Source organism: Eleginops maclovinus, chromosome 6 (assembly GCF_036324505.1).
Source record: "Eleginops maclovinus isolate JMC-PN-2008 ecotype Puerto Natales chromosome 6, JC_Emac_rtc_rv5, whole genome shotgun sequence".
Classification (NCBI taxonomy): Eukaryota; Metazoa; Chordata; class Actinopteri; order Perciformes; family Eleginopidae; genus Eleginops; species Eleginops maclovinus.
In genome coordinates this window covers 21,892,580-22,036,183 of record NC_086354.1, presented here as the reverse complement: position 1 = coordinate 22,036,183, position 143,604 = coordinate 21,892,580, and the positions used below count along the sequence as shown (strand labels likewise).

The window sequence follows — 143,604 nt, the reverse complement described above, 5'->3', positions numbered from 1 at the left end:
GGATGGAGGACAGATGGGATAGTGGGAAGTCAGTTTGGGAAAGGCTGGGTAGGGATTCGAAGTGGAAGTTGCCCCACAAGTTAAAGGGGCACCTCCCTTTGGCAGTGGAACAGCACTCTTAGTAGTCAACGCAGCGCCGAGGGTGAGGGTGTACACAATGCTCTTGTCGGACAAGAAGGCCATTTCAGTGTCAAGATGAGATGAAGGCATTCTAGTAGGCAGCCAGGTCACAGTGTTGGAGCTAAAAACCTCAGATCAAGATGATGGACGCAGTCTTTCTACTCTTTCTCCACTCGGCTGGGATCATGGGGTTCTGGGACATAAAGAAGAACAATATTCAATGACAAAAACTTTATTTTTATGTAGCTTATATTGTAACTATCAGGTTAGGAAGGTGCTAAATGAACTATCTTTGGGCACCATCTTCTGGAGAGGTCTTTACCAGTAAAGCTGCGTAATGCTGTTTTAATTTCAAGACGGAAAGAGGGACATTTTATTATGTATCTTTATCTGTACGTAATAGTCAAATGTTTGTGTTTGTCAAATGTTTTTCTTGACCTTTGTCCAGCAGCTTTGTCTTGGCTGTTTGTAAGTTGCTTTGTTTTTTACATTTAGAACAAAATAAAAGCACATTCACAGACTTATCCGGCCATTAAAGCTGATGCTGGTTCTAAAAACATTCAGATTTTCAACTCAATCGATTTGTTTTACCAACACACTTGTCAACATTTAAGTGGATTTATTACATCTGCACTCCTCCTCAAGCATGCGTAATAAATCTGTGCATAGGGACAAATATTTTAAATAATTGGTGTTTTCTTTTTCTCTTTTTGATTTGTCTGCTGAGTTTGCATGAATAAAGAACCACAAGGGAAATATGTTTTGTTGTTTTAATTTAATCATTTTCTGCTTTCCAGACCACTTAACTCGACTGATTAATTCTCAGTAGTTCCCCAAAGTGAAATTTCCTCAAATGTATTCATCTTACCTGAGAGAGATGACTCCTGCTCATCTTGCAACACTGTCTCCTCAGAGACCTGCTGTGAATGGGTGACCTCTTGATCTTGATCGTTCTCCTCGTCTCTCTGAAGACCAGGCTGGGGCTCCTCCTCCGGTTCGTCCTTGCCCTCCCCCTCTGCCTCCCCCTCCCCAGAGTCAGTACTCCTGATGCTGAGTCGCCTCATACGATACATAACGTCCACTTCCCTCATCCAACCCAGGCGCTCGGCTGCCACGCGACCTGGAGAAACAGCCAGCTTGGTCTGCAACGCCTCCATTCGCTGGGCGGGGCCCTTGCTCCTCCTCTCCCCTTCCAGGCTAAGAGACAGCCTGCGGTCTAGGTTTGGTGGAACTGAAAGTGGCAGTCTATCTGGCGGAAACTCCGGTAACCCGGGGTGGTCTCTCCCCAAATGAGTCCTTAAACCAAGTCTATGCTCTGGAACAGCGAATGGCTTCTTTTCTTGCTCCTGCTTGTTATCAGCCATTGCACTCACTTGTCCATCACTTTCACTTTTCACTTCTGTCATCTGTTTGTCTGCGCTACCCTCAGGTGTTTTCTCCTGTAATGGCTTCCTTCTCTGCTAATTCTACTTCCTTAGTACTGTTGCACTAACACTCTGTTCCGTTGTGACTTGGGGGTCTTGTGGCACATCAGTAGCAAATTCTGTGGATGTGCTCTCCTCTTTAGCTCCGTTTGCTGGGTTTTTCTCAACAGGATTAACTGCACACAAATCGTCCTGGTTTTCTGCCTGAACATTGTCCGTTTTTTCACCCCCTCCCACATTTTCCTCTGTCATTGAATTCTGATCCCTTGTTCCAGCAGATGGGTCAGGCCCTGACGGTTTTAAATTCAAATCATTTGGCTCCTCTGTTTTAACACCTTCTTCCGGACTTTCTAATGCAGCGCGTTGTGGTGGACTGCCATTTTGATTGGTCGAGCTGTCCGAGCTGTTCTCCTCGTGAAGGGGAGGCAAGGGGCCCTGTCTCATTTGATTCTCAAGTTCTCTTTTACAAATAGGGCACTCCTCCTCTGATTCACCACTAAGATCTTGAAGAGTCTCTGCATCATTAGATTTAAAATTCCCTCCGGACGCTTTATTGACATCCGTCGGGGCCCCAGGGGCACGCAAAGTCTGGCATATGTCCTCATAATCCGGAGGACTAGTGAGCGTAGAGGCATCCTGCATGGGCTGTCTATCTGCCCACGGCATCTCAGCTGCTGCTGTGTTTGTCGTTGGACTGAAGTCACAAAGTGGTGTCTCAATAGGCTCATCTGGCAGGTCTAGTTTTACTGTCCTGCCGTCGTTGCTCCGTCTGCGCGAAAACTGTGTAACAACCCTGTATTCTCTGAAGCCTGTCTCCCGAGGAGGGACGGGGAGCTCCTCCCTAAGCTGCTTGCTGAAGGTTACTGACTTTGTAGCAGGCCTGGAGAAGGCGCTCTTGACTTCCCTGTATTCTGGGTCAACAGACCAGCTTACTGCACTGCGCCTAAGGCTGCTGGGCTTGTTGAGAGGTTCTGATGTCAACCGGATTTTGATTCGCTCAGGAATTTGAACAGAACCATCTGGGACTTTATTGCTGGCAGTGCCTAGCTCCAAGATGTCTTTGTAGGCCTCGTTGAGGTCCTCTATGCACTTATCAACACTTGGCTGTTTGCTGATCTGCTGCTGCTGTTGATCCTGGACTTCTTTTTTGATGGTCTCCAGCTCTTTGACAGCATCCCATGGACGCTGGACAATGGGTTTCAACAGGAATGGTTCAAATGCCTCCTGCCCACTGTTTTCTGCTGGTTTGGACTCCTCCACATTTCCTGAGGGTGGTACTGCTGGCTGCGGAGCTGTGCTCTTGTTCAGCTGGTTGGAGAAGGTGGCGGTCAGGGAGAAGGCGCTGTTGCTAGACAGTTTCAGGCTCTTCACTCCCTTAATAGGAAAAGTGAACGCAGTGCCCACTGCACTGCTGCTATCAGTAGGGACTTCAGTGTCGGGAGGGGCAGGCTCTTTTTGTGCTTCGTTGTTTTCAGAGGCAGGTTTTTCGGCCTCTGGGCTAGTTTGTGTCTCCTGGTCTCGATACTGGTTTGCAGGCCAGGTTCCCGACAGTTTCATCTCCTTGTAATGGTTAATCTTAGGGGGTCTACAGGGTACTCTTTTAAACATTTTGCTGCTCGCTCTACTACTTGTTTTGCTGCTCGCTATGCTACCAGTAAGTGCTTGCAGCTCAGCTTCAGCTGAAGATGTGCTTTGGAGACTTTGGTTAGTTAAATGGCCAGTTTTGTTGTCACTTGGACTGTCCGCTGGGTCTGGTGACTTCTCATTGTTGTTATTCTGATCACGGATTGTCCCAGTAAGCTGCGGAGTAGCGGGTACAGACACTAAACAAAAAATTGTCTCACTTAGTCTCTTTTTGAGATTCTTGGTTTTGTCTTTTTCTGGTGGTTCAGGCTGTTCCACCTTCTTTACTTCTGTCACAGTTTCAGAGACAACCTGTTCAGCTGGCTTGCAAGGGGGAGGTGGTGGTTTACCCAAAATAGACGAAGGAAAAAACTGACTACGGTTTTGTTCAGGTCCTACACTGTCACTTTTTTTGTTTAATCCCCTGTTGCACCATCGATTACTGCTGTCGTTGTCATTGGGAGCTGTTTTGCGACTTTCTGTACTGGGAGCTGACCCCTGTTGGGGAGGAAAGGCACTATCATGTGTAGATTGTCCTAAAATCTTAGCGGAAGGAACCTCTTTGTTGATGTTACGGATCTTGTCTGAGTCGGTGAGAGAACTTCCGCTAGGCCCTCCTGAGATTTGCTTCAGTCTTGGGTCTTCAGTGGGTAATTGACTGGCATGACTTGGTTGTTCTTCAGGTCCAGAATATAACTGTTTTCGAAAGGTCGCAGCACGATCTCTGTAATGTTCCAGCCATGAACCTGCCTGTCTGTAAAACCACCTTCCAGGATCTGAGCTGGGCATCTGCAGAGCTTCTGCCCTCCATCTAAGGTTTGCCATTTCATTGCGGTTCATTGAAACTGACCTTGGGGGTGGGCCTCGTCTATAAGATGGGGGTGGGATGTAGCCAGGGGGCTCCATTCCAGTGATGGCAGAGTGTTGTGCGTAATAGTCTTGTCTCAGATCCCCACTCCTTGGATAGTAGATAGGCCTCTCTTTTTGTTTGGCACCCTGTTCTATAGCAAGCATTTCTGCGCTACCCCTAGTCTGCTGGTGAATCTCATATGACGGAGGCTTTAAAGGCCTGCTGAACCTGGGCTTTGGTAAAAGTGCAACATGGCTGCTTGGCCCAACATTCCTACCCCACCGGTCCCTGACAACAGCACCACTATAGATATACCTACTATAGGGCCCAGAGAAGACAGTGCTGCTTATCCTCTGCCTATCAGGTAGGCTAGGCCTGGATGGGATAAGCTCTCTGCTGGCAATTCTATCAGGCGACAAAACTCTGGGGAGAGACTGAGACTTTGCTTTTGTTCTGGGGTGAAAAAAGCCCTCAGGTGTCCTCAGTCGGTACTGGTCATGAGCCCACCTGTCACCGTCCCCATCTGACAGCTGCCTTCCCAGGCCCACAGCAGGCCTCCACTCCTCTGTACCGAGGCTCTGGCACTTCCTCTCCCCGGTCACTCTTAGCTGACCAGGGGCTGCGTCCAGGTCCCTCAGCCAGGAAATCTCCTCCCATAGCTGCTGCGCCTGCCTCTCGGCTCTGTGTTCTTCTGCTGCAATCAGGGCCTGTGGCCTCCAAGCACCAGCAGAGGCCCTCAGCTCCCTGCCATCAGCATAGTCCAGGAGGATGCTGAAGTCCTGGCCTCGCCTCCGCCAGTAGGAAACATCCCTCTCTTCATGGCTCAGCGGCTCTGAGTAAGTCAAACTGGGAACATCGTAAAACCTATAAAGACAGAAAAGCCCAGTGTGAATAAGACATACAAAATATCACAGAATGAGAGAGAGCTGGACTCTGAGTCTAGGATAACTCTAGGAAAGGAAAAGTATCTTAAACAAAATACTGGTTATATGTTTAACAGTTTGGTAGTTTAAAATAAACAACAAAATTACACTAACTGCAATGAACAATATCTCCCAAAGCAACATGAATCAAAATGACTTTTATCGCCGCTTTTACGGTAAAACTATAAAACAACACCACCGTTTTCAGATTTGACAATGGTGTCAAGTCACAATGATGTGTTTTGGTTTTGGCAGTATTGGCTTTTCAACGCAACTTAATCAACGAGAGCCAGCACATATGAGACAGAAGTGCTTAAGTCAGCTGCTCCCAAGTCCCTTGAAGAAACCCTGAAATTGTGATGCTTCTGCAATATGGTCTGCATATTAAATTGTGCTGACCTTTTTCTCTGGAGCTGGTCATCTGGACAGCAGCTTTGGCTTTTAAAAAGAATCTAACAAAACATCCCATTACCTAAACTGACACCATAGCAACCTAGATTCCTCCTATTACCAATACACATTACTCAAACTGTACCCTTTAAGGAAATACAGTATGACCGACCAATAATCAATAAACCTTCAAGCCGTACGCTTCATTCTGTCACATTAAGACATAGAGGACAGAAATCACAAAACGAGGGCCTTTTTTGTTGAGTGTATATTATCCTGACATAGTTGTTAAAATGCCGTCTGAATTTAACATAAAATGGCATGTGTGTGACGGTTCAAACCAGCGGTTCCACTGTAGTGTGATAAAGCAATGCTGCCTGGAGATCATTTTAGTCGTGGTTCCAAATTTACCTCTGAGGTACAGGATGTTGCTGTAATGCACGTTGAACTGCCAAAACCATCACCTTAGAAATAGCATACTAAATCATAACAGATTGAGTCTAAAAAAAACACTGCTTTACTTCTTTGTGTTAAAAAGAAAAGGGTCATTTTGTGAAATGATGCTGTAGTTCTCATTTTGGAATTTTCTCGAATCGTTGTGGTTATTGTCTTGGTGTGATGGAAGAGTACTGCAGAGTGCAGGGTGAATATATATATATATATATCCACTCCTGTAGGTCATATCAAAGCATGTTTTAAGTCACCCGGATGACACTCGGTTATAACGGAACAAAGGTTTGAAATCCCTGTTGAAATTCCAATGTAACCATCATTTAATAAATTGTGTTTTTTCCGTCTATTTGATTCATATTTATGATACAACCAGTAAGCATTTGCAACAGAAAATCTAACCATTAAATATATGTTTTTTAAAATATACAGTGCTGAAGAATATAATAGTTCTGAAAATGAATTACAATCACCCTCTTAAAGAGCCTCATCTTGTATCTGCATTGCACTGTGTTAGTCACTGTACTCATTCATGTAAGCAGCAGAGTCAATGGATCATCCTCAGCAGCATATGCTACTGTATGGCTGAGGGGAGCCGCGCTGTGCACACTTGCCCAGCAACATGCTTACATCACAGAGCACGTGCTGGGCGTGATTCAGTGTGCCAGTGTTTACAGTGGAGTGATTACGCGCCTGTCTTGAGGCATGTTCAGTCCTCCTCAGTTTGCTCACTGTCTGGTGCTGCTGTTTACATCTGCCTGCCTGGAAGACGCTGTGGAGACGATACCAGCGCATGGGTGGGCTCCACAGAGACGCAAGCCATCTCTCTGCGCCAGCATGTAAACAACTTAAACGAGCGCAAAGGCACCTTTCATAATTCCCTCATATCCTGGCATAAGATATGTCAGTGGTTCTGCTGCAGCCACTGTGTTCTGCAGCTCTGGAAGGAGGGGAAAGGGAAGAGGAGGGGAAAAAAAACCCTGCGCAGTGCAGACTCAGTTTTGCATGCAATACCAAAGGGCCCCAGTGAAAAGGAGGGGAGAGGGAAAAAAGGTAAGGTAAAGGGTGTGGGGGGGGATCGCAAAAGTGAGGGAAGCAAAAAAAAAGCACTCACCCACTATCTGTGGCAAGAGAATCACCCAAGGGCTGAGCGTCACCTAGGATACCGATGCCGAGTTCCTTTCTCCTCAGGATCCTTTCACCGCTCTCGATGTCCGTGGCGGGGTAACCCTTCACCAGTGCCTGCCTGCTGCCATAGAGACCCGTGATAGATGGCCCCCGGTCCGCCTCGTACCCGTTCAGTGTCCCCCGGCCAGCCCTGTTGTCCACAAGTTCACGCTGGCAATCAGCAGGGCGCTTGTCGTAAGGCGTGGCAGACGGGGGGCCGCTCTTGGGCAATTTATATCCATGCGAAATGAGGAGGTCCTCCACACTGTACATGTTGGTGTCTCTCTCTCACTTCTGGGCAGGAGGGCAAAGGTGGGTGTGTTGCCTTATGCGCAGTGCTGCTGGTGGAAGCTGGAGCACGGTTGCTCGGCAGAGGCCATCACTAAGGGGAAAGACAGGGGAGGGAAGAGGTAACATGTGAACAGATTATTTCAGCATGCACCTAAATGCAGGATGTGTCGTTTTCAACACGCTAGCAGATGTCAGACATACAGATGTGTGCGATACCTTTCCAGATGTGCATTCGTGTCAGCATGTGTTAAGTTGAAAGCTCATGGGCTAAACAAAACAGAGACTTCTGTAAACTCTGCAAGGTACAAGTAAAGTTTTATTTTCACAATATAGTGCTTCCCTAAAACTGTTCTTTTTTTGATCCGGCTACACCCTTCCTTCCTCCCATAGACAGTTTATCATCGTTCCAAATCATCTAAAGCCATTGTGTAATGTAAGAATAGCTAAATTGAGACTTCCCGTCCATTAAACCTCTCTCTACATAATGATTTCTCTACCCTTTTGTCTGGGATAAATGTCGAAGCAGGTTCTAGGTGGAACATTCTTCGTCAGTCAATACAATCACAGGTATTGTTCTCCAGACACGCAGAGCAGCAATTGGACAGCTGCGCTAATCTTTGCATGTAGACAAATCTTCCACAAATAAATGTGCATGGTAACAGGAACTACAAAGTAAATCTTCCACATTAAGTAAAGAGAAGAGATTAAAGACCTCTCCGTACGAACAGTGTGTGTGTCGGAGACATTTAAGGTGATCTCCTCCGGTATTTTGCATCATATATTTGCAATAACTTAATACAGCTGCAAACATTCTGTTAAACCCAGAGGGGGGAATTGAATATCCAATATAAATTACTGCACATAATGTATATTGCCCCCTTGTCTCTGTGCAGCGTGTCACAGGGTGTGAGCTCCTTAGTATTCCTTTGTCCTAATGCCATCAAGAGGATATATGGAACATTTAGTACATGTAATTAAAGGGATTCAGCTGACTCGTAACATCCAGCTCAAAGCTCAACTTGCAGTGTTGACAAAAAAACACAAGTGATCACAATGTAAAAAAGAGTTCAAATAAAGCTGTGATGAAGTGTTTGTTAGACTAACTCATGCGAGACAAATCTTATTAAGACGGTTAATATTTCATGATATATTGTGACACAATCCTTACTTCTAGAAATGTACATTCACCATTTAATTCAAGTTAATTAAAATGGTAAGTACCTTCTGAAGGGGTGCACCATATTCTATTTATTTACTAATACTATGATTGACTTAGTTAACCAAAACCAACCAAACAAAAGGCCACCCCACCTTTCGAAGACAAACTAAAAATGATCAACAACTAAGATACACATTTATTTTTTAGGATTTTAGCACTTTTTATTGCAAATTACATTTCAAAATAATAGCCTTATCTTTGTTTTTTTTAAACATAACTATCACTGCAAGTATCATTTAATTAAATTAGTGATGAATCTGCGTATTATTCTTAATTTACTGATGAATTTTTGGGTTTGTAAAGGTTCAGAAAGTATTAATATCTCCAAAATACAGTTTTGTTTCAAGAGAAACACTCGAAACCCAAATATATTCAGTTTAGCCGGACACAATATACAGAAAAGCATCACATTTCTAATTCATAAATAGGAAATACAACATTTAGCTTAGGAAATTACTTTACTATTAACTCTTTTTACTAACTGACTACATATTTCAGCTCTTAATATAATGCAACAAGTAGGTTTAACAAAATAAGGATGGTGTTTTATGACTGCATACGTTCTTTTGTTATTTAGACGTGTTTTTTTTCTCCTAGGTTCCTCTGCTGTGTGTGTGCATGTGTTTGTGTGTGAGCATGTGAATGCAGAAGCAGCTCCCCCTGTCTGATATTAATTAGTGGCTTTAACAGAGTGTCCTGCCTGGAGATGACAGTGGACGGCTTATAAAACAGAAACACAGTGATCAAAGGCTTTGCACACATTAGCATTCTGTCTAATCATGTTTGGACTTGAAAAGTGACTCACTGTTCATTTTCCATTATGAAGGTGTCACTGTTGACTCAAAGACCTGACCGTTAAAGTAGACCTACAAACCCGTGCTCACTAAGATGCCAAAGCTGTTCACAGCTTTATTTATTTTCCTGCCTGAAACTACATCTCTGTTATCTTCAAATGACAGATTACAGTATAAATCAGGGCTGGAGGTCATGTGGAAGAAGTAATTAATATCTAATACCAAAGATATCACACTGAAAACATTTCATAGTACATTGCTCTAAAGGATTCCCAGAGGAAAGCACCTGTTGTGTGTGGGGAAAATACACTGGTTTTTGGAACGTTAGCTTAGTAAGTAAGCTTATAAAATACGTGCTTTTGTCCCTTTTCATGTTTTTATTTAACCCTAAAAGCTGTTAAAAAGGATTATCTGTTCTTTTCTAAGTAATTGAAAATACACCATCCTTTGAGAATGCTATGTATTGAAATCATACAAATATTTAGATATAATCAAAAGTAAGTTTTGTTAATTCAACAAATACAAAAATGTCTTCTAAATCTTTACAAATATTCTATATTAATAATATTAAACAGTATCGAGTCTAGTGTTGCATCATTGTATTATCGATTTATTGGCCAATTGTCTTCACAAGTAATGATTCATCATTTAGTTTAACACATTTTTTTTAAGTTGTGAAAATGACCATTATAACTTCCCAGAGCCCAACATGATATCCTTACACTGCTTGTGTTGTTGCTTAATTAACTATGACAGGTTTTTCTATACGAGAAGCAAGAACCAACAAATATTTGACATTTTTGCTTTAAAATATGTTTAAAACTGAAAGTCAAATTGTTTATTGTCACAGAAAAATGTTTAAAAAACAAGTTATTTTGTATGTATTTAAATTATGCAAAGTGTGGAGAGTATAAAAAGGACAAAGTATGTGGCGATGTCCCCACCTTTTCTCTTGACCTTAAGTTGACCTTAACATGTCTCACTCCCATAACTTTATTCACTTTGCAGTAAAGAGTTGCCCCGGGCCTGTGAGCTGATCTCATACTGTATGATTCACTGTAACACTTCAGATGAAGCTTCAGGATAATTAATATACTATCCAGATGTAAAAGACTCTGCAGAAAATCTCCACCCTGACACCACACTGTGTGTACCCACATTTTCAAGGACAGCACATGTGAAGAAGGATGCCGTTCATGGACTATAAGCCCAAGCAAAGATCCCCATTAAAAATCAGCATGTTGGAAGCAGGGTGTCTGATGTTTAAGTCATCCAACTCCGTGGAGTGAAATTTCAGAGTGGTAAATGCAGCAAAAATCAACTCAAGGGCTTCTTAAATTAGCCAAATCCAAAAAGCAGTCCTAACCCTTAAAGAAGGAGTCGAATTGGAAAAGTAACTTCCTTTATCAGCGTTATCAGAGGGCTCCAGAGCGAACCAGACACGCAGTGGCCCTTTCTGACAAGGTCACAGCTTCAAATGATTGCAGTGGAAATATAGCACATGAGCCTTTTTTTGCATAGCAACAACAAAAGTAGCATAATTGCGACACAGCCAGTTTTTCACATGCACATTAGAGGGATTTGTGTGTGTGTGTGTGTGTGTGTGTGTGTGTGTGTGTGTGTGTGTGTGTGTGTGTGTGTGTGTGTGTGTGTGTGTGTGTGTGTGTGTGTGTGTGTGTGTGTGTGTGTGTGTGTGTGTGTGTGTGTGTGTGTGTGTGTGTAGTGTGTAAAAAAGTTGCTGTGAGGTAATTCATTAGCGGATATTTGCTGCTGTTGGAGGCTGCTGTGGATCCATTTTTATGTGAGGAGCTAACTTTCCTGTGATGGCTTTAAAACTTTCACTTGGAGCTTAGATTTAAACTTTGAACTTTACATTTTAATCTGAGGAGGGGAGGCTCCCCAGTGTATAGCCAGGCCTGACAGACTGCATGCACAGGTAGTGGCCACTGTAACACATCAGCACTAGCAGGCAGCAGCACCACCCTAACTGCCAAGGGAGTGTACCTACATCTTACCTAGTGACAGGGATAACACACACACACACACCAGGCTTATCATTAAAAAAAACGGATTATTCAAAAACATGTGAAGCTCCAGTTCAGCAAATTAAAAACCTGATTCTCCTCAAAAACATCCTCCTCAAAACCATTCTGGATGATAAGTTGCTGAATGTATGAATAATGATTTGAAATAGATCCTTTAGTATCATAACACATAGCTATCAATAATACATGTGGAAATATCTGTCCATGCATAGAGACAGTATGACCTACTATAGCCATCCTATAGCCTGCTGCAGTGTAATATGGCACAGCCTACATAAAATTGACTGCTATGAAATGATTTTTTTTTTATTTATTGCAAATCAGCTCCCAATACCTGATTCGCCCAGTACAGCAGCGCCTACCAGAAAATAACCCTCCACCTGCACGCACTGTAAGTTAAAAATATAGTCAGCGGTCATGTTTTGACAAAAAGCCGCTTTGACCAAATCATAACCTCGTTGCAAAATGTTCCCCAACAAATGCACGCTGCGCAGCGGCGGCGCGGATCTGTCGAAGGGCGAACATTTTGAGGTGTGTGCAAGTTGACGCGCGGTTAACGAGGAGGTTTTTGCAGATGCGTCTTCACTGAGTGTTTACCTACACCCTGCGCTACAGAGGAGGCTACGTGAGCCACCAAAAAAAAAAAAAAAAAAAAGCATACAGCAACCCCTCCCTAGAATTAAGACAGTGCAGGCAGAGCGGGGGAAACAGCATGCAGAAATATGGCAGAACATTGCAAAAAGGAAAAGGGCGTAGCGGCGGAGAGACGCATACCTGGTGAGATGCTTGGCGCGGCCGTCGCAGTTCCCCTGCGCCCAGCTTTAGCTGCTGAGACTGAGCACTGCACACAGCCTGAGCCGAGCATGCCGATTGGTAGGCAGAGACGCGCTGGTTGCTGGCTGCCTGATGGGCTCCCCTCACTACAGCTGAGGTGGGGTGGGCTCCTCACATGCATGCAGCTACAGAGAGGGATGTCAGAATGGTCTCTTCCAAACTGTTTCCCCTAACTTTGCTTTTTTTCATAGCAACAGTCATTTTTTCTCCTTTCAATCTTGCTTATTGGCTTGAATGATAACTACGGGCATATGGAGCAGTTATTTCTATGTATTATATCTTAACATCTGGAACACATGTTGGGTACAGTTAAACCTGAGGAACACGCCTTGTGTGTTTCTACAAGAAAAGGCACTCACTGCTTGTGCTCATTTTTGCTTTTCCCAAAAAAAACTCCATGTCCCAGTGACAGATTTCTGTATTAACGCCCATGCGTCTCTTCCCCATCCTGTTAAGTTTGAGATGTGCAGTATGGCAGTGAGCAGTACCGCGCCCTTGGTGATGTTGATGACTCGTCACTGTGTGTGTGTCCCCCTCCCATCCAATGCCAAGACAGCCTGGCTAATTAAATGTGCCGGGCTCGGGCCTTCCTGTGCCAACTGTGACATGCTGCACTCTGAGGGATCCCTCAATTTGGAGGAGTAACAGGGCAACGCCCACGTCCCAAAGATCTACTCACTGATGACGAGGTGCTAAAGCCTGACCTCAGGGGTCCCTGCAGACGCCGTGTCAGCCGTTCACTTTTACTGTTATTAGGGACGAGCTTTAAATGACATGCAAACACATGTGGGAGCTGCCCTTTGCAACCAGCGCTGGATGTCCAGTTATCTTGTTACTAAGCAGTTCATCAAGTTGGTCCCCATCATGGAGTAATGAATGATTGAGGACACTTTCATGCTCTGCCAATAGGAGATGATGATTGGCTTCTTTCGTTGCCTGTTGTCCTGTTTGACTGTGCACATTAAATGTGTTGAGAGCCGGGACAGTGCAGCTTAAGTGTTCCCAAGTAGCCAAAATGCATTGACCTCTCAAGAGTGCTGCGGTGATGATGTATTTTTGTAGGACAACTTAGAGGTTACAGTTGCAAGGGTTACCTCTGAAAAAGCATTGGGATTTCTTCATTGGATTTCGGATTATTGTGGCAATTAGATCTTTGGCAAACACACGTTAATGATACTTACATGTTTTGTAAATGGAGGGCCAGAAGTTAAAGCTAAAGGCGGCTAATGTTTGGTGTGAGGATGTTTAGCAGTCCCATTTAGACACTTTTTAGCAGCACATATAGGACAAACAGAAGCTTTAGACTTTCACCAATGGGGTATTTACTGACATATTTTATGTCACAGAACATCTCTTAAGCTTTTGTTAACCACTGACCTTATTTCAGGCTTCTAATCAAACCACGCTCAAAAACGATTGACTTTGAGACGATGGAACCGGATGTGATTTAACGCCAATTCATGTCTGGGTTTAGGACTCATTCCTGCACCACTGTATACGGCCTGATTGTAGGACACTTGATTGATGGTAAATGACGCCTGGCTAACAGTGGCCCAAAGCTAACCCGAGTGCTGCAAACTGCTTTTAATTTCCATTTCTGATTTCTCCAAGTCCACGTCTTCCACACACAGCTGTATGTGGGAACCATACATGTGCCGCGAGCCGCCTCACATTTGTGCCAAGTCGGCTGACACTCTACTGCAATCAGCCCGACTGAGCTGGCTGTACTTGGAAGGCATTTCACACCATTATCACACATCAGACTTAACAGCGTACATCCAATCAATGACGCCATCTTTCTTGTGGTTCAAACGTGATTACAGTAACTTGTGTTTGCACGAGAGGCAGGCAGGACTGTGGGGAATTTCAGCTTTGAAAGATGCACTTCCTATTATTTATCTGCCTCTTATTCCCCAAACCATGTGTGACAACAAAATATATAACCGAAAAAACATTCATTTATTAAAAAAGTGTTTCTACTTACACCTGTGCAATATTTACATGGTGTTTCAAACATAACGCTGCTTCTGTAGTTCAAATATGGTAGACAGTGTTTTATTGCAGGATTCTGTGTCTTTTCCAACGGAGCATGTGCTAAGTTATCTTTCACAGCTGTTAAGTAATACACAATAAACATTTTATCCAAATTATTAAACGATCAAATCAATCGAAATGGAAGATTTGAAATAAATCATCTCTAATCTAATTCTCTGCATTCAAACCATCCTAGTATAAGTCCACAGGAGGAAAACTCGTCCCTCTCAAAGCAGTTCCCAAGCAAAGCGTCTAGACCAGGGGTGTCCTAACTACGGCCCAGGGGCCAACTGCGGCCCGCTGTCCATTTTGAATCGGCCCTCAGCTAATTCTAAAAGTATAATGCAAAATGGCCCACACACAAACTTGTGCTTGTCTTATATTGTACTTCTTAAACATATATGTACAAATATATCACACAGTATTCATGTGTTAATAAGCGTGGTCTTAATTGATAAAATCAATCTTAGTTGATAAAAAAGCCCAATCACTTATTTACATAGTAAGTTTGAAATAGACCCTTCATGTGTCCCCTTACTATAAGCTTCTGTTTGAAGGAAAGAGCTGCAAACACTTTATATAACAAAATAAATGAAACCCTACGGAGAGCTGTGATGAAGGCTGTTCTTCTTAAAGCATATTCAAGTATCAAGCATAATTCACCTACATTTGATTGATTTGACTAACTTATAATTTAACTTATGAGGCAATAAACTTCACCACTAGTGAGTGGCCCAGCCCTTCGTATATTTGTCTGTATATGGCCCTCAGTGAAAAAGAATTGGACACCCCGGGTCTAGTCTTCTTCTGCCCCAAAAATACATGTGTTTGAGAGGGTATTCCAACACAGTTGAGCTGTATATGCTTTAGCCATATCAACCAATGTTACACTTCAACTACACTCTGTCTTCACTAGTAATGAATACCTGCTGAACACAGACCCCGGTATCAGCTCTTCTCCTGCATTCCTCTCAGACTCAAGCAACTGCCAGCCATCTCTATGGCAACATATGCTATTTGGTGGTAGCTTGTGTACCTTATAGTACTTAAAGGGACAGCTCACCCCAAAATTCCTTCTTAGTTGTGGAGATAATTGACATTCTAGATGCCTTCTCTGCCCGACATGACTGAATTTGGGCTTGAGATGTATTTTTAAAAAGTCTGTGGTTTGTATCTGCCTGATGAGGCGACGTAGAGTCATGGCGTTTGGCAGACGAAAGATTACTTTGCCTTTTTCATGGTCCGTGGTGTAGCCTGCAGCATGCGTCAGTGGGTGGTCTAACACCTATATCAGCTCTGCTCTACTTCACATGGCAGTCTGACTTTTACTGAATGCAGACTTCTAATATATTACTCTGAAAGTATTCGACTAAAGGACTCAAGAAAAAGCCACAAGACATCTGTGGGAGTTAATAGGCCTACTGTAGTATCAGAGTCTGGACTTAAAAATATGGTCTAAGATTTTGCCAACCAAGGACTTTTTTTGACAGATTTGTGTTTTTAATTGTGCTTATTCTTAGAGCATCTGCTACCCCGAGGTGAATATCTCACTTTAGATTGAACTCATTGCACATACACGAGGTGTTGCTGCATGTTTTTCCCATCAGTGCTTCAGAAGGAAGGGAAGATCTGTCTGGGTTGTGTGAAACTTGAGGAAGGCTGATGCTGATGTCATGTTATAGAGTTATAATGAAGCCCTGTGGTTTACGGAGTAGGGAAACAGTCGTGAATATGGACAAGTAGAAGCAGCAGGAAAAGTAATCAATCAAGTACTGTGGATTTAAATCGATCGTTGCTAGCACGTGAGGTTATTTCTAACTAAATGGAAAAACAATTCTCAAGATCCATTTTTTGATGGCAGTTCTAGGGTTTGTGTCATGCATCAGGAGGTCCTTATTGTTTGCTATATTGATTGTCTAAGAAAATTCAAGCGTCCATATTTATTTATTCGTATATTGTGTCGTAAAGCACTTGCTCTTTTCAACGTCCTACAGAATCAAAGCACCGTTAGCCTTTATTTGTATTGGTTTTCTGGCCTGTCATAGCTCCTGACGGAAATATCAGGCTCTTCGGCTGCTAACTGCTCCTTTATAGTTTCAATAGTAAGCAAGTCACTAACTTTGTCCATTGTTTTGAGCTGGACCGACCTGTTTGTACTCCCAATTTGTCAAATATGGAACGTGCTCGGTGGTACACGTCGAGCTATGACACTCCATGTAACCATGTAGCGTTAGTTTTAGCCGTACGGTGCTGCCTCTAGTGGTCATTGTTATTATAACAGGAGTAAAAAGGAAGTCAGGTGACGTAGTATGAAGAGCGCCAAAAGTCTGTGTCGGGAGGAGGTTGGGATTAGCCTAGAAATCTAGACGCCCCTAGCGACCGCAAATTGAATTTGCTGCTGGGGCGGTCTAGTCAACCCTCGTCAGTTAGCAAGGCTGCTCGGGCCACGGTGGTTCGGACCAATCAAATCGTGAGGAGCGAGATCGGGGGCCGGGCTACCTAGTGACGACAGAGGTGCGACGTTTCAGTGTGTAGTTTTAGAGAGAGGTAAACTAGCTGATCCCAATGGCTAATCCTAGCGAATTCCTAGCGTCTTTCGATTTGGCTTTGGCAGCGACTCTTGAACATTTGAATATTCAATTTACTTTGCGAGACGAGCAGATAACGGCACTGAAGTGTTTTCTGGAGAAAAGGGACGTTTTCGGAGTTTTGCCCACTGGATACGGTAAAACCGCTGGTGGGGCGACGCATGGACCTCGACAACCCGCTGGTGGTTGTCGTGTCACCCCTTTTGGCACTTATGGATGACCAGCTACAAGAGGCCGAAAAACTCGGACTAAAAGCAGCACAACTTGGCAAAAGCGGATATTCTCAAGTTTTTTTTTTGCAAAAACGGCAACAATCACTCAGTTCTATGTTTCACAAAGTTCGGTTTACTAGTGACTACACTCCACCATGTACTTCCCGTCGCGCGGACTACGTAATCCTTCTTCATAGCTCTGATTGGTTGTTCGCCATCCTATTGCGTGGCGTTGAGTGCAGAGGCAACTTGACAGACAACCGTTGATCCCGCCCACACTGCCTTCGAGCTAGACTAGACCCCGGTACAGCTTTTTGCTGTAGGGGTTTAGCTTGCTAGGCTAGGTTGGGATGAATAAGTCAATCAAACAAAGACCCAATGCTCTAAATGTATCCACGTCCTATTGAACTTAACTTAAGCCACATGCATTGTTTTTAAAGCTACTTCAATGTAACCAGTGTACTTATTTTTACCATGGTCTCTTCTGAAACTTTAGCAAGTAATAGCACGCAACACAACTTTAATTACCGCATCTCTAAAGCGCTTTTAAAAAATACGTCCAGAGGTCTTGACCAAGCATCTGTTTGTGACATTTCGATTTACTGCAAGATTTTAGTGAAATTATCTTAGCTTTTTGGCTGAAAACTGACTGATATAGATGATAATTCTCTGTGTTTTCATCATTATGAGGGATCCATTTCACATTACCCATAGTAATTGGTTACATAGTGTGCACAAAGTAGTGATTGGAGCAGCTTTAACCAACAGTGGCGAACCAGTATTGATCATCTATTATATAAATTGTCAATGCAATTGTCATAAGATTCCAAAACTCGTAATATTTACCAAAATTGGGTTTTTTGCTGGAGTTATGTGCTCTCCAGAAACTCGTTTTAAATCCCAAATTTTGCTTTTCTTTTTATATCAGAATAACTTTGGGTCCGTGTTGAGGTGATATTTAATTTCCTCTATTTTTAAAATCTCCCCTCTTTTCGCTGTCTGTCATGACTTCCTCCATGAAGAGAAACATTGATTTCGACTCAGCGGGGATCATGCAAAACAGCCTCTCATTAAAATCATAATTAGAACTTGGAAATGGCACATGGGGTTCAACTGTGGGGCGAGCTGAAAATCACTGGAAACTATTAAACTTGCACTTTCAGTCCTAAAACAAAACTCGTCTGATTCTGATTCATCCCAAACAACATGAGGGGAAAGCGAAAAGCAGCGTCTTATTTCCTGAAGATATTTAGGTTTGTGTCTTTAATACACTTTAATACTTGAGCTGGATATATTTTTAAGGACCAAAAACGACCTATTTTATATCTGTTATGATGTGTAAAAAACAGGAAACATGTCATTATCCTTCAAGGCTTATTTTTCAATGTCAAGGGCGTTTTCCAGCTGAAGGTCACAGCTGTGCATCATCATCGTCCATTCTTAAAAAAAAAAATCCTAACGTCACATCAACTCTCAAAAACTCCCCTATCAGTTGTGAGGGTCCACTTCAAACACACATTAACACACACACACACACACACATTCACATTAACACACACACAGACACACACACTCTGCCCTCTCCCTGTCCCCAGCCCCGGTTGCCTAGGAGACAGCTGAGATGGGGACCCCATCTCATTTCACACCAATAGGGCTGTGTGGCTGGCTGGAGGGAGGAAGCATGGGATCTTTATCGCCACCTAGCAGCCAAGACAGAGAAAAGCAACATTTCTGCCTAGTAACCCAATATGCTGACTGCCCCTTGTGCGGACATTCAGACGAGACACACATCGAACTGCAGGGCTTCAATATGTTCAATATGGGCCTTTAGTGGTAGTCTGGGTAATCACTGAGAACTCACTGCTTCATAGTTTGTTTAGGTTCTCCTTTTCTATGTTATCATGAACAATTTCCACACAGATATTGCAGCCTACTCACACTTCCTCACAGGATATATTTCACTTTAACTAAAAGCTACTGTGCACAACTTTTTAATGTATATAGAACACTGTTTATATGTTTCTATCCCTTTAGTAGAATGGTATATTAGAACATATTCTAATGTATTCTTTATATTTGATCGTGTGTATTCTTAGATACTATATTTTTAAGACATGTGTAATTGCACAATGACTCCAAAATGCTGCTGCGACAATTACATTTCCCAACAAGTAATATAGTGGTAAATATACTGTACCTACCTTATCTTATTGATTGCCACAGTATGGCAACTTAAGCTTGTATGTAGAATCGGAGGATGAAACCCTCTTTATTGTCACATACATGCACACACAGCAGAGCACACACAGTGAAATTGGTCCTCTGCATTTAACCCATCCTAGTGCTAGGAGCAGTGGGCAACTATCGTGCAGGGGAGCAATGGGGAGGGGGATTAGGGGTGTCCTGGTGCCTTGCTCAAGGGCACCACAGCAGGGCCTAGGAGGTGAACTGGGACCTCTCCAAGTAGCAGTCCACTTTCCATATTCCAAGTCTGTTCGGGGACCTGAACCAGCGACCCTACGATTCCCAGTCCAAGCCCCTACTGACTGAGCCACTGCTGGACTTGTGTGAGCAAATTATCACAGATTTGTATCTACTGATATATCAAGGGATAAATTATAAAAAATGTATTTGTTTTCAGGATATTTACAAACATTTACATTTGAAAAAAAGTCAGAATTTTGACAAATTTTTCGCAATTTGTTAAATCCGAAATTTAGAAAAAAATCTGAAGTTTGAAAAGAAAAAAGGGGAAAGAAAAAAAATTGGGAGACAAAATGTGAATGTTTAAAAGAAGATGATTAGGGCCACATGAAGAAGGAAAATAGAGGGACATTTTTAAAAGTCACTTCTGAGGGAGTCTGCGTGATCTACAGGGAATGTATTCCTGAAGAGCCACAGTTGATAAGAATCAAAGGTTCCCATAATTCTATAGAAAATGTGTGTGGATCATTTTTGACCCACTCATGGAAGCTTGGGGTAGTAATACAAAAACTACAATTTCTTAAAATGTATAAAATGTCACTTAAAACTTTGAATGGCATGATATCAAAAACATGATTTTTGAGGAATAGCTGGAATATGAAATGATGAAAGAAATTAGTTAAAAGAGATACTTCAAGAAACCACTCCAGCGGGTCATTTTTCACCCACTTATGCCTCTAGGGGTTAATTGTGTGCAGGTGTTTTTCAAGTAATAGCATGTAAAAATACTCCATTACCATCAGTACAACTTTATTTTAATGGAGGGGAAGCTAATTTTGACTGCTACATATACTATGAAGTAGAAGTTTAACAAAATATAACCCAACACATTTAATAAGATGCTCATATCATGTGTGCAACATCTTAAGTAGTTTTAAGGTACTGGTAAATATGGCTTTCAGTGAAATGAAGTGGAGTAAAATGTGCATTTCCCTCTGAAATCTGATGAGGTAGAACTATAGCAGCATAAATTGGAAATAGCCAAGTGAAGTGTTATTAGAGGACATGATTAAATGTACCTGGCTCCATGCCAACACTGATTTTATGTTGTTACACTGCAGTATCACTACTCCATTCACTTGTGTGATATCATTTACGTTCAGGACTGTTTTCAGGAACACTGTTCTGAACATGTAATCTCAGACAATGACACAGTTGTTCTGGAATATACTGCAGTTTATTCATTCTAATTCATATGTTATATTACATATTAAAAACACCAAGTAAAAATGGCCACATATATACACAGCAGCAGAAGCAGGAGTTTGGGCCGGACTGAGCAGGACACTGTTGTGCTTTTTAATTTCTACTTGGCTGGGAACAGAACACAGATACTCCTTGTGCTACACACGCCGTATGTGAAACAAAGCCACAGACACACTGAGTGTTCACCTGTCTCTACGGTAAAGGTTTTAGGTAGATACGCCTAGTCACCATGATGGGAGAGTGCAGAGAGGAAAGGCAGCAAATGTATAATAGTGTTATTAAAGAGGAACGGTTTTTCCCAGGAGTTTAATTTCTCACCTGTACTGCTGTGAAGTACAGGTGAGCTCCAAGACTCAGTGACATCATGGCTGGGCATGGTCAGTGGTGTTACATGAACGCTTCACCCCCCAAAGAGATCATTTGTGTATTAATTAAAAACCAACATGAAGAATCCAAAAACGGAGAGAAAAATCCCAGTGAATTGAGTCTGCATTAAACAACCATTTTCAGAACATTTGTTAAGAAACTCTCACTAAACCTGTGGAGTTTATTCCATTGGTCCAGCCGTGCGCTTCACTATTTCCCAAACATTCCCTGCAGTTTTCACTTAAATGTTTATATTTGCAACACTGCGCTAAATATGTTTAAGGTTTTTGTGAAATGCATGTGATTGGGAAGAATTGAGCAAAGGACTGACTGAATTAGTTGAATATTTTCCTGGATTTTCTTGGATTATTATACTTGTTAAAGACTTCGTAATCAGGAGTGTCAATACAGTTCATGTGTTGTTTGACCCAGCCCCTATTTACTTCAATTTATCATTGATTTTCTCAGATTTTGGATCCTTCCTTCACCAGTTAGGCATGTGTTGAAACACTTTCCTTTTGGGTCAGTAATTGATGTACAAATGTTCCTTTTCCAGGGTGAAGTATCCCTTTACGTTACTCTTTAATAAAGAAAAAACAACATAATACTCTGGGCATATATGAACCAATAATTAGTCTACACCCAGGGCAGGAAACCAGCTTTGTTGTCCACTGGCCACTTAGATATTTCAAAGATCTAGCACCACAAGATGGTTTGCTGCCAAATGGAGTTCCTAACAAATACACCAGCAGTCGTGGGCTGTTTCTTTCCTAACTTGCAAACACCTGATTGATATACAATACATTTCCGAACAATCGTTGCATTTCTAAAGAGATTTCAGGTTACTATAATTTCAGTCTATACCTCTATATCATCTAGTGATATTCATGCGCAGGTGAAATTAAAGCGTCTATGCACCGTACCTATTTTAAATGTGAACAATCCACTGACGTGACTCTGCACACACAACCCCATTCTTATCTTGTTCCACATTCTGCCATCGGTCCACAAGTTATACCGTTGTTGACCCTAACTAAAGCATAGTATTGTCATTTAAAATGTAGATATAGGCAAGGGTGATCTAACACAACAAATCGGAAGAAAGAAAAGAAAAAGGGAGCACACATACAGTACACTCGTAACAGAGATCAACGTAGAAATAAAAGACAAAAGAATATCAAGAAATAAACTCTTTCGTATGGTAACATAAGATATGGCATATACCATAGAACTAGGCCTAATGAAACTACTCATTTGCCTGGAAAGAAAAGATTTGCAAACACTAAAAGTGGTAAGGTGGTGATACACTTCAGGTCTTTGTAAACACTGTCTGTTCTAGGCCTCTGATTCTGATTGGTCGGTGGCGACGCTGCCGTTCAGCTCCCCTTGTCCTGTTTGCTCCTGGATGTCCGTCATCTCCCCGACGATGAAGGTGGGCTCCCCTCCTTTGCTGTTGGCCGAGCTGCTGTCCGGCTGCTTGGACGCCTGATTGGTCAGCGTTGGCTCCTCGTCCAGCCTGCTGGAGATGGACCAGTACAGGTGAGCGTCCAGTCTGGCTGCAGCCAATGAGAGCTCTCGTGCCGAGCAGGAGGGCGTGACCACCTTAGGGGAGGGGATGAAGATATAAGCTTTGCAAATATGGCGAGAGGAAGCTCCATCCACAGTTACATTACATTTGTTTATTTAGCTGACATTTTTACCCAAAGTGACTTAAAATAAGTGCATGGAATCATGGAAAATCAAATAGCAATAAATCCTGCAGGTGAATTAGCTATCAACAAGCCAACAACAATGCTAAGCACTACTGCATTGGCTAACCGTTCTAAGTGGTAAATACAAAAGGTTTGTTTGGGAAAGGTCCAGTAAAAAGAGATGGTTTTTCAGTCCCCAACGGAAGATGTGCAGCTAAAGAAGGAGTTCTACATTTAGGGAAATCTTCTTGATTTTTATACTTCCTTGCTGAGAGTTGGATGAGCTGATAGACACGACTCTCCAGCCTACTATCGATTAGCGTAGCTTAAGTTAGCCTGGCTCTGTCCTTCCAGCCCCTTCAAAGCTCACCATTTACTGTTATATCTCCTTTGATTAACCCAAAGTGAGGTCAACTTAACTTTGTCATGTTTAATGTTTCTTGTGAACATTTTTTAAACTATTATACATAACATTGAATTTATTGGGAGGTAAAAATGTTGTTTAAATATTGGACTTCTTTTTATAATAATAATAATAATACATTTCATTTGTATAGCACTTTTCTAAAAACTCAAAGACAATTTACAGAGATACAATTCATAAAAACAGAATTAAAACAACACACTTTTAAAACACAACATTCATTTAGAGTTTAAAAGCAGTTTTGAAAAGGTGAGTTTTGATCTGGGATTTAAACAGGGTGAGGTCGGGGCAGTCACGGATGTTTTCGGGGAGTGAGTTCCAGAGGGAGGGGGCAGCAACCGGAAAGTAATGAACTAATACAGGAATTCACGAAGTCTGCACGTTGCAAAGGAGGTAAGAAAAGCACGGAGAGGCAAAGAAAGACACAGCAAAGGCATTTTAAATGAAGGGAACCTAACAGTATAGTGACATACAATAGGCGTGTGCTTTTGGTACATGGACCACCATTAAGTTCCACTTTTTGCTTCTTGTTATTATTTAATCAGTAGCACGTTTTCTTCTTCAAAATAGACCATGAATATGACTGTTTTAAACTCAGTTGCATAAATCAGGAGCTTATTATATTTTCTGTGTATTCTTAGGTTATAAAAGCTCTGGTGTGTGGCATTGCTCCATGCTGTACTTGTCCCTATACCAAAATAAACAGGAAATAAATGCTTCAGTTTGACTTCCTGCATTTCCCAGCATGCATTTCAACAACCTCAAGAGAACAACCGTGAGAATTCAGCTGTCGGTTGAACACTACATGTAGGTGGAGACAGGAATAGGGATAACAGCTCGAGTTGTTCCAGGTTTTCTGACTGAAAAACTCATAGTTGTAGAAGAACAGTTATGATTTAGTCTTCTGGAAAATGGTCTAACATCCATATTACTCCATTTTGACTATATTATTGCATTGTTTTACAGCCAATAACTCATCGTAGCTTTTGTGCATATAACGTTGGATGTTGAAAAAACTCCTTGGCTATTTTACCAGATCAAAATGTCCCCCAGCTTTGGAAGACGTTACCTCAAACGTGTGATGAAAGGCTCCGTAGTCGATGTCGAAGAAGCCCTCTGCCAGCAGCATCATGGGGCTGAACCTGTGACCCCACATCACCTCCTCCGCTAGGTAGGAGCTCCTCGCTTGGCACGTCATCCCTGCACAAAGACAAGCATACTGATGGGTACATACATTGACTAATCCTCAGTCAAGGCCCTTGTGTTTCGTACGAGGGAAGAACTGGGCGACACCCAGAAAGTCAAACACACCAGGGAAGCACAGAGAAAATTAATTTAGTCTCAATATGAATATTCTGTTGTATAGTGTCGGCTACTTCTTGTTACTCTCCACTGCACTCTGACTCAGGAAATCAATATTTGGAGTAGGCAGAGACTCTACCTTTACCTCCTGGAAGACGCATTATGAATAACTCTGATGCTTTGAGTTGCAGCCAAAAAGTCAGGAACAGTCTCAGAATGAATCGGACATAAGACCGTATGAGAAGGGCAAACACAAAAGAGATAAACACAGGCCATCTAAATCCTTCCACGGCACAGCTTACTTCGTTTCTGACAGACTCTGTTTATAGATGTTGTTTTTAGACGGTAGGACATGTCACTATCCAACAACATTAAATATAATCAACAGAGGCGATGATGAGTCCACAACATGGTTAGATGATAGAGAAAAGTTCAATCTTTTTATTATCGATTAATTTAAAAAAGAAAGAACGTTTTCGTGAAAAAATGCTTAAATATTGACTTTTCTTGCTTTTCCTGTCTTAGGTTTTTGAGGATAACAAAGCAAGACATTCATTGACATTACCTTGGATTTTGAGTAAACAGGATGGTCATTGTTTACTGTTTTTAGTCATTTTAAAACAACTAATGGGTCGGTGTAGAAGATAATCGCCATGATTAATTGATAATGAATTTAATTGTTAGTTGCAGCCCTGTTTATCTCTTCTGAATGTGTAATCGTTGAGGATATCTATGAGCAAAGATAGCCCAGCTGCAGTAAATGATTTTCCCAATTAATATCCTTTGAATCCAGACCTCCTAAAGTTCTGATAAATTGTGTCTTTTTAAAAAACTCTTTAGCCTGTGGGGTGATTGGAGCTTTAGTAATGAAAACTGAGATGTGTTTGAAGCCAAAACAAAGTGTGACTAACAGTGAGATGGTTCAAAAGGGGTCAGTGTCTTGCTTAGGGGCAGATGAGTATTTTGTGACACACACACACACACACACACACACACACACACACACACACACACACACACACACACACACACACAGACTTGGTGGTGTTTGGATGTGGACCGTTCCTCTGGCTGTAACACTTTTTAATCTCCTCCTTACACAGACATTTTAAAAGGGGTGAGTGATGGGAACACATGAATACACCTCTGGAGATCGCTTGCTCTAGTGATTACTCTCCAGTTTGATTTCCTTTAATAAAACACAATCCCATATACCATTATCTAAATAAATATACCTATATTCCTGATCAACATAAGGCTCTAAAAGCTTCCCTGAAATCCTGAAGAGACATATAGAGCTTTTAAAAAATGATTTCTTTAGATATAAACTCAGACATCAAGGAAGGGGGCTTTTCATTGTTCTAATGGACAGCTTTGGGCGGGGGTTTGCTTTAAAGCAGTGATGGTATTAATGTAATATCAGACAGTTGTATGCAAGACTAATTCTCTAATGCTCCATACTTGTTGTTGCAGACAAACATCCATTTAGAATATAGAGGCTGTTTCAATTCCTATTAAATTACAGAAATATTATTTCCCCTACTTAACAATGCTGTTGTAATTTTAGAATATAATATAATATTTTAAGTCTCCAAAACTCATAGTAAACCCATAAAAAAGGGTTAATGGTAATAGTGATATGGATCGTCCCTATGTATACTACGTCATTATCAGTTCAATGTATTATTTGTTCTACTATTTCCAGTCTTCAAGTGATCTTTAACATTTCATTTTTCTGTTTCCTTCATTTTAATTTCATAGAAAGCATATCATTATATCCTACTTTGTAATTTATATGTTGATTATTTTATCTGTCTGAAAAAATGTCACACTTTCAAGATCACTTGTAAGTTGACCAACCTGCCTCTATAGGTTAGAGAAGCCTTATCATGCTTTTTTTTATAGGTTTCTGTGCATGTAAATGGTCTGCAAAGGCTAAAATCCCCTCCAATAAATCCCTCCCCCGCCTAAAACGCCTCCATTGGTCTCCTTTGTTGTACTTCCGAAACATAGTGACATCACTATGTATCAATCACACTTCTATTGGCTAGCGCTCCAACACATTGTGCGTGATAGGCGAAGGGGCGGGACATCTCTTAGAGGTTGACCAATCACAACAGGGCCAGCCAGCTAACTAATCAGAGCAGACTGGGCTCTGGTTTCAGACAGAGGGTGAAAAGAGGAGCTGCAGCACAGGCAGTATGAGAAACATAAAGAGCTTTTTGAACATTACAGCATGGAGACATGTCCCAGGAGAGACACTAAATACTGATATGAGCCTGAAATTGAGCAGAATATGATCTCTTTAAGAGGAACTGGTTAACCCAGGGACAGATGGATTCTTTTTTAGGTTCTGATGTTTGTGTTCCTATTACTTTATAACATTTTGTATCCCATTCCTCACCGGTTGCCTCCACCATTCCCTCCAGGATGACCACGATCTCGAAGTCCTCCTTCTCCAGCTGGGATTGAGACATGTCCCAGAACGGGGAATGTGAGTCAATCTCATGGGAGATGACCAGCGGAGAGACCAGGAAGAGACGATCATCGCCCGTCTCAAAGCCCACGCTGATGTCCGTCTGGTCCAGAGGGATGAACTCACCTGGAGGAGACGAAACATCCGGAGGTGAGGAAAAGGAAAGGAAGGGATTATCAGTAACTTCAGATCAGCGCAACCACAGGCTGCTCTCTAAATCTGATTACCAAAAAGGGGTTTAATATAAAAGCTGCTTAGGTGAAAGGGAATAATTATAATGACACATATGTATTTAAGAGTTGTATAATTAGTAGTTTCACACGTCTGTTTTAAAAACATGTCATGGTAATCATTTTACACTCAAACCTTTTATTTCGGTTTTTCAATAAAGCTTTGATTGTTTTTCATCTACTTTTATGACGTTATCATCCTAAAACAAATGTACTTTTTTGAATATAAATGTTATTTATGTCGCTGTTGTATTGCTGCAAGACTAATCTGTGTTTAAACGTTTTTTGATCACAGTGAAAATGTTGTTTTTGGAAAGGTAACAAATATGGATTAAATCAGATCAGTTGATTATATAAAAATGAATAGCGTAATGTCACATGTTTTAAGTGTGGAATTGATTACACTATGGAGTTAGTAACGATCCTCATAGCCAACACTGGAAAGTCATTATAGGAATACTGTAGAACTGATAAAATAGGAGTAAGCTAAACTGTATCTGCAACTACCAAGTGAACACAATATAGGCTAGGAGAATTTCAACATTATGAATATAGCTTTAAACTGTTAGGTACAGCCCCTTATTAGTAGCAAATATTATAGTTCATTTTCTTTCAGCCTCACCTTCCTGAGTCTGTTTGGACTTGATGAGTTTGGCCCTCATGTTGGCCCCGACGATGTGGGAGCTCCGCAGGTCGCCCACCCTGAACATCAGGCAGAGCTTGTCGTCTCTCAGAGAGATGACGGCGTGTTTGGAGAACACCAGAGTCTCCGCTCGCTTGTTGGGCTGCGAGATCTTCACAAACATACAGCCCACCTGCACAGAGAGGGGGAGGGGGTGAGGCGAAACACTCAAATAACTGGAGAACAAACAGAGGATAATTGTAAAACAAACACAAAGACATCCGTCGTTGTTCCAAAAATAACATAAACAGTGAGTGCTGATTATAAAAGCTTGTCCATATTTAAAAAAGAGCTGACTATTTCCACTTCTCAGCGTTAAAACAGAGTCGTGACACTTGAATTAACCTCTGAATCAATATTTTTTAATATGAATAGTAAAACAGCTCAGTGCTAAGATGGCATCTTTCCAGATTGCAAGCCTGCATAAACATGATTCTGTATGTGGATTCGTCCTCATCAAAAGAGTGCTTACAACTTGGAAAACATCGAGCTCTGTCAGCACTTTCCAAGTAAATATTCTTTATCAGGACGCCGACCATCTGCACCCAATTGGTGTCATTTTGTCTGCATGCACTAACAGGAGGCCTCCCTCTAATCAAACACACTCTGATCAAACACATTTATCTTTTGTTTTCACTTATTAACAGGCATTTCAGAACGGTGGGTTTTTCCCAAATGCATTTTTATCATTTGAATATTAAACTGAGAATCTAAAATGTGATTTGAATGCTTTTTAGTTTTCTTTGATCTGTGTCAAAGCAGGCTATGTGTCAGACATACATCTGCACCCATTAGTATTAGATACTTCCTCACTAGGGTCAGCAAAGAATGCAGTGTCAGTATGGCAAACACATGATTTTAAATATCATGCCAAGTCATTTTAGGTTTCATAACACAATATTAAACATTTGATTAAGAAGTTCCTCTCTCAGTGAAACTCTCCAGGATTTAAGTCGAGTCTAATAGCCTCAAAATCACATAACTGGGTCAATGCATAATGGAAATGCATTTTACATTCCTTAAATGAACCCAATCAACCTGTTTATCTTTAATGTTAATCCCAATGCATAAAACCTTCAAAATAATCCCACTCTGATACTTATTGATGATCATTTCAGTATAGGATTTCCCATCTCTCGGCTCACCATGAAGGCGTTGACCATTGATCCCAGTATAGCCTGCAGCAGCAGCAGCATAGTGCCCACCGGACACTGGTCGGTGATGACGCGGTGGCCGTAGCCGATGGTGGTCTCCGTCTCGATGGAGAAGAGGAAGGCGGAGATGAAGCCGTTGACATTGTTGACGCACGGCGTCCACGTCTGATCCTCCAGATGGTCCAGATCACCCCTTTTGGGAGGAAAGAAAGGAGGAAAGTGTGTGAGAAAAGGGAAGCGGGGAGGGTGACAAAGTGGGTGTCGAGAGGTAAAAAATAGACGGAGAGCGAGAAGATTTATATTGTTAGAACAGAAGTATGACGACTTGTCTCTCACTTTATATTTACAATCACCTTTCAGCTATTCATCCTCATATCAACTATAGCGTCACTTTTTGTCGATGTTGCTAAAACCTTCTTTTTCCCTCATATATCATATCATATATCATATCATATATCATATCATATATCATATCATATATCATGACACGCAGCATCTTCCCTCTGCTGGTTTATCACTCCTGAGCCACCGAGAGTCTGCAGATTTCCTCTCAAACTACCCGCTAATGTCCCTGATTAACATAGCTCCAGCCAGAGAGGGAGGGCTCATTAATGAAAGTGGTGTTAGGGAATTTATATAAAATACGACTTTTATTGACCTGTGTTGGTGACCGAGGAACAGCAGTAACAGCGACAGCTCTCTGGCACGGCTTAAGGTGGCCTGTAATTGATATGAAGAGGTCGCGGTTTTTACGAGACGGATACGTTAGCTAATTAGAGCGAGGATCCAGCAGACACATCGAGGGAGGAGGTAACACATCATGATGAAATACACTGTAATATTAATACTGCTTTGTCATCCGCTTTTTGGCTGAAAAATGGGGATTTTTTTTTTGCCCAACTTGCAGAAATGTCTTGCAATACTGATCACTCTCTCAGGATCACCCTCCACCTTTGAGCAATTAAAAGGGGAGTCTTGCCTCGTGATGATGGCATTAAAGGACAATGTCTGGAATATCGTTAAATATTTGCTTTCTTGCCGAGAGTTTGATGAAAAGATTAGTATCACTCTTATATCCATTCATTAGGTACGAGCAGGGCCGGTTCTAGCCCATTGGCTGCCCTAGGCGAAATATGGGTTGGGGCATGTTCATTTAATTCAATGAGGGTTTTATATCCCATGCTTTAAAAAAAAAAAAAATGTGTTAATCAATGTTGTTAAAACAAAGATGTGCCAATTTGGCGCCCTAGGCGGTCTCCTTGATGGCCTGTAGGAAGAACCGGCCCTGGGTACGAGGTTACAGCTCATACAGCTAGGACACATTAGCTTAGCTTAGCATGAAGAGTAGAAACAGCTGGACTGTTGAAATGTAAAACAACAATGGTTCCTACAAGCACAACTAAAGTTAAAAAAGGAAAACCTGATATAAATGATGTTTCACTTTGTTTTTTGTATTAAACTGAGCTTGGCTTATCATCAACGATCTGTAGTTTTATATTTATTGTGCAGAAATGAGAATGGTATTTACCTCTTTGGAAGAAAGCGAAAAAGCAGCACATCCCCAAAATATCAAACTATTACTTTAGGTAACAAGAAGGAGGAAAGAAGAGAAAGTACAAAGATAGGGAAAGCCCTGTTTTGAGTATTCCAAGTTTTACCACTGACTGATATTTAAAGTTAAAATTTCGAGCTATATGACTTTTGATCAAGCAGAAAGTAAATATACACACTCCTCTATGGCTCAGGATCAAAAACTGTTTCTCCAATATCTTACCTTAAATAGGCTATGAGGTACCAGATGGCCCCGAAGAAGAGCCACGTGACGGCGTAGGCCATGACGAAGACGAAGAGCGAGCAGCGCCAGTTGAGATCCACCAGCGTGGTGAAGATGTCGGTCAGGTAGCGGTAAGTCTCCCGCATGTTACCGTGCTGCACGTTACAGCGACCGTTCTTCTCCACGTAGCGCTGTCTCTTACGCCGAGCCCGGGCTGGTGGAGAGACAAGGTGGTCGCAGCAGTCAGCAATATGTAAGTTTTGGTGCTCAGAACCCTATGTTCCAAGAAACCTGTTCAAAACCCTTTGCAATACTTTACACAGGCTTCCCTTTCTACATGACTGTTTGAAGATACAGCTCTGACTGCAGTGAAAGGATAAGAGATGAATGGAGGATAAACAGAGGAAGGTGCCAGGGGACATAATTACTCAGAGGAAAGCCAGCCTGCAGAATAACAGAAATGAAAACAGACAGGTGAGGAAAAATAAAGGCGAGGACAACACCATCAAACACTACGAGAAGAAAAAGCTACATCTCTGGACTTTAGTGACAGTACAAAGGGAACTGTTCTTTATTTGGAGAAGGCCTTTTTTACTGCGGGTGCACCCAGTCAGGATGCAAACGATGCATAGATTTGCTGTTCGCTGAAAAACACTTCCTGTATGTTGATATTTTTGGTATACATTAAAATACCTCAGAATACTCCTTTGATAAGTTGCACCAAACCAAAAAATCTCCCCTTTGATGTTTTTGTAATTTTAAAAGGTCGGCTCTAGCTTTATTGTGAAATTTCACTGATTTTGGAGCTTCGGAAAGGTATCCTGCCACTAAAACAATGAGTGTCCAATGTCGTAATTACCAGTGTTTTTAGAATGTGGGGTCTTTCACAAAGATCTACTGCAAAGTAGAGAGAAACTGGAGTAAAGAAAGGGCAGAACTATTGGAGAAACTAATAAAAAAAAGTTGTGCAAGTCTGTCAAAAATCACTGAGGGGTGCACCACAGCAGCGCGGTCCAATTAGAGGACATTGATTGACGTTCAGAGTCAATCAACAGCTACCAATCTCAAAGAAGTAAAACAGAACCGAACGGGTCGATAATGACGTACTGGCAAACTTTCTTCAGCCTTCTAAAGACTCAAATGAGGATACAACTTTTTGAAACATTTACCTCGTCATCAATCGTATCGTACGTGCAGAGTCACTCACCCCACCCGAAGCGGTTCCTCTCCTTCTCCTGCACGGCCTTCTTCCTGGGCTCGTTGGCTTGGGCATTTCGCTCGGCCAACTTGGCCTGGAACGACCTGTTGACCTTTGCTAACGGCGGAGGTGTCGATGGCGTCTCAGTGGTGACGACGTGGCCCAGCTCCTCCGATAGGTTGAAGACTCCGGTGGCGTCGGCGGCCACCTCCACTTCCTCCCCTTCCCCCTTCTCTTCCACAGGGAGCGAAAGAGAGTCCGGGAGGGAGGGGAACACCGAGTTCTCCAGCGCCATGGCCTGTGTATGCGTTAGTGTGTTTGTGTGTGTGTGTGATTGTGTGTGTGTGTGTGTGTGTGTGTGTGTGTCAAGTGTATTAGCGTGTTATTGATATCCTCCCTATGGCAGACTCTGTCCAGAGGCTATTGATTGGATCATTTGTTTGCTTGACTGAAGCCTGGAACATAAGAGAAGAACACAACGATCAAATTAAATCCTGTAACTAAGTAGCTGTCGTGCTGTCACTCTGATTCACTTTCAATGATTTTTAAAAAGAAATATACTCTACTACAGCAGGAGCTTTTCAAATCCATTGCTCCTTTAACTCCTCTTAAGATATAAACAACAAGGCCTGGAGCTTCTGTGTTGCTCTCCATACCGAACTGACTTCCTGCCTCTTTCCACTGTTTTAAAATGTTAAATTAGCACGCAAAGCAATGAATTAGTAAATCACAATGTTGCATAGTTTTGCCGTTAACACATAAAAGTCTATATATCTATATATTTTAATGAAAGATAGCCTAATCCTGGAGCCACACTTTCACTGTTTAGCATGTTTCATAAAGGGCCTTGGGGTTAGCGCGTGTGTGTGTGTGTGTGTGTGTGTGTGTGTGTGTGTGTGTGTGTGTGTGTGTGTGTGTGTGTGTGTGTGTGTGTGTGTGTGTGTGTGTGTGTGTGTGTGTGTGTGTGTGTGTGTGTGTGTTGTGTAAGTGTACCTCCTGCTCTGTTAACTGTGGATGGTTAGGGCCTGCTGAGGTACCTTACGTAAGTCCCATATGAATCTCCTTAACTGAAATATGTATGTGCAAATGATGTGTCTCTGGCATTTAGCACAGTAAACCTGTTTAGCCTTACATGATGTGAGCCTATTTGGGCAATTTGGGGAAGCACGCAAGAGAAGACGGAGGGTGACAATTAAGATGACGCACTACGCCTGACAGATGGATCAGATAGCCTTGAAGGGTGTCTGTTAGCCAGCCAATAAGCTACAGAAACCAATAGTGTGGATTAATGCCAGCTAAGAATGAATAAAACCTTACCTGCTCAGTGTCGCAACTTGTAGGCAATATACAACCGGGATTGGGCAGGTGATTTATCATAAGAAAAACGAAAATCCGGTCCAAAAACGAACCGAGATTGGTTCAATGACACCCATTTCTGGTGTTTACCAGCGACGCAGCATCAGCCCTCTGCTGTTCGCTTTTTTCCAGGAAAACAAAGAGAGCACTTCGATCCGACCACTGAGACGCGTAAACGAAAACGAGCGAAAAATGTATCATAAAGATGAAAATCCACCGACTAAATGAACCCAGGTGAATCTATCACGGCATCTGTAGGACATGTGTCGGACAGTGGATGTGTGAAATGGTGGCAACAGGATAACCCGGCAGCGTAGAGAGCTCCATCCTCGGTGCATCTGATGGAGGCGGTCAGGTGTGGAGCTGCTGAGCGGCGGAGGATGCTGTCATCAGCCCAGCCCCTACCGAGCCTGCAGCCCGCCGCAGACGCTCCACTGACAGACCTTCTGCACGCAGCTCAGAGAGGAGAAATCCCAAAGGCCTTTTTATGTAATAATGTGTTGTTATTATTCCCTAAATAAGTGGTTCGGTGCATATTTGTGTGGTTCTTCTATGGAAAATATTATGCCAGGCCTTTAAAAACTAATACAAATAATTCATACAGCTATTTTAACGTATTCAATAATGTGTGATGATATCCAGTGGTGTAATTTAACTAAGTCTGTTAACTCAAGTATTGTACTTAAGTAAAGACATGAGGTACTTGTACTTCTACTACTTTATGCTCCTTTATAGTTTTTTATTTGAGATATTTAGTTACTAATTTCTTTGCAGATTTAGATTATCAGTACAAAATATAAATTAACTCATACATTATCATATGTAATTATAGGTGAAGTAATTCAAATAAACCCCACTTTTAACCAAGAACAACACTTAATGAAGACGTTAATGCACCAATATTTTTGATAAAATAATGTAAAATGTATGGTGATTAATTGGCCTCTTTGTTAACAGTACTATTGCTTATTTTATTTAAGATAATAATATGAGTGCTTTTTCTTCCACATTTACTGATATCAGATACATTTAATTGTCATTATAATTAGGGTCATTTTCAATACCAGCTCCCCGGCCTCCGTCCTCCAGGTGGCGGTATATGTGTTCCTAGTAGCCGGTGCTTCAGTCCTCCTTTTCCAACATGTCGGTGTACGGGCCAGTGGTGAAGATTCACCCCGTCGTTCTCGCCTCTATCTGCGACTCTTATGAGCGGAGAAATGAGGGAGCGAGTCGTGTTATCGGCACCCTGTTGGGTAAGTAGAGACTTTGCGTTTGTGTTGGGCAGGATGCTGTCTTATAAAACAGTTGGCGGCTAGCAGCTAATGTTAGCTTCCCTGCAATTAGCATCTCTGCTAACGCATGTTGGCTGGGTCCAATCCAGTAGTAGCTAGCTACATCTGGTTAGCCAAAACAGCTAACTAGCAGCATCCCTTGTAACAGCTGGCTGTTATCATTACACACATCGGAACATTAACTAACTGCCAAGTCATTTAACCTTGTCTGGTTATATATACACTACCATGATATGTAGTCACAGTTAGTGAGAGTTGTTGTTTTAGTCGCTGATAATAGTTCGTTAATATGTTTGCGTCTTGTTTGCTAGCTATCATAGCTAAGGCGACTAGCTAAATAATAATGTCTCATTTGCGACATTTCTCTTTCAGGTACTGTTGACAAGCACTCGATTGAAGTGACCAACTGCTTCTCTGTCCCACACAATGAATCTGAAGATGAGGTATGTTGTTAAACTCATTTACTCACAGTACAGATAGATACACAGACTTTATTGATCCCACATTGGGAAGTTCTTTTGTTACAGCAGCGATGTGTTCAGGCATTAACATATTTAAAATGTAGAATAAAGTATGAACAAAGAATGCACAATTTAAAATGTTCAGGTTGATTTAGAATGTTCTATAAAAACACTATACTACAGCACCGGTGGTTTGCGATCATATTGGGGATGGTAAATAATCATTCATTATTGTGCTGTCCAACACATTAAGGTGTTCCATTTTACACATTCCCTACTCTTAGCCCTGACTTTTTATAATGATTGTCCCAGGTAAGTCTCTGCACATGATGTATGCAAGTCTGTGTACGGTTTATTTTAAGTTGTGTGTTGTTATAACAGGTTGCTGTTTTGTCATTGCATGGAAAATCTTTGTCCAGAAGGACCATTGATTCTGCTGGAGGAGATGTAGCTCCTGAAAAAGCTTTCTTTAAAACTTAATTATCCTAACACATTCTTGTGTGGGCTTGTTAGTGGTAGATATTGTAAGTATGAGTGAAGGAACTGAACATTGTTAAGCTTATTGCACACATTTTTAGACTTCGATGGCTGCCTCCCATTGCGTTGTGTGTAGTAGAAGGGGCAATATGTCAAATGTAATTCTCTTTGCCAACAGGTTGCTGTGGACATGGAGTTCGCCAAGAACATGTACGAGCTCCACAAGAGGGTGTCACCCACTGAGGTCATCATCGGATGGTGCGTCAGTTGGTCAAGTTTAAAAAGTCAAATAAGGAATATAAAAAACCTGTTTTCTGACCAGAGTAAAAATCTGTCCTCACAGGTATGCCACAGGATTTGACATCACAGAACACTCAGTGCTCATTCACGAGTACTACAGCCGCGAAGCCACCAACCCCATTCACCTGACGATGGATACTGCACTGCAGAGCAGCAAGATGAGCATCCGCGCCTACGTCAGGTTTGCTGATTATCCTCTTCAAACAAACTAGTTTGCGTGCTGCACATAGTCAACTTTTGTGTGATAAACTACAAATCGAGTGTGTTTTAATGGTGTGTCTCCATATCTTACACAGTGCACAGATGGGCGTACCAGGAAAGACAGTTGGTGTGATGTTCACCCCGCTGACTGTCAAGTATGTGTACTTTGACACTGAGAGGATAGGAGGTAAGAATACAAACATTAAGTGAACTTGAATTTTTAGGAAATCTGCTCTCTGATTCTCATCGGGATATTTGAATTCCTGTTTCTGAAACAACTTAATGGTGTATGTCAGCTTAGAGACTGCCTGTTTATTATTTCCCCAGCCAATGCATGTATAACTCTGTCCTAGTTTTTGGCCCTGAATTGCAGTACTGCTTTCTAATAATCCCAAATGTGTTTTCCAGTGGACCTTCTGCAGAGGACACGTGTACTTCCGAATCGCACCAAGGGGCTGACCTCTGATCTGTCCCAGGTGGGGGGCTCTGCAGCCAGGGTTCAGGACATGCTGACCACCATGCTTGCATACATTGATGATGTGCTGGTGAGTAATGGAGCAATTGGAAAGATGGTGTGACTCGGATCAGATAAGATTAGTAGAGATGCCCCCAAATGATCAGCAACCGGTCAAAACCTATACTTTTGTGGGTTGGCTCTCATATTAGGTCTTTGGGTGACCTAAAAACACTGACCTGCACATAGTTTTCCAGTTTTCCTTTTTTAAATGTGTGTGATATATAGATATGTTGCACCCCTTTTCCCCTGGAAGAAATGTATTTGGAGATTTGTTTGAGTGAAAGTGATAAAAGTTTCTGTAAAAGAAAATGTAAGCATTAATAATAAAGTGTTATTTTGAACCTGCAATATCATTTTAGTGTTCCGTAAATGAAAAGTGCACGGTGACGTCTAGTTCTTGAAGAAATGGGAGAAATATTACATTATTATAAAATAATAGTTGGAGTTAACTTAAATCAGTTAATCTCTAATGGTAAGAGTATTTTCAATGTATAATGATAAAGCAAGACCTTGTGCTGTTAGTTCCCCTTGTCATATTCCAGCTATTCTACCCTATATCACTCTGTTGTGTCCCTAGAGATCATTTGTGAAGTAATTGAGTTTGTGGTGTCTGTAAAGCTAATGCTGTTCGATCTGTCTCAGTCTGGCAAAGTGGCGGCCGATAACAGCGTGGGTCGCTTCCTGATGGACCTGGTCAACAAGGTGCCCACCATCTCAGCCGAGGACTTTGAGAACATGCTCAACTCCAACATCAACGTAAGCTCTCCTCCTTTGCGTTTAGATAAATCTTAATATAAACCGTTTTATAATCACTTTTCCTCATCGGGTAAGTGCATCTCTTGCGGTTTTTTATTCTCAATTGATTTGTCGTAGGCCGCTTTATGCAGCACATTGATTACAGGAAGCACTTGATAAGGCTTTGCTTCCTATGGTTGGTTCTCTCTTGCTCCTCTTGTGTCATACCTCTTTACCTGCACACTTTGTCGGTCTTTCTGACCTTCTTGTAACACTGTCGAAGCAGTATAAGCACATTTGGGTAATAGACTAATTGTATGTCATTATGAGCACACTTGTAATAACAAAATGTAAATGTTCAATTTCTTGCAGGACCTGTTGATGGTGACCTACCTGTCTAACCTCACCCAAGCACAGATCGCTCTGAATGAGAAGCTGGTGCTGCTCTGAGGAGATTTCATTGAAGTGATATTTAATTTTGTATTTTTTTTGGCAGACATGAATAAAGATGTTAAAGTCATACAGTGTTCACCCTTTTGGTTTTTCCATGCTTCATCTTTGGTAGCTCACATTCACCATTTTACTCCTATAGTGCAGTTCATGATGTTTGACATTTTAGAGCTGCAGTTTATGGTTTTATGCACGTTTGATCATTTTGCCAATCACTTTCTGTTAATTGTTTTCTGTAAAAAAACATCAGAAAAGGTTAAAAAAAAAAAAGTGCTGGTTACAATTTCCCAGATCCCGAGGTAATGTATTGTTTTATCTGACTAACAGTCCAACCTTAACATAATCAATTTAGTAAAGTATAAGAAAAAGGGTTACTCCTTTGCCTGAAAAAATAAGCAACTTATTCTCAAAATAGGTGATTATTTTATTTTGAATGATTGTGTACACATGAAAGTCTGTAACCAACAAATGTCTGAAGACGTCAAACATAAGAGAGTAGATTTTTAATATTCCTCTACATAAATATACATTCAAATCAGAAGCATACGTTAATTATTGAAGTTGTAAAGCCCTTGTGACAGGCCATGCCCGGCCTGAGTTACCATTGACGCTAGTGCAAATAGTGGGCATGAGGAAGTCACACAGATTAGAGCCTACGTAGCAAATGTCAATCTACAAAATCAGGAAAAGGCTGATTTATTATTGCTGAATCACTTCAATCCTCAGGGTGATTTCTTATTTCTGTGCTGTTGCAAAATCACACTTCAAAACTCAGGGTGAGTTCTTATTGCTGAGTTGTTGCAGAATCACACTTGATCCTCATGGTTTAGTTTCTGAGTCTCTTGCAGATTTACTTGGAGCTTTCACCATCTTCTCCAAGGCAGCGTAGGTCTGCACCGCCCGGTCATACACGGAGTCTCCGGTGGCCTTTGCCACGGCCGCAGCCTTCTCCGGGTAATACAAGGAGGTGCTCACTGTCATCAGGCCCGCCGGGTACATAAGCCTTTTAATCCGGGAGCCCCGGGCAAGAAACAACCCCAGGACACCGGTGAAGCAGATCACTCCTGCCCGGGGAAAGAAGTCCTTCGGTGGGTCCTTCAAATAGGCATAGGAGTCGCTCCAACACTGGACCACACTTTGAACTTTGGGTTTAACTTTGCTGTAGGTGTCCTTGCACCACCCTGTGTATGGCTCGGTGAACTCCCGGAGCGTGGCGACACTCTGCTCCAGCTGACCCGCTTCAGGCTGCACATTTCGGGGCTTCTGCGACGGAGGAGGAGCGGTGTACAGAGAGAGCTCGTCCCGGAGGAGTGAAGGGGCGGACGGCTGTGAATCCCCGTCAGAGGAGGCAGCAAAGACGGGGGTCGGGAATAATAAACTCACAGGTCCCCGCATTGCACTGCCTGTCACCTTCAACATGATACCCGCCGACCATGCAACCTCTACGGTGTCTGAGGAGGGACATGGTTAATACTCGAAGCGATAATCACGCCACCTTTCAGTTGTTCTGTGACAAACGCATTTATTATGGTTGAAAGCACAACATCAATGGCAAGCAATTTCAAAGTATGCTGGACAGGATATTATATAATATGGTATTAGTTTACTGTTTTAAGAAGTATACTTATAGGGACTAATGTTATTCTGAGGTTAATTTAGTACTTTTAGTATGCTATTTAATTTTGCTCAATTTCATTTAACTGTAAACTATCCTGCAGATTCCCTTTTTAAATATCAAACATGATCTTATACTCTGCATTGTGTTAGCTTTACTTGCTTCGTGTATCATAGCCTATACAAATATTAATATTAGCTCCAACTCAGCATACCTAAATAAAGTGATACAACACAGTTAATAAAGCAGTGATTGTATTCTGATAATGAAGAGCTCGTGGATGATGGGACTTTTCATCCGAAAATCTACAAATGTAATTTCCTCTTCCGTTTATCTGACGTCACTGTTCCCATGGCAGCCCGGTCGTCTCCAGGGAAACGGAACAAGCGTCAACAATAGCCACAATCCAGACGATCACTTGGAAAAACCTAAATGAACATATCTAACTTTTTTAGGATACTTTAAAAACATTTCACCTGTTTCTGTTTCGAGGGAGTGGTCGTGCCCTGTCTAAGTTTGAAAAATAAGGTAAATTGTTGATCTTCTGAATGGAGTTTGCTGGAGTATCATCGCTGCAGCAGCTACAGGCTCTGTCCGACTTGTTATCAACCCAGCAGGATGATGAAGATGATGCAGACTGTAAAGTAAGATATTGTACAATCTTGAGACCCATTTAAAAGTCAACTTATAGTTCCCTCAGCCTTAATATGCAGAATCGTTACTGCAATACACACAAAGTAATGCTTCGCTGTAAACTTGGCTAGTTAGTTAATGTTTTGTTTATATTTAGTTTTGTCTTATGACTGCCTTAAAACCAATGCATTATCCTATTGCATGCTATATATATTTTTTTGTTTTACTTGTTTTTCTTTGAGAGATTTTATATAATATCCTTGTTGATTATTCTGTCTTTTGAAGTTATTTTTTTCACTTTCATCCAAACCGTGCCGGTCAACTTTTGGCGAGTCCCAAACTCCCTACGATTACGATAATATCAATTATTTTTGAACAGAATATCAATGCTTGTGCCCAGCTTGGTCCTGGACAAGTTGGTCCCCCACCCAAAAAAGATAAAGAAGGTAATGCTTCATATTTTTTCCTTTCACTTAACTTCTAAGTATGAACCCCACATTCATTTTAGACATTCAGGTGTCTTGATGAAATGCACAAACTACCTTTGCATGTGTGTGTATCTCTGTGTATGTAGTGTCGACTGCCTGTGTGAAGAAGAACAGCAAAGATATCTGGAGCGAGGAAGAGGTGGCAGAGGGCTCCCAGTATGGAGATGATAATGACCTGCGCCCACAGCCAGAGTAAGACTACAAAAGAACACACCCTTGCATTAACTGTATAAAGGGGTCAAACATTGGCAAAACCTTAACTAGGATTATACCTTTCCTCATCCTTCTCGAGTTTAATTCTAAACCTAAGAGGAACCAAAAAGGCCAAACCATCCAATGCATTGATGGTTCCTAATTCTAAACTTTACTGTATCATTACTTTATTCTTGCTGCCCTTGTGCTGAACTTCTTCTGCTTTTGATTTAAGTGTACCTGTCTACTGGAACAAAAACAATCACCACCAGCTTAAAATCGAAAAATTGTAATTGCATAGCCTCCCTTCTGTTAGTAGGCTATGTGTGTTTTCACCCGGTTAATGCCCTTTTGATGTTACATTTATGTGTGTATTACCTTGTGTTCAGGTATGAAATTATCCTGAAGCAGAGTGTCGGGACGGAGGATATCTTCTTTGGCTTGAATGGAAAGGACCCATCCTCCATGTGCTGTGAATCAATGCTGGTAATTTGTATATACAGCCATGGGTTTTTTTTTATACTCAATGTCCTTTCTTTGACCCAGAAAAATGAAAAAGCTTTCAAGGATGCGTTCAGGGACAGCAGCAGCAGACACATTATCAGGCTATGAGTGGGCTGGTTTTGGAGAATTAATAAAAAAAACTAGATCACTTCAGACTCATAAAAACTAATAAACATTTTGAAACTATTTATGGAGAGTATAAAAAGTGTAAAGGGGCATAACATTCAACTGTTAAGCTGCTCAACAAGGCAAAGCAAGTGTAACGGTGTGGAAAATCAGATCAGAGTTAAACAAAGACTACACAAATCAATTTATTTTCCACCAAAACAGATCCAGAAAAAGAAAAATGACAGCAATTTAACTACCTTAAATAGTTTAAATAATAATAAACAAGAATGAGAATATTATTTGGACAACGTAATATAAGTAGAACATTGGTATTCTTTCTGAGTGACGATTAAATTGTGTACAATATTAATGATGCTGACTTTTTCCCACTCTTAGGTGAAAATCAAACTACCAGACACTAAAGCAACAGATGTGGTCCTAGATGTAAAAGAGAAGTTCCTCGATCTGCGGACGCTTAAATAGTAAGGGGATGCTTTGAAAATGTCCTCTTTCATTTTTATCCCCTCAAGACGGAGCAGCAGCAGTTCAGACCAAATGCTCCCATTAGCAGACATTTCCTTTTAATCAGAGGTTCACGTCATGATCTGAGCTTTGAGTGCTGTTTCACACCGCTCTTAACATCCTCCTTTCAGATTCTCCTGTTAACGTGTCTTTTTCCTCTTCAGTAAACTCGGTCTTCATCTCCCTCATCCGATCCACAGCCACGAGGGAAAGGCTCAGTTCTTCAGTGAGAGGGAGGAACTTGAGGTGACTCTACTAATGAAACGGCCCATGGATTTGATCAACATGCCATAAGAAAGAATGACTACAGCCAACAAGTATTTGAAATACGTGAAGAAGATGGATGTATGTTTTAATGCTGCTTTTTGCTGCTTTGATTCAACGAGGATTAAAATATTCAATACTAATAAGTATTGTGTCTTATTATATGATGGGGTTTTTTTATTGGTAAGGGAAAGCTTTATCCATTATTTGGCTGATACCTGTATGGTATAATCATTGTATAGCTTCTATTGCAAGCAGATATTAAAACAACTGGGCCTTTGACGGGAGAGTCGTACAACAAAGAATAGTTCAGTCATAATACAATATTTACATCCGTGCGTGTGTGTGTGTGTGTGTGTGTGTGTGTGTGTGTGTGTGTGTGTGTGTGTGTGTGTGTGTGTGTGTGTGTGTGTGTGTGTGTGTGTGTGTGTGTGTTTTGGTGTATTTTCGTACAAAAGAGCAATGTGGGTTTGTACACTTTCGCACAAAGTATTCACACTACGAAGAGATTATTTCAGGGCACAAATTAAATGTAGGAACAAGAATTTATGAGATATGTTATTATGTCGGCTAAATGCATTTAATACATTTATTTGCTACATGAATTATAAGTTACACCAATCTACCCTGCAGTATATAAAGTCATTAAAACTAGCTGCACCTTTACCAGCTTTGATAACACTTTAATGATCAATAATCAAAGCATATCAAATCTGCATAATTAATACTTTTACTTTTGGTACTTGGGGAAGGATTTAATATATGTAGTGGAGTTAAGTACACGATTTACCTCTAAATTGAAGTGGAGTACAAGTGAAGTACAAGTACCTCAAAATTGTATTTAAGTACAGGTCTTTTTACTTTAGTTTCTCACACACTGTCACTTGTACTTTGGTACAAGATCCCAGTACTTCTCCCACCTCTGATTAAAACCTGGTGTAAGCAGCATCCCTGGGCGATCTAAGCCCCGCCTGCCGGTCCCGTTACCGCAGCAGCAGCACCGGTGGTGTGATCATGTGACGCCTGCGTTTCCGACACAACAATACTCACCGTATTGGTCTGCATTCACGCTCCCACTCCCCCTCCCCACGCCCGGCTCTCGGTATGGCGGACGGCGAGAGGTCCCCGTTACTATCGGATCTGGGAGATGGTGCTCTTGGCAGCGGTAACGGCGGGGTGTCTCCCGGTGCTGCTCCTTACGGCGCACCCAACAAACCACAGAGTGAGTCTCCATGGAGCTTTTTCCTTGTGTTGTTATCAGGTCGAGAAGCAGAGGGATATCCAGCTAGCCTAGCCTAGCAACCACTGACTGGGCATTCTGGATAAGATGGACCTTAATTGATGGGACATTCAGGTGTTAAGCAGCAACAGAGTAAGAGTGAACAAGAGGACAGTACGGATAAGAGTTTAATCTAAAATACAATTTTATAAGTAACTGCTCAAAGAAGAAATCACAACAACAAGGTAGAACGTTGATCAGTTAAATGAACATACACAGAGCCTAATAGCCCAGCTGTTTGAACCAGCCTATTCTCTCTGTGTTAATGCAGGGTGTAATGTGAGCTCCTTTCTTTAAGAGCATCTCCTGGTGGGGTAAAACGTGATTTATGTTGTGTTATCGGGACCTGAAGCAGAAGGGAATCAGCATTTTGCTAACTAGCTAACCGAGCAACCGTTATATTTTAGCTTGTTAGCTAGCTCAATTAGCACCGGCATGCGCATAATATCAAGTTTCCGGATCAGAAAAATAACAGCTAACATATATCTTGTTCATGTTTGTTGACAATTACTGTTGCATGTATTTCAACAACAGAAATGATGCTCGCAAGCTAGATAACAGCACCACCTAGCTTGCTAGCATCTTTAGAAACACCTGATTTGATTGACATATGAGAAAGCCAGTCAGGAGGCTGATGAGGGATGCTGCAAGAGAGAGCTGCAGCCAATGGCAGCTCAAAAAGGGAGGGACTGTGTGTGAAAACATAATGGAAAAAGCATGAGCTATGGCTCCTTAATTGTTTTTAGCTGCCATAAACTGCTCTATTCAGCCTGCTTGCTATGAATGTATGTTGCATCTTACTTCTAAATGTAACTGTTCCTTTCCCTCGTCATTGTCTCATATTTTTCAGTCTCTCACTAGTCATTACACTCTTTCTTGTTGAAATTAACCGCACTCTGCATTCCAGGAGTGTTTTTCTTCTAAAGCTCCTTTCAGTACACCTCGAGACCAAATCTTATTATCTTATTAATCCTAATGTAAGCTGTTACTTGTCATGTGAATTTAGACTTTTCAGTCCATTGTGCAACTCTTGCTAATTTGTTCCCCTCAACAATCGGGTCATTTGTCACTGGCTGTACTACTTTGGTATTCAATGTTCTATTTGTTGCTTTTTATCCATCCCTGTGCAGGCTTCCCTCCGTTCCCCAGCCCCACTCAGCCCTCGGTGCTCCTGGGGGAGGACCCTCCGCCCTATTCCCCTCTCACCTCCCCTGAGAGTGGCAGTGCTCCTGTTATCAGCTGCAGGGTGTGTCAGAGCCTGATCTCTGTGGAGGGAAAGATCCACCAGCACGTGGTGAAGTGTGGCGTCTGCAATGAAGCTACGGTAAGTTTCTGGTGTAACACACTGGATCTGTTTACGGTGCATACTTTATAAAGTTGCAACACACACTGCAAATTACCAAAACACATTCAACCAGCATTTGAGATATGTGTCTCTAAAACCCTAGAATGTACACTAAAAACGCATCATTATAAATAAATAGGATTATAAAGGTGTACAGTCTGTATAAATGTCCTTTCTGAGCTATGACAAATTGGATGTGTAGAATATAAAAAAGAATAAAACAAAGTTGCTTTTCCAAAAGATTCAGAGACTCCTTACTGGTTTATTTGGTTCACCCTACCCAAAGTGTTCAGTCATTTTTTCATGTAATCGATTTGGTTAGGTGAGTGCAAAGTCATTTAACAGGTGCAGCAAAATACTCACGTTGAGACCCACTGAAAAAGGTGCTATGCTGTAAGTCCTCTCCTTAATGTCAGCTGTTCGTTTATGTGAATATAGTGTAGACAAGTCACAGGAAATATGATGTGAATATTTAACACTTGTCTGAATTTAAAAGCTAAACGTTAATCTTTTGATTTCAGAGGACTGTTTGATGTCGTTTCTCCTTTGATGTTATGAAGTCTAGAAAGACATTTAGCTCTTTACCAGTCAATTAACTTGACAAGATCTAGACTAAAATCACATGTGTGTTTGATTTATTAATAGCCAGTGGTGAGAATGAACAGGGTTTTGATCTACCCATACCATAAAATGTGATCATGATTAGGTGTGACGGGTCACATCCACCATTGCACATGTTTTTCTAAGCAGGCTGCGTGTCTGAAGTGTAACATATGTCAAAGTGCCAGATCTTTTTACCTAGTCCGAGTGAAATGCTGATGGGAAAAATCAGGGTGCAAATATTGGTTTGAATGTTGAGAAGCTTAAGAACAAACAGAAACTCCACAGACATTAGTTGTTATCTTGTTCCAATTATTACATTTCTTTTCTAATTAGAGACAATTATTTTTGATATGCTTAATACTGCGTTTGAGGAAGAGTTAAAGAGACCCTGTTATGCTTTTGGGGGGTTTCCCTTTCCTGTAGTGTGTTTTATAGGTTTCTGTGCATGTCAATGGACTCCTTTGTTTACTGACATCACTATGTAACACTTACACTTCTATTGGCTAGTGCTCCTTGGCATTAATCGTGATATGCTAAGGGCCGACCAGCTAACCAATCAGAGCAGACTGGGCTCTGGTTTCAGACAGAGGACGAAAAGAGGAGCTGCAGTATGAGAGCGTTTTGAACATTAAAGCATGGAGACATGTCCCAGTAGAGAAACAACATAAATATGAACCTGAAAAAGAGCATAATATGTCATCTTTAAACTGTTATAAAGGGAAATTAAGTTTGAGTCATCTCTCTGAGGAAACAGCTCCTAGAGAAAGGACTCTAAATGATTGAGCAAATTGGACAGTTGTGCTGAAGATAACACAGCATGTAATCTCAGCACTGTCAGTGGGTAAAGGGACTCCACGAGTGTGCATCACTAGCCGTGCATGTCGGTGTACAGATGGAGGTTGAAATAAGAAATGTGTCCAGCTGTACTGACTGGCAATATGAGCGACTCACAGATGGAGGGAACATATGTACTTTTAAATAAATATGTCATGCTGTGCAAATATAGATTGTCAAAAGCAACCTTATAAAACGTACAGATGAGGTTTAATTTCGACTGGAACATGCTGGAGCTGACTCGGATCTTAATTTCATAGGAATGTGAACAGGATGCAAAACATAGGTTTGATCTACAGGTTCTTTATCTTTGTCAAGCTTTCATTTCTCAACTCAAGTACAAATGTTAATTCACAGCCACAGATTAGGAAGAGCAATTATGATATAGGTAAATATAGGATCATATCAGACATGAAAACTGTTAAAAAATGTAGAAAATCAGTTGTGCACTACCTCTGCTCATGTGCATTATATACAATTAAGTCATCATGTCAACATTTATGTACAGTTTCTGAATGTGACTGACTCCTTCTGACACTTTGATATTTCCTCACATTTTAAAAAACTGCTACTTCTTATTTTTCTTATCATGGTGTACTTTATATTTCTTAATAATGTGTGCCTACCTTTTCATTTAATATACAAGTATCTTTGTGCAATATACAGTTATTTACAATGAAGTCCTTTTATTTACTATTTATTTACTATTTCTTGAACACTTTTTGATATTTCTTTACGTTTTAAATGTTGCTAGTTACTTATTTTTGACCATAGCTTCTGCGAATAGTTTTTGCTTTTTTGTTTATATTTCTAATAAGGTGTGCTTACCTTTCTTTATTTAATATGCAAGCATACTCTTTGGCCTTTTATCTGCACTGTAACTTTGCTGCTGTAGCGTCATAAATCTCCTCACTGCGGGACAAACAAAGTTATTCTGATCATACATTTATAATTTGGAGCATTTTAATTTCCTGCAGCTGCACATTATATAATAAATAATGTTAGATTTTGTTTTAAAAATCGGTTGAATAATAGAAACACCGGTTATTGAGTATTAAAGCGCGATAAAGTTGAACCACAGCCTTCAAAATGACCTACAATATATATGAATGAAGGTAGGATTCATGGCAGGAGTGTTATTTTAGACTGCATTAATGTAACACTGCCCCATGTGTATGTGGCAATACCTTTAATGACTAAAGACGGCTGAAACTGTACAATCCAGCCTGTAAAGATGACTTGTAATATTAGTTTTCACCCCCTGTCATTACCTCCCTGCAGATAGAAGCCTGACTCCCACATCTATTGTAAGTGAAATTGATGATGAAGCAGGAAACTCACAGGACTCAATCTGATCTGGTTAGTCGGAGTTTAATGACGCAGCGCAGAGAGCCATCAGCAGGATATTCTATTAAGTCCGGAGCAAGGCAGGGTATTAATAAAGTCGGAGTTTTGTTAAACACACACTTGCACTTCCCCGTCCTTCACAGCTGAGTTTGACCGGCAGTGTCTTTTGAGCTAGAGAGAGGACACAAAGTAGACGTTTATCTGGTGACTAAAAGGAAACACTCACTGAGGATCATTTCTAAGAATACATTTTGATTGGGAGCACATCACAGCATACAGCAACACACATCTGAAAACATACTATAGGAGCCTGCAGAATATAACCACATCTTAGCACATGCAAGTCAAATTCTTGAAGCATTTCTGGAAAGCGTTGTCTGTATTTTATTCTATATTGATATTAAGGTAAAATGCAGCGCTTAATAAACCAGTTTCTTTCCAGTAAGCTAATAGAATGTGTTTTAAAGGCAAAGAGTGAGTTCTTGATGCGTTCGCTCGGGTCTTAAATTACCTGCTGGTATTCACCATCTTCAAACTAGCATCTCCTGAACTGTTATGCAAATCAGAGCGTCAGCAGTTGGATCCCACAACCTGAAGTCAACATGTCCGAGTGTCCTTTGGCAACATACTGAGCCCTGAGTTGCTCCTGTATTCATTGTCTACAGTATTGAAGTGTGTGTAAATTGCTTTGGATAAATCATTTGTACCAGAGGTGGAGGACTACTCAGATCCTTAACTTAAGTCAAAGTAGAAATACCTAAAATACTCCATTGCAAGTACAAATCTTGAATGCAAAAAGTACAGAAGTAATATCAGCTTAATGTACTTAAAGTACTTATCATGCACAACGTCTCCTTTCACAACCTTATGTTTTATATTATATCATATTATCCTGTTTTTATCTCTTACATATTCATGTCATGGCATTCTCGTGTGTCAATGTGAAGCCAATTTTGGATCATTTTTGTAAATACTGGGTTGTATTTTTTGTATATTGACGCCGCAGTACTGCATCTGTGTAACTGTAGTGGAGTAGAAGTATAAAGTAGCATAACATGGAAATACTCAAGTGCAATATGACAACATAGTACTTCAGTGCGGTACTTGAGTAAATGTACTTTCCGCTACCATAAGCTGCACCATCCCCTGCATCCTTAGAATAAAATCCCCTACTAAAAGTAAAACAAGTTCAAGTTTGCAACTTCCTTTATCATGGCCGTAATAACTCAAGTAAAATAAAACCTGGGACTGCAGTACTGTCTCTTCCAATATCCCCCAGAATGCCTCTCTCTGTGGCGTCGCATTGGTTAATTCTTGTCCATCAAGAATAATTGGCTTGTTATCTACCCCCATTGTAAGTGGATGTTCTGCTGTCTTCTTATCTCTTCGTCCTGTGTGTCTCTGTCTCCCTCTGCAGCCCATTAAAAACGCCCCGGCAGGGAAGAAGTACGTCCGCTGCCCCTGCAACTGCCTGCTCATCTGCAAAGTCACTTCCCAGAGGATCGCCTGTCCCCGGCCATATTGGTGAGCAACTCTTTCCAACTGTGTGTGTCTGTGTGTCTGTGTGTGTCTGTGTGGGTGTGTGTGGGTGAAGTGAAGCAGAGGAAACGAGGCGCAGAGGGAGCAGCAGTCCCTAAATGAAGGCTGTGCTCCCGGTGCTCAGCGAGCCGGATGAGGATATAACAGCCACATCATGTGTTCCACTTCTTTATACCTGGGTAACATACACCATTAACTGTGTCTGATTTTGGGCCTTTAATCTATTCTGGGATGGGGATTATATTTAATTTAAATCTGCACCTTGCAGCTGAAATAATATAGTTCATTCAGCATGTATGTGCTTTAATTATCCACTTAACCCCTGCAGAGTAGCTGCTCACCAGATACACACTTAGCAATTTCAATTCAATATAGCGTGAGTCTCTTTGGAACAAAAACAGCTGATGGTAAACTGGAAATGGAGCTGTAGTAAATCACTTTTTTTCAGCAACATTATAGGGCTGCTAAAAGTTCAAATACAATGTAGGAAATAAAGTTTAAAATGCCTTATGTCAGGAAAGGCATTAAACATATTTACAGGCCAGACAGATGCCGCTGTGTTGTATTCTTTTAGTGTGAGAAACAGAAGGCAGATAACAGTCAGTGAAGGTAACAGCCCTGGCAGCTCATCTGAACGTCGTGCAGCCGCAGCCTGGTGTCATCACTGACAGAGATGAGAGGCATTTTCTGATGCCTGAGGTAAACGCTTTTCAAAAGCAACATTTATAGCCGTATTTTCGTTGGTTAATTTTCTGCTACTATGTAAATATGTAGGATGTGAAACGGTACACCCACCGAAATCTGGGGGCATAGAGATCTGAAGCTCATAATTCATCTGTCAGTGCGGATCATAGGTTAAGGCTGAAGGCTAATTAGGGATTTCATGTTTGAATATTTTAAGGCAATTTATTTAGTTTTTCAAACCAAGTGACACGTCCTTATATGTCAAAGAAACCTTCAAGTGATTTGCCTTGCTATTTAAGCTTTGAGTTAGCTTTAGAAACCAATCCTGTTCCCAAGCTGTGTCTCTAAACTGTGAATACTGTATCACAAATATGTTTAAGGAGGCCCTATTATTCTTTTTGGGTTTCCCCTTTCCTGTAGTGTGTTTTATATAGGTTTCTGTGCATGTTAATGGTCTCCAAAGGCTAAAATCCCTGTGTTCCCTCCAGAAGGAGTTTCTCTCCCACACACTCTCCCCCCTCACTGCCTGAAATCCCTCCATTGGACTCCTTTGCTTACTTCATAATGACATCACTGTGTCACACACACATGGCCCTATTTTGCTTTTTGAGTTTCCCTTTCCTGTAGTGTGTTATATAGGTTTTGGTGCATGTAAATGGTCTGCAAAGGCATAAATTGGACTCCTTTGGTTACTTCCGGAACAACGTCACACCACTATGTAACACTCGCACTTATATTGGCTAGCGCTCCCAACACATTTTACGTGATAGGCTAAGGGGCGGGACCTCTCTAAGCACAACAGAGCCGGCCAGCTAACCAATCACAGCAGACTGGGCTCTGGTTTCAGACAGAGGGTGAAAAGAGGAGCTGCAGTGCAGGCTGTATGAGAGAAATGAAGAGCTTTCTGAACATTGAAGCATGAAATATGTCACAGTAGAGACACTAAATACAAATCTGGATCTGAAAATGAGTATAATGGAGCCCCTTTAATGCTGCTGGTTTCATTGGAGTCGACCAAGAGTAACCTTTTTAATTAAACTGATGCTAAACGGTGTATATATTCCACAGAGGCCACTTTCCCTGCTGCATTAAATCACTCTGAGAAGTTCACCTCCACTCTGTCTGTTTTGCATTCGAACCAGACTTGCTGACACATCTCTGGGCTGCCGTCTGATTATGAGCGACTGTAGGTGTCGGAGGAAGCTGATTGTAGGAAAGCGGTGTTAGTGCTAATGAGAGGATCGGCTGCTGATGGATCCCAAAAAGTGAAGCTGCCGTCAGCCTTTTTTCCTCTCCGTCACGACTGCTCACCGCATCAGCCAGTGATTATTAGATTGCTCTTAACGCTGAATCTCTCTGTTCCTTCTTTTTACAGTAAGAGGATAATTAATCTGGGTCCGGTTCATCCTGGCCCGGCCAGTCCTGACCCCCAGCCAGCCGGGGCCCGGGTCTCCTGTGGACACTGCAACAACACCTTCCTGGTACCAGTCTCTCTCCGTTTACATGTTCTGAGAATAAAGAGAAATGAGCAGTGATTGTGTGGCTTCAGAGAAATACGGTCAAGATTTACAGTCACAGTTTTGGTGTCACAGTTGAAGGATTTGCAATAGATCTTATGTCTGTCTGTCAAATACACAGCCACCAGAGGGCTAGCTTAGCGTAGCATAAAGACTGGAAACCGGCTAAGCTAACTCTCCACCAGCATCTAAAGCTCACTAGTTAACACATTATCATTTAATGTATTCATTAGGACTCTTTCTAGACTAGGATCTTCAGAATGTTTTTTCAGAATAGCACTTTTCCTTGTCCAGAAATAGTCTTGCACATAATCTAGACAGTCTGTTTTTACACAGAAATGGGAGTGGTAATGATCTTCTCATTTGCAATAAACATAGGATCAAATTCCCTCAAAACAGTTCACTAAACGACTTTATTTTTGTATTTGTATAATTCTAATGAACTATGTCTTAACTTACAGTGCATCTAAATAATGCCACTGGATTTCTGTCGTAAGATATATTGCTCTTTCTGAGGTTTAAAATAATATAAATTTGAGGTCTGCATGCCGTCAGTAGCATAGATTCTCTTTACAAAGTCAGTGATTGATTGCTCTTATCATCCTCTATGATAAGGAATTTTTAAAAATCCGTTCAATTTATTAACTCTCTGGCACAGGCCCCTTCCTGCCATCTCTTTTAAATGACACATCCAAACAGGCACCACCAATAAACAAGTCTCCACAGGGAGCCAAGATCCAATAAAACAGCCACTGTATGGAGAGCCGCTGCATTATAATGCACAATAGCCGAATAATAAAACAGCTTTGGCATTTGCCATCAGTTGTAGTTGAAATATCCCGTGACAGTTTCAGTAGAGCTGCAAGGTCTTTGTTGTGAAATGTACTGAAGCGCAGCCAGAACGGTGAATTATTGAAACCCTATTTGCACCGGGCCAAGTGAATGTTGAGTTATTGGTATGGATCAATAACCCTGTCCACCCTGCGCTGATATATCCAGTCCTTTTTGTGCTAAAGGGGAATTTAAACTTGGTGCTTTTTAACAATGCATAGGACAGGTAAAGATGGTTTGAATATACGGTGGGAAAGTGAGGAGGGTGGGAGAGTGAGAGGAAAGAAAGGATTTAGTTAGAGGCTAAGAGATGTTTCAGGGTGTTTAGCATTCAGTGTGACCTTTTCCTACCTGCGTGCAGACGGGGAGGCGGAATGAAAATACAAATCTGTGCCCTGGGTGGCGGTGCCGTGATCCCTTTATCAAAGATGGAGCGATAATGTTCTCTGTGCCTCCAATACAGAGTGTTTGTTCACAACAAGATGAATGCACAGCATGCACGGTGTATTCTGCTCTGCAGGGTTTACAAATGGCTACCCCGAGAGAAGACGATTTCTCTTCCTCATCTTTTTTTTTTTTTTTGATGTTAGCAAGAGCTTTGATGATTATCTTAAATTTCATCAAAATAATGCAGCAGCAGCAGCAGCAGCAGCAGCAGCAGGCCCAGTTAAATAAGACCGCCCCCATCAGTGCGTTTAATCAGCCGAGCAATCAACTGACTATGCACCAACAATAGATAATTAGGTTACATTATGCTTCTTAAATGTACAGATTGTTGCTTTGCTTCAGTTTTGGATTGTTTACCAGGAATGAACAACTTTATCTTGCTTTATGTGCTGCTTTTTGACAAAACTTTATAGACAATTGCCCTTTACACCACCAGGTCAGACCAGGACAACTGCATAAAAGTCCCTAATTCCAAATACCAACATATTATAAAACAGTGAAGGACTTTGCACTTTTAACTCTGCACACATTAGCGCTTTTACATTTACTACATTGTGTATAAACACTTGTACATTTTAAAATCCGTGTGTGTTTATATTGTGAGAGGCCCTAATATGCTTTTTGGGGTTTTAACTTTCTTGTGCTGTGTTATATAGGTTCTAAAAATAACACTTTTCTCCATCTGTATTCATAAGCGTGATGTAAGTAACAGTAACGCAGCTCATTTTTAAAGTTGAGGTATCGAGAATCGAGATTACATGAATTACAATCAGTTTTGTGATCTATAAAGTAGATCATTTGACCAATTTGGACGAATGTGCATGTGTTTGACGAGCGTTTCTCTTTATAATTCCAGTGGACAGAGTTCACAGACCGGACGCTGGCCAGGTGCCCACACTGCAGGAAAGTGTAAGTAGCTGTTAACATCCATCACATGCGTTCGTCCCCGCTGTACTTTAATATTGTAGATTTACATCCTCAGGCATTCTGCTAAAGCTTTCACTCCAGTAATCCGACACACACACACACACTCACACACACACACACACACACACACACACACAGTGAGCCAGAAGTGGCTTCAGATCTGCGGCACATTGTTCTCCTCAGAGCTTGTGTTTGCCTAAATGAGACGAACATGGTTGTGAAAATCTACTCTATGTGACTTTTATTTAAATGGTTTAATGATAACACGACAAATATTTAAGCGAATACATTCCTCTGTGTGTTGTGTGTGTGTGCTGAAAGGAAAATGCTGGGCCCTGGCTCTGTAGATATGACAGGGCTGAAGGGAATTGCATTTCTGTTCCCATTCAAAGCTTCTTTTGAGGTGTTGGAATGAAGCTCTGAATATTTGTTAATAAGCGTACAGGTGCGTGCCTCTCTTTGTGTGCGGCTACCTGCTGCGGGGGAGCAAATTGTTTTTTGACCTCAGTGAAAATGTTTTTGGGTTTGAAGCAGAATATTTCATTAGATGTCGGGAATTTGGAAGATGAGGATTCATTTTCAAACACATTTCTGACTGTGTGTGTGTGTGTGTGTGTGTGTGTGTGTGTGTGTGTGTGTGTGTGTGTGTGTGTGTGTGTGTGATATACAGAACGGAGACACCAAACATGTGGTCACTTTGAATAGAAGCTGAGGAAAGTACGCCCTCAGTGGTCAAACATCAGCTCAGTGGTCAAACGTCAGCCCAGTGGCGGCGCTAAGGGGGCGCATTCAAGGGCCGTGCCCCCCCCCCCTAGCGGTCATTGATGCCCCTCCTACCAGCTGTGAAGCATATTCACACTGTCACAATCGACTATAATTGACACTGAGTTCGAAGTTGCTAAAGAGTTTTTAATGTCACAAAAGCAAGCAATGGAGGGAGAATGGACCCCCCCCCCCGCCAATGACCCAATAACCCTTCAGTAGATCTGCTCTGGCGCTGGGTCGGCCTTAGAAAAATATGCTTATAACATCATGAGGTTTCTAATCTGATGGATTTAGCTGCATGTGTGTTTTCTACCTCAGGAATTCCCTTTTATTTTGCTTTAAACCAAATTCCTATACCTCTGTCTGCGTAAGCTTCTTAAAAACATGATCATGGGACTTCAGGAATTTGCTACTTGTGATGATCAAGTATGGCAAATCCTTTATATTACAGTTTGATATGACTATCATTTCTGGTTATGCCTTGAATACAGAAGCGTGTTCAAGGTAAAACGTCAAAGAAATATTCAAAAAGAGAGCTTTTGTTTTGACGTTTTTGGCTGCCTCACTGAGCAGCAGGTGGCCTTGTGTCTTTTGCTCCTCACTAGTTACTGAAAAGACTTATTACCAGTGCGTGTTGTATTACTGGGTCTCACAGGTGCGTCGTGACGGTCTTTATGAAAAGCTTTAGTCATCAGAATTCAATTTCAAATCAGAAATAACTTGCTGGATAAAGCCTGGACAGGTGCTGCAGGAGGTTTAATCCAGGTGTATCACCATCATCGGTCACGTGTTATTTCAGTTCTGCACTTCAGTAATAAAAGGTTACTCATTCCCCAAATACACAAACTAAAATGATTGATCCTGGGGGTTTTAGTGTGCTTCAAAATATGAAAGATGCCAGATAAATGTTACCCCCCATTCCTCTCAATTAATAGAGCTATTTCACATAATATATTTTGGCACGTCACAGCAGGAAAAAGCATAATAAATAAAGCAATTAATGATGGCTGAAATCCATTCAGCAGGTTCAGGCTCCTGGTAAGAATCATGTAGCCTGTCATTTTCAATTGGTAACCAGGGAGAGAACATAGCCACTGTTATGTTATTGATGACGCCTGTGCTTTCCCCTAATATGACAAGTCAATGCCTGCTGGGAAAAGAGGATTATACTTAAAACGAAGGGTTGTATCATTATGTTGTACTTGTAATAATACGATTAATTTCTCCCTTCTCTCCTCTGTCGGTCCTGCAGCTCCTCCATTGGTCAGAGGTATCCCCGGAGGCGGAGCTTGTGGTGTTTTCTACTCTGCTTGCTATTCAGCATCGCCACTGCCGGGCTGATGGTGAGTCGATATCACCACGATTATGTTCCATAGTTAATTATACTGCTTTTTGTTTTTCTAGATTAAGTGTATTGGTCTATAAAATGTCAGAAAAATCCATCCTTTTTTAAAATGTCTTGTTTTTCAGGTCAAAAACACATATATTCCTCTTTTTAATATGATGTAAAACAGTATACAAGAGGATTCCAAACAGCATTTACTGACATTTTAATTGCTCTAAAAATGTAAATGATCTGAAATGAACTACTCATTGCAGCTCTAGGCACAAAACATCGTACTAACAACCAATCAACAGGGGCCTCCTGCTTAGTAGAGTATGATTGGTTCCTACTTTTGAACAGGCTAAAAATGACAGTAAAAAGAACCCTGTAATATCATCTTTTCCTAATATCTCCTCCCATTCTGACATTTTGCAGAAGAAACCAAGGCAGCAGGAGGGAGGCAGTACGATTACAATCTCTCTCTGCAGTCGTTTGTTAAACACGCAGGGTGTGCACCTCTCAGCCGCTCTGCACTGCTTTTGTGACAGGCCTCTATTTGTCAGGGAGATTCAGCACAGAGGCAACCGAGTCGAACTGTAAGCCGTGTTCAGGTTGCAACAGCAGCTGCAGAACGCCCACTGAAAGGCAGGGAAGATTTATATTATTCCTGCCTAGTTTTCCCTTTCTTATTTCTTACTCTTAGTTTTATATGCCTTCACTTTACACTTTCACGTTTTTAATTGGCTGCCCTTTGGCTAATGCTTCAAATAAGAGTGAAAAAGTAGAGTAACCTTTTGTAGATGATGATTATTTGGACAATCAGTAGAAGATAGTCTGGATCCATGCATTCTGCTTTCTAACCAGCAGAGGGTGCAAGGTGAGCATGAATCAGCGACCCACAGTCAATAGAGGATGCTTACGTGCCTGCCAGCATGGAGAACAATAAGCAATGCACAGACAATGAACCTGCTGTATTGACAGTATTGCATTATGCCAGTGTAGTGGCAATAAATGTCACAACTTAAGACCTGGTTGTGTTTATTAAAAAAAGAAAGAAAAAGGGGTTGCATTAATTATCCGAGTGGCACAAGAGCATGAGGTTCTGACAGTTTAATCTCTGCTGCGTCAGGAAAAGTTTTATCGGCAGCGGCCCAAAACAAGTAGCGGATCAAACCTCATTTCCAGACTGCATTTAATTAGGAATAAGGAAGCGGTTGTTTAGCAGTACATGAAGGTAGTTAAGAAGATTTATCGCCATAAAAGCTGTGCGTTTCCGGAGCTGCGGTGTGTCCCTAAGTCGGCAGCATGAGCTAAAAGACGCTGTGTAAAATGTTAAGGAGTCATTAAAACTTTACACATCATTTACAGAAGAAGAGGGGAAGACTGAAGCCATGCTAAACATTTCTTTTGAGCGTGTTTTATGCTTTTCTTCTGCCTGCATGAGCTGTTTTGATTACCTCATAGTCGGATGAGAGTGCCAGTCGCTGTCCTTAAATAATTATAAAGCGCGCCTGCCTGACAGTGTGTCAGACACAAACCCTATCTGGTTGCTTTAACATGCCTGGAGGTTTATTCTAGATAGCATTAATCATCTGAGCCAGAGGTGTGTATCATCCACGAGATCTCAGGCTGTCAAAACAAGAAAGAGTGTTATTTATTATTTGAATGATATGCTATTTCTGAGCAATGAAACAATAGATATTAAAACAATGCCTTCTGAATCTAGTTTGACCTTTCCTACACATGTTAGCTTAGCTCTAGTGTTGTGACTTTGAAACAGGAATTCATATTTCCATATTTTCTCAGCGGATCCCCGTGGGTTCTGTCAAAGTCACTTTTGCCATCTACATTAAATAATTTTCTTCTGAGCAGCTGCACACTTAATACTTGATGGGAAAGCTATTTTCTCTCTTAGCCCTCAGACACTCTTGGGTATTGAATGCTCCCGTGAAAAAATGTTGGGAAAACAATTCAGTGTTTCTGCTTCAGTCTGGTGCAGGTGGATTAACTCCAGACTTCGGGTGCATTTTAATAAGTGTTAATTTGTGTTAGATAAAGAAATACGTTTATATCCAAAAAATCACTGGATACTTGAATTATGCACGATGTGCTGCAGCAAAAATGGGTCGCATTATAAATGCATGGAACATTTTTAAGTGTAATTGTGGCTTTAAACGTCTGGTTCCTGGATGTAGGCAGCCTGATTGGACTCGAGCCGCCTCATTATAACTCCCTGGCCGAGAATCTGAGGCTGGCAGAGACATCTTTTAAAATCACTTCTAAAAACTCATCTCTTTATCAGAGCCTTTCATTAATAATGCCACGACTCGATTTTACCCTATGCAATGGATTTTACTACTTTTTTTCCCGATGTTTTATTGTTGCTTTTGTTTAGGTTTTGGGTTCGGGTGGACTGTTGACCTTTTGTTCTGTTGCTGCCTGAACGGCTCGTTTTGAAATCCATGTAAAGCACTTTTTTATACAGAAAAGTGCTGTATAAATAAAGGTGTCATTATTATTATGGAATGACTTCCTCATTGATATCAGTACAGCAGGAACTCTAAATGTCTTTTGTCGCAAACTGAAAACCCATCTGTTTTGATTGCAGCGTGGCAATTCAATTCTGAAAAAAGCACTTTAAAAAGTTGATTTAGGGCTTGTAAATAATTCACCAGCACTTAACAACAGTATGACTTGCTTGAAATGAATATATCTGCACTTTCCTTGTTGTTCAGAGTTTGCACCTTTGTGGTTTGTGCACTTTGGATAAATGTCATGTCATTATTGTTAATTATTATTGCCTCTCCTCAGGCTGGGACGTGGGTGCAGGCTCAGGCCTACCAGGGGATCTACGCCTCCTGGGCTGTCATGCTGCTCCTGGTCCTCGTCACCCTGGTTCGGGCTTTCTATTGGGCCTGCATGAGGGTCAGCCAGCCCCTCCAGAACTTCACATAGAGACCCCCCCCCCTGCAACCCTGCCTCTCCTCTCCTATCAAATCCCGCCTGGCAGGAGGAAAAAAAGACGGCTTTAAAGAATCAAAAAACACACAAATATTTATTTAAATCCAGAAAAAGAAGGTTCTCCTCCTCCTGTCCCTTCCCTTTTAGTCCGATGTGTTTCTAAATCTGGATGGCGGCGGCTGTGACTGCTATATATCTATCGGTAATTATGATGATGCGTATAGCCTAATGTGCTGTTTATCTGTTCTAATCTCGTGGCCAGTGTGGGGTTCATTTTAACCTTATAACAAACTATAACAATTTCTCTTCCTCTCTCTCCGGCCCCCCTGCGCTGTTTATACGTTTTAGCTTTAGTCTGTCGCACATCAGTTGCACTCTCTCTAAGACGAGGGCTTAGAGCCAAGTCTGGGACGTGAATTTTTCCCCTTTGTGTTTAACGGGGAGCCCTCCCTCTTCAATCCTAATTTGACATTAGGGTTAGTATCAGAGCATTTAACATTTTCTATACGGATGATTCGGTGAACGCTGCGATGAAGTCAGTTGAAGCTCACATTTCGATGCCAGTAACCTAAGTGTGGCTGGAGGGACATCAGCCCCCCCTTTTTTTGTGAAGCAAAAAGATCGAGTAGGTGTTGAAATGTGTCTGAGAAATAGAATTCAGCAGTACGTGAAGGTAGGCTGTGATGTTTTTGAACTCAGTGTTTCTGCTGAATTATCCCCTGGGACTGACTTTGATCCAAAGCAGCTTGAAAAGCCTTAAAAGGAGGTGTGGTAGAAGGATTCAACACACACACACACACACCTAAACACACACTCATACATACATACATACACAGCCACATACAGTAAATGCATACTGGCACACAACAAAAGGAGGATGCTGTTTTAGAGTTACAACAGCTTCACAAATCGGATTTAAAAAGGTATCCCAGCCTCTCTCTTCAAAGACGGACCTGCAGACTGTTTATTCATTCTTATTTCAGTACAGGAAGCGGTGACGTTCATGCAACTTTGCAGAAAAGTTGGATTTTATATATTCTAAACAGCCAAGATGTGGCTCAATCATCCTTCCCATTTTTAAAGACAGTGACATGTTTCTTTTTCTACATCTACATGGTCTGAAGCTGGTTGATTTGATCTACTTTCTGAAACAGACCAAAATATGATACAACAAAATCATGAAGAACACACCTTCGTAGCATTGACATCAGTCTCCTTATACCTGCAAAACACAGTGAATTATAACGTGTGTTTCTGGATTTTCTTTCAGTTTGTTGTAAGCTTTTATGCTTTCAAACGCACCACTCGTCTTGGAAAGGAAAAAGCTGAATTTGAATTACCTTTCTGAATGTTTTGTTGGCTGAAGTTGAGTTTTAAAGCAAAAAACTGACACAATTGAGCTTCAAGATACTGCACTTCAGGGTTTTAAAGTGCCTGATTGCAACCCTAAATGGTTTCGATCAAACTACATCAAATAATCAAGCGTTTTGGACCACTTATGGGGAAAATATGTCCAGTTTTTGTCATTGAAGATGGAGGCTGTTACAGGGCTTTTGTTAGTGGTTGGTTTCAGATTCCACTTTAAGGCAAGTGGAATAAATCTGTGAAAGAGGAGAGCTCTACCAACCACACACAGCCTAATGCCAGTCATAAGAGGTCAGTAACATAAACACACACACACACACACACACTTTACATTCTCACAACGACTTATTTGTCTGTGGTTCTGAACGTGGTAACATTTCTTTTGCTATGAATTATGTGTTTGTTATTTTCTTGATTGTAAATATATTTGTTGTTTATGTACAATGGAAGTGACTAAGCGAATTATGTTGCACTCTGAGTTTAACACTAATGCTGTGATTGCTTCAGACGTTTTATCTGTTGTTTTTAAGAAGGTTATTTTTGCAACTCTTCACCTGTTACATATTTTAATTAACTACTAACCTAATAAGCCTCTGGACAGTGTCCAAATCTTTAACCACAAACGCATCAACATACTCGCACCAACGAAACATTATGACTGAATCACATTCCCAAAGCTATGACATTTCTGTCTCTCTCTCTCACACACACACACACACACACACACCCACCCGGCACCTTATACAGTAGTGAGAAACACTGCATACACCAAGTAAGATGAGAAAAAAAGTTACCTTCCCTGCTAGACTGAACTGAGGTCGCAAACAGTTCATATGGAAGTGTCATGTTATTTATTACACACGCTGCAAAAAAAGGCCACATGTAAGTCATTTTTTCAAGTCCTAAAATCGTATTTATTGTGGAAAATGTCTGTTATAAAGTGAGTTTCTATTCACTTCAAGACTAGACCTAGGATGTTTTCGCCTTTTTGAAATCACTACAGTGAGCAAGTTATGGTCATTACATTACATTTGAAGACATTGATTGGAAGAAAAAATAAGGTTGAAGGACCGACTTGTCATGACTTGTTAAAGAAGACCTTCTTTTTGCAGTGGAGTGATCCTGTTTTATCCATGACTGCTAAAGATATCGATCATGTTAATGCCAAAAAACCACCTGGCTGATGCTCCTTTCAGAGTTTGTTTACACATAAATAAAGACATGATGATGTACAAAATGGCGGGCGCAAGTTGTTTTTTTATTACAGCACACAGGATCAGATAATGCCACATATCTCTGTTCAAAAGGCTGTTGTTTAAAAACCTGTAATTTATGAATTTAGGTAAAGCTGCTCAGGGAAGATTTTGAAAGTCAAACTGTTGAATCATAAATATTATCAGCTTGCAGTATGATGAGCACCCATCTTGGTTTTACTTTGTATGCTGCTTCGGTCTGCCTTTTTTCCTGATTTCCCCCCACAGCCCAAACAGATGAGCGCCTCGGCAGCTCTTCATCAAAACTACCAAATGTTGTTGTCAATGTACTTTTGACTGAACGTTGACCTACACTAGGTTATTGATTAAAAATGTCAATATTTGGATCATTTTGGTAAAAGTAGGCCTAGTACAAGCGTTTTACTACCACTTTGATTGGCAGAAACGAGACTTTTAATGTTGTTTTAACTGTTTACCCTGTTACCATTTCTCCAGTACTTTAAGCTAACTGTTGAAACTGTTTTGCATTACTTTTAGCTAGCTAACATTTATGTTACCTTAAGCTAATGATGTCCATTCCTTACCCATTGCTTGAGTGAAAAAGGAAACATTTTCACTCATTTATCAAGTAGCCTACTTTATGCTAGTTGTTTCAACTGTTAATTCATTGCTTTAAGCAAACACTTTTAGCCATTTAGCCAAACCTTTAGCCCAGTGTTTCCACCATATACTTGTTGCGGTCAGCTAACTTTTTCACCGATATAGCAGTTGGCTAACTAATTTAACTTATTAGTTCCGTTGGCCTAACTATTTCATCAATGTGTTCATTACTTTTAGCTCAGGCTTCTGTTAAAGTTTCACCCCTTTTATCCGTTACTTTAAGCTAACTGTTACTGTCAGCTAGTTACTTTAAGCTAACTGTTACTGTCAGCTACTGTTACTTTAAGCTAACTGTTACTGTCAGCTAGTTACTTTAAGCTAACTGTTACTTTAAGCTAACTGTTACTGTCAGCTAGTTACTTTAAGCTAACTGTTACTTTAAGCTAACTGTTACTGTCAGCTAGTTACTTTAAGCTAACTGTTACTGTCAGCTAGTTACTTTAAGCTAACTGTTACTGTCAGCTAGTTACTTTAAGCTAACTGTTACTTTAAGCTAACTGTTACTGTCAGCTAGTTACTTTAAGCTAGCTGTTACTTTAAGCTAGGTGTTACTTTAGGCCAACTGTTACTTTCAGCTGTTACTTTAAGGCTTAAAGTTTAAGGCTTGAAGTAACAGCTAGCTTAAAGTAACAGCTATCTGAAACCATTTAGCCATTACCATTAGCTAACACTTTCAACTTTATAAAAAATAATCTTGTTGTGATATGTTTTAACATTGTATCCTTCTTCTATCCAACCATTTATCCAGTTTTCAAGTTAACAGTTTCATCTGTTTATCCATTACTTTAAGCTAATACTTAAAGCCATTCATCTTGCACTTTTAGCAAGGAAATTCAACCATGTAGGCTATCTGTTATGTTTAACCACTTATTTCAACCATTCATATTGCTTATCTAATGGTTTCCACCATATATCCATTGCTTCAACCAAGCTACAGTATTTTAACCACTCATTCATGGCTTTTAGATAAAACAAGTCAATCACAATGCAAGGGATTTGCCTCTAGGTGTATTTTATGATCAACCGACTAAAATTCATGGTATGTATTGTCACCTTATTTCAGATTGCAGTACAGCACACCAACTTAAATCATCAAAACACAAATGCATGGATTTATGTTTTAATCAAATCATATTTTCAAATTAGTCAAGCTGTCCTGCATTTTTCCACTTACAGCGGTAGTTATGGAAGTAATGTTTGTTACTGAAACCTATGATTACGCCGTCATAGGCTCAGTTAAAATGAAAGTCAAACCAATTCCCTTTTTCGCTGAACCTTAAGTAATCCAGTTTGGAAATGTACACATTTAAAGTATTGTGCTATGCTTCAAAAAGGAGCTTTGTTTTCTCCCCTACTCCTATAAAAATGTTGGAAAGAAGCTTTTTTTCCTCACATGACTTAGCCCCTTTTGGCCTCTTGAGTTTCATGCGGATATATTTTTTGCCTGGACACAAAGAGATGGAGGGATTAAGGACATTGAGAAACCTTTCAGAAACCACAGCTCCCTGGAGAGCAGGGCGGCTGAGAGAGAAAGTGGATGGGAAAAAAGGAAAAAAGCAACAACAAAAAAAACCCCTAGGAAGTGAGGAAGACAATTGGTCCCCTAACCTTCTGGTTTCAAGTGAGAGGGCATAAGCCTGGTTTCAGTCTGTAACACAACAAACACACACTCTGCCTCCCTCTCACACGGACACACAGCTACTTCAAGGTGCCTCAGGTCCCTTTTATTGACTTAATTTTTCATTCATGATATTATACCGCTTTACCTCCTTCGGGAACGTCTTTGTCCACTTTTCTTCTCGCTTCCATCTTGATAGCATTCCCTTGTGAGACACTTCACTGAAAAATCAACTGAAGTGGGACTCATAAGGCAGGAAGGAGAAAGGAAATCGTATTTGCTGTAAATCTCCTTATTTGAGCGTTTCATACAACATGACAGTCACCTTACATTCAGTCTGCCTTGTACAGTGTACAACCAATGTCTGCATCACACCATATTTAGGATTCATGCACATTACCTCTTGCTTATTGCTGTAAGCTAGCTCAATCATTAGGAGAAAAATGCTCCTTTAAATGATGATTATGTTTCTAACAGCATGACCTGTGTCTTTGAAAATGCAGCAATACCACAAAGCCAGTGTTTGAAATGCAATGCCCTTTGCATCATCCACATTTGACAAATCTCCTTTCAACATTTTGGATGCTATGTGTGTATTTTCAGTGCCAAAATGCAGAGATTATTTGGTATTAACAGAAAGCACTGCTTAATACATGAAACCATGTGACAAAATATGAGGATGAATAACTGCAGGGCTAAATGGCTGCTATTATGTTGTGTATTTTAATATTGTGGTTGATGTTTTTCCTTTTTTACCTTCCCCTTATTTTATTTATTGCCTTCTTATCTCAGCTATTTTCATTTCTATACAAATCCACACATTTGCTTACAAAACAAACACACTCTTCCCATGAACGTATACAGAAATTCCTCTCATAATCACCCTTCCTTTTACTTGCTTATTTAATTGCAAATTAATAAAGTAAATTAGTATTTGTGTGTCAAATAGCAGAGCATTAATTGTGTCCTTGAGCAATGACCAGTATTTGTATGCAAATCTTTACTTATGTATAAAAGTAGGTGCATATATCTGTCCGCCATTACGTTGCCATATAGATTTAAGAGGCCAGTATTGTACTTTTTGACAGAAGTTAGTTAGGGTTCGGGTTAGGATTCAGATAATTAAACAATACAAAATCAAATAAGTACATTTAGCCACTTTTAGCCACGAATTAGCCATGCATTTTTCAAATGCACCTGCATTATCAATCCATTGTGATCCAACAATATTCTAAAATGTGAATTTGAGTATTTTCACTTAAGTATATTATGATGAAGTATTTAAATGCAGGACTTCACTACAATAAGTTATACTTTCATTTAAATAAAACATCTGATGCCTTCTTCCACATCTCAATCAAATCTAAGCTGTTTCGAGCTATTCCAGACACACACACACACATTGTGAATGTCTCTCTCACACACTCACAGAGCTCCTCTTGCACAGCGTCATTGAATATTGCAGCAGTGAAGAAGTAAAAAAAAAAAAAAGCCAGCGCCTCGCTAAAGCCTTGATCCCTCTTACTTCTAACAGGATTTGACCCGTAAGTCCCGGAGCATGACCCTCATCTGCTGCAACACCATCATCCTGTTTAACATACACTCTCTCTATTGTCCTCCAGAAACACACACTCATTTACTGACACACACACACACACACACACACACACACACACACACTCACACACACATGGACTGATTTCAGGGCCTGAAACCATCCCTAGAACACCTTCCCATCCTCCCACACGTTCCCATGCACCCACTGTACTGCATGATGTAACACCCGCCTAATTTTACGCATAACACAACCTGATGGATCCAGCTAAATGTAAATCAGGAAGAAAAAAAAATGCTGCTGGCGCCGTACAGAAAGAAGAAATAAGGAGATGACAAGGGATGGAGGATGGAGAGAGGAGGATGATGGTGGTGACTTAACGTGGAGGGGGGAGACTTGCTGCGAGAGGATGATACGATTGAGTGAGTGAGAAAGAGAGATGAAGGGGGAAAGAGAGAGGAGACAGGGAGATGAAGGAGAGGAGAGATTGAGCAGCCAGCTTAGCACCAGATTAAACTCCGGGGTCGTCAGCTGTAAAACAAACAGTCCTTTTAGCGGGGATCAAATCCAGACTTAACCCCCCCACTTTCCTCCTCTTCATCCACAAACACAAACACAAACACACACACACACACACACATACACACTCAGAGGAGATAATGCAAGGAGAGGATGACAATCTTGGTGGAAAGCAAATTCCCATCTACCTAAATTGCCCCTCAGGGATTGTGAGGTTTGATTATGCTCGGGCAGAAGTCCTTCATTACATGTGATAGACTGGACTAATATCTGGAACACTGCAGAGTACATAAGGCAAAGGAGAGGTGTTTTTTCCCCCCGTACAACTATGTCTTAGTATTATATCTTAACGGTAATATTCCCCCGACTATACGCCGCTCGACTCGATATTCACCCGGTTTGTTTAAATCTCTTTTACTGTCATCTGGATGCTGCCTGGGTGACTCCATCAGTCCGAAGGCTCAATTTCCAAACTGTCAGCTTTTATATTCTGTGTGAGTCCTCTTCCTTTGTTGCGAGTGTGTGTGTCTGTATAAACCCATGAGCTGCAGCAGTGTTTTTCATTTAGTAGTGTGTGTCCTCATACTTCCATCTCAGAGAGGACCAATTCCAGTTTCGGAGGAAACATTGTTTGGATAGTCAGGAGATTTTTGCAGCTTCAAGGGTTTTTTGAAGGCTAGAGTATGTAAAAAAAAGTACATATTAAGCCCACAAAAGGTCCATATTCTGGATATTTCTACAGAATCAAATGGTCTTCATCAGTAAGCTTTGCAAGAGCAGATTGTTAAAGGGGTCCTTTAATACTTTTGGGGATTTTCCCTTTCCTGTAGCATGATTGATAAAGTGCATGTAAATGGTCTGCAAATGCTCAAATTCCGAAGCTCCCTCCAGAGGGAGTCCCCCCCCCGCCCCTCCCTCCTACCTGAAACGCCTCCAATGGTCTCCTTTGTTTACTTCTGGAATATTGTGACACCACTATGTAACACTCGTTCTTCTATTGGAAGCGCTCAAACACATTTTACGTCATAGGCCAAGGGGCGGGACATCTCTCTGCGGATGACCAATCACAACAGAGCCGGCCAGCTAACCAATTAGAGCAGACTGGGCTCAGGTTTCAGACAGAGGGTGAAAAGAGGTGCTGCAGTATGAAAAAGACCCTGTTAAGCCTTATTAAGTTAAGATACGGGTTGTTGTGATGGTTCAGGACTACAATTGTGTTTTTTCTAAGTTTAGTGACTGGGTAGTTTTGTGAAGATATATGTTTTAATCCATTGCTGTGAATTCAAGCACTGGTATCTCATAGGTATGTAACATAAGGGAGGAAGGTAGACTTTTATGGATTACATAGCTCTAGTTCGTCCCAAGACATGATTGTAAACCACAAAACAAGCTCAGGAATACAACATTTGTAGCTTCAAATAAATATACTATTTTATAAATTGGCTAAAATATGCAACATCAATGCCACTGTCTATTAAAAAATGAGAGGCTAGGGAATGCATGACGGTCCTCACAAATATATAGTGTGTGTGTGTGTGTGTGTGTGTGTGTGTGTGTGTGTGTGTGTGTGTGTGTGTGTGTGTGTGTGTGTGTGTGTGTGTGTGTGTGTGTGTGTGTGTGTGTGTGTGTGTGTTTGGTTTCAGGCTCTTTGCATGTGACCCAGGGTCTCCGAGCTGCTAAAAGCACAACATTCAACTCAATTAGCAGCATGCATAATTGATAGCTGTCTGGGAGAGTATTTGTATTTACACAGGAATTAAAAGCCTCCGGTGTCAGCTGTCACATCTGAGGGGCAATAAGTGTGTGTGAGTGTGTATATGTGTGTGTGTGTGTGTGTGTGTGTGTGTGTGTGTGTGTGTGTGTGTGTGTGTGTATGTGTGTGTGTATGTGTTAAGGGAGATGAATGTATAGCGATGCCTGTGTATCATACGCTCAAATGAATTGCTGCTGATGGAAGTCTCACTTTCTGTCTCCTTCTCAGCTGCAGTGCAAACTGAATCACAGCTAATCCACCTTCAAACACAGAGGCACACACTGAGTTGGGGTTAAGTAGTCCAGCTTTATCTTGTTACCTGCTTCTCACTGAAATCACTTTGAAAAACACACTTTCAGATTCACTTTATCTGAGCATTATTGTTTCTCCCTTTTTCTGATTCTGATCTGGTAACGGGGCTTTCTGCACCAATACCAAAACAAAGGCTCCCGATACATAAACATGTTTTACCTTTACAAAATCCTTTATTTAATAGGTTATTAAACCCTTGGACAATTCAGAGACGTAATCTAGCATATTACCTTACACAATAAGCCATTTTTATTTACAGATTTAAGTCTTATTTAGACAATTCTTAGAGGTGTGTTGGTAGCTGTTTCCATTCTTTATGCTAAGCTAGGCTAACTAGCTGCTGATATAGCTTCAAATGCTATTGACTGCACGGACATGAAAGTGGTTATCAATCTTTTTACTCAACTCTGTGAATAAGATCCATTATGATTTATTTACTTACTTAAAATGTACTCTAAGCATTAGCAGCTGTGCAAAAATCTTGCCTTAATAAAAAAGACTGAAATTAGAATCTGAAATAATTGCAACATTGCAAAGATTACATTTTCTCCTAACACATGTAATAATCAATTCTTAGTTTGTAAACCAACTATTATTATTAACAGTTTTATAAGCACCATGAAATGTATTTCAACTTATTGTTAAATTAACCCAGTTTTATAGCTAACACCCTTACATGTGGCTTTTAATTTATACTTTTCCCTTCTGTATCTCTAACTGTCTTAAGTCCCTATATAGGATTAGCTTTTGCTATAAAAGCAACTGCCTTTGAAAGAAGGTAACAAATTCAGCCTCGGTTTCCCTGGAATGAGACAAGACTCAAGGAGTGAAAACAGATCTCCTCCTCAGGTATCCTCATCACTGTGTAATCACCATCATGTAAAATGTGTCAGACTCACAGCCTCCTGAGTGTGTGTGTGTGTGTGTGTGTGTGTGTGTGTGTGTGTGTGTGTGTGTGTGTGTGTGTGTGTGTGTGTGTGTGTGTGTGTGTGTGTGTGTGTGTGTGTGTGTGTGTGTGTGTGTGTGTGTGTGTGTGTGTGTGTGTGTGTGTGTGTGTGTGTGTGTGTGTGTGTGTGTGAGTGAGAGTATTGAGCAGCCTGTCGACCTCCACCAAGGAGACTCCCGTTGAGTGAAAAGCAGCAGTAGACGAGTAAAGTGTTGCTCCACTATTGAGTTCATCACCTTTTGGATTCAGAGAGGAGAAAACCTCCTGTCTCCTCTTCTCCTCCTATCATATGCTCGCCCTCTGCGCACTATAACACACACCTGAGCGTAATAGAGTTCCTATTTCATTCCCGGCTTTTTCCTTGTGCTTCCTATCAGCTCTGACCCTTCACACCCACACTTGTAGTGATTGAAATACGAGTCTTTTTTTCTGCTGCCCTTTGTCACTGTGGGTAATAGCATCCATTGACCTGGACTCATCTCTGCTTACAAACAACTCACAGTGAGCATGATGTGCAGCAAATAAGAATTTAAAATAATCTCCAAAATGTTTTGGGTGGATGAATCCATCAATTGTTGAAATTAGACACCATTTCCAAGTCTGTATTGATAGTATTTACAGTAAAGGGACCCTATTCTGCTTATTTTCAGGTTCATATTAGTATTTAGTGTCTCTACTCTGACATGTCTCCATGCTTTAATGTTCAAAAAGCTCTTTGTGTTTCTCATACTGCTTGTGCTGCAGCACCTCTTTTCACCCTCTGTCTGAAACCAGAGCCCAGTCTGCTGTGATTGGTTAGCTGGCTGGCTCTGTTGTGATTGGTCAACCGCTGAGAGATGTCCCGCCCCCTTAGCTTATCACGTACAACGTGTTGGAGCACTAGCTAATATTTAGCTGGATTTTTCGCCTTTGCAGACCATTTACATGCACAAAAGCCTATATTACAAACTGCAACAACGGAAAACCCCCCAGAAAGCATAATCGGGCCTCTTTAATTGCATGTTTTATCAAACGAAAATAAAAATAACCTAATTAAATTTACAGTTACAAGGGCTGTAAATTCTGGAGAAAAAACACGAATTATAGCCCAAAATATTAATATTGATTGTCAAAACTGTAACTTTCAATTTGTTTTCAACAGATTTATTTATAAAATAGAAAGGATTTTTCTGGATATTTAGTTTCTTTGAGATTGTAGCCACTTTTAAAAAAGGCAATCGTTCCTTTTTTACCCAACAAATTAAAAATAATCAGTGTAATATATTTGGGTTTTGAACTGAGAGAAGCAGGGGATGTTGTAGGAGAGGGAGGGGGAGGTTGAAGTGTGTATGTGTGTGTGTGTGTGTGTGTGTGTGTGTGGGGGGCGGGGGCGGGGTTGGGGGGGGTGAGATGAGATAGAGGGTTTAAGATCCGGTCCATCCATCCCTCAGTCCCTTCAGACTTGAAGTGGGCCGGCAGACAGACTGATCATTGTTATTCCTCTAACAGAGCGCCTTCCACTCCCGCTCCAATCAAGGTAACAGGACCAATTGAATTATTATCACACTCAGACAGGATGCTTTAATTAACCCGCTCTCTGCAAACGAGATGATTGTAAGGGGAGAATTCTTGTCAGTGATTAGTGGAAATAGCTCTGAAACGTGTCTCCTTAACATTTTTTAAAGAAATCCTCTCTCTGTGGACATTTTGTGCTTCACCATGATTTTTTATTTAAATTGTAGCAGTAAAAGTAATTGTTGCTATGATTAGATTAAACACACTAACTGAGCTGTTCTCAGCCAGGTTTCAATCTGTAGTTAACTCACAAAACAACCAATAAAAAGTCAGGATAACAATATCCTTTTTAAATGTTACTCTTGAAGTCTTCTCTCAGCATGATTGCATTTTCACGGCTGTGTCATGTTTTAATTCATGTTGGGCTAAGGCCTTTTAAAAGCAGAAGTGTACGCCCATAAAAGTCAAATGTCTCGCTTATAGTGTCCTGATAATGACCTGCAATGATCATGTGTGAGCTGCACAGGGGAAAAGGGGAAATAAAATAAGTAGTAAGGGGGGGACATCAGTTTTTTGTAGCTTCAAGATAAGAGGATATTACAGCTAGGGGAAGAGGGCTTATATAGAAGAGGAGACATCATTCAGCGGGGGAAAGGGTTATGTGAAGTACTTCTTGGAGAGATTAGTTTTCAGCCTTCCAGGGAAAATGGTGCTGCTCCGGCTCTTCTGGGAAGGTCATTGTGTTTCTGTGGGCGGACAATGTGTCTGTTTATGGGAGGAAATTGTTGTAGAAAACAAAACAGAGAAAGTGATGCTTTCACACATTCATGATGCTCCTCTAGCTCTAATCTTGATTTAATTTCAAGCACATTATGAGCTGACAACGATCTATAAACGTAATATTTATTTACAATTATGTTTGGTATTGATGTAGGAGACTTTGCTCTGGGTTTAGTCTCTTCATTAAATGAATATGTGTGAAGATGATTACATTTTATCAGTGATATTAAGTGCAGAAGTTGCAGTGATCAGTCACATCTGTGCTTTGTTCTGACGGCTAATTTAACACCAAATGAAAGCTAATTCATATTCTTTAAGCTACTTTTAAAACCTTCTCTTTCTCTGCTTCTACAACTTGATCACAGCAATGAAGTTTGTATTTATTTTAAATCTTTCTGTTGTGTTTCAGATGCAGTGCAGCTGCAGCTCCTCAGCAGCGGGACACCTTTCATCGCCTTACTGGAGTCGAAGTAAGAGTGTGTTTATTCTCAGATATTTATTTACATATGTGGGTTTGTTTGGGATGTCGTTTGTGTGGGAGATTTTTCATTGTTATTATATATTCATTCTTTGCAGAGTGTTGCAGCCTGTAGCACAGAGGCATGATCAACATAGTAACAGTCATATCATCCCTGACAAATAATGCTGCCAAAACTATTTTTGCATTATTTTGACCTTTCATTCGCGCCTTCTTTTATTAATGCAACTTCTTATGAAGGCATTGTGTCCACTGTGGCATGTGTTGCAAAGAGGCATTATAATCCCTGACTACCTGTGATTTTTAGCGCCCCATGTTTCTTTACTCTGATTAATGCAAGTTCATTATGGAAGTATAGTTTCCATTACTGTGGCATGAGTTTATTTGAACTCCTTTATACTGTCAGGTAGTTTAATCTACATCAATGCACCATAATCTATAAGATCTTTGAATGTCAGTAGCATTAAAAGAGTCCCTCAACCAAAAGCCAATTGGATTTTTCCATTAGAGTTCTTGAAATTGCAGAAAATGAGATTTCTTACCTTGTTTAGTTCAGCAGGATAACCTACACCTATCAACACTGTTTGATTTTTGAAACGTAAATGCAATCGGCAGAAGTAAAAAGCTAACATTAGGCTATAAAGGAACTACAGCACAGTCACATGACTTCACGCCACCACCGCTAAGCTAAAGGCGGCTAATGTTGGGCTATAAAGGAACTACAGCACGGTCACATGACTTCACGTCACCCCCGCTAAGCTAAAGGCGGCTAATGTTGGGCTATAAAGGAACTACAGCACAGTCACATGACTTCACGTCACCACCGCTAAGCTAAAGGCGGCTAACGTTGGGCTATAAAGGATCTACAGCACAGTCACATGACTTCACGTCACCACCGCTAAGCTAAAGGCGGCTAATGTTGGGCTATAAAGGAACTACAGCACGGTCACATGACTTCACGTCACCCCCGCTAAGCTAAAGGCGGCTAATGTTGGGCTATAAAGGAACTACAGCACAGTCACATGACTTCACGCCACCACCGCTAAGCTAAAGGCGGCTAACGTTGGGCTATAAAGGAACTACAGCACAGTCACATGACTTCACGCCACCACCGCTAAGCTAAAGGCGGCTAACGTTCTGCACGATGAGGTTTAGCAGTGTCTTTTACACACTTGGTAGCAACCGCTGTTTTAATGACACTTAAAAGCTTCATAAATTCTGTAAAAATCTCTTCAGCTTGTGAAATTATTTCAGGTATCTAACCACAAAGAAGTTTAAAAATTGGGAAACATTTTTGGTCAAATGCTAACTCATTCCTGTACCACTCTATTGTCAATGACATATTTTATATAGCTTAAGAAGTAGGAGACTTTTCTCAACTCAAAGAAACCTTTCGTCCAACAATTTTTTACTAACATACATGAAGATACATGGTTTGCAACGGATAGTTCAGGGATTTATTTGAAATGTATTCATTAGGATAAACCACTTTTTTCAAAGGGCCCCCGACAAAAGCAACGTCATATAGAACAGAAAACAAACAAAACAACAGAAAGCAAAGAACAACAAACCAGGACAAACCGTGTACAGTCAGTTAGATTAAATTCATGAAGAAATAAACACAATCATTCTAATTTGATGGACAGTAGTGTGTCATGGATCAGTTTCATTAAAAACAAGAGCAGAGCAGCTGAGAGTGAGATGATGATGCATGCACAACAACTGTAACCTGTAAAGTAACTTAAGCTTTGAGATAAATGCAAGAAAAAGTGCAATATTTACGTCTCTGATGCAGAGAAGTAGTATACAGTTGCATGTGAATATACACAAGTAAAGCTAAAATACATTAAAGGTCCCCTATTATGCAAAATGCACTTTTTGCTGTCTTATGTACATAAATGTGTGTCCCTGGTGTGTACGGAGACTCACAAAATATCAGAAAATACAATCCTCTCTCTTTTCCTCCTTACCCACATCTCTAAAAATGGGGGTACAAACGAGCTGATCCAGATTTGCTGCCGATATGATGTCATATCGGAAATGTGGGCTGGCTTTACATTGAACTCCAGACAACGTACCGCCCACGTGACACGTCCCAACCTATCGTCCGCAATATACAGTCGCGAGCTGATTCCTTTCCGCAGCACCTCTGTGTGTCTGTGCAGGATGTCTGCAGGAGGGACTTAAGGCGGATATATGGTTCAACGTCGCCGCAACGCAAGGTACCTTACGGACCTGTTGAGTCGTTGCGGGCCCACCCAAAAATTGTAACCTTGCGTTGAGGCGACGCAGCCGTAGGGCTGTGATTGGTCCGCTAAAACGACAAACAGTCATTTCAGTCATTTCGCTTTTCCCCGGTTTTCAATTCCTACAATCCACAAAGACCGCCATTTAAAAAAAAGCTAGAATGGACCAAGCAGGAGAACGTCTGGTGAACGTCTGGTGAACGTCTGGTAAACAAATACAACGAGCGACGACGATCGACGTCAAAAGAATCTTGGTCAGTCTTTACAAAAAACATTACGCCCCCTACCGTTGTGGCGATGAATTGCATTGCGTCACGTAAACCCGACGCAGAACTATAAATGTTCAAGGCTGCGTCCACGCGTCTGTGTGGTCATTGCGTTACGTCGACGTTGAACCATAAATCGGCCTTTAGAGTTGAGGTTTGATCACGGCAGCGTTTAGCTGAGTTTCTCCGTTAGAAACTTCTCTCTAATCACATAGAGATCATGAGTCAGATTTAAAGTGACTGTCACAGAATCAGCACTTCAATCTGTTTGGTATTTTGAGCAAAACACATCAGAGACATGTTTTTTATATATTGTAGACCTATAATATGTGTCATAAAAGAGCATAAGTGCTGGAGTTAATTTCCTTTGTAACATTTCACCACTGATGTTATTTCACTATTGTCAAACATCAAGTCTTGACAAACACTCAATCTCCCCAAAAACATGTGTCATTAAGATACCAATTATGCATTTATTTTAACGTTTAACTGCCTCTTTGTTTCATGACTATAATCAAACAGGCAGGATGCGAGGTGCATATGCGAAAAACACTTATTTCACGTCCCTCTGAAACATTTACAGATATATATTTTGCTGCGGGAAACGAAAAACCTTTGTTACAAATAATCATGTTGTGAACATAATGAGCTTGAAATTGTTTTTCTCTTAATGGAGGAGTGATAACTCTTCGTCAAAAAGAAAAACAAGCCTAATGATCAACCACAAAAGATAATAGAAGAAATAATTACACTCGGCTCTGGCTCCAGATAAAGTGTCGCAATATTTTGTCATTTTTGAGCGGTGAAATGTTTCATATTTCAATTAGTTGTCAGCAACCAATCAATAGTCATTTCGGACATGTTTGGGAAATAATACAGATGCAGGAACCTCTGCATATGAGCCTAATTGAAACTCAAAGCAGCGACTCAGCAGATAAGATTTGAAGCAGATAGTAGAAGTTTTTTTAACAAGGTGCAGCAAGCAAGAGCAGAAACAATTCCCCAAATGCCGTATCTTCATCTTGCATGGATGCTCGAAAGGTGCTGGGGGTCACGGACAAGTGGCATCCTTATCCGTGACCCCCAGTCGTTCACACTTCTTCCCCCTGTCTCCCCAGCAGTGCTGTTCCCTGACTGGGCCTACAAACCCACCTGGTCCCCGGGCTCCAGGCAGGTCCAGCTGTGGCACTTCCTGCTGGAGCTCCTGGGACAGGGTGAGCCCGGGGCCATCGGCTGGGGCGGGGAGTGGGGGGAGTTTGTGATCCGGGACCCCGAGAGGCTGGCCCGGCTGTGGGGGGAGAGGAAGGGCAAACCTCACATGAACTACGACAAGCTCAGCCGGGCGCTCAGGTGACACAAGAGGACAGACTGACACACAGTGGGGGGGGAGTAACTAAGTAATTTATTGGAGTTAACTAGTTACTTTGCAGGTTCACATTATTAATAAAACAATGTAACTAACTAGGAGGAATAAAGATAACTATATGGAAAACCGTTTAAAAAGTCTTTCAGATTAGTCATTAATTCATTAATTAATTAATTAGTTTGTTACTTTTAATTGTAAAGGAGTATTTAGTCACTGCGCATACACACACACACACACACACACACACACACACACACACACACACACACACACACACACACACACACACACACACACACACACACACTGTTCTTTAACCGTAACGTGTAATCCGTCGTATCTGTGCAGTTTCTCCCTCAGGCTGAAGCTGTAAATAAAATGTTCTCCTCGCTAGCATATGTTGTCAAATTAAAACGTAAAATGCCCACAGATGTAACACATGGCCACACACACACACACACACACACACACACACACACACACACACACACACACACACACACACACACACACACACACACACACACACACACACACACACACACACACGTCATAGTCTGACACAGAGGATATGTGTACTTCCAGATACTACTACAACAAACGCATCCTGCACAAGACCAAAGGGAAGAGGTTCACCTACAAGTTCAACTTCAGCAAACTCATCCTGGTCAACTATCCGGGATATCCTCCACCTCTGCCTCCTCCGCCACCCAGCCATCAGGTCATCTTCACATCTCTACATCTCATATCACAAATTAAAGAGGCCCTATTAAGCTTTTTGGGGTTGACCCTTTCCTGTATTTTGGTATATAGGTTTCTGTGCATGTAAATAGTCGGCTTAAATCCCAAAGTTTGCTCACTACGTAACACTCGATTTTTTATTGTCTAGCCCTCTAACACATTTTACATGATATGCTAATGGGCGGGATATCTCTAAGTGGTCGACCAATCACAACAGAGCCAGTCAGCTAACCAATCAGAGCAGACTGGGCTCTGGTTTCAGACAAAGGGTGAAAAGTGGTGCTGCAGCACAGGCAGTATGAGAAAGATACAGAGCTTTTTGAACATTAGAGCATGGAGACATGACATAGTAAAATACAAATATGCAAATGAGCAGAATGGGGCCCCTTTAAAGGACATATTCATTTAAACATTAAGTTATTTAAAAGTATTTTTATCGTCATGAGCGGCAATTTAGTACGTCTGAGGAGAGTTGTATTCCAAAAACTATTTAGGTAGAAAAAGTAACTTGAACAGCATTATTCAGTAAAAATGTGCAGACTTTAATAGAACAATTAACTCAACTTTATAATTTAATATAAAACTGGCTGATTTGAATAGAAATCATTTTGGAAATGTTATCTTTTAATATAAAAATGACTGTCTCTGTAATGTGAGGGGGGAGTGAGTGTGTTAAAGTAATATCATGTTCAAGCAAGCCAGCGGCCGAGGTTATCCTTTAGAAAGCACCATCATTCATAATTAAATCTGAATGTACAGCCTCTTTAAAATTGCACCATTTTTAATTGAAATCCAGGTTTGGAATAAAACTCCTGATATCATGTATTGCAATTAAGTTTTTTGATTATGTTTGAAATGAGACCAAACATTAGGAACACCTTCACTTTTTAATGTCTTAATCATCTGAAGTGCTGGTTTCCTCTCTAATGGGATCTTAAGCATATTAAATGAGTCAGTTATTTATCCCCGGTGCTTCAGATTATACTTTATTAAAGCATGCATGTTCACACTTCAATCATCCCTTCATTTCATCCCCCACGCGTCCAGCTGCTGCAGAGCGCTCCTCTTCCTCTTCCTCTCCTCCCTCCTGAGGGTCGTCTTCCTCTGGGTGCAGGATCGTGCTCGCTGATGGACACAGGTAACAACACACATCAGGAACATCTGCAGAGCTAAAGTCATTGATTGTGTTTTGTTGTTGCTGTTTACTCAGTCTGTCTGAGAGTGAATGCACAAAGTGATATGTTTGACAAATCTTACAACAATAACAAAGCCAACAAAGTGTTGAAAGCCCATTGTAAACATTCAAACATAAGGTTCAAAGCTCAGCTGTACAAAATGAGAGGCAGTTGTAGCCCCCTAACAGTATACACAAATAAGAGGAAAGCTAACAATTAAACAGAGCAAAGTATATAAAGGAAGGGATGTAAGGAACACTTATTTATATTCACAAGGAAGATAAATCATACATATAATAAATAGATCATAAATATTGAGTTTTATTTACTATCTCTACTACCACTGCATGCAAACGTCTTCTTTTTCTTCTAAAGGAGGGCTCAGAAATCTCCTTTTAGCAAATGGTACTTAAAAAAAGTAAATTATTTATTTGTTGGGACTATTTTCAGCCTTGGATTGATACACATTTGGGGTTTTAATGAGTATTCACAACTGCATGATGTATTTGTTCCCTGTTAAAAAGGAAACACGTGACATAATTGTGTTTTTTTATATTTTCGGACAACTGCACGAAGACAAAGACATGTAAACAATACTTATTTGGTACTATCCATCGTTGGATCCTCATATTGTTCATTAGTTGCAGTATGAGCTGGATATCAGAATGCTTTCACCTCATATTCACTCACTTTGACATCACATAACTCACTCTTAAATGCTCGTTCGCTGCCGATTTCAAAGTGTGTTGTTAGTCTGTCACAATACATTGCTTTCATGGTGGGCCTCACTGGTATGTCGTTCTTTTTCAAGGTGAAATGAGATGTATGTTTGGTGGGAAGTAATGCTAGGATGCAGTTCAATCTTGACCTTGAAGATAAATTCTTTTTATATATAAAAAAACATGAATAAAGCATGTGGGGTGTAACTGTGGAGTGTTTGGAGAGTGAATATCAAAGGGAAATGTTCTTCTTCTACCTTGAAAATTGTTAAACTCAAGGTTTTTTAAATATTATTTCAATGAATAATTGGTTGGATTTCCCTTAGTACCAATGTAATGAAATAGAAGCAGCAGACAGTTTGATATAAAAATACATGAATGAGATATTTGTTGACAAAAAGAAAATGTCATTTCATATTCTTCCTCTGCAGAGTTTATTGACTTGCTTTGCTCTGAAAAAAAGCTATAGTGAACCTTGAGTTTGTTTGATCAAACAAGGTCAAGAATGAACTTTCAAGCTTCAAACTCCATCTTCTTGACGTTTTCTTTAGAACTTTCACCATAAAAAATGTAAAATCTGTGTTATATAAACTCTAATGTCCAGCTTAGCCAAAGGGAAAGAGGCGTTTTGCTTAAAATTGATTTAAAGGGTTATTTACTTTTTTTTCTAAGTGGGGTTGTATGAGGTCAGGATTCAGTGTCTGTGTATTCCCTGAAGTAGATGACAGTCGGCAAACCCCTAGTTTGGAAATACCAGGCGTGAATAATAGTAAGGAAGCAAATGAAAGTAATTCTGTGTGTGGGGGCAAAATGTATTTGGGCTACCTTAAAAAAAAGTGCATTCTTATGCTGATAACAAATAACTGCTTTATCTTGCTGGCTTTGTCCAAAATACAACATCTGCATACACCAGCACCTTGAAACGGAATTAATAACAAATGAGCATATCATTTCCTACTAAACCTTTATAAAAACACTCTGTCTTACTGACAAACAGCATGCTCTTTTTGGTCTATCGCTAAACACTTCTATAAATATAGCAAACATTGAAGCTGATTTTGATTATTTAAGGTGTTTTCACCTGTTTTACTGCATGACGTTGTATAGGTATCTCATGCAACCCCACTTTAAAACATCCAAACTATCCCTTTAAGCCCAATTTATTGCTTGAAGATCATTCAAGGAAATCGTTTTTTTTATAAATCTGACATGAGCCTGATAAATGAACATGCATCTGAGTTCCTGTTGTGTTAACAAACATGAAACTCATTATTTTGCACTCTGACTCTCTCTGTTTTCCTGACAGCAGCCCAGCCCATACCTCACCCCTTCTTGCTCCCTTGCTGCCTCCCTAAGCCCATCACGTTGCCCCGGGCTCTCCAAGGCCACTTCCCCTTCACTTCCCCCCCTGCACATCCAGGGGCCAACCTGAGGGAGTCGGGCCTCCCACCTCTCCCCTCGGCCCTTCACACCGGTGCTAACGGCTGGCAGCAAAAGAGCCTCGCAGGATGGGATCTGAGCCGCATCAGTCGAAGCCTGTTTGGAGAAGTGAAGCAGACTGAGGTTGAGGAAGAAGAGAGGAATGTTGCACAGATGGGGGAGAGAGAGTGAGGAAGAGGAGCAACATATGGACTGCTTTACCTCTTCAAATCTCTTGTCATTTTGTTTAACTGTACAGTAGTTTATTATTCAGATTATTTATTAAGTTGGACCATGATATTTGTGTGTGTGTGTGTGTGTGTGTGTGTGTGTGTGTGTGTGTGTGTGTGTGTGTGTGTGTGTGTGTGTGTGTGTGTGTGTGTGTGTGTGTGTGTGTTTTTGATAGAAATGACTGAGGAAGTCACTTCTCCTCTGACAGCACTTACTCCACAGTTGGGGAATTGCACTTGTAAACAACATTGCATTGGAGTTAATTAAACAATGCACTCAACTTGCATTATTCATATCTTTGTTTTGCATTCTCCCTCCTAAAAAACATAATAACAAGAGCTGCATGAATGAATGAATAAATGATGCATTTAAAAAGACACTGAAATGTCATGTAAGGAAATGTTCACGTCTTCTTCGCAGCATCAGGACCAGCCGCCGTTGGCTGCAGTTACCACTCCGACACAGCAGGGGGCAGTAGCATCTCAACACACACACACGCACACCCACACACACACGCACACACACACACGCACACACACACACGCACACACACTTTCTTTACGGCTCAGTTTTTCCCCGGGAGAGAGTTGGAGCAAAGATTTCGAAAAAAAGAGGTGTCACTCTGTGGTTATTTTCGGGTACACTAACTCCAATTCAGATTAGCCGGAGGTTATAGTTAACTTTGTAAATAAACGTCCTTTGTGTTATTACAATTTATATGTTTATGAAAGTTAGGGTTTACCCATACACTGTTAAACATTGGAGGGTGTTTCGTGTTTTACTTTATTGGTTATTTAAATCGTATTAAAAAGTATTGAACAGATTCATGCTGCTTTTATTAAGGATTTCACATCTTTTAATAATGCAAACTGAAAAAAAAGATCTTCCTTTCTGTTTTCACGAGTACATTTCAAAGTTACAACATATCATTTTTTCAAAAACCAAATCAATCAAACGAAACTAAAGCAAAAACCAAGTCTTTTATCATAACAGCGAAAAATGCAGGACCAGAAATCAAAATCCTTCGAGCGACTCATCCTCTGTTCTTGACGATCTTTGGCTGGGGTGTCATTTTGGCGCCGAATATTTCTCTCTATTTTGTTACTCTGCAGCGCGGGAGTCTGTGTTTTGTGTGTGTTGATGTTGGACCCTGTCTGTGCTTTAATTAAGCCATACGTCTACATTTAGTTTGTTTTTCTGGTGAAGGAATAGTTTGTGCACAACATGCAGAGGAGCATCGCGTAAGTAGAACGTTAAAAGCCCGGAAATGATTTAGTATTAGTTAACAGTTGATGGTAGAGTTAGGTTGGGGACTGCTTGAATCTATATTATCTTTCCTACTAGCTAATTAAAAATTCTTGTGTATTGTTTTTATGGGTATTTAAGTGCCTACAGGGCTTTGAGGTTAGCTTAACTGCACTGTGTATAAGCTAGCTTTAGCAGACATTAATCTGTGTAAATCCATCTGGATGTGAAAGTGCTTCACTTTTTGGTCCAAAACAGATATAAGAACTCTCGTCATTATATCGCCAAGTTATATATACCATATAAGATAACAGTTAACTATAGCTTATTTGTGTTGATACAAGAAAGAAAAGTTTAAGAGAACTTTAGCTAAGTTAACTTTGGTTAAGTGAGGTTTGCTAACTTACGTCTGCGTAACGCTACGTTCGTTATCAAGATGACGACAAGGAAACGTAACAGGTGGTAGAAGTACTCAGGTCTTGTAAATGAGTAAAAGTAGAAGAAGCAGAGTGTAGGATACTCTGTCACAAATACTCTGTCCTGCATTCAAAATGTTCCTCCAGTGAAAGTAGAAAGTACTCTCATCTAAATGTACTTAAAGTAGCGACAGTAAAAGTAGTCATTGTCAGATTGGTCCATTTCAGAATAATATCTCTGATATGTTTTATAATGATTGATCATTAAAGTGTTCTCAGAGCTGGTAAAGGTGCAGCTAGTTTGAATGGCTTTGTATACTGCAGGGTAGCTGCTGGATTTACTGCAGGTGAACTAAAGTCTGATTTAAGGGTTGATTATATTTCACATCATTAATCCTAATCTGCCTAGCAACTAAAGGTATTAAATCAGCTGTCATTGGCAACATGTACTGTATTAATGGCTTTTTATTTATACATATAACGCCCATATGGCCATTAACTGTTCCTCTTCCATCAGATCCTTCTTCCAGCCCAAGGGCAAAGATGTCCAGAAGAAAACCTCCGATGAACCGGTGAAAAAGTAAGATTATAACATGCAAGGGTTTCTTGACTACACACCCATGAGGATGTTTACATTGGTGTGAGGAATACAATACATTTGTTAATGGTGTTTTTTTATTCATAAATTTGAATTTTACAATGAAAACACCCATTTAAAAAAAAGCTGATTTACTTAAAGATGTTCAGAACTAACAACTTTAACTTTTGACAAACAACAAGGCTATCATGTCCGGTGTGATATACCTCTGGCTCTTTTGTTATTGTTCTATCTGTATACTTAACGTGCCATATGCGTTATGTTTAATAACTACAAACGTTCCTGTCAGATGAAGGCCTGTAGAAGATATACATTCACATGAAAAAGAAGAAAGGAGAGTAAAAGAATGGATCAGAAATCTCAGTTTCAGTGTCAGCCTGCTGCCTGCCACTTGTCCACTGGCAGACCCACCGGACATCCATCCCCTATTTATCCTCCGTAAAAACAGAGCTGTCTCTGCCGTCTGACCGGACATCTGACACCATCTTCATATTTCTGGACTCATTAAACCATTCCCGACCAACAGAGAGATTGTTTTCTGGCATCACTTCAACATTTTATGGGGAAAATCATCATTTTGGTTTGAGGGAGCAGCGCCCCTGTTACCCGGTGTAGACAAAACCCTGTGCTCTGATCTGGTTACTATTTCTTTAAATAATATCCCACTTAAAACAAGTGTTGGATTAACAAAATAAAGGAGATCTCTTGTCAATATCAATACTTTAAAAAATGTGCCAAAACATAGAATGGCTAATGAAGGTGTGACTCATATTATCTTGGACATTAGTAAACCCTATCGCACCATCAGCTCATTTTCAAACTTGTTTGTGTGGTAAAACTCCTTCTGACAGCTTGAATATGGGCAATTATCTTTGAATCACTCAATCATTGATCTTTGCTAAGTTAAACTTCTTGTTGGAGTTATAATGAAAAGAGATGATAACGTCTGTTTCTCATCTCTGAGCCGCGTTAATGATCGTGTTCATTATCTCTATGCTGAAGTTAAAACCCTCTTTAATGCGCTTTATGTAATGATCGTCTCGTGATGGCTTTGACCTCTCTTTCATGGCTCCTGCCTTTTTTATTTTATATATCTCTGATCAATGTATTCTGCTTTTGCTATTGATCTAAAACTCTTTAAACAGCATCTTGCGGTTGCGCTTTTGAACTTTTCCATATGCAAAAGACTTACAGCTTTTAATTATTTGTAAAAGCTTTTATCTAAGCTGTGTCTCTACTCTTCCCCAGACCCGTCAAAAGTCCTCTGAAGGTGCAGAACGGCGTCCAGGAAGCGGATTCACCCGTCAAGAAAGTTGTGAAACGCAGCCGTCAGATCCTGGACAGCGACGATGACGAGGCGCCGGTTGTAAAGGAGCAAGTTGCTACCAACGGAGACAAAGAAGCTACGGCTAAACCAGAGAAGGTAAAAGGCCCTGCACTTCCACTCCATAATTAGAACATCAACGTTGATTTGAATCCCTAAATGCAGCAAGTTACCCGTGACATTTGTGCAGAGCAAATTGACAGTTTGATCCGATGTGTCTCTGCTTTTTTACTTTGTTTCTATAAACCACTTTAAGAAGACATTTCCAACGTGTGGGTTTTTAAGTTACAGGTTAACTCACGGTTGTGACTGGCTTGGTGTTGTGCAAAGAAATCTCCAACCACATTCAACATAGAAAGTAGGCTTTAAGGAGTCAAAACAAATCAAAACACAAGACTTTTAAAATGCCGATGTTTTACTATGTAAACTGTAATGGTAGCACAATGCAGACTAAGGCAGCCTATCCCTTTAAGAGAGAGAGTGGGGGATACGTGTGTGTGCATGTGTAAGCGCGCGAGAGAGAGGTTGAGCGAGCCATAGTAAGTTTCTGGAAGTTAACGGGAGTAGCAGCAAGTATAGCAAAGTCACAGATCTAAAGGACGGCCTCCCAAGAACACTGAAGGATGGATTTAATTTACCGATCCTCCAGACACCCGGTACACGGGGCAGAAGTCCTGCAGCATGCAGCAGCAGCTCCTCACAGAGGAGAGGAGAGGAGAGGAGAGGAGAGGAAACCGTGCAATAGTGCAAGACACAAACTCTATAACTAGCAAGATAGCAGCACGATCGCCCAAAAACTGAGTGATTTATTACTCTCAGACACCGTCACGGCAAAGTCATCACAGCAGCTCACAGAGAGAGAAGGAGAGAACCCCCCCCCCCCCCTCCACTTTAGTACATCTGTTAATCTTTAAATTATACCTGCCATTGCTGATTAAAACACACTAATGCACTTCCGTCTAGCAAATAACATCGCTGATCGGTGACGTCCTATTTACCGATGTCATGTGGTAAAGACAACATCGACATGCGTTTCACGATGTACGTCCTTCAATTATAACTTTCTTAATTTGACTTTTTAATCAACTTCAACTTATCTTTAATCCTTTTACAGAGCCTAATCTTCTTTATAACAACCCACACTCTTTGTCTCCACAACTTGATTTCAATCATACTGTATGCTTCATCACATCATTCATTGTCAAGACACTTCCAAATTTGCATGACCAAACTAGAAAGCAAGTACATGAACTTTTAATCAGCCCCCCCCCCCCCAGCATAGTGCTACAAACAGAAATACAATCAAACTTGTATTGTTCAGAGAATACACCATTTGCTGCTAAACATGGTTGGACTTATTATCTTTTCTGCTGGTATTTTCCTGACGTTTGTTAGGGGGAAGTCAGGAGAGCATAGTTTTCTACGAGTATTATACAACCTTTTTTCACGAAACAAAACGGCTTTAACAGAACTTGATTGCGTTAGTCACAGAGCAATATTTATACAATGAATGTCTGCTTTCCTTGTCCTGGTACAGTCATTAAAACAGTGCGCTTACATCAAATGTTGTAAATCCACATTTTACCCGCACAAGCTGACTCCGTTAGAGCTCCTGTAGGCGTATCAGTGGCGTATTTCTCGTTCAGCGGTGGGAAAAACAGTGTAGCACAAAGCCTCGGTAATTGTACGGTATGAATCACCGTGTTGGATGCATTTGTCAATAAGCCAGCTAATGAAAAGAGCTGATTATCGGCTCTGGCTGTCGCTCAGACACCTGTTGTTGTTGTTGTTTGACAAACACTTCTCTTAATTGCCCCGCTCGTTCAGTTTGTAATATGTCAGTAATTATTTATTATTTATTCTTTTGAGGTGGAGAGATTCTGATGGATGCATGACCACCCGGCATCTCTTTCATGTGTTTACAATTATTCAGCATGCTTTGTGAGAAGGTAGTTATTCAACGCTTCTCAACATGGGGGTCGCAGGATGATTTCCGGGGGTCAGCCGATGGTTGGGGGGATAAAAGGAATACTTGGTCCTGATTGTTCTGGGGGGTCTCGACTAGTGCTGGATGGTTTTTTTGCCTTTTTTTTTGGGACTGATATTGTGATATGATTCACGATATTGAAGTAGTTTTATATCGTGGTTTTTATTCACCTTGTGCTTCCCCGGCTCTGGAGCATTTTCCTTATTGCCATACAATGTTTTGGCCCCTCTGGTTAAATCTATATTGGCCATTACTTCGCATAGAGTGGCCAGCTTTATCGAGCTTTACTTGCACTTGAAACACTGCAGAGCCCAAACCGTGTTCCCGTTTACTTCCTGTCTGTCTTCTTCTTCTTCTGTTGATTTCTCTGCCGTCTGACACTCCTGTTTGTTAACCTCCCTTGATCCTCCTAAGCTACGGCCATTATTTTGCTAAGCAGCGGTGTGTTATCGAGTTTTCACAACCTCTGAAATTGACCAATCAGAATTGAGTATTCAATTAAGCCGTGTAATAGTTGTAACAGTCTTTCATGCCAGACCCAAACTATTTTCTATAACCAATATGTGATAACTTTATCCAAAACACGTAATATTTTTAGGATTTACAGCGATGTTTGGACCGTTGTCTTATGTCATCCTGCCAGTCACAGAGGATGGATGTGTGGATACTGTAAAAGCCATTGTAGCGTTTAAACCGGAAGTGGAAAAGAGGGCGGGGCTTCATACGGTGAATTATCATTGGTGCCGATTTCAGAAAAGAGGACGGCTTTGATTTCTTTTGTAACCCTCATCATCTCTTACAAATTCACACTTTTTGTCCCAATCTTTTTCCTTTATACTTCAGATTTTTTATCCAAATTTGAATATCCGACTATTTCTTAAAAATGATCACTTTTTTTTCCAAATTTCTGAAATGTTTTTCTAAATGTCGACTTTTAAAAATGTCCCACTATTTTAATTAGAACTATTTTAATGACGATAACTAGTTTTTGTGATGCCAATCGAGCGTGTGGTGTAACAGCGGACTCGGGTAGGTGGAAGACAAACCTTATGTCTGCTTGTGACCTTCATCAGGGTCATCCTCATCAGTGCTCAGTCAGTACAGCACAGTTATTAATGGTTCATAAGGGATGGTGGAGTTTTTAGTTCATGCAAGAACAACCCCCCCAACGAGGATTAATAGGCACAATGGAGTCCTTTATCGTGCACGTCTCAACGCTGAGGCGTGCGCCATCTATTCTTTCTTATTTTATTCGATCTATTTCATTTATATTTCACGTTCTGTCTGTTTTTGTTGTTTCCTTGTAATTGTATTTATCTGTTAATATTGCGCTGAAGAAACTGAAACGTTGACTTTAATGAAATGCATTACGTCAACAGATTTCACATAACGGTATTTTGTTAATTAAAAGCAATAATTAGTCATAATAATTAATATTGGACTTTGTTTTTGACTACCTCTTGTCACAGTGTTCACCCGCACGTCACTGCTCTTCTTTTCCAGAAGGATGACGTCTTCAAGGCCGTTCCCACCCCCATGTCTCCTCCACCTGCCCCGGCCACGTCTATGACCCCAGCCACCCCGGCCACTTCGGCTTCACCCAGGACCCCCAGCACCCCGAACTCCATCTCCCCCTCTGGGGTCGTTAAACGTAAAACCGGTCAGTATTTAATCTCTTATATCCTCGTTTACAAGTCCAAGACTTCCGGACTTACTCTGTAATCTGTGATTCTGAACTTTTTCCTTCAAAATTGCATCAATTTCGAACTTTGACACCAGCTGAGGATTGATGGTTTTCCCGCCTCGAGCTATTTTTTACTTGATTACTTATTAGCAGGGGCCTAATGGCTCCCCAAACTCATTACATCAAAACGAAGCAAAACAAGACATTTATCACAAACTGAACGCATGAGAGGTTTGTTCACCAGAAGCAGCTAAGTACCCGCCCCCTCCTCTTGTTTCATTTATCTCCCGATCCTTTTGGCAGGGTCTCAACCTTCACACTGACAACATGTAGACTAGATTGGTTGCATTATTTGCCATTTATCTCATCTGCTGAACCACGAACACGCGCACTTTATCATTACTTTTCTGCGTGTGTTTGCATCGTGATGATGTTATTATTATTATTGCTGCGTTGTCTTGTGATATATCCTTCCTGCTGACTGGGCTGTAATGGAAGCAGCAGAGCAAGTTTCGGTTATTGTAGCTGAGTGTTGATCTGTAGTCGGTTCCTTTCTGGTTTGCAGTCTGGTGCTTTCATAAATAAATAATAACGATCATACAGTATAAAGTCATTACTATGCAGTGTGTACATGAGCAGCTTGAACATTTCATCCTGCAGTGCATCCCCATTATCTGTGAATTATAAACAAGATGCAAGTGTTATTATCTGCATCTCAACTCGCCCTAGTATGCTTTCTGGAGTTTTCCCTACCCTGTAGTGTGTTTTATAAATGTTGCTGTGCATGTAAAGGGTCTCCAAAGGCTCAAATCCCAAAGCTTGTCTCCCACACACCGCCTGAAACGCCTCCATTTGACTCCTTTGTTTACTTCCTTTACATAGTTAACACTCACACTTCCTTTAGCACTCCAACACATTGTACGTGATAGGCTAAGGGGCGGGACATTTCTAACGGGTTAACCAATCACAACACAGCCGGCCAGCTAACCAATCAGAGCAGACTGGGCTCTGTTTTCAGACAGAGGGTGAAAAGAGGTGCTGCAGCACAGGCAGTATGAGAAAAATAAAGAGCTTTCTGAACATTAGAGCATGGAGACATGTCCCAGGAGAGGAACGAAGACAAATATGGACCTGAAAGTGAGCAGAATACAGCCTCTTTGAACATAAAATAGTACGGCTAAATGGTTTTAAGTTACGCGTTGTAGCACCGGGAATGTAGACATTCAAATTTAGAATATAAGCTTCTTAGAGTTACACAGATTTCTAGCATGGCAGCTTTGTTTCCGTTTGGGAAGCTCCTCCTTCATCCTACTTCTGCAGCAGGAGAGCGGCTCACTCTCTTTTCATCTTCCCGTTCTCTTTGTGTTTGATGACTGCAGTGTTTACTCTCGGCAGCGTTAGAGCCCCGTCACCATCACCACCACATTAATGCGACTCCTAATTTGACCAGGAATTGCATTCTTAATGTCCTGGGTTAATGCTTTCATTATAATGTCTTGAAGGAAAACATCAGCAGCGTCACCTGCACTAGAACTAACAAGGAGCGAGACGGAGGCGTATGTGGCACCAAAACTAAAATTACCCTCGAGCTACGCTGCTGCATAACATTACAGGAAATTACTCAGGATCCTTAAAGCTGCTGTGCTGCATAATATCTTTCAGGACAGAATTAGTGTTTTCATTAGCAAAGTATGTGGTTCTCCTTTTTCAGTTTTTATGTTGCCCTACATCTACAGTCTCCTTATTATCCTCTTTCTGTTTTGCTTTCCTCCCCTCTCCTTTTTTTAATTCAGCGAGGAAGATGTTCCCCAAGAGGAAGCTCGATGAGAGCAGCGAGAGCCAGAAAGACGAGTCCGAGGCCAAGGAGGAGCCGGGTCAGAAAAACAAACGACCCCGTGTGGAGAGCCCAGGTACGCTTTCACCTCCGATACGAGTCTACTCACAAAGCACAGGGAGGAAGGTCTGGGTGAGGTTAGGAACATGAGTTTCTACGAGGTTTTAAAGTTGGGAAGATGCACAAACACCTTCGACATAACGGGAGGAAGAACATGTTTTGTGATAGATTACTGATATGATCGTTGTCTCAGATTTAGGGAATTTATCTACACATTTGGTATCTTTCTAATAAACCCTCCCCAAATTCAAAGGAAAATCCATGACATTTAGTTTTATTACATCAATTAAATTCTTGCCAGAGCCGAGACTCGTCAACATTTTTCCTTCATCACTGCAACGCTGCCCTTTCCCTCTAGCCAATCATATTCAGATATTTGCTGTGTGTACAAAACCCAAGGACATATTTTGGGATGTGAACTCCTCTAGTGTGGTGTTGTTGACAAAGACCCCCAGCACTTTATCACTTAAATGACCTGCAGACACTCAAAGCATTTTCAGGGAGGCTCTTAAAGATGTCTGTACCATCCCAGGAAAATGTCCATCAGTAGACGCTAGAACAGAGCTGAAATATTAGTCAACTAATCGCTCAGTTAGTCAACAGAAGTTTTTAAGTAGATTATCAAACAGTCTTTGGTTCCAGCTTTCCCAATGTAAGGATTTGCAGGGTTGAATGAGCATTAATTGGATCGTCGGACGGACAAAACAAGGAATATGAAGACATCGTTTTTGGCTCTCGGAAACGAACGAGCAAGGGGGGATTATCCTGATCTAAAATCAAAAAAATAATCCTGTTTAATAATGTAATCTATCAAGGTATTTGAAGCCGTAAGATAAAATAACTAGACTGAAAAAACTGTGTGCAGATAGACGAAAGAAGGTTGGACAATGAAAGACAGTTTTCGTCAGTTATTCAATCATAATTCTAGTAGAATTTCTCCACTAAAAGTGCAAAAAAACCCTAATTTTGTTTAAGAAATACAGTTTTAGATGGAGAAAGTAAAAATCTTTGAAGCAAACTAGGAACGATAGAGTTTCAATGTAACTCTCTTTGCCATTTGCTTCAGATTTGTATTGCGTTATGTGGTGACTTTTTTTTCCCGAGCAGCATGGTGCCTTCAGATGCACAGCAGAGGGTAAAATGGACCCTCTCTTTATTTCCAAAAGTTGAGCGAAAATTAAAGTTTCATGTCTCTCGTCCTCACCCTGACGCCGGGTCTGTGACTGCTACCGCTCTGTCAATATTCTATCCGGCTTACCCGACTCTCAGGTGAAAAGCAAATCTTAAAAACATAACCTGCGGCATTCACTGAAGAAGGCTGTTTTGTTGAAAACCATCTTCAAAACATGGTCGCACAAACAAAAAAAACTGGGTCACCCCTCAGTAAACCTGCTGGCATTTATCTCTTCAATGACTCCTCTCCCTTTCTGTCTCACCCAGGGAACCCTGACGAACCCATGGAGGAGGAAGCAAAGGAAGAACGAGTTGAAAAGGTAGTGACCGAGGTGACGAGCCCAGATGAGGAGGAGGAGGTGGAGAAGAAGAAGGAGCCGAAGAAAGAGGAAGTAGAGAAGGCCAAGGAGGAGGAAAAGAGCTCTGATGAGAAAGAAAAGAAAGCTGAGGGGGCGGAAAATGAAACTGAAGCGAAGGAGAAGAAGGATGATGAGAAAGCTGCCACGAAGAAGAAGAAGGAGAAGGTGGATGAAAAGGAAACAAGAGAGGCAGGAAAGAGCCCAGAAAGTCAAACACCGAGAAAGCAGAAAGAAGCAAAAGAGCAGAAAGATAAGGAGCCGCCCAAAAAGTCCCCCATCAGCAGTTTCTTTGGTGAGGAGACATTTGCATAGCTCCTTGCTTGCACAAAAAAAGTGTCCGTAAATGTGCTTCTATCAGAAAACAGCTAAATATTGCTTTGTCCCGACCCCTGCTCCACCCTCACCTCCCCCTTTTTTTTTTTTACTTCTCTTTGTTCAATAGCTCCAAGAAAAGCCGCAGTGAAGACGGAGAAATCGGAGAAGAGCGAAGAAGAGAGAAAGACGAGTCCAGAGAGGAAGGTGTCGGCGGAGGAGAGCAAAGACGTGAAGGGGTAAATCAAACTTTATTTATACAGCGCTTTTCACACACAGAAGGTAACAGTGTTTCACAAATAATATATATAGATAAACAATACGATCCCCCCCCCCATCAAAGGTATTAAATACCAAGTAACACATGACTTTTTGGTTGATGAAACACTTGAAACCAATAGAAGTCAATGAACACAGGACTGAATAAATAGAATGAAATACATTTTAAAAACAAGAATAAAATGAAAAATGTAATAAGAACAAATAATAATAAATACAATTATAATAAGAACAAATAATAATAAATACAATTATAATAAGAACTAAATAATAACAGGAAAAAAAGTAATAAATATCATTTAAAAAAGCCCAAAAAAGGCAGGTCTTAAATAATTAATGCCCTGTGGAAAAAAAGAAAAAGAACAAATGTTTAACTTAAAAAAAAGAAGCTATTTTAACAGATAAACACACAAATGTTCACAGGAAATATTAATGCACAAAAATAAGTATAAAGAGAATGACCATGAACTCAAATGTGCGGTGAGTCATACAGTAAAGTGGCACTGCTGTGGAGAATAAATTAGGTAGCAATTCAAAAGAAAGGTCCAAAATATACAGAGGATTGTGCATTAACAGTATAGAAAATCAGGCAATGTTTGTCTGCTTTTCCTTTTAATAAAAAGGACATTTTCTCGTACCAAATGCTTCCCCGTCAATGGAGAACGGTATTAAAACACAGTTAAGGAAAGCTCTGTAGTGCTTTAAGCCAATCTATCCGCATTAGAAGGACACCTTTACAGTATCTGAGTCTTCATGTATTTTAAGCAGAAGCCGTGAATAACTGCCTGTCATTTTGAGGTCATGTTATCATTCCAGTCCCCGACTATTTTTAGCCCATTAAAGAGAGGAAATGCATTTTTCATGCGTCTAACTATTTATTATTTTATCACTTATGTGCGACAGTAGTGTAAGAGTGATAGGCAGGGCATGCAAAACGCAGATAACATCTAGAGTAGCTCTCACTGTAATGAAGTCAGGAAGTGATATTTGGTTCCACCTTGAGTGAGGAGGAGAAACACATCCTATTACTGGAGGGAAAAACTGCTAATTCTGATTAATGGTTTTTAATTAACACCTGTAGGTCTTTCAGTGGAACTAAGGACACTTTTCCCCCTTAAAATGCATAAACGTTTCACAGTTATCTCACTTCAACAGAGGTCCCCGTCACTCAGTCTGACTCTTGACTTGTTTCTCGTTGTGTTCTTCCTCAGGGAGTCGACCTCAACCCAAACGGACTACAATCCCGCCAGACCCAACTACCACCCTGTGGATCACGCCTGCTGGAAGCAAGGCCAGAAGTAAGTCCGGTCTGCTTTGCTTCGACTTCTTCTCAGCTCTCATGTGCAGAATGTGGAGCCCAAATGCATTTCACTGACCTGTGCTTCCTAGTGGCGGTGATACTTGGCAGTGTGTGTTCAGATGTTAGGAAGTAAGTGTACAGGGATTTACCATGTGTGTTTTACTACACCAGGGCTGCATGGTAATTGTTTCCTAATGTATAAAATATCTCAGGAACAACTCCTTACAGCGTCTGGAGCTACGCCACATTTAGCATTTTCCCTAAATAGGACAGAAGCTATTAATCATCAAAATAGTTGGCAATTAACTTTCATCTTATTGGGTAGTCTGGTAATGCATTGATTGTCTTATTTCTACTTATTTTGTAGCTGTTTGTTAAAAAATAGCAGGGTTTTTCTAGAAAAATATAAGTATGAATTATACAAATTAAAGCCCCGCCCTCTTCAGAGTGAAAATCCTGCATCAGAGCAAAGCTGAAAATACTTCATGTCTTTAAAGCTGCTGAGTCATATACTGCACCTCAAACAACAAACAAATCCAGAGCTCCGGTTTCTTGACTTCCTCTCCAGAATAAAGGAGAGTAAAAAAAAGGATCAGAAATCTCAGTCTCAGTGTCAGCCTGCTGCCTGCCACTCGTCCACCAGCAGACCCACCGGACACCCACCCCCTATTTATTCTCCGTAAAGCTGTCTCTGCCGTCTGACCAGACATCTGACCCCATCTTCATATTTCTGGACTCATTAAACCCTTTCTGACCAACAGAGATGTTGTTTTATGGCATCACTTTAACATTTCAGAGGGGAAATCTGCATTTTAGTTTGAGGGCGCACGCCGACAGTAAGAGGGAGTTACCCGGTTTAGACAAAACCCTGAATAGTATATTTATTGGATTTGAGAAAAAACATCATTGTGCGGCCCTGATTACAAATGTATTTCAATCTGATGATTAATCTGAGCAAAGATCCACAGAAAATGTCTCTTTGGACTAAAGCCTTTTTTAAGGCTTTTAGTCCAAACTGTCTCTACCTTCCCTGTATTTAGCCTAATAGATTCTTTTTGCCCGTCAAACGTTATTTAAAGGACACAATTTGTCCCCCTCATGGCAGCTCTGACCTTTGTCCTCCTCACTGTTGCTTTTTAATGAATTTTTGACAACCCTCAATCAAAGCTCGCCGTAGTGTCGCACTAATTGCTCTCTGCTCCGAACAGCTGAGTCGGTTAAACGCTGTGAATTTCAAAACGTGTCCGTGTGAATGCTTCGCCTGCTAACTACTCGCTCATCTCTCTCCAGAGTGCCGTACTTGGCGGTGGCTCGCACCTTTGAGAAGATTGAAGAGGACTCTGGCAGGTAAGAGCTCCAATACGCTCCCCCAACGAGGAAAAACACCATATGAGGGAAAGTGATTGCTGCTCTGTTCAAATGCTATAGTATAGAGCAAAGCACTTTTACAAAGATTACCATTCATGCCTCCTACTGGGAATTCCTGGAATATAATTAGAGGAGTGTGTTACAGCCAAGCTAGGGGAGGAAAATTGCGTTAATTTTCCCGGGAGGACGGGGAACATGAAATGAAAATGTACAATTAGGTCACTTTCTAGGAATGTTCAAGAAGTTATTTTAAGTCCTTTATTCACACTTGGGTTTCATTTAATCATGGCTTTACGTTTTATTTACCGGATTCTAAAACTCTGATATGAAAGCGGCAAGAAATCCAGCACTTGATCAGACCTTCTTAAAGGGTGATTTGTAACTGCCTTCAAATTGAAAACACCTTCCTTTTTGATCTTTTGGGATTATCAAATGGCAAGCTGCCCACGATGGCTTGTATTTCTTCCCCACCCACTCCAATTGATGCTTCCATTTCCGATTAAAACCTCCAGACAAATCTCATTTCCCGCCTCCCAGTATTTACAGGATGGCTTTGAGATTCGTTTACCTCGTCCTGCTTGTCTCAGAGCAATCCTCTTGTCGTTTCCCAGGCTGAGAAACATCGAGACGCTGTCGAACCTGCTCCGCTCCGTGCTGCTGCTCTCTCCAGGTAAATGCTATTTTATCTCTCCCATAATGCATGCTGATGTAGCTACACAGACAGCTGGCTGCCAGACACTCTATCAACGAGATGATGATGAAGCCAGGTTGCACATAAAAGAGAGTGTGTGTGTGTGTGTGTGTGTGTGTACGTGTGTACGTGTGTGTGTGTGTGTGTGTGTGTGTGAGTGTGAGCCTCTGCCCTGTGTGTGTCTGGTGTTGTGTACAGTATGTGTCCATGTTGTCTGAGTGTGTGTGTTTGGCGTTGTTGTCTAAGGGTGTTACTGTCTGTCCTGTGTGTGTGTGTGTGTGGGTGCGTCTGACCATATGTCCTTGGTTTTGTGTACTTGTGTGTGTGTTGTGTGGGTGTCTGATTGGTGCTGTCTCTGAGTTTTCTGTGTGTGTGTGTTGGTGTTGGTGTTGTAATTTGTGTCTGGGCTTCTGTGGTGGCTGTCAGGGTGTCTCAGTTATAGAGCTTCCTGTCACAGAAAAGTGAAGATTGACTTGTTTACCTTTTTTTGTTTTGAAATGTTGGGATTTTCCCTTTTGACCTTTCATTGATCAAATAATTAGAAGAGATGTAATTGTTGGTTGAGTTCAACATGTCGATGTATCCTTGGGGAAGATACTGAAACCTGAGCTGCTCCCAATGGTGCGTGAGTGTGTGGGTGTGTGTTAGCTTCTGCACGAATGAGGTGTCCTAATGTGTAAGGGGCCGAAAAGACCTGATGAAGCGCTATATAAGTACAGTCCATTTACCATGTGGCTAATTACATTTGAACTGGTTTACGTGCCACTGCTGTAAAGACATAACGTCCACATTTGGGATTATAGAGTAAATCTAACCTCACTATAAAGATATTGTTGCAATATTAATAGCACATTGAACACATTTATAAATAATGCATTGAGTAAACTTTCTATTTAACTTTCTCTAATGTGTGTTTTGCTCATTTTTGCCAAATTAAAGCCCTCATTCGCCCTGGGGGAGATTGGTTAGGCCAAGGATGTTTTAAAGAGGAGGTGTTGTGCTTGTTTACAGGATAGACAGCTCTAAGTTACTATCTTATTGTGGGTTGCTGAGCAAGATGCACTCCAGCTCCCCAGATATTACACAATTACTGACATACTGATTGATTTTTCTTTATTGATAAGCAGTCAAAAGTCCTTTTCCGTCCAACAGTGGGGATATTTAGAGTTTTACAGCAAAGGTACAGTGATGATAAGATCAGTAGACCAATATATTAAGCAAAAAGGCAAGCAGGCTTCATTAAATAACAATCACACATCCGTAATGAGTCTGTTTTTAAGGAGAACACCTGTTGATAATGTCTAATGTTAACTTGAATATCACATGTTTGTCAGTACCGGTATATTGCGACACCCCCTAGCCTGTCATTTTGTGTGTTGAGTGTGTGTGTTTATGTGATTTAAATCTGTGTGTGCGTTGTTTTTCCCAGACGACCTGTTGTGCTGTGTGTACCTGTGTCTGAACCAGCTGGGTCCCGCCTACCTGGGCTTGGAGCTCGGTGTCGGAGAGACGGTGCTAATGAAAGCTGTTGCTCAAGCCACTGGTAACACACACACACACACACACACACACACACACACACACACACACACACACACACACACACACACACACACACACACACACACACACACATACATTCATTTTCACCCAAACACAGGCTTGTGGATTCTCTGCCTAACTGCTAATGGCGCCCCGTCTCTGCTCATCAGTCGCTGACGCGGCTGCTATTTACCGCCTCGCTCTTGTTTCCAGGGCGACAATTGGACAAAATCAAGGCAGATGCGCAGGAGAAGGGAGATTTGGGTCTAGTGGCCGAGAGTTCCCGTAGCAACCAGCGCATAATGTTCCAGCCGGCCAGTCTGACGGCAGGGGGCGTGTTCAGGAAATTGAAGGAAATCGGCAGCATGAGTGGGAACTCGGTGAGCCGGGGAACAACATTTCAACATTGGTGGGGGGCTGGGGGGTAAGCAGTCCAGGGCAAATATTGTTTCACTCTGTTTGGCTCCTAGTGTCTGGGGCCAGTGAGGGGAAAAGACAGGAATGTGATAGTGTATGGAATTATAAGTTTATAAGGAGGGAAAAGGGTAATCTCTCAGCCCGTGAATAAGTCGTCACCTAGCTGGAGTTCCTCAAATCACTCCTTCCTCTTTCCTTCCTGCTGGGTCCTCTTTTTTTCTTCTTCTGGATTGAACATAGAGTTTGTACTCGCCAGTGACCTCAAGTCTTTTCGCATTCTGTCTCTTCTCTCTCTTCCTCTGTGAATCTCAATTTCCTCCCGTCTGCCTCAGGCCATGAATAAGAAAATCGACATCATCAAAGGCCTCTTTGTGGCATGCCGCTTCTCCGAGGCCCGCTACATCGTCAGGTAAAATAACACTCACTCACATAGATGGACAGATGGGCATCTGACCACAGTATGAATGCACGGCGCTTTCTTTACTCCTTGTGTGTATGTTCATGTAGTTGTTGGCAGCAGGTGTTTAATGGGCACTAACAGCTGTTGGTCTTGTGGTTTTGACTGACAGGTCCCTGGCCGGGAAGCTGAGGATCGGCCTGGCTGAGCAGAGCGTCCTATCAGCACTGAGCCAGGCTGTGTGCCTCACCCCCCCTGGACAAGGTAATATTGCATTTTTAAAGGATCATTTAAACTGTTTTTCAGTTTAAAAACAATAATCCGGGCTCTCTTCACATTAAACCAGTTTGTTCTTCTCTTTATACTGGCCTTAGAGCAATCAGGAACACACAGTTCAGTCAAACAAATCATTTAAATGTAATGTTTGTAGCCAAATATCACATATTACACATTTGTCTCAGGGGGCTTAACAGTGTGTACGGAATAGGACACTCTCTGTACTTAGGGCCTCACAAGGAACAAGGAAAAGCTACCAAATTTCCCGGGAAAGAAATGGAAGAAACCTCCGAAATATCAACATAGGAGGGATCCCTTTTTCCCAGGACGGGCATGTGCGACAGATGTCCTACATGTAGATAAAAAAAGATAACAAATTCACAACACAGACAATCCAAATGATTACGTATAGGAAGAGGAAAAAGTTCTGAAATCAACATAAGGTTTCAACAGTCTGAGTTAGACTAGAAGTGAGAACTTTCCGAACTTTTTAGATGTGATCGATGGAGACTTGCTTGTGTTGGTGAGATATTTCTGTACTTGTGGGGTATGATGTAATTATCCCTTCCTAAAACATTTAAATAAGATCCCACCTGGGAGTTAACGCTGAAGGAGAGGAAGGTGGGGGTGTTAAAGCAGGTAATAATAACTTTATTTATAAAACTTGTGTTAACACTGTTTTAAACTAATATTTATACAGCAGTTCGTGTGCAAACAAAACTAATATATAATGGAATGTGTTGATGTATGTAATCGACACACCAGGATGAATGACTCACTTTCTGGAGGAAGTTTTCTGGCTCTCTCTCACCACCTGCTTTCAGCGCTGATGCGACGTGCTCTCACCGGATGAAATACTCTCGCTCCTCACTTATTAGTATTCGCGGCTCACTCACGGCTGGAGGTGTGCTTTTAATAAGAGTCAATTAGGCCGGAGTCTCGTTGCGGAAATTTGCATTGATCTGCGGTCTGCTCTGGATTTTTCTCATCATTTTTATTTATTTATTTACCCCATTATTTAATCAGGCGGGTCAGGTCAGAGCAAGTTCTTTTGTAGGGATAAAGTGGATCTTTACGGTGAATAATTGATCAATAATTACCATTTTAATCGTGTTTTAAATACATCGTAATTATTAAAGAGGCCCTATTATGCTTTTTGTGGTTTTCCCATTCCTGTAGTGTGTTATTAGCCTAGCAAGCTAAACCCCTACAGCAAAAAGCTGTACCGGGGTCTAGTCTAGCTCGAAGGCAGTCAGGGCGGGATCAACGGTTGTCTGTCAAGTTGCCTCTGCACTCAACGCCACGCAATAGGATGGCGAACAACCAATCAGAGCTATGAAGAAGGATTACGTAGTCCGCGCGACGGGAAGTACATGGTGGAGTGTAGTCACTAGTAAACCGAACTTTGTGAAACATAGAACTGAGTGATTGTTGCCGTTTTTGCAAAAAAAAACTTGAGAATATCTGGCGTGCTTTCAAATTCGGTACTTATCTTCGACAGACAGAAAGAAGACAAAACGATTGCCGAGAGATTAATGCAGGTTGGAGTGCCGGTATTAGAAACACAGGCAAAATCCAACAGAATGTGCAGGTGTTGTGCACGTTTCTTAACGAGAATGGAACAGGACCTGCCGGTGTTCCAGAGATGGGTGCAGGACGAGAAAGCATCACCCCCCAGGACTTCAGATGCACAGAAACGCTAGGATTAGCCATTGGGATCAGCCAGTTTACCTCTCTCTAAAACTACACACTGAAACGTCGCACCTCTGTCGTCACTAGGTAGCCCGGCCCCCGATCTCGCTCCTCACGATTTGATTGGTCCGAACCACCGTGGCCCGAGCAGCCTTGCTAACTGACGAGGGTTGACTAGACCGCCCCAGCAGCAAATTCAATTTGCGGTCGCTAGGGGCGTCTAGATTTCTAGGCTAGTGTGTTATATAGGTTTTAGTGCATGTAAATGGTCTGCAGAGGCTAAAATTGGACGTTTGTTCAGGGACATCACTACTCGCACTTCTAGTGGCTCGCGCTCCAACACATTGTGCGTGATAGGCTAAGGGGCGGGACCAATCACAACAGAGCCGGCCAGCTGACCAATCAGTGCAGACTGGGCTCTGGTTTCAGACAGAGGGTGAAAAGAGGTGCTGCAGCACAGGAAGTATGAGAAACATAAAGAGCTTTTTGAACATTAAAGCATGGAGACATGTCCCAGGAGAGGAACAGAAAACAAATGGATTACTTTGGTGTTTTTAATCAGTGGGGAAAATAAAACAACATCTTTGAGTTGGGTTTACTAAACACACATGCAGCCGTACACACATAATTGCACGAATGTAAAGTCCTGTATACTTCCTGGCCCTTTGAAGTGCTTCTGAACTTACATCCAGCGAGTATTCAGTGGAAACCAATGTTCAAACATTCACACAGCTTTGTTTTGAAATGCATTTTCTCCCCTCCTTCCGTATAGGTTTCCCTCCCACTGTGATCGACGCGGGGAGGGGGATGAGCACCGAGAGCCGGCGGGCCTGGATCGAAGCGAAGAGTCTAATTCTCAAACAGACTTACTGGTGACTGAAGCCTAAACAAACGCCCTCGTTTCACTTTGCAGTCTCTCCCCGACGCCCCTCTAATGCCTCACCCCGTCCCTAATCCCCGTCCCTTATTCTCCCTCACTCATTCTGCTCACTTTCACTTTGGACCATATTGATTTCTTTTTTCTGTTTTTCTTCCCCGACTACCCTCCCTCATCTCCCGCTCGTCTCACAACGCCAGCGAGATGCCCAATTACGACGTCCTGATCCCCGTCCTGCTCAAAGAAGGCATCGATGAGCTGCCCAATCACTGCAAGCTCACTCCAGGTAAGCGGCCAATCGGGAGTCAAATAGTGGACAAGATTCAAAACGTGACTTGTGTGTGTGTATGTTTATTGATCCGATCAGTGGAGGCGAGTCAGTTATTTTAGCTGAGTCATTTATCACTTTAAGATAGCGCTAAACTGAGGATAAGCTCCCGATTACATTGTTGTCGCTCTATTTGTGAGCCTTGACACCGAGGTAGAAAATTAATACCCAGCCGCCATCTGAACGCTACTTAATTGGGACACTAAATTGGCCGTTGTTGGTCAGTTAGACAAATCTAGCAGCTACTCTGGCAGGTAAACAATTGTTATTCAGAGTTGAAGGAGCTGGTGAATTATCGGATAGCAGGAGCCAGTTGGACAACACATTAACGTCCTGTCGGGTTTTGGCTCTACGAGCTCAAATTTAAGAGTTTCATTTTTTGTATTTCATTATATCACCCCGGGGGGGACGTGAGTCAGAGGACTTTAATACTAGGGCCAAATGAGATTGCAAACAAACTATATTAAACTGTTGTTCTGTCTCAGAAGCAGTTGTGGGTGTGATGCTGCGGATGTGTCATGTGGAAATGTGGCATCGCAGCAGCTTCTGTTTGTATGTTTTTTCCTGCAAAAAAAGATCTGCCTCGCTGTTATAACCCGAAGGCCTGTTATCGACCCCCCCCTCCCCCCCTCCTCCCTCTCCAAAAAGTTGCAAATGATGAAAACTTCTCTTCCACAATTAGTTTCTCCTACTTTGCAGAATTCATGAAAATGCATCGCTGTTTTTCTTTGTGTTGTTTGCTTCGATGTCCGGTTGGTTTTCCGCCTCCTGAATTCTGATGCCCCCCCCCCCCCCCAGGTGTACCGCTGAGACCTATGTTGGCCCACCCCACCAAGGGTGTTGGCGAGGTGATGAAGAGGTTTGACGAGGCGGCGTTTACCTGCGAGTACAAATACGACGGAGAGCGCGCTCAGGTTAGTGTTTGTGTGTGTGTGTGTGTGTGTGTGTGTGTGTGTGTGTGTGTGTGTGTGTGCGATGTTTGTTTTTGGCTCCAAACGTATGCCGGCTGAATTTTCTATGCATACACCTCTCGGCTGTGTTCTTTGAGTACGAGGTATTGCTTTTCTGTGACACCTGCTGTGTGTTCACTCCACTGCCTACTCACACGCATGATGATTTGTGTGTGTGTGTGTGTGTCTATGTGTCTATCTATTCTTTTAAGATAAACAGTAGTGCCTCTATTGCCGTGGGCCTGTCGGCAGAGAAAGCGACTTCTCCTGCCATCATGGACCTGGGAGGAGGAGGGAGGGGAGGGGTGGGAGGAAAAAGGCTAAAAGCGGTGAAGGCGAGACACATGAGAGGAAGAGGGAACACTAAGACAGAGAGGGGAGACAGTGCGGAGACTGAGGAAAATTCGAAAGAGACGCATAAAGAGACGGAGCGAGAGAGATTGTAATGTAAACCCCTCCAGCTGTATTGTTAATTTTGGACAGTCATGCCAATAAAGTGCCTTTGAACTGAGCTGAATTGAGAGTAACAGAGATGAGTGGGAAGAGAGAGAGACGTAGAGGAGGAGAGAGAGCGAGTAAAACCCCATGACATCCTCCTCTCCGCTCCCTCTCTCTCTCTCTGGTCTCACTGCAGTGGACGTTACCTCACACAGCCAGCAGAGGGACTCTTGATACACCGCTAAGTAAAACACTCCTCCGTGTGCTTGTACATATGTGTGTGTGTGTGTGTGTGTGTGGCATTTGATGAATCGAAAAAACTGCGCATGTCTTCATAGAAGTGTGTGTGGGCAGTGTGTGTCTCAACTAATCAGTCAAGTGTGTGTGTGTTCTATTTCATGGCTGTGTTCATCAGACGCTGTGCTCAGATGAATTTAATGGAAAGAAGAACAATAGGTGTTACAGGACATATCTTGGGAAGTGTTTAAAGGGAGGACATGACGAAGAACACTGTGCACGAGATGGTTCAGAAAAATAAATGACATTGTCATGACAAAGAAACATATGAGAAGATCGACCACCGATGAGCCACGTATGGTTCATGTCATCGTAAAGCTTCCCCTGTACAGAAGGGTTCACTTATTAATGCAGAATATAATCTACTCCTTTCATTTACTGCGTGATTTTGAAATTGTGCGATAATACTTTAATGTCAGGTCGAGTTTGACATTTTTCTTGCGCCCAAGAACTTCAATTTCCACCATCATGGACAAATATTAGAGACGAGGAAACATTAAACACAGCATCACGACACTGAAGAGAAACACACCGTCTAAAGGAGACGTTTTTAAACGACCGCTAAAGAAACATCCTTTTAGATTAGCTTGTTTTAGCCACACCCACCTTTTTAAATGGTCTTTATAATTGACCAACATTTACTTTTAACTTTGAATATTTTTTATTATAATTATGAAGGTCTTTACATTTTGTTGTTTGCTTTTATTTTATAGGGTTTTATATCTTTGCATTGATAAAAAATTATATGAATTAAGCTTTATTATTATTATTATGAAGTACACATAGATCTGGGATTTAACTCAGTATTTAATTTGTATTGATAACAATTAAACAAATACTCTCAAGGTTAATTAACGGACTTAATGTGAGTTCCTTCCCTAGTATGCTGATAATAATATTAAACATTTAGTTCATAGCTTTTCTAAATACTCACCACCTTACTTAATAAACAAGCATACATCAAACACACTCGGATGCAATGAACGTACTGTAGAGAAAATACTAGCAGTCTGGTTGGCGGATGTGGGGGGTGGGAGTTCAATAGGAAAAAGCTAGTTTGAAGAGGTTTGGTTTTGAGGGGATTGCGTGAAGGACGGTAGGGGGGGGTGGGGGTGCAGCAACTGAGACCCTAGAACCCCAGGTCCGGAGCTCTAGTCCTGGTGGTCTTTAAAGTGTTTGCGTCTCCAGACCTGAGGCAACGGACAGGGGGGGGGTGGAGGATGTCGGAGAGATTCTGGGAAAGGAAACACGACGGTGCCCAGCTTTAGAAAAACCGAATTTGCATGCTGAATCTTTATCTGTGTTAAAGTTCTAACTGATGACCTAAGTAAACTGTCTAGCAGCGGTGGATATCGTTACCCCATATCGACAAATATAGACACAAGTAACAAAGTAGTATTGATACCGGATCCTTTTTGTAGCTAAATCCAGAGTAAGATAACCACTTCTAAGCGTAATTAAAATCGTGTAATTGGTCCTCATGTAACCCTTTTATGGTGGGGGGATGACAGCACGGTTTATGTCACTTACTACACGTGTTTGGCATCTTATAATCATAAACGCATGACATACAGAAGAGCCTTTTGCAAGAAGAATATAAGTACAGATAGTTTTTAGAGTCATTTAAGTCATCTGAACGCTGAGTTGAGTTGTGGTGGCGTTTTAAGCAACTGGATGCTTTCATTCTCATCATGGCTGTCAAATGAAGTGGACGAAAAACCTATTGAATGAAATGCTATATAGGTACTGGTATCACTGTAATGGCATTGTAATTTTTCTGAGCTATACCCAGCCCTTTTGGCCGGGGTTCAACTCGTACGCTGCCATGTCTCTCGGCCAAGTCGTATTCAGAATTTATGACCTTATGTTCACCTAATGGGACAGAGTGACAAAGCAGAAACCTGTTAAGTGGTCTGATCTTTGCATACTGCACACTGCTAGTGAATTTAATATGATGCGTCCCACCGTTAGCTGGCACTTCTTCCTTTTGCCTCATGCATTATTCACACATCATCTAATCTGAGCTTTCACTTCTTCAATCTTTCCCTCTATTGCTATTGATCTGTATTGTGTTTGTTTGTATCCCCCCCCCCCCCCCCTGCACACACAGATTCACATTCTGGAGAACGGCGAGGTGAGAGTGTTCAGCCGCAACCAGGAAGACAACACCACCAAATACCCAGATATCATCGCTCGCATCCCCAAGGTAAAACACCTGAGAGAAGAGAGTCGCTGTGAGCTTTTGATCGTCAAAGGTGGGCTCTTCACTTACAGACGTGCGGATGACAACCGCACACCTTCATGTCGCTCGCACGGTCTCTCAATCCGCCTGTTTTTACTCAACCCGTCTCTCATCTGTCAGGCTCATTTGTCCCTCTGTTTGTCTTGTCCTCTTCAGTTATCAAGAGGTCATTCAGTCCCTCTTCTGGTGTCTTTGAGGATGTGTCAGAAACATATCTCAAAGATGGTAAAAACACTGGTGGTTAAATTGCAAGATAAGGTTGTTTCTTCCTTTAGTGGAGAAAGGGGAAAAGACAACCACCACCTGATGCTTTCGCCCGGGTTTATCCGAGCACACACACACTACCTTTAGCGCCCGCTGAGTGTGTTTTTCTGCTTCAGTCAGGAACGGCAATGACTTTCCAAAAAAGCTGCTGTCTCCGGTTTCATTCTCTGTTGTTCTGAGTGTGAAGATTATCCCCGATGAGACGTTAACATGTTGTGCCAATGAAGTACCTGCTGCTACTTTCCTTATTAATAAATTGAGTAAGTAGGAGATACAGTAAGAGGCTGGAAACTGCAGATTGAAGCGAAAATGACTCGTGGAGCAACTGGTTGACATGGAGACGTTTTTTTTTCATGCGCCAAGTATAGCTCCATTGAGTATTTACTGCAATTAGCTGCGGGTCGGGACACTTAAATGGCTCATTTGTGTGACATCATGTTGTTAGTCTCATAGAAGCAGAAGTAGACTTTATACATCTGACAATTCATGTTTTCCTTTTGAGAGTTTGATGCAACTTCATTCATTTCACAGCAGACGAGATGTGTGCACTGTTCCTCGTGCTGCAGCTTCTATTCGTCCCACAGAGGCGACATTTGCATCGTTACAGGAAGTAAAGAGCCAAACATCGCTTAATATAATTAAGAGGAATGCATCAAAATATTTGAAATAAAAGTAGAAAATACACTTCCAGTACCGGTACAGTTTTCAGATTGCAGCCAGGGGAAAGTATTAAAGGTGAACGTATATATTGCACAGCTATATACGGTGTGTATATGTTTTGCACATTAGTAGCTGCTATTAAACTCCCCAAAGATTTGACATAACAAGCATCCATGTACTCAGCTGCTACTCTAACTCCTCTGCAGTGAAGGAATACGTATTCCGATTCTTTACTTGAGTAAAAGTACTAATACCACGCTGTAAAAATACAACATTTCAAGTAAAAGTACTACATCGAGAAGTACAATTATGAAAATGTACTTACAGTATTAGGAGTATAAGTACTTATTGCAGAAAATATATATATATTTTATATATTTAAGTATTTTAAAAGCAAAAGCAGCAAATCTTCACATTTAACTTGAGAAATATTTTTGACCAAAAAACATCGAATCAAAATTTCTGCCAATTCATTTTTTGTTAACACTCATTTTCGTCCCTTAAATATAATGTTTAATGGTTTAATCTATACCAAATAATCGTAAATTCAACGTTTTTAAATATTGTCAATATCTGACTTTAGAAAGTAACTAGTAAATTCATCTATAAAATACATTTTGAGGAATAAAAAAGCATCAAATTTGCTTCCAGAGTAGAGTAGAAGTATAAAGTAGTATAAAATGAAAGTACTCGGGTAAAGTAACAGTACCTTAAATGTGTGCTTAAGTATAAATGTAGCTTCCACCTCTGCTCCTCTCTCTTTGGGTTCAGGTGGTTGTATTTAGTTGTACTTGTTTGTACCAAATTAGTTTTCCTCCTACACTCCAATGGCAGCGAGAAGCCGGGATGTTTACTCTACTCTCAGCGACTCGATAGTAACACGTTTGGCCGCTGCAGCGTGAGGTCTGGCTGTTTGTTTTTTCTTCGATAAGTTGAATCTGTTTGAGCTTTTCTCCAGCCTCCCCTGTTGCGTGGCTGCCGCTGCCCCGATGAACCAATCAGATGAATTGGAGGACTCTGCGTTCTCGCTACACAGCCTTGATTTGGTGCGACTGCAGCCTGAAGCTCATTTGATTTATCCACTGTGGACTCGCAGCAGGCGATAGCCGCACCGACCACGCTGCTGTTGTGCTCCTGTTTGTTAGCGCGGCTGCAGGAGGCCAACCTGTAACGCTCACCTCCCTCAGAACTAAGCGGTGTCTTAAGTTAAACTGATCACGTCAACATGTGTGTGTCCTGGCAACGAGAGTGAATGCTGCTTTTAGGGTTTGGAGTTTAGAGTCTTATTTTTCCTCAATAATATCCTGCTTATTTGTTTGTTATCTGATTGCTTATACATCTAGGTTATTTACTGCAAACTGAACATTTCCTGCTTCGTATTTAAAGCTCTTTACTTGTGTGATCTATGCGCTGACCGTGAACCAAAACATGCCAGGTTCAAGCCCTGTCAGTCACTTCTGTTGCGTGTCATTCCCCGTCTCTCTTCCCATCCTGTCTTGTCAAAAAGTATAAAAATGGCTCAAAATTCCTAAAAAAGAAACACTTGATGCATCAAGACGACAAGACATGCTCGGATAAGTTAGGACAGTGTATGAGCGAGCGAGGAAGTACTCAAGTGGAAGCTATAGTAAGAGCTTTTTGAATTCTATAGATGATAGGGAAGGAGCTTCAATGCCTGCCTTTAGCAAAAGGGTGCAATGGACCATCTGTAGAGGCTATCCATTCGCCAAACTCGCCTTTAGGACATGTATGCAGTTGATACACCTTTGATGGCAGTCCAAACTACAGAAGAGGGGATCCAACGTATACAATAAAATAATGTTTCATTTAAATATTTTTGGTACAAAAACCCCAATTAGCTGACTATATCTATCAAAGACAAAATGTTTAATAAAGGAGGTGTCGCCCCGGGCCAGGATCCATATTGGCTTTACACAAAAGAATATAATAACTAACATTAACTTAAGCTGAAGCTGAAGCACAAAGGCAGCTAAATGAATGTATAATGGGCCTTAAAACAAGACGACTGGTAAAGTAAGATATTTTGGCCATCGTTTTACGGAGAACAAACGAGATAATGCTGTCAAACAAGTCCATAAAACGATATGATGAGGAGTATCTACATGTGGAAAGTGGACTCAAATAATCATCATAATGAGGTCGCCCCGGTGTGGTCGGATCCTCTTAGCACCAGGGTCACTTCCTACGTGCTAATGAATTCTGCTTCACATCTTTGCTTAACCGCATGCTGTTTTTTCACTGAGGTTAAAGAAAAGCCGTTGATTATTTGGACAATTTCGACCGCTGCCATGGTGAGGTTCTGGAGATGCTCATACGTCAGTCTGTGTGAACCATCTCACCTCATCACGCCGTCCGGGGGAAAACCAATATCTCCGCGCCAGCATGAGTCGAACGGTTGCCCATGTGCTCGGTGCGAATCCTCCCACCACCACGGAGAGGTCGCCCCAGCAAACGGAAAGAAGTTTACTTTCCAGCGCCGTTCACTTTCTACACGTTGTTCTCTCATCATCTCACGTAACATCTGCCCTCCTCAAGTCCGTCTCTCACACTGACTTTGATTCCTCCATTTTTCTTTTTCATAACTTTAAAAGCTACACGGTTCTTTGTCTCTCACCTCATGACTCTGTCTGGCCACCTGTCTCCTTCTCGTGTGTCGCCGTCTAATCATCTCTTTCTCTCTCTCTCTCTCCTTTTCTTCTTCATTACTTCCTGATGATACCTTCGTTCGTTCCACCACTTCTCGCTGGCTCTCTTCTCACCTCTCCTCTCACTCTTGTCTTATTCACTCTGCTCCGCCTGTCTTGCTCTCATCAGCACTTTGATACAGCCCTGCCTCCACTTGTCTCACTCTCTCTTCACTGCTTATTTATTTGCCATCGTTTTTTCTTTCTCCTTCTTGGTGTCAATCCTCCCAGCTGCTGTCTTCTCTCACCTTTTTTTTTTTGTTTTTGCTTGCACCTCCTCTTCTCTCATCTCCCTTCTCACCATGTGTCTTTCTCACTATTTTTCCACACATACCCCTCCCCATTTTTAAACCTTTTCTTTCACTCATTTTGCCGTGTCTTTTCTCTCCTCTCCCCCTCCACTTCCTCCCCTAGATGTCTGTAAAAATACTTTTGCCACCCTCTAGCTGTCTCTGACCTTTTTTTCTCAACATTACGTCCGCCTAAAGTGAGAGATTTGGAATGAGAAATGTGTCTGTGATTCATTTGCACGTCTTCAAAAAGACGCAGCATTATTCTTTTTATTGAAACAATTATCTTGTGTTTATAAATGTGCCTTAATGACATTTAATTTACCATGACAATAAGAAATAGCCAGTCGTTTGAAATGAAGCTATCGTCCCGGAAATGGATCGATAATCATTACCATGGCAGACCTGATAGATTTAAAGAAATGGCTCAAGTTAACAATTGGCATCGTCAGCCCTGACATGGTGTTGTTATGGTTACATCTGTGTATGTTGACGCATTATCACAAACACAACGCGTGAACAATGAGTCAAACTTCACACCGTCACACGTTCCCCTGCGCAGAGGAAGATGGCCTGATTAGATTTTTGCACCTTGCTGCATTATTTTGCATGTTAATGAGGGAAAGCTCATTTTCCCACAGCTACCGTAGTGCTTCTAATTATGAATTGATATTAATACATTAATACTCATTTATAAATACATTAATTAGTGGTTTATTTAGCCTAATAACCCTTTCTGTATAACTCGTTCTGCTTGATATATATGATACGTTGTTACCTCCTCTGATTGGCTTTCTCTGATCATGGTTTTAAAGTCAATTTAGAGCCACAGAGTGGTGCAGGAATGAGCCCTAAAACCTGGTAATGAGTTAGCATTCTAACAGTTCTCAGTCCCTCGTTTTGAAGTCTGAATGCGTTTGTGTTTTCTGACATAAAACACCTCAGTTATCACCCCACTTGTGAATCTCTTAGCGTTAACATTGCTTGAAATAGGAAGTAAACAGGTGGCTAAATGAGACTACTAGATGTCATCACAGCAGCATTAGCCACCTTTAGCTTAGCGGCTATGCTATGCACTTCCTTTACAGCCTAACTATAGCATTTTAGTTCTGGTGATTGCATTTGTGCTATCATTTATGCATTATGCAAGCGTGCCACAGATCCTATTTTCTGCAATACTCCCATACCCAGTGGAAAACCCCGATTTTCATCGAGGTATACCTGGTGAAGACAACTTCTGGGTCGTCCTACAAAAACACATAATCGCCGTGCCACTCTATCGACTGGAAATGGAAGACATGCCCATAGAGATGTAATATTGTCAAAGCATCCAGAAGTGTTCACACTGCATGCCACCACATCTACTCAACTCTCCCCCGTGATGATGATTCTTAGACATATTTGTCTTAGCCAAAACCATACATTTCAACCGAGGCACCACCTAAAGATAAGGGTGGACGTCAAAGCTGTTACTATCTGTCTGGTGGGACCAAGCAGTCAACTAAAGCCCACTTAATTGATCTCATATCAAAATATGCATAAAGTCTAAATCAATTCATTTACGTACAGTATCTATTAATAGATGGAAACTATGACTTCAACGTTCAGATCACTCTGTCTGATCTGAGTCATGTGGTGTATTTGTGACCCCAAATTGACCAGGATGCAGAAGATTAACACCCCTAAGCTTCACACGCAGGATTTGCTCAGATAATTAGCAGCCATTGATGGTCAACATAATCCTTCAATAGCTGCTTTATCCCCTTCCTAAACCATATCAGTGTTTCTCCTCCAGAGAGAAATGTGTATCAGCTGCCTTTTTTAATTAATGCACGAATTGTGGTGGAAATTTACAAACCAAAAGTTGTGTTGTTTAATAACTAGTTTAAGCATTTCACAGGATCTATTTCCAGCTGGAAAGACAGCGTCTCTGCACCAGCAATGTAGTACAAGATCTGACAAGGTTACCACAGAAAAGCAAGCACTTTATAAAGGAAGAGACACAGGGAAGGGAAGGTCTCAGCCGATCAGATTCTACAGTGCAGGCTATTGAAGATTGGTGGGTAGACGAGGTAACAACGCATACTTCAGATTTTTTTTCCTCCAAATTCCGAGTCCTTTGAATTTCTGACTTTCTTCAAGATTATCATTTTTTTCATAAAAGTTCAGACTTTATTTTTTCCAATTTCTGAATGTCTTTCTAAATGTCGACTTTAAAAAAGAAAATCAGATTATTTTTTCAAAATGATCCCTTTTTCCATATTATACAAGTGATTGTTCTTAACCAACCTTACAAACATGGCATAAATACACTTTTGACCCGCTTATAAAAAAGAGTGTAGGGTCCAGTCACTCGTGCATCTGAGGGCTGCACTCGCCTGCTCACTATGGTTTTGTACAGAAAGATAGGCGGTGAGTTGGGAGACAAAACTTTCTGTTGACCGCAATTTATACAGAAATCCTGCACCATTTTTCCACTGCAATATCCTTAACCATCAGTGATTAAATGGACTTTATTTATTGTGTTTTCACTTGTTTTTCCTACACTAAATGGTCAAAACGGAGTGGTTTTAGCCTAATATTGCCTCACATCCATATGATCATTTCCTGACGATGGTCAAGGCGTCTGTTGAAAGCTTGAGAACATTTAGCAGAACATCAAGGAGACCTATGATACATACACAAATAAATAAACAAAACCAAACATCTCTGGTAAAACATTTAGCTTTTGTCGAAACGTGGGCATCGGACCAAAAGGGGGGGCGTGTTCGACTCTTTGGTAGGAGAGACGGCAGCAAGAGGATTGATACATGTAGTGTGAAGGGAGAAAAGTTAATGTGTTGACTTTCCAAAGCCTCTGGCAACAAGTGGAGGGCAGCTGCCGGTCCAGAAACGGCCCGAGCATTCCTTCAGTTGGACAGTTTTGCATTCTGCCTTTTTGATAACTTCCAAGTGGGTTTATCAGTAGGAGATTTTCACAGTTGGATAATCCTGAAAGAAGGTTAATAAAAATATCACTGTATTCTTTTCAGCGTGCGCTCTCAAACCAAAAAGCAGATTTCCCCTGTAACATGTTAAAGTGATGCCAGAAAACAATCTCTCTGTGGGTCAGAAAGGGTTTAATGAGTCCAGAAATATGAAGATGGTGTCAGATGTCTGGTCAGACGGCAGAGACAGCTTACGGAGAATAAATAGGGGGTGGGTGTCCGGTGGGTCTGCCGGGGGACGAGTGGCAGGCAGCAGGCTGACACTGAAACTGAGATTTCTGATCCTTTCTTTTACTCTCCTTTTTTCTGGAGAGGAAGTAAAGAAACCGGAGCTCTGGATTTGTTTGTTGTTTGAGGTGCAATATATGACTCAGCAGCTTTAACACGTGTAGACACTATTATTTTCCACTTCGCTCTGATGCAGGATTTTCACCGGAAAGTGGGCGGGGCTATAATTTGGGCGGGAAAGTGGCCTTAGAGCTCATACTGTATTTTTCTAGAAAAACCCCACGCTTGATTTATATTATTTTGTAACAATGACCCTTAAAGGAATCAGAACTTAATTCTAACAAAAACCCGAGTTAAAAACCTGATAAAAATGGCATGTATCTAAAACATAACTTAAGCGTGTTTACATGTCCGCAGCACTATAGGGTGTTTAATTAACCATTGTATGAAAATAACGAGAGCTGGGATCTTTTAATATAATATTATGCTATTATTTGTAGATAAGATGTTGTATCTTATGTAGACATTGTATTGATATGTAGATATTCATTATTTCTGTTTATTACCTCAAGTGTAATGCCTTGTTTACATAACGCTGTGACCCAACAATTCCTCAAATTGGGATCAAAAAGTACATTTAATCTGTATCCAAGCTAATGTGCATGGTAGGATAACTTTAATACTGTTTCACACCCTAGCTCCACAGTGATTCATCTACTCACTATAAATCTGAAAGGGTATTGTATTTACTTTAATGTAACTTCCTGACAGTGACAGATTGATAAAGTAAACGTGTCTCCTAATCCGTGTGTAATTCTCTTTGCTGTATGATGTCCCCTAAAGATGAAGAAGGATTCTGTGGTGTCCTGCGTCCTGGACTCGGAGGCGGTGGCCTGGGATCGGGAGAAGAAACAGATCCAGCCCTTCCAGGTCCTCACCACCCGCAAGAGAAAGGTACAGTGCGCAGAATCTAATGAGACGGGGGGGGAGGGGGGCAGGAATGAAACGCTCAGGGTGTTTGACAGGGGGTCGGGGATGACGAGGGGGAAGTGAAAAGGTTAAAGGGAGAAAACAAGACAGAGATAAAGACCAGCAGGTAGAGGAGAGGCAGATAATAGAGTGAAATGATCCGGCAGAAGATGGACGCAGAAAGTGGGGGAGATTGATAAGTGCGAGACGGAACAGCCGAATGGATCGAGGAGGGGGGGGGGCTGTAAGATTGCAAATGTCAGCGAGCTGTTTTCCCGTTTTGATCAGAATAATGGCCCCTTTTTCCCACTACACCAATCACATCAGAGCAGAACGGCTCCTCCTGACATTGTCTTTTTGTGTGCACGACAATATCCTTGAAAATTGGGAAAGGAGAAATGAGAGCCAATATGGGGGGGGGGGGGGGTACGATGATGATGGAAATGATTATCCTGATGATTTTCTTTGCTAGATACTTCCAAATCATGATTATTTGTAATGATGGTTTGATGCACAAACTGATTGTTCTGCCCCTCTGGCATTTGTGTAACAACATCTCCACTGTTTTACAACCGAGAGCGCTCCTGCTGAAATGAAATCGTTCAGATGAGGAGATGAAACCCGATATGCACTAATTAAACATCATTAATTGGCGCAGGGGGGGTGGGGGAGTAATGAGAGAGTGGGGAAAAAAGAGACGACGGATAAATTAGAAGAGAAATCTTTCAAGTTTGAAGACCGCAGAGGTTATTGAAGACACTGGCATTTCATTTTGTGCTCCTGATAACATCCCGCTACCCATCAGAGTTTTGGAGAAGCCTTAAAGTGTTTTTAAAGAAGCCGCTTGTTTAGCCTAATTAAAACTTAAGTGTTTACTAAATGGAGATCTACAGATCATTAGTTCAAACCGGTTACTCCACAAAACTATTTCTTACCTCAATGATTAGCTGTCTGATGCAAGAGGATTCAGGTTCGATAAGTTAAACAGATGTTGGATTTAAATTCAATGACATACCATTCAACCCTATCTTCAGTTATGCTGCAGTGACCTCCTTTTTGCCGAGTCGATTGCTTTGGATTCTGGAGCAATGCAAATGTTTCCTTACAGCAGAAGTAAAGCAGCTATAGGCAGAGAAGGACTCAACACTGGAGAAAATGTGTGACTTTTGTGATTTATTCCTCCCCAAAACCGGCCGAAATCCAACCTGAAACCCAATTAAAGTTCTGTTAGTGAGTGCGACTGCGGTCCACAGAACTCGCACTTCCTGTCAATAGAGCGGTGCAGCGATGACGTACTTGTGTAAGATTAAGCAAGCATCACAGACGGTTCCCTGGACAAAGAGCAGTGGGATAAGCTCAGTGGCAAAGACACCTCAGGCAAGACAAGTTTATTTATATAGCACAGCAATTCAAAGTGCTTTTCAAAATAAAATCAAAGACATTAAGAAAAGAAAATGCAGCAGTCATTGTAAAATGGCATTTACAAAACAAGATAATAAAATAAACACAACAGGTATAAAGTACATTAATATAAGCCACACTGCAGTGAGACATATGAACAGCTCAATCAAAAGCAGCGGCAAAAAGACACGTTTTCAGCCTGGATTTAAAAACAGTAAGAGTAGCAGCGGACCTGCAGGTTTCTGGGAGTTTGTTCCAGGTAGTGGGGGCATAAAGGCTAAACGCTGCTTCTACATGTTTAGTTCTGACTCTAGGGACAGAGAGCAGACCTGTCCCAGAAGTCCTGAGGCTCCTGGATGGTTCATAATGCAGCAGGAGATCGTAAATACGCTGCCCGAAAAAAGAAAAGGTCCCCAGCCTGTGGGGGGCAGTGCTATGATCTGGGGTTGCTGCAGTTGGTCTGGTCTAGGTTCAGCAATGTGTCCAAAGAATGAGGTCAGCTGACTCCCTGAATATCCTGAATGACCAAGTTATTCCATCCATGGGTTTCTTCTCCCCTGATGGCACGGGCATGTTCCAAGAGGTCAATGCCAGGATCCATCGGGCTCAGATTGTGAAAGAGTGGTTCAGGGAGCATGAGACATCATTCTCACACATGGATTGGCCCCCACAGAGTCCAGACCTGAACCCTGATTGAGGATCTTTGGGATGTGCTGGAGAAGACTTTGCGCAGCGGTCTGAATCTCCCGTCATCAATACAAGATCTTGGCGAAAAATGAATGCAAGACAGAAATAAATGTTGTGACAGAAGGTCGTGGAAACGATGCCACAGCGAATGCGTGCCGTAATCAAAGATAAAGGCGGTCCAACGAATATTAGTGACCTTTTTTTTAGCCAGGCAGTGTATTAGTCAAACGTACTTAACAGGGTTTGTTCAGCAGGATAATCTCCACTTTATTACCAATACTTTGTGATTTTTTTGGAGAGTTAATCCAATGGCCAGAGATAAAAGGCTATGAATTAAAAGGAACTACATAGCAGTTTCCTTGCTGCACATCACCACCACTAAGCTAAAGGCGCTCTTGTGTCGTGGGATGATGTTTTGTTGTCTCTTCTGGTCATTTGTTAGCAACCGTCAATGTTTATGACTTCAAGCGTGGTATTTACTGACATAACGTGAACATCTCTTCAGCTGGTTTTTATCCACAGACTTTATTTCAGGCTTCTAACCACAAACACGCTCAAAAAGAACTAGACTTCCAGAACACAAAGTGGTATAATGCCAAGTTATTTCATGGTTTTAAGACTTGTTTCTGCACCACTCTATGCCTTAAGTATGAATCGGTAAAAGCAATCAGGTCTAACCACTACCATCAGCTCTCCAGTGAAGAGGCCTATGACTTAACCCGAGTGAAAAATAGAACATAATAACCACAGAAAAGGGAGATGTGGCTCCTCCAAACACATGACTGAAGTTTAGGTATTTCTTAAAGGTTCCCTGTGGAATTTTCTTTGCAACAGAGTACTGTTTACATTTAGGTTTACCCACCGACGCACATTGTTTGTATACCCGATGCCTCAGAATCATGGGAAGTGCATTTCCTTCCTGAAAAAAAATAAGCAAAAGCTTTTTTTCAGATCATTTTGAAACCTGTCTAAATTTAGTGGCTGGCAGTCTCCTTCTTCCCTGCCGTTGTTATTTTAATGGGACTACCTGATGTATAACTCACTAGTCTAAAGGAATCCACGAGCTAGGAAGGAAACGCACAGGAAGCTGCAACTTGTTATTAAATATCGCTTCAGTGTGGTTGGAAAAGTCATGGTATTTTAGATCAGGGCCACGGGGGAATCGCTGTAATACGGCATAGTGGAGAGTGAAGAGACTGACGGGAGTAAATAAGTGTGGAGTAAACGGGATGAGGTGCAGCAGAGGTGAGAGCAGGCAGGAAGTGCTGCGCTGGAAGAGAGCGATGAACACGGACGGGGTGTGATGCTGTGAACAGGTAGAGGCAGGCGGGGCGGTTCACTTTCAAGATGAACCGAGGGGGAATCAAAGCGCTCTTTGTAACAAGTCCCAAGGTTGGATGTAGCGATTTTTGAATAGAAAGTGCCTATTTTGCATATTTTTGTCTGAATAATGGAATGTGTGTGTTTGTTAATGCCTCCCTGCAGGACGTGGACGCTTCGGAGATCAAAGTGCAAGTGTGCGTGTACGCCTTTGACCTCCTCTATCTCAATGGAGAGGTGAGACCCGGTGCTGAGGAGGAAAACATTACCCAGAGATCTCCCTCTCTCTCTCTCTCACACTCACTCACTCGCTCTCTATCTCACACACTCACTCACACTCTCTCACTCACACTCTCTCTCTCACACTCTCTCACTCACTCACACTCTCTCACTCACACTCTCTCTCACACTCTCACTCACTCACACTCTCTCACTCACACACTCTATCCTGTTGTATTTCCCTGTGCATTCATTGTGTGTGTGAGCGTGCCTGCATGCTCGTCACCCCGTTGAGATGCAGACGTAGTCCCTGAATACCAATGATGGCGCTACTGGAGGCCGTAACTACATAATGATTGTAACGCTCATTGTAATTCCAGCCGCGTGTGTGTGTGTCTGTGTGTCTGTGTGTGTGTGTGTGTGTGTGTGTGTGTGTGTGTGTGTGTGTGTGTGTGTGTGTGTGTGTGTGTGTGTGTGTGTGTGTGTGTGTGTGTGTGTGTGTGTGTGTGTGTGTGTGTGTGTGTGTGTGTGTGTGTGTGTGTGTGTGTGTGTGTGTGTGTGTGTGTGTGAGTGATTTCAACCAAATAATACACATTTTAAGCAGATTTTTCCAGAAGTCAGGTGAATAAAATGCAAATCAACAACTGCTTCTGTCAGCCAGTGCTCAGTACACATTTAAAAAATCACTATCTATTCTTAACTTTTTGCCATTTAATTGAAGCCTCCCACCTACATGTGGCATTTATGTAAATGTAACAAATTAGTTTGTCCCTGTTTGCACATCATTCTGCCCTTTTTCAGTCTTTTTTTAATATATTTTTGATTGATTATCTCTCTGTCTCTCTCCCTCTCTCTTTCCAATAAATGTTCAGTGTTCAGTTCCCTGTGCACTGCACTCCTTTTGTCACTGCTAATAGTGTTATTGGCCAAGTGAAAGAGCACTTTATGTTTCCCTCCTGAACCCTCAGAGCAACCATTAGCCGCTGCTAGCAGCACTTCAGCAACCACTGAGCACACCAAGGTCACGTCCTCACTTCTTTTATTTAGTTAGTTTAGAGACTAGAGAAGTCAGTTTGAAGGCTAAATGAAATGATAGGGGATTTAGTGTCTGTTTAGGTAAAGCAGGAACTACTGAGGAAACACTTTAAAAAACCACGCTTTTAAGTATTTATTCTGTATTTATTATTACGAGTATCAACATGAATAAACACTCCTATTTTCCAGCATTAAAGCCTCTCTCAGTCAGCTAGCATTTAGCGGTTAGCAACTTTTCCCTCAGCAGTTAAAAGAGACCAATCCTGCTAAAGAGCGGACACACTTAATTAGGAAGCATACCTCCAAACAAACGCTTATGTTACTCTGTATGGAACGGCTGTGTTTTGCCAAATCACCTGTATGATGTAACTCGTTTCCAGGGGAAAGGGTGTAGATAGAAGATAGATAGAAGTACTTTATTATTATCCCAATTTGGGAAATGTTTGGGTTGCAACAACTTATGACTTATTACTACGTATTGAAGGTTGATGTAATCCTGACTCCCTCTCAATACGAATAAGATTATGCAGTCTTGGCTTAATATTTGGAACGACGAAGCTGGTCAGAATCAATGTTAGTGTTTCTTGTAGTCATGAAGGTGCTTTTCCATTTTCACCAAGTGTTAATTAGTGGATTGAGTTTCCATTACCTTCGTTTTCTTCAACGTGCACCTATTCAAAATACCCCCAAACCTGAAGTAGAAGGTTGGAAACCTGAAGTAGAAGGTTGGAAACCTTCGTAATGGTGTGCAACCAACTCTGTGTGTGTTTTGCTGGTTGGAGACTTCTGTGCGAGTGTGTGTGTGGGTGTTTTAAAAGGTGTCCAATTGTGCCGTGACTGTATCTGTGAGTATACTCCGAGTCTGTGTGTTTGTGTGTGTGTGGGAAGCTAGCTGAGATGGCATTTCATCCTTGTCATTGCAAGGCTCCGAGCTATGAAGAGGAAATGGTTGTAATGATACACAGTTTTGCCATTTTGTAACATGTCAGTCTCTCCGTTTGTGTGTTGCGTGTGTGTGTGTAGTCCCTGGTGCGGCAGCCGCTGTGTCGGCGTCGGGCTCTGCTGAGGGAAAACTTCACGGAGGTGGAGGGAGAGTTTGTGTTCGCCACATACATCGACTCCGACAACACCGACACCATCGCAGAGTTCCTGGAGCAGTCTGTCCGAGGTGTGTGTGTGTGTTCATGATTGTGTGTGTTAGACATGGACACACTTTTTTATTTGTTTTACTTCCCACTTTCCCTGTGCGTGTTCAAGCTTTCTGTTTGTGGGTGGTTTTTGCGTGCAAACTTCATTTCATTTGCGACCTTGCCTCCTGCTTTCATGTGGAAATTCTCTAGTGTGTGTGTGTGTGTGTGTGTGTGTGTGTGTGTGTGTGTACTTGTTTTCCTGCCTGTTGTCTCTTTGTTGGTTGTATTGTTGTGTGTTTGCCTCAGTGTGTGTGTTTTCCAACAGAGACCGAACCTGTGAGTTGTGTAATTGGGTTTTCTTGTGTTTTAAAGTGTGTGTGTGTGTGTGTGTGTGTGTGTGTGTGTGTGTGTGTGTGTGTGTGTGTGTGTGTGTGTGTGTGTGTGTGTGTGTGTGTGTGTGTGTGTGTGTGTGTGTGTGTGTGTGTGTGTGTGTGTGTGTGTGTGTGTGTGTGTGTGTGTGTGTGTGTGTGTGTGTGTCTCAGAAGGAGACAAAGACCTTCCATGTATCTCAAAAGATAATCTGTTCATTTCCTTTCGGCACAACTAGGATCGTGTTGTGGTGTACTAATATGTGTGTGTGTGTGTGTGTGTGTAGACTCCTGCGAGGGTCTAATGGTGAAGACGTTGGAGAAGGATGCCACCTACGAAATCGCAAAGCGCTCTCACAACTGGCTCAAGGTGTGTGTGACACATCAGTGACTCACATAAAGTATTTATAAACGCGTTTGTGTTTTCCATGAGGACAACCGGTACATTCCTTAAGACACAAAGACATTTAAGTGAGTTCCAATATTTGCATCTTTGACTTTTCAAAGACCAATTTCATATTCCTGGGAACATTTTAAGTGCTATTACCTTGTCAACATTTTGAAGCATCAGCTGAGTCGCCTGACAGTTCACTTTGTTCATAACTGACATTTAATTGTGCTGCTGGCATTTAATTTATGCACGGAAGAGCTGTACCTTTTAAGACTTGGAACAAATCCAGCTGCCGTGATGCATAATGTGCATTATCATGTAATATCGGAGCCTCTCCGTCCCACAGCTGAAGAAGGACTACCTGGACGGGGTGGGGGACACGATGGATCTGTGTGTGATCGGCGCCTACCTGGGAAAAGGCAAGAGGGCGGGGGCCTACGGGGGCTTCCTGCTGGCCTGCTACGATGAGGAGAACGAGGAGTTCCAGTCCGTGTGCAAGGTGTGTGTCTGTGTCACATTACAGGTCATTTAGCTGATGCTCTTATCCAGAACTTGTTGCATACACGTCAGCACCATGGACATGGCGGACACGACATGTTGACTGCAGGGTCTGGGGATCAAACCTCTGACCCTCTGATTGGTTGACGCGCATTTTCCACAGAGCAACTTAAAGTGAAAATCACAGAACCATTCAGTCAGGTGTGTGTGTGTGTGTGCTTGTGTGTGGTTTCTTTGTGTTCATGTGTGCTTTTGAACTATCAATCAAAAGTCTGAGCTTTTGTGTGTTTGTGTGTGTGTAGGCATGACTGGGTGCATCTTAGGATAGCTTGTAAGCGTGTATTTGAGCATGCGTGACCACTTGTGTGTGTGTGTGTGTGTGTGTGTTTTGTAGAATAAGAGTGTGAATAAGCTGTCTCCACCACAGAGCGTACATGCTGCAGAAACCTTCCATCTCTATTTTTTCTCTCTGCTGTATATATATGTAACTTTTATGTCTTTATCCATGGAAATGGGATTTAGCGAGCAGTGTGAACACACTTCCAGCACCGCCCGCTTCACTTTCATGTACTTACACACATTCACACCTGGGAGCTGGCTGGTTAGACCGCAGCGCCGCCGGCCTCCGAGCACTTCCACTGGAGCCGAGGAAGGCTGCAGCGCCCGTTAGATTTCCGTGTTCGCGCTTCACTCTGGGTTTTTTTTCTTCCTCCTGTAAATAAAATCTCATTGGGAGATGCGTTCACAGCTCAGATGTCCACCCTGGATAAGTGAGGTGAGGAGAGACGTTTGAAGCACAGACCGTGTCAGAAGAAATGCCTCTTATTGATTTTCACATTATCCTTTATTTTTGCTTGGATAGCTGCTAGCTCTAGTGTACATTTTCAGATATTCTACAAAGTTTTTCTCATCATTTTTAAACTTTAAAAAAATGCTGACTGAGCCACACAATGGGAGTAGCTGTCAGTCATTATAACCCGGTGCATCCAATAGCTTTTATTAATGCTGTTATTCACAATTTCACCTCTAATCTTTTCCACATTAAGATAAAGTCTCACCGTCTCGTCTGTGAGGGGTCCCGGCTGGCATTCCTATCTAATCTCATTTACGTTTGGTTGATATCTTGGCAGTTGTGCTTTCTTAAAGTTGTATACATGTCCTCCTTGCTCAGCATTTTGTTTATATTTAAAGGCTGAAAAACAATAAATCAGTTTATTTTATTCAGAACTGGAAGACATAGAGCTCACAGTCCCTGCTACTTTTTCTCTCTCACTCCTCAATGTCAGACATTAAACCAAAAGCAATAATCTCGTTGTCCTTGACACGATAAACTTCAGAAACCTTCAGTTTGAGAGGCTCCACTATAGCTCAGAGCCCAACGCATTTCCATTTCCCCAAAGTAATCTCCTCTATACGTCTAGGTGAAACGTCCTTGAGCGAGTCCTCAGCAGATCCAGGAGCAGCAATACTCTGCTCTGAAGTTCACTCAAACTCCGATCCCAGAGGAAAGAAGTTGTAATAAAACGGAAAAAGGCAATTAGGTAACGGTCTACTCTCGCCATCACTTCACTTTCTACAGGTGTTGAATTCAGTTTGTTTCCCTGGAGTAATAACAATCAGTGGCTCACTCATTGGATATTAGTTTGTTATTGGTGCTGACATCCTGCTTTATTAAAGACAGTGGAAGGGCCAGATTAAATCCTATTCACTTCAGCTCAACATAATGATTATTTTATTGCTATTTCCCATACTTTAATATCTCCCGTGTACATCAAGACGGATCTTCTTTTATGCCACGTTATCCCAGCGTGAATTCTGGCTACTGTGTCAACACCAATCTCAGTAAATGGTTACGTCTTCGGCGAGCCCGGTGTGAAGCCTCGGAGCAGACCTTACAGAGCGCTGCCTTCGGGCGAAAGAACTCTGAGAACAGGTTTTGTTTATTTCAAAGGGGAAACATCAAGAAGCACAAAGCTGTGAATCAGAGGCTCAGTGGGAAACACTGTGCTCTGGTTGTAGGGTTAGGTGTTAATTCAGTGTGATAGTTTATATTTTACATTTCATTTCATATCTCTTTTCAGAGGCTTTTATCTAAAGGGACTTACACACATTCAATACTGGAGCAATCCCTACAGGAGCAATTTTGGGGTGAAGTGTCTCTTCCAGGGACACAACGATGGAACCAGTGCTCCCCTAATCCAAAGATCAAATCATCAGACCTGGAAGCCACAGCCTCCCTTATTATATCGTCATGTATATAGGTTTACGTCCAGGATCTCTGATGCATGAAAATCTAAAAGGAAACATTAAACCCACCGTCCCATCAAAAAAACGTTCACCCTGAATGTGACGGAAACTTCTGATGCAATGGAGACCAAACTCAGAGAGACACGGGAAGAGCTGGAACTTTGATGGCAAACACTGAAGGTTTATTATGAAGTTACAGCCGAAGAATTGACAAGACATTTGCTGCAGCCACGAGTTGACAACAGCGACCAATTCTGAAGAACTCTCCTACAGTCCAAGGTTTTAACCAGTTCAGAGTGTATAATCAGCATTCCTCATCAGCGAGAGTAAACAAATATGGACCCTGAATCTAACTAAAGCTGTCGTCCATGGATACGAATGTATGTCAGGGAACACGACAGATAAGAAGGGCTTCTAGACGTCCCTGAACAATAAAGTATCTCATGGTAGCTTGAGCTCGGTCATAGACTGGCATCAACAAAGCACCCAAGCTGCCCCTCCTTAAGGGAGATTACAGCAACCTCAAGGCCACAGAACTATGCCATGTGAATAGAGACAGAGGAAGGAGAAAATGATGAACTGTGTCAAAGGTTAAACACCTCAGCAAATATTCCTTAACAGTGAAGACTCTGTCCAAAAACAATGTGTTTTGTTGGAGACACATTCAATTTCCCTGGGCTCAAAGCAGCAGAGTAGGGTCCCGAGACTCACCTCTTCAAAAATCTAAATCTCCGTTGATGAAGTCATCTTAATTGAGCATCTGGAGCGTATTTACAAAAATGTCCCATAAATTCTGGACGTTTTTACAAATCATTATTGGACATTTTACATTTATTTGTCACTCGACTCAAACTGAAACACCAGACTAGTCTCAACCATGTAGGTTTTTATCTAGACCCGTCATTTATTGAATAACCAGAAAACTAAAATAGTATATTAAAGATACTTAAATTGCTACCAGCAGTTCATATTTTAAAATCCATTTCCCAGAGCTACAGAGAAAACCCGTTTCCAATACCTCCCGAAATGCGTGATCTGCCACAGTTTGCTTAGGACTTAGATTTTAAACTGAACAAATGAAGGTGCATCAGTCGACTGAAACCTCCAAACCTCCTTGTGGTGACGGCCGCCTGAGGAACCCACAGCTTCAGATTCAGAATGCACCGGGTAGAGTACATCTGTGAGCTGGATAGATGCTTTATTTGCATGAAACCCCTTCCTCTCTTCTTCCCGTGTCTGTGCATGTCAGCCCGTTAGCTGAGTCTTGTGTCTCAGCGGGTTCAGGTCTTTTGAGGGGTGACATGACGCTTCAGGCAAAGCACGAAGAGACGTGGTGTGTGTACGTGTGTGTGTGTGTTGTTGCTTGCTGCCAAATGTCTGCTTACCCACCATCAGGGAATATATATGTATGTGTGTCTTATCTTCCTTTCGTCGCTTTTCCAGATCGGGACAGGCTTCAAGGATGAGGATCTGGAGCAGCATTACAATTTCTTAAAGGTAACGTGACTGTCGCACTAACTCGTTCCGTGGGAAAAAAATCACAACTTGACGCTTGTTTTTCACATGAACGCCTTCCTTTTTAAAAGTCATAACCAGGGTTTTTCAACATGCTGCAGACAGCTTTGAGATTAAAAGAAGCAGATTGGTCTTTGGAGCCATTTCAGTCTACAGATCCCTTCATTCATTTCTTCATTTATTCCAACTTTTCAGGTATAAATGGAAACCAAAATGAGATGGAGATGTGCATATATACTTCCAAAATCATCCATTCATTTACGAAACCTGTCGGGTATTACAGAGAAAGGTCCCCATTGTCTCTACTTTACAGAACATGACATGTATTCTCTTAAAGGAAAATATATGTCGTGAATAATTTGGCTTTAAAACATGTGCTTGTTTGAATTCGGAGTAAGTGTGCAGGCGTTGACATGAGGTAATGAATTGCTTTTTCAATTTCCATCTGAAGAGGCTTGTTCCGGAGCAGCAGAGCAGCAGCATTTGGAGAAATTGACGACTGCTCTCAGGAGGAGTCAGGATGCATTGGAGTAGTGTTGTTGACTTTATCAGCTAAGTGTAGACACGCGTTTACATACATTCATTTAAAAAATAAAAAAAAAGCAGACATCTGTTTTAAGGAAGCCACCGTGAGATCATATTCACTGTACAAAAATGCTGGAGTTTTTGGAGCGATAAAACCTGGACTGTCCACACAAATGAATCACGTGACCAAGTTTGACCCCAGCGTCCTCCAGTAATTCAAGCACAGAGGTTTACCATGAATTGCTTGGCTGTGAAAAGGCAAGGAAAGCTGAGAAATTGGCTCTAGCTACATGTAATGCGTTGACTGGAGACCACAGTAATTAAACACAAGTACCTTGGTGTAATGGCACGCCTAATCCATGTCAAATGGTCTGTGCTCGTTTGCTTTCTGTAAAAAGGTAGCCAGTGTCAAGTTGCACAGGAGTGGGGGATAGAGCACACGGTCACTGTCTCTACTCGTTCTGTACAGGAATCCTGATGTGTTCTTCACATGTGCGCAGATAATGGTTTACGGTGTTGTCGAGAAAGTGTTTTTGATCAACACAAACATCCGACGAATATAAAACTATCGAGCTGAAGGCATTAAAGACAAAGAGAAAGAAAGAGAGGAAGAAAAATCATTTGAAAACATAAATCATGTGTTCAGGAAAGCCTTGCGAGATCACTTTGTCTTTAAACGCATCTTTAGAAAAATCGTGCTAATGAGTGCTTTTACTCAAGTACAGGATCTGATGACTTCTTCCAAAGCTTTGACCATTTGTTTATTTAAGCTATGCAAACATTTTACTCGCTTTTCATTGGTCATACATGACGAAGTTAGCGCCGTATTTTAAACATTCCTCACCAAAACAAGAGAGAACGTGTCCAAGTACCAATTTAAGTCTTTCATTTTATAACTAATCAAACCAAAGATAGCTCTCTCAGACAGCAGCTTTGTCGACTCTTTAGTTAAGTATCTGAAAATTGTCAGACTTCAAGCCGATAATTCAGAAATCCTCGGCTAAAGTGAAGTTTAAAACCCTTTCAATTTCTCTTGCGTGTTTTTGATGTATTTCTTGTTATCCACACCCCGAAATACTATTAAAACTAGCCTTTCAATCACAGATTATTATTCTGATTACCGCAATTTCATTTCTGTAATCATTGACACCAGTAGAGATAACACTCACTGAACAAACTGCTGCACATTGGAGTAAAAAAACCTAGAATTAAAGCTGTAAAGGTTAAGGGTTTGGACTGAGCGCTACAAACTGCTGCACGGTGCTGAATCACAGTGAAGCAGTGATTGAGAAGGTGGTGTAAGCTTTTTTTTTTTCCTACCCGCGCGGAGCAATACAGCCCGTACTGTAGTGCTTTGTAATGAGGCCCTCCATGTGAAGGTGATGGATGGGGAATTAAGGCGAGCTGCCTGTGTGGTCGTGTTGCTGCAGAGCTGTAGGCCGACGGGAGTCCAGACACACCGAAGATTGGCTCAGTTCACACTGCTCTGGGAGGGGGCGAGCTGCAGCGCTGTAACCTGGGGAGCAACGAGGGCTTTATTTCCCTTTTGATCTCACGCTGTGATGATTTAACTTGTTGATTTTTAGATAGTTCTGTTGTTTTAAAACCCTTCTGGAGGTTTGTAAGTCCCCCAAAACGCCTAACATGAACCTAACTAAGTGGATAATGACACCCTCTGTGGCCCTGCTTTGCCCCCGTTTACCTTTACCTGGGCGTGGTCATCATCACCCACTTCAATGACAATATTGTGACGGTTTTGTGGGGATTAGGGCTGCACGATTTGAAAGAAAATACTGTTTGAAAGACAGACCACCCATTTGTGATACGATTCACCATATTTAAGGGATTTCTCTTTGATATTCACATTTAGAGAAACAACTGAACTGAAGTCTGTGTACTACTATGAGCAGGCTGGGGCTTGAAGTTGACTAAATATTAGATATTGCTCTGGAAAGAAAGAAATCTGATCAATTGTGCAGCCCTAGGGTTGACCATTGAGGCATTGTGGGAAATGTAGTCTTTTAGTGTCCCTTGACTACAGAGGTCATCATTAAGTGACAATAATTAGCCTTTTTCACATAAATACTGACTAACAGAACAGCTAGAGCAGTCAGGAAACACAAACACCTTTCTGCCATGCAACCAGAAAAGACAACTCTTACAATATTACAAAAACGTGAGATACCTCGTCTCCTATCAGGATATCAAAGTCATATTTATAGATTTCCTAGACTTGGGTTATTTTCTTTTACATCATTCCTATTGGTTATGATAACAATGTATTCACCGTGTTCATATCTGAGATCTGAGAGTGTGTCAGCCTTGCCACATCAAAGAAACAAAGCAAGAACTATATAAGCTATAATCGCTATATTTGAAGCTGCATCCCACTTGATACCGCAGCACAATAATGGTCATGTCATTTCCCACCACTCTGCTGCTTTTCTCCAACCTAAATACAGTTTTCATTCATTCATTATTTCGTCTCTGAGTGCTGCGGAGCTACTGTCAGTGACAGCCAGCTCTTCCTGCACAAATGTTTCACATAAAACGTCTCAAAGAAGCGGGATTACACCCTGTGAGCTGTTTACCTCAGGCTCTTATAGGAGAATATATGGTAAGACCCATGTTAAAGTGAGCCGCACAGGGATTTGCTTTTGATGTTATAAAATCTCCAGTCTTCCAACTTAAAAAGAACTTCATTTTTTTATTAAGCTCACCAAAAATACTGCATGCTGTGCACAAACCTGTACGTCCCCCGGCAACAACACCTGTACTCAATTATAAATAGACGTGTAAGTTTTTTCACACTGTATGCCCTGAAGATGGATGCTACACCCAGGGTTTGGAGGTTTTAAAGAAATGTGGAAATAAGTGAAACGCCTCCTATACATCATGATGTGTCGCTTTAAAGAGACCCTGTTGTGCTGTTTGGGGGTTTCCTCTTTCCTGTAGTGTGTTTTATATAGGTTTGTGTGCATGTGAATGGTCTGCAAAGGCTAAAATCCCAAAGTTCCCTGCCTGAAACGCCTCCTCTCACACATTGTACGTGACAGGCTAAGGGGCGGGACATCTGTAAGCAGTTAACCAATCACAACAGAGCCGGCCAGCTAAGACAAGGCTCTGGTTTCGGACAGAGGGTGAAGATTTGTGACTCAGTATTTCTCTGCAGCTCCAGAACACTTAATAAAAAACGGTATTTGAACACATACTTATCCTTTGTCAAACATTGTACTTATTCCGATTTGAATATTGCACTCAATTCAGCGATTTTGGCAAAGTGTGTTACCCTAATAACCATGAATTAAACGATTTCATGTGGATCCCGTGTCAGATAAAGTATCTAGCTGTAGCGCTAACTTCACGAGCATTGGTGTTTTATATAATAAGACCCTACACGCCTACCAGCTCCCTCATTGTAATTCCCTCTTTATAAGAGAGTCACTTGAATGCCTACAGTATAAATAATGTGTGAGAGGAAAGCAGCAGCACTGTCGGAGCCTCCTCTCCCCGGCAGTGCTTAAACATGACCCAGTTCTGTGGACTCTGCAGCAGCGTAGTTAACATGAATCTGTTCCCAGAGTCACAGTGTTTTTACGCCAAACGCAAGATGGGTGTCATTTGGTAATAGTGTGACACATACGCTGACAGAGTGATTGCTCGTGTCAGAGTTAAAAAAGGCACGATTAAATGTTGTAGAAGTTGACAGCTTGCTCGCAGAACGGGACCGGTGTGATGGAGGCGGGGGCCTGAACTCAGCTGCTAGTTTATTGAAGTTTTTATTTTATTGAAGCGGTTACTATCAGGTAACAGAAAGCATGCATATCAAGGCGTTTCTGAATGAAATCTTTCATGTAGGTGTATGATAATGTGGTTTGGAAAGCGCCCTCAGGCAGCAGGTATCATTTCAATTTGAGAGTGTTCAGAGTGCTGCCTCCCGGGTGGGGAGGCAGCGGCACAATCAGCAGCTCCTCTGTCTCCGTATCACTTTCTTTGTGAATGCATTTCACTTTGTTTCTGCATCATAAGAGGCATGCATGTATGGACAGACTATAAACAGAAGGATGTTTGTATTTCAAAGTGTTAGGACTAACTAAAGTGTGTTTCGTTGACAAAAAATATGACGAAATATGTCCATCAGGACGCTTTTCCTGTCTAAAACTAGACAACGACAAAAAAGCATTGAAGTGTCACATCACACACCCCCCTCCCTACCTTCCTAAAATGCCTCCTTTCTGTGACATCAGTACGTAACACCAGTGCTCCAACACATTGCACATGATATGAAAATGAGGCCCTTTTAAATCTAAAGTATGTCTGAATAAAATAATTGGTTTTGGCTAAGCTAAATGTTCAACATAAACTAAAACTAGACTATAATGAAGAGACTTTGAGTCAACTGAAAGTTTCCCTCACCTCTGAATTTAAACAGAATAAGGCTGATTTGATAAAAACTAACAAGGACTTTTGACAATGACAACATGTAAAGAAACTCAGCTGACGTCAACACTGGGGTTAACTGCTTCAGCATATTTGAATAAAATGTGTGTTTTTATTCCATCACTTTGATTTAAAGTCTCTTTTGTCATATGCACGATACCTAGAGCGTAGTTTGGCAGTGACTTAGGGTCCTGCAACAATGCATCATACTTCAGACCGACAAGTAGTGCACGATAATGCAAGAAAATGGTAACGCAATGTCTAAGTAAACAAAGAAAAGGTTCAATATCTATTCTCTATCCTCCAGGAGCACATTCTGCCTAAGCCCCGCCCCTACTACCGTGTGGACCAATCAGCAGAGCCCGAGGTGTGGCTGGACGCCATGCAGGTCTGGGAGGTGAAGTGCGCCGACCTGTCGCTGTCGCCCGTCTACAAAGCTGCCATGGGAATGGTCAGTACAGCCCGTTAATTCCTCCGTGTTCCCTCTGATAAAGCCGGCCTGTTATGGTCTGTTGACGACAGTGAAAAGTCACAATTAGCGGCTCTTAATTGAGTTATTAAAAATGTTGTAAAAGATGCCGGATTTAATGGCACAGATACTTGTTTATTACCCGTTGTGTAGCCGCATGTCTGACTCACGGCCCCACTGTGCACATAAAGGGTTTGCTATAAAGTTTACAGTGTTCGAGTCCTGAAGTAAAAAGGCTCTGAGATGGAAAACATTTAGCAGAGTATTACATATTTTACTGCATTTCTTTATTTAAAAAAAAACAAGTTTAAGGGTGCAAAGTGTCAATGAACATACTCTTTACGGCTTTGCTTTTTTTAACACTTGAATTTGATATAGCTGGATGAGTCATTGTAAACAAATGAGGCCATTACAGAGAGGGTCACATACTGTCAACACAAGCGGGTTAGTTTGACAGGTGATTTGACTTGGTTTTTAACATCATGTAGCATGCATATGTGTAAAAAAGAAATATGTAAACCAGGAATAAATGACTTTAACATGTGAAAGGTTATCTCAGCACTAACTGTACCGTGTTGAAACATCTCCCCATCACGATGTTACTACAACTATACCAAAAAACTCAGCTTTCATGAGGCTTAAACAGGTCAACATGTGAAGTAAACACATCAATATGCACTTTATTTATCTTTCGCTTTGTTATTTTTGGGGGACGTGACTCATGCAAGCGCACATTTGTGACTGGTTTTCACCAATCAGTTTAATGAGCTATCATTTGCGACATTTTTAAGACTCAAAATACGTTTTTCATAATGACCTTACTGTGGAAAAACTACCATTGGCTAGCGCTCCAACCCATTGTACGTGATAGGCTAAGGGGCGGGACATCTCTAAGCAGTAAACCAATCACAACAGAGGCAGCCAGCTAACCAATCAGAGCAGACTGGGCTCTGGTTTCAGACAGAGGGTGAAGAGAGGAGCTGCAGCACAGGCAGTATGAGAAACACAAAGAGCTTTCTGAACATTAAAGCATGGAGAGGCACTAAATACCAATATGACCCTTAAAATGAGGGCCCTTTAATGTCTATATATATATATATATTCATTCGGGAATCTTAATGCGACGACATTTTCTCCTTCTGGTTTTTCTGCAAAAGAGGAAATGAGTCATCAGGTAGAAAGAGAATTTCAGAGGAAGATAAAACGTAAGTAGGACAAAAGTGCAACTGAGGGTTGAATCCAAAACCTTACATTTTAATAGAAAGTAATTAAATCCTTGATGTATTAAAACCTTGAAGTAGTTGGGATTTAATAGCTGTTTTTTAGCCTCATGGTCCAAAAGATATTCAACACACCAAGGGGTCGCGGTTTATAGTACAGTAAAAGCAACTAAAGGACAAATGCTCACGCGTATTATTAGTCCTCTCACTGCGACTCTGCCCGCCCTCAGGTGGATCCAGTGAAGGGCATTTCTCTGAGGTTCCCCCGCTTCCTTCGGATCCGAGATGACAAAAAGCCAGAGGACGCCACGACTGGAGCTCAGGTACGTCACACTCGATCAACCTAGTTACAGGCAGTGTTTCAGTTTTCAGATCAGGTTATGTATTTGTACCCGTAGGTAGATCTGGTTTGCAGACAAGGGATCCACCCTGACACACACAGACACATCTCTAATAAAAGTACACCCTGCTCCGTCAAATCTCGAAACATTTGAAAAGAACAACACTAGCACAAACATGGACATTCAAAATTCATAAATAGGCATCTGTGTGACGCTCCTATGATTTGTTAATTTGCTGCTGGGATGAAGCTGTTTTTATACCGCTTGGTTCTAACCTCCGGCCCGAAGGAAGACGCTTAAATTCTGAGTGCAGAGGGTGGGGGTCATCATCCAACATGGAGGAGTCTAAATAATATCAGATTTACGTCTCAAGCATCAAATCTAAACTGTGCAGCGTGCGTGGAGGACGAGGAGGTCAAACAGGTCGACCTTGTGAAGTGTAATAATGACCGTAAACGTCGGGGGAATTGAATTTGCGTCTTTTCAAAAAAATTGGTCATCATGGTCACAAAGAGCTGTCCTGTAAAACTTCAGCCGTGAATAGCACTGCAAGGACGAGCTGCTGCTGCTCATTCCTTTTTTGTACGCTGGCATTGATTCATGGACCGACAGTCAGGTAAAACGGCACCTCTGGAGTTTCCTGTTGGAGTCTGGGTAATATATTCTGAGGGGCACAAACACTGAATGATAGAGTACAGTAGAGATGAGCAGGTCAGCTGTTCCTGCACCTGAAGACACGCTGACACCACGCATTCTGAGCCTCAGTGCATGAATGGATGCTTCACCTGAACAGTGACATTAGGGTTTTACCATTGGTATGAATTAAGTTTGAATTATTGAAGATGTTTCCCGCTGACCCACCTGCACATCCTTTATTTATGACTCGACCCAAACAACCTGACGACGCACACATCCCTGTGCAGTTGCATATGATGCCGAATACCCAAAACAAAGAGAGCTCTTCCTGGAGCTCTAGTTTGAGCTTCTGCACATCAATAGTGCTGCAACCATAGGTCAAGTTACCAAAAAGAAATGATTAACAGTGACTTAAATGAACGATGAGGCTGTAAGTAATTGTATTTGTTTGAGCTCTAAATGTAGTAAAATGTTTAGGAAATATTTAAAAATCAATCAGTGCTTTTTATCATCAATGAAGAGACTATCATCAATCATCTTTTGTAGTAATAGAAGAAACATTGGGGAAGCTAAACCAACACATTTTTAAAATTTCTGCTTCAAAATTGTCTTAAATGATTCAAAGGATCATCATTTATGTTGCAGTTTAATTTTATATTATTGGCAAAATGATTAATTGACTAAACGATTCAGTAAATATTGCAAAACAGCTGATCCCTGCTCATCCCTCTTAGTGAATGTGGGTATTTGTTTTACTTTTCTTAGCATAAAATCAAATCACCTTGAATTCTAAAACGTGTCCGAGGAACTTCGAGTGTTAAAGTAAAGTTTATCAAACTGAAAATGAAAGTTTCTCACAGTTATTGAATACACACACACACACACACACGCACACGGTATGCAGATTAGGTCTGAAAACAGATTCTCACAAACACATGCTTTTTTTTATGGAGAGGTGCTAGAGCAAAGGCTTTCCTGTGTTAACTCGTGGATTGACTTAATATATTAGGTCGCTTTAATGTCTGTTTGTAACCCACTTAGAATAAAACCAGTCTAATCAATCAATCAATCAATCAGTGGCACAGAAACAACACGATCGGGACAAACCGCCGCTTTGATGAGCAGACATGTTCACTTTGTCCACCAGTTTGACTCTCCTAAAAGTTTTAAGACACTCTTGCCAGCATTAATACTTTCCCTGTATACAAACTGACTGACAGCAACCACAGCCTATGGTTGTGAAACGGCTCAGATAAATTTGAGTTTTGACGAGGCTTAAAACATCCAGCTGTTTTCTACCCGAGGTACTTTTCATTCGTTCTGAATCAAACTTATAATGTCATTTTTTAAGCAGCCATCTGTTAACTGTAGATATGCGATGGTTATTGTCAGATTAAATGACACGTTGATCAGGAATTAGAGGGTGTAGACACACTTTCTGTGATGAAGCAGACGATTCAAAAATAATCCTGAATCCAGCCAAGAGGAATTAGGAGAACATGGGGACGGAACAGGTTGAGAATCAAAGCGTTACCTTGATCCTCTCATTGTTTTCCTCCTCGCTGTGCCACCCTGCCGCTCTACCGCTGAGTCTGGGCGGGCCCTGCTACTCCCACATTATTCCCCCCTCCCATCCTCACCCCTCAACCCCAGAAGAGCTCAAGCGAACACCACCTCTGTCTCCCAGTCAGCAGCTGGGAGTCACCGACTTCAAAGCTCGGGATATGAATAATCATCCTGTTATTTTTAGCTGCTCCTCTTCATGTTACTGACCTGACTTCATGATCTTCTCTCCCTCCGTCAATACCTCCATCTCTGTCCATCTCCCTGCAGATTGCTGATTTGTACAAGAAGCAGCAGCAGATTCAGAACCAGGGGGAGAAAGCCGAGCTGGAGGACTACTACTGATCGTCTGTGCTCATTAGCGCGGAGTAATAAATGAAAAGAATTCAGAAATAATTGTAAATAGTTTCTTTTTTGTAATGTCGAATGGAATAAAGGCTGTTGCCAGTTTTAAGCACGCTGTCATTTGTGTTATTGATTTATCGAGAGACGAAATTACATAAACATCTCGCTGCACATAAATTCCCCAAACTCATATCGACTCAGCAGTTATGCGTACCTTCTGCTAATAGATCCCTATCAGACATTCCCCACGCAAAACCACCCAGCAACGGACGGGCCGCATACCAATACTCTGAGCCAGGGCCCGATTTCTGCTCATAAGGCGGCGGCGGTGGTGGCGGCAATCTGCGTTCAGCGTGTCGGTTAATGAGAGGACGAGCCAAGGAGACCGCCGGCTGCCTCAAAACGTTATTAGAAGTCGAAAATCAAAAAAAGGTGCCGGAGCTGACAGATTCTCAAGCAGCAGGACAAAACAGAAGCACTCACAGCTTGCATTAGATGATGGAAATCCACTAACTGTCCAGCCTGAATCAATCAGAGACTGTTAGAGATGGAGGGGGGGGGGGGTCAGTTTGAGAGCCAAGGACGGGCGGTTGTTAAACGGAGAGAAGCAAAGAGGATTGTGAGCGTTGCGTCTGCAGCGTGAGTGGATGAGTGTGTGCTCCACACCGTGATTGAGCCACTTAATGTGTTTGTGCTTTTGTCAGCGATGTGTTGCGTCGAATGCCAAGTTAAGTGATTATGCAGGAAATATTTTGTTGACTTTGACACCGCCAGGACAAATGGTGCTTTGTTTATAGGTCTGCATCATACAGGAGCTGCAGAGCTGGACTGCAAACCCCTCATATGGCTGCAGATACATTTTGGTACCACTTTACAACAAGACCACCCTTATAAAGGGTTTAGTTTGTAAGTCATTTATTAATTAGGTTGTGAACACTTTATAAATCATCAATAAGACAAGAGATAAACAGGGCCACTGTGACCGGTTGCATGCCAAATAGTGAGCCTACATTTACCTGTACTCCTAAGCATTATATTGCTACTTAGCTTAAGTGATGCTAAGAAACATCAAGATGGATCGGGGGAGAATCAACTCAGTGAACAACAGATACCGAGGAAGTGGCTGATGAAGAAGAGGAAGGAAGCTAGGTAGCAAATTTAAGGCGTAGTCATCTTGCCAAATAGTGAGCCTGTGTTGATGTATGAAAACTATGTTAGAACTGGTTTATAAATGGTCCTTAATGATCAATAAAGTGTTTACAACCTAATTAATAACCCTTTATCAATCCTTTATAAGGGTGGTCTTATTGTAAAGTGGTACCCACGTTTCTATTACTGTGAGTGTGTTGGCAGTGGTGCCACACTATATACTGGAGCTACAAAATTCATGGTCCCCAGTGGAAACACCCTACTGATTTTCCCTTTAGCGACACCATGAGTGTTTTTGAGTGGAATCTCTCAAACTATTGGATAGATTTGGCAATTTTACATTCAAATCCCTCTGAGGATGCATTGTAATCTCTTTCCTGATCATCTGACTTTTCATCCACACCAATATCATAATAAAAATGTCACTTTGTCCAAATACTGTCCAAATGTACCTTTGTATGCAGTGCTGATTTGCACCTTAGCATTATTTCAAAACAGATTGGCATTTAAGCTAAGTGACAGTTCACCCCAAAATCAAAAACACACATTCTTCCTCTTACCTGTAGTACCATTTATCAATCTGCATTGCTTTGGTGTGAGGGTCAGAGGTATCGGCCTTAGGGATGTCGGCCTTCTCGCCAATATAGATGTCACTTTGCTCCTGATGCTCCAAACGGTAAAGAAATACATTTAATAACTCTTCAACAATGTCTCTTTTAATACACCGTGACCTGGTTACTCAAGACACTCCATGATGAACCTTGTAGTCGGCATTATGTAGGAACTATTTTATTTGCACCAAACTTAATCCGTCCGTATCGCTGTGCAAGAGGACGCATGACAATTCAAATGTCACACGGGCATGTGAGAGCGAGAGAAGTAAACATTAACGGTGTCCTTTTCGTCTGAGCTGTAACGTTGGCTGGCTGAAAAGAGCCTCCGTGATGAGCAGATGGCTCCATGTGCGTCTGCAGAAAGGAAGTGGAACTGCTCACGGCCGAATGGATAACCTTGAGTTACGAGGTCATGATTTCTTGCAATCAGGCCTTTCAACTACCGCCTTAAAGAGCCAAGAGCATGCACTTGTTTTATACTGCAGGAAGTCAACGGTTCCTGAATGAGACTGCTCACATTATAGTCTTGATTACCTTCAGTTACCGGGTCATGGTTTGTGGTGAAGAGACAATGCTGTTGAGTTTTTAGAAATGGCTCACACTAGCTAGTAAAGGCAACGCAAACTAAACAATCTGGAGTGTGATATGGCATTACAGGCACAAGTGAAAAAGGTGGATAATTGATGTCTTTAAATAAAGCCTTGAAGATTTGAAAGCATGGCTATAGACTTGTTTTATATCTGGGTAAGGTCTAGTAGGCAAGTAATGCACAGGCCTTTGCGTACATAAGTAGATGCATGCTTCCTTGGGTGTGATGCTGCAGAAAGGAGTGCTCTCCCTTTTAACTAAAGCCCTAAAGAGCCATGGCCATAGACTTGTTGATCTGAGTAACGTTTAGGAGGCAATAGCTGCTAAGTAATGCACAGCTAAAGAGAGCCTTAGCTGGATTATCTTGGGTAACTGTGTCATGGTTTCCAGCAACGTGACAAGTATTTTTTGGCTGCTTTCAGCACCATAAGCGAGGGATATGTAGTTCCATTATCATAAACAAACTCCCAAACAATCTAGACTGATTAATGGCATAACAGGTGAGAGGGAAGATATGTTTTTATGATGAACTGTCCTTTTTAACCACAGCCTCAAAGAGCCAAAAGCACGGTTGTTTTTTTCGATCTGTGCGAGACGTGAACTAGGATCATAAATGCATAGCTCCAGTTGAGCAGCAGGGACTTGTGCTGAACAGGATGAGATGCAGGAAATAAATTACAAGCGTCGGTGAGCCGGCATTCTCCTGTGCTGCAAGAAGGCATTCATCAAGTGTGCAATTTAACAGCAGCGGCTAGTCCGCAGGATCATTTGCATGTAAATCTTCGCCAGTTCTGTGGTGACTCGCACTGTATGTGGCATGTCACTGTTTCCTCATGCAGAGTGGGTTATATTTCCTATACTGGAGTGCCTGTGAGGTCAACATTTGTTGTGCTACCCCGGCATGCGAGTATGCATACTGCACGGCTGGTGGTTTGCCTGTTATTTGTGCGTGTGGGCTGTGTCTTGTGTCTGCAGAAGGGGAGTTTGAGAAAGATGCCATTGTGCTAGAATAATTGTGGAAATGCCAGGTCCACATTTGACTACCCTTTCTATCTGCCACTGTTGTTGATCTGTACCATACTCATATTTCCCTTCATTCCCCTGGTGAAGATTTAAAGGTGTTTTTTCCTCCCAGTTTGCTCTTGGAATATATTCCCCCCGCTGCGCGCTACATCTGACACTTATATTGTAATATCATCATCACATCTCGTCTATTTTTTGAATAGAAACAAGGGACCCGCTGGTGTTAGTCAAATTTGAAATTCAAATAGCACTTGTCAGCTGTACTGTTGCTTTAGAAGTTGGCGTGAGAAAGAATGTGAGGAACGGGAACAAAAAAAAAACAGTGAAATGAAAATCAAGCAGGCGGCAGAGCATGAAGTATTGAGAAATGCAAATATGTAATAAACTCGATTCCACACTGTGTAGCATGATCCCGGCTTTTTGTTGGGAATCACTCTGAAGGTTGACTCGCTGTCTGTTCATTTGTATACGTCTGATTGTGTACGTGGAGGGGGGGGGGGGTGTTTATGGACCTTTGCCTGCAAGCTTACTGTCTCCATTTCCTGTTTTGTTCATGTTTGAATGAATTTGTTTTTATTGTGTGTGTGTGTGTGTGTGTGTGTGTGTGTGTGTGTGTGTGTGTGAGATGTTTACGGAGGGGGGCAGCTGGCTCCTATCACACGCCTGCGGGGCATTGCAGCACAGTGGCCTCCATCGCCGCCGAGGTCCTAGCCTGTGTTCAAACAGCTGTGCTGTTAGTTCACATCAAGTCACCCGTTCACTCGTGTCCCGGGGGGAGGGGGGGGAGAGTCGCATTTGCAAACCTACCTGCTCCCCTGCCTCTGTTGCCTCGCTACATGTTAAGGAGCCACTGGGGGCTTTGCAGCGTGGAGCTTGATTTATATAGAATGCCGCAGAACTGATCTGTGTTGTTGTGACAGATGAAAGGCAGGCTCCTCGCTGCTGAAATTGTCTCCGCTGTGTTTGTCTTTAAAGTTTTCTGAAGTGTCCCCCCAAGCAGAGTTATGGATTACCTCCAACTACAAAGAAAAAAAAGTGGGTATCTATAAAAAAAAAAAAATAAATGCCAGGTTTCACCTTTTCTCTCTGCTTTTGTCTCCCCCTCTCCCCCCAACCCCATTCTCCCACATAAGCTATCTGTCATTTTCACAATACCCCTTTCTCCATCCCGTGAACAATGCGTTTGTTCTCCTCCTCCTCCTCCTCCTCCTCCCCATCCCTCCATCCCTCGGCTATCCCTCCATCCATTTGTTTGGTGCTCTCTGTGACATCTCTGCCATGCCAGGCTATGATAGAGGGAGGGACAGACCCGGCTATTGTCCGCGGCCAAAACCGCAGAATATCAATCGTGTTTTTCTTGAGCAGGAGGCCCGAGCGTTGGCCAGTAACCTTTCGGATTTGATGATGTCAGGCCCCCTCATTTTTGGGTCCTTTATGCAATTTCCCTCATCCTCCTAGGCTCCTCTCTGAAAGGGTGTTAGGCCTTCAACGAGAGAGAGACTGCGCTGTGTGACTCATCAGGGCACTTCATCAGCTCACTTCAACTAGCACAAGTCGTGTGTATCTGTGCCAACAAGTCCTCCAAGTTAAATGAGAATATATTGTTTGTAAATGACCTCCTGAGTCCTTCCCTCTCTGGAAACACAGCCACATCTCTCCATTGTAAAAAAGTGAAACTGTTGTGTTAAGCAACTGCTTTGGTTAAGCTTTGATTTAGATAAGATAAAACTTTATTTAGCAACCCGAGGGAAATTGCTGTGAAGAAGCTGCAATACAAAGTGGGATGAGTGTACGAATCTATTATAACTGGTTTGGGGTAAAGCAGACACAGAGTCCAAATGGAAGCACAGTGACATGATGTCAAGCAGGCAGGTTTAATCTTTTCAATGGACACCGTCTTAGCTTTGTATGTTAGCATGCTAGTTAGCTTAAAGATCATGAGACTCGAATGTATGGCATCTCTTCAGGTGATGATCATACACCAAAGTATTTGACACACAGATTTTAACCAGCCTGATAAAAAGTAAAAAATACAGAAGGATTTTTATTAAGGCCATGAATGTTTGTACGGTTTCATGGCAATTCATACAGGTACCAACATTTCAGTCTGGATCAAAGACAGAGACCAACCAACCAGCCTGCCATCTTTGTTGCTCTGTAACGTCACTCGACTTCCCCCTCTCTAGCTTTCGGCTACAAAAGTCACCTTTCTCACAGTAGGTAGAAGTCTTAGTCCCTTGAACATGAAACAAGCATTGTTGTTTGTAGTAGGTCCCCTTTAATGTGCCCACCTGGAACCCAAAAAGCTTTTATTCACCTTGTTCATTAACGACCTTAATTCCTGCAAGAAGCTGCTGAACACCAGTGAGCTAGATGACCTCTAAATCAGTAGCTCTGATCCTTTATACGTCATGTTTACCCCCAGAGCTGCAACGGGTGAGCTCAGGTATCCCATCATTCACACCACCAATTATCTAAAGGGGCCCTATTGTGTTTTTGGGTGTTTCCTGTTCCTATGGTGTGTTATAAAGGTTTTTGTGCATGTAAATGGTCTGAAGAGGCTAACATTCCTGTGTTCCCTCCAGAGGGAGTTTCTCTCCCCCCCCCCCCCCCCTGCCTGAAACGCCCAAATTGGACTCATTTCTTTACTTCTTTAACATAGTGACATCACTAGCTAACACTAACTATTGTCACTTCAACACATTATACTGATAGGCTAAGGGGCGGGACATCTCTAACGGTTTGACCAATCACAACAGAGCCCGGCCAGCTAACCAATCAGAGCAGACTGGGCTCTGGTTTCAGACAGAGGGTGAAACGAGGTGCTGCAGCACAGGCAGTATGAGAAAAATAAAGAGCTTTCTGAACATTAAAGCATGGAGACATGTCCCAGGAGAAGAAGAAAATACAAATATGAACCAGGAAATGAGCAGAACATGTCCTCTCCAAAGCTTTATCTGGTGTTAAACTAACAATTCCATATGTTCATGTGCTACTTTACCCTGTCCCTTTGAACAACTGTTAGTTATTCACACTTTTATTTACACGATGAGTAATCTTTTAATGTTTCAGATAGTTTAATCTCCACAATCCCCCCATCTACTCATAAGCAACTGCAGATATATCTGGTTGGGAATCAGTGCACTAAATGCTTACGATTTAAACCATTTCTAGTCATATTTAGTTGCACTTTCTGACTCCAGATCTTGTTTTAGTCTGCAGGCTTTGAACTGGTGTCCTATTAGAGAACCACACTGCTGTATTTATACTTAATCCTGCCTCCTAGCATTAACTTTTGACAGTTTTCTGGCCAATTGCTCGCCATGGCTCATTTGCCTTATTTGGTTATGGAAATGTTTCGCTTGATTATCCAACCCCTGCAGCACAACTGTGAGCCGATGGAGTCGTTTGCGAGAACACTTTATGATTGGTTTGTGATGGCGACGGTGGTTGTTGTTGCCCACTTGTCAGCGCTTCACTTTGGCCCACACTGAGAGGCTTGTGCTTAAGGGGGTCGGACTGCAGAGCTCTCCATCGGATCATTGTCGACGGTCATTAGTCTTTTGACCTTGCAGTGAACCAGCCTGTGGTGTGTATTTCTTCTGTGTCTCTCCCTGATTTGACCAGCGATAAACCCTCCAGTCCCATCTTAAAGACGCTCTCCATTCACAGAAGCCCTCCGCTCTCTGATAAAGACATCCTCATGCTGCACATCTGCCAGGCCGCCTTGTGATCACCGCTGCACTGTGACAAACATACCCAACACTGCAGAAAAAATTAGACATGCAGAGAGTTGACAAGAGCGCCAACATCTACAGCTCGGGACTCTTTCCCAGACTGATTATCCCCGGTCTTTTCAATGTGCGCTCGGTATGTTTGTTTTTCTCCCTCCTGCCATTGGGAATAATTCTACATCAAAGAAAATTACAATATCACAAGTAAAAATGCTCTGCACATTTCTACGGGTGTCTAATGACTTGCCTTCACCAAATGCTGAGTCCACTGTATCAACCGGCAGAAAAACAAGCCTGATGAGTTACACAGGCTGACAGTGAAGACGGTTTCATTCTCACCGTGGCTGAAGCCGGGGGTAATTTGCGTATTCATTCATCTCTAATAACACCAATTGATATGAAGCCTTGTCCACCCCAATATCACTAAAGTGCAGCTGACGACTGATGTATAATTTAGCAAAAACCTCTAAATGGCTGTATGAATGGTGTTTTCTCCGTCCGTTTCTCAGTACTACCTCTCTCTCTCACCTCCTCTCTGTATAATTCAGCTGCAGATAAGCTCTCCCTCTCCTGCATTAGTGTGCTACACGGCTGCCAGCTCAAGGAACGGGGGCCTTCGCTCTATATGTGATACAGTTACTGCCTGCCAAGCTGAGCCATTGCCGCTGCCACCGTCACTCGGCGCTGACGAGTTTGGGCGGCTGCCACGCTCCACACCTGCCAGGCTCATAAAGAATCCCCCTGTTTCTCCGGGGCCTGAAGGCAGGATCTGCCATAATTGTTAAGGATGTCGCGATTCAGACGTTCAAGCCAAAGCTTAGACAGTTGATGGCGCCAACAAGTTGGCAGATGGTCCATTTTGTTCAGCTGATCCGTCGGCAGGGGTATTTGGGGTGTTAAGATGAATGAGTGGTTGCAATATTTCACAAGTGGCAAGAATTTATTCCTCGGTCTCAAATGTAAGCAAAAGTCAATCTGTCGCTAAATGCTCTGCTGCCGTCTCAGCCAAGAAGAAGATCCAGCAGAGGAAGCCTGGGTAATCAGGCTCAACGAAACCGCAGTGAAGACGATGGAGTGGACCTCCTTGTCAAGTGTCTCCTCTACACTACCAACTGGAAGACTTGCCAAGTATATTTGTCTAATACCTATGTCAGCATATGTCTTTACACTTCATGTAACGCCTAATAACTTACAATGCCCTGAGATTTAGGGGCCTATCTTGTAAAAGACGATTTTTATTAGAAAATCAACAAAAAAGTGAAAACTTTTGAGCATTTGTGGCTTGTTTTGTAACCCAACATTTCCTGATTCTGGTCAAATATAAATAAAAAAGGCCCCCAACATCTGATTTATCTAAACATCCCCTCTTATTTCAAGAAATCCTACCAAGCAAATTTTTACTCACAATTTTTACTTTCCTTTTCATAATTATTTGACTTGTATTTGGAGCAGCTCATTCCCCATGCATTTCCCAAGGGGGGCAGAGGCAGTCAAATCATGACTGATATTTTAAACTTCATTTTGGGGAAAATGTGGATCCAGCCTGTGTGTTTCCTGAAGCTGGACGAGCATCGCAGACCATTAATTTGTGCATGTATCCACGAGTACGATGCCAGCGGCTAAATTGATGCATATTTATGACATGTGACAAAATGATGGAATGAGGCCTCTAAAAAAGGAAGATTTTTTTTGTTGCAGAAATTCCACCCCAGCATGTCTGCTCTTTTTCTCCCCATGTCCTGCTTCTGTATCTGTCTCATGTCTCTGTGTCCTGTCCTCATATCAACCCATCTATATATAGCAGGTCTCTCCCCACTCCATCGCTGTCTGTGTTACTGGAAAAAGAGAAAAGTGGGCGCTCCATTTTTTGAATAAAAAGCTTTGTCTCGGGCACAAGCAGTTAGCATGGAGACATAAAGGGAGAAGCAAGGGAGGAAGAAAGCGCCATTGACAGGCGGTCAGTCCCCCCCCTCTCTCCATTGTCTCCAAGTGCTAGACGTCAGCAAACGGCAGGAATCTGGAGAGAGGGAGGACAGCGAGCAAAGAGTCGGGGCTTTGTTTATGGAGTCAGACCCGGTGAAAGTGCAAGGAGAGGAGAGACTAGGGGTGAGGGAGGGGAGAGCACTGGTCTGACCTCGCTGCAGGATCCCCCACCCCCCCTCTTCCTCGTCCTTCACTGTAAACACACAGCTCCCCATGTGATATTTACATATGAGCAGTGATCGCTGTACTGCAGATGGTCATGACGTCCTGTTAGTGCCACCATGCTAAGTGTTGATTAGCATTCCCTCTCTCATCACAGGGGGGGTGATCTAACACAGTCATGATGGTGTAACGCTTCACAGAGTTTTTTTTGCCAAATTCGCAAAAGGAACCCATTGTTTACCTCCTTAGTTGACCAGCTACAGGTGCCTCCTTATTCTACTTCAAAAAGATAATGTGTGTATCCATGAGATCAACAGGAGGGGTGGAGGTCAGGGGGTGTGTGTGGAGAGGAGGAATGGGCCGGGCCGGGGCCTGTGTGAGGGGTGTGGTTGGGTATAAACCAGGGGACAGTGGGTTTCCTGTTGTTGTCCTGTTTTGAAGACCTGTGTCCTGGTGTTGTGACCCCTCCACTCCACTCCACTTTCTTTCTTTTCCTCCTTCCACTCGCCTTCCCTCCTCTTCCTCGACAGACTCCTGTTCTGCAGCATCAGTCTCCCGGAACAAGCCTGAAACCATGCTGACGTTTGTGGCGCTGGCGTCGGTTCTCCTCCTGGGAATAGGTAAAAAAAAACAGATTTAACTTCTTCTTTTTTTCAATTTTGAGTTGAAGTCACCCACAGAGATGTTGAAATGATCTTACATCTCATGTGGGGTTAAAGGTTAAATGAGGATATGATGAAAAGCGTGTTTTCTTCTGCAGAACTAACCTGAAAACTGATGGTCAAAAGGCTGAGTCGGGATGAATTGATCTTACGTTGAAAATTGACTTAAAGGACAAAAAGTAAAAAGTGCTTTTCCAACTTAATCTCAATATGTAAAGTTACTACAGATGTCAAAACTACAATATGTCCCTCTGATATTCTGTAGAGTTAATGTCAGAAGAAGCAAAATATTGGAAATATAAGTACCTTAAAAGTGTTTTTAAGTGCAGTTCTTATATTATTATGTAATGCTCTTCACTGCCAAGTTTACACTGCCTGCTCAAGGAGAAACAGCACAGAAGTAGGTGATATTTGTAAATAGAAAATGTCCTTTTACACTGGATTAAAACTAAACCAAAGCAGATTTCAATGAATATCTTCACCTATTTATTATCTCAGGTGTGTCTTAATGACCCAGCACTGTCCCTGTGTGCTCCTCTTTATAGAGTTGGTCTATCTAAAGCAATATTATGACTTTTAAATGGAGGCTTCAGTATTTTGCTCTCAAGCAGACGGCTCTCCGTGCGCCCCGCCTGTCACATATTTGCAGCTTTTTTGTCAGGATTTTAATTGAAAATGTCAAGCGTGAGTTCATTGACTCGTTTGCTGCGCTGACCGTGTTCACTGTTGCATTAAAAGCTGTGAACTTTAACTCTCCGGGTGATAAAAGAAAAAGAAAGCGTAAAGCTCTGCAACACTTACGGGCATTAGTGTTAATGTAGCCGTGAGAATACTGTGGCTCAAAGTGAAACCGAACAATAGAAATATGATGTTGTTCCGGCTGCTGTTGCAGAGGCTGCGGTGGCTGCTTGAGATGCTGAGTGCATTTTTGAGGGAAGTAAAATATTGATTCTGCAGCCAAAACCAAATTAACATCGATCATTAGATATTATTCAAGCATAAACAGTGCACATGATTAAGCCAACGTAATCCATATTAATGGAGAAAAGGATGTTCCCCTTTGACTTTGAGAGGCTCGCGCTAATATTCCAGTGTTCATCCAAATATTAACTGAGTGCACGTCTGAATCGATGGTGGATCTGACACCACTAAATGTGCAGATTAACTGTGTGTGTGTGGGTGCATAGCTGAGTATCTGGGATTGATTTGAAAGATTTCAGAGGGAAAGGTGATGCATGGTAATGGGAGTTATGAGTTGAACATTTTTCAGAAATGTAGTGAATCGAGGAAAAATGCAGGAGATTTTGATTAAAAGTCACTTTAACCTTGAAAAACATTTTGAGTTTTAAACAGTTCAAAAGATGAGATTCTTAGCTTTCCAATGATATCTTTAGTGTCTTTATTCTCCAAGTATTAATAATATTAAATATGTCACATAAACTGAAGGAGTTTGTACTAATTAAAATGTAAGTAAGGATGTGATATTGATTATGTTTTCCAAACAACTGTGTTTTTGAAATGTTCTACTCATGTAGCCATTTCTGCATGAATGATTTATATTCCTGCACAAATTTTGCTCTCTGCTAAAAAATAAAAGTAGTGCAGATGGAAATGCTGATCACATTCTGCTGCAGGTTGTAGTTACAATGAGTTATCGAGTCAATATTTATGCTAATATTAAAGCAAAAGCATCTTGCTCTCCCTCAATCCTTCGTCTCGTGGTGATGTTTGTGAATGAATCCTCGTGTTTTGCTCCTGCAGTGCCCGAGCAGACCGAGGGCATAGCGATCTACACCGGCTGGGAGCGCCACGCCCTGCTGGGCT

General features: G+C 41.6%; 8 protein-coding genes across 9 annotated transcripts in view; 5 read left to right on the top strand and 3 right to left on the bottom strand.

The window, feature by feature from the left end:
* Positions 1 to 1,335: 1,335 nt before the first annotated feature.
* Positions 1,336 to 7,220, bottom strand: LOC134866285 (junctional cadherin 5-associated protein). Its single transcript, XM_063886372.1, has 2 exons — positions 6,895 to 7,220; positions 1,336 to 4,881 (listed from the first exon to the last, which is right to left on the bottom strand). The coding sequence occupies exons 1-2, from the start codon at positions 7,218 to 7,220 to the stop codon at positions 1,587 to 1,589; spliced, it is 3,621 nt and encodes a 1,206-aa protein (XP_063742442.1). The 3' UTR covers positions 1,336 to 1,586.
* Positions 7,221 to 21,585: 14,365 nt separating this feature from the next.
* On the bottom strand, positions 21,586 to 33,696 carry kcnj9 (potassium inwardly rectifying channel subfamily J member 9). Its single transcript, XM_063885579.1, has 8 exons — positions 33,269 to 33,696; positions 31,961 to 32,406; positions 30,754 to 30,967; positions 28,971 to 29,172; positions 27,766 to 27,958; positions 26,842 to 27,039; positions 24,205 to 24,335; positions 21,586 to 22,622 (listed from the first exon to the last, which is right to left on the bottom strand). The coding sequence occupies exons 2-8, from the start codon at positions 32,244 to 32,246 to the stop codon at positions 22,356 to 22,358; spliced, it is 1,491 nt and encodes a 496-aa protein (XP_063741649.1). The 5' UTR covers positions 32,247 to 32,406; positions 33,269 to 33,696; the 3' UTR covers positions 21,586 to 22,355.
* A 695-nt stretch (positions 33,697 to 34,391) lies between these two features.
* On the top strand, positions 34,392 to 37,810 carry eif3f (eukaryotic translation initiation factor 3, subunit F). The gene is made up of 8 exons (XM_063885580.1): positions 34,392 to 34,560; positions 34,972 to 35,042; positions 35,716 to 35,795; positions 35,881 to 36,018; positions 36,134 to 36,225; positions 36,447 to 36,583; positions 37,198 to 37,311; positions 37,663 to 37,810. Exons 1-8 carry the CDS (start codon positions 34,449 to 34,451, stop codon positions 37,738 to 37,740), a joined length of 822 nt encoding a protein of 273 aa, XP_063741650.1. The 5' UTR covers positions 34,392 to 34,448; the 3' UTR covers positions 37,741 to 37,810.
* Positions 37,811 to 38,228: 418 nt separating this feature from the next.
* Positions 38,229 to 39,206, bottom strand: LOC134865835 (MICOS complex subunit MIC26-like). The gene has a single exon (XM_063885581.1). The coding sequence runs from the start codon at positions 39,157 to 39,159 to the stop codon at positions 38,560 to 38,562; it is 600 nt and encodes a 199-aa protein (XP_063741651.1). The 5' UTR covers positions 39,160 to 39,206; the 3' UTR covers positions 38,229 to 38,559.
* dnaaf6 (dynein axonemal assembly factor 6) lies at positions 38,546 to 42,184 on the top strand. Its single transcript, XM_063885582.1, has 6 exons — positions 38,546 to 39,999; positions 40,368 to 40,434; positions 40,563 to 40,668; positions 41,058 to 41,154; positions 41,677 to 41,762; positions 41,967 to 42,184. Exons 1-6 carry the CDS (start codon positions 39,904 to 39,906, stop codon positions 42,094 to 42,096), a joined length of 582 nt encoding a protein of 193 aa, XP_063741652.1. The 5' UTR covers positions 38,546 to 39,903; the 3' UTR covers positions 42,097 to 42,184.
* Positions 42,185 to 43,088: 904 nt separating this feature from the next.
* Positions 43,089 to 61,071, top strand: pip4p1a (phosphatidylinositol-4,5-bisphosphate 4-phosphatase 1a). The gene is made up of 7 exons (XM_063886757.1): positions 43,089 to 43,288; positions 44,476 to 44,669; positions 48,892 to 48,998; positions 51,073 to 51,178; positions 53,349 to 53,401; positions 55,437 to 55,527; positions 58,320 to 61,071. The coding sequence occupies exons 1-7, from the start codon at positions 43,171 to 43,173 to the stop codon at positions 58,461 to 58,463; spliced, it is 813 nt and encodes a 270-aa protein (XP_063742827.1). The 5' UTR covers positions 43,089 to 43,170; the 3' UTR covers positions 58,464 to 61,071.
* Positions 61,072 to 80,397: 19,326 nt separating this feature from the next.
* Positions 80,398 to 131,974, top strand: lig1 (ligase I, DNA, ATP-dependent). Its single transcript, XM_063885024.1, has 27 exons — positions 80,398 to 80,567; positions 81,505 to 81,567; positions 82,834 to 83,008; positions 86,400 to 86,556; positions 88,374 to 88,490; positions 89,915 to 90,298; positions 90,449 to 90,557; positions 91,809 to 91,895; positions 93,188 to 93,244; positions 93,877 to 93,935; positions 95,386 to 95,499; positions 95,712 to 95,878; positions 96,248 to 96,324; positions 96,485 to 96,576; positions 99,053 to 99,152; positions 99,358 to 99,443; positions 100,284 to 100,399; positions 103,281 to 103,376; positions 111,390 to 111,500; positions 115,089 to 115,160; positions 117,201 to 117,345; positions 117,963 to 118,045; positions 118,413 to 118,565; positions 122,255 to 122,308; positions 127,599 to 127,742; positions 129,211 to 129,303; positions 131,791 to 131,974. Exons 1-27 carry the CDS (start codon positions 80,551 to 80,553, stop codon positions 131,863 to 131,865), a joined length of 3,003 nt encoding a protein of 1,000 aa, XP_063741094.1. The 5' UTR covers positions 80,398 to 80,550; the 3' UTR covers positions 131,866 to 131,974.
* Positions 131,975 to 141,500: 9,526 nt separating this feature from the next.
* Positions 141,501 to 143,604, top strand: part of mpz (myelin protein zero) — a 17,574-nt gene continuing 15,470 nt past the window's right edge. For both annotated transcript variants that reach the window (XM_063886388.1, XM_063886387.1), the window contains exons 1-2: positions 141,501 to 141,738; positions 143,542 to 143,604. The exon at positions 143,542 to 143,604 is cut by the window's right edge and continues 104 nt beyond it. In XM_063886388.1, the coding sequence (XP_063742458.1) occupies positions 141,693 to 141,738; positions 143,542 to 143,604 (109 nt within the window). In that variant the 5' untranslated portion in view covers positions 141,501 to 141,692. The remainder of the gene's footprint in view (positions 141,739 to 143,541) is intronic.

Excerpts from the sequence above, each read along its gene's own strand:
- LOC134866285 (XM_063886372.1), bottom strand. The coding sequence starts at position 7,220 with ATGTACAGTGTGGAGGACCTCCTCATTTCGCATGGATATAAATTGCCC. Across the intron at positions 4,882-6,894 it reads TCTCTTGCCACAGATAGTGG|GTTTTACGATGTTCCCAGTT; the intron begins GTGAGTGCTTTT and ends CTGTCTTTATAG.
- kcnj9 (XM_063885579.1), bottom strand. The coding sequence starts at position 32,246 with ATGGCGCTGGAGAACTCGGTGTTCCCCTCCCTCCCGGACTCTCTTTCG. Across the intron at positions 27,040-27,765 it reads GTCCAAACAGACTCAGGAAG|GTGAGTTCATCCCTCTGGAC; the intron begins GTGAGGCTGAAA and ends CGTCTCCTCCAG. Across the intron at positions 24,336-26,841 it reads GGGAATGGTGGAGGCAACCG|GGATGACGTGCCAAGCGAGG; the intron begins GTGAGGAATGGG and ends GTCTTTGTGCAG.
- eif3f (XM_063885580.1), top strand. The coding sequence starts at position 34,449 with ATGTCGGTGTACGGGCCAGTGGTGAAGATTCACCCCGTCGTTCTCGCC. Across the intron at positions 35,796-35,880 it reads ACTGAGGTCATCATCGGATG|GTATGCCACAGGATTTGACA; the intron begins GTGCGTCAGTTG and ends CTGTCCTCACAG. Across the intron at positions 37,312-37,662 it reads TGCTCAACTCCAACATCAAC|GACCTGTTGATGGTGACCTA; the intron begins GTAAGCTCTCCT and ends AATTTCTTGCAG.
- LOC134865835 (XM_063885581.1), bottom strand. The coding sequence starts at position 39,159 with ATGTTGAAGGTGACAGGCAGTGCAATGCGGGGACCTGTGAGTTTATTA.
- dnaaf6 (XM_063885582.1), top strand. The coding sequence starts at position 39,904 with ATGGAGTTTGCTGGAGTATCATCGCTGCAGCAGCTACAGGCTCTGTCC. Across the intron at positions 40,435-40,562 it reads ACCCAAAAAAGATAAAGAAG|TGTCGACTGCCTGTGTGAAG; the intron begins GTAATGCTTCAT and ends CTGTGTATGTAG. Across the intron at positions 40,669-41,057 it reads GACCTGCGCCCACAGCCAGA|GTATGAAATTATCCTGAAGC; the intron begins GTAAGACTACAA and ends CCTTGTGTTCAG.
- pip4p1a (XM_063886757.1), top strand. The coding sequence starts at position 43,171 with ATGGCGGACGGCGAGAGGTCCCCGTTACTATCGGATCTGGGAGATGGT. Across the intron at positions 51,179-53,348 it reads ACTGCAACAACACCTTCCTG|TGGACAGAGTTCACAGACCG; the intron begins GTACCAGTCTCT and ends TTATAATTCCAG. Across the intron at positions 53,402-55,436 it reads TGCCCACACTGCAGGAAAGT|CTCCTCCATTGGTCAGAGGT; the intron begins GTAAGTAGCTGT and ends TCGGTCCTGCAG.
- lig1 (XM_063885024.1), top strand. Across the intron at positions 99,444-100,283 it reads TCACTGCAAGCTCACTCCAG|GTGTACCGCTGAGACCTATG; the intron begins GTAAGCGGCCAA and ends CCCCCCCCCCAG. Across the intron at positions 118,566-122,254 it reads AGTTCCAGTCCGTGTGCAAG|ATCGGGACAGGCTTCAAGGA; the intron begins GTGTGTGTCTGT and ends TCGCTTTTCCAG.